We start from the raw sequence: 142752 nt of genomic DNA, 5'->3' as shown, positions 1-142752 counted from the left end.
GTGGTTTATTCCACAACACTACAATATTTTCCCTTCCAAGCTGCTGATAGCCTCAGAAGGAGAGACTGCTTCTTGGCGCTACCGTTGACATAAATGGTAGTCCTCAACACCTGACTTTGGAAAAGCCTTGCCATACTAACCACTACATCCACTGATAGTGAAAGCAGAGCTGGTCTCTCGGTGGTTGTTGTAAGGGCGGAGGAAAAAGAAAGAGAAATAAAACATTTCACTGCCAATGCACAAATTTTAGGCTATTAACAGGCAGGAAGTGTTTGCCCTCAACAACATCACACAAGGTAGAAAGTAACAGCTGACACTTTTCTACACTAGAAAGCCTGTTTCTGAATAGTGCAGAACCACTATTGTCATGTGCATCTGAGGGGCTATTGTAAGTAAAGGTGCTGACGTAGTGGCAACATGGTCTGAATTTGCAAAACATTTTTCTGTTGCTCAGTTTACACATAGCCTTGTTGCAGTTCACCTTGTGTCCAAAACATAACACCTGGACTATGATAAATTGGCAGCCAGAAGAATGCAAACAGTATTCCCCCATCATATTCATTCTCTCTTATTTTCTCTCCTTGCACTCCAGTTCGCCTCCACTCCAGCTGGATCCTAACCATCTCCCAAACTAATTTGAAAAGGGAAATACTTTATGCTGTTACTTACAGCATGTTTCTATCTGTGCTACTGCTGGATAAAACAATGCACAAAGGTAATCCCAGGAACTAACAGATTAGCATTTCAACTCCGCCAGGAAATCGTTGCAGGCTGCAGGAACCCATCCTGCCCATCTGGGAAAAAAAACAACCCTAGCCTTCCATCAACCTTCCATCTTCGAATTTTATCTATTAGCTGCGCACAAACACCTATAGATTTGGCTTGATCTGTATTGATTTCCAAAGCAAAAAAGAGCATGGGTGCTTCATTATGGCTCAGGAATAAAGCATTAGTTTTGGTTGGAGAAAGAATCAGGATCAATCATCTCAGCCTAACGTGTCTTCCAAAGAGCTAAACCTGAACTGTCAGCCTGAACTATTCAAAAAACCTGTCCTGAATTTGACTACTCTGACTTCAACCAAACCCTCAAATATTGTCTCCGGTCTTCTCATGCCGTTCAAGAGTTACGTTGTGCCTCCTTACCTGTCATGTTGTGCAAGTGTCTGTAGGAAATGCCGGCGCAAAGCTTGAATGTTGCTGGCAGCATCACGAGAGTCTTTAAAAGTCTCAAAGGAGTCCCGATTTGTGTTGTTACTCCTTGTGTCTTTGAGCTCCGGGAGTATTGTTGTCACTGGAGGCTCTGCTGGTCTCCACCCTTAAATACAGCTGATGAAGGATGCTATTTTGTCAGCTGGGAGATAAGGAAAGACATCACTTACAGTAAGCTGGCTGACACCAAGGCCAATCTCGTCCTCTCTTGAGTTGGAGGGCGGGGGGGGGAGGTAGGGACAAGTGGCAGGCATTGAAATTGCAAGGGAAGCTCCACCCAAGGGAAGGCTGCACAATCCCCAAAGGGGTTTAAGCCAGCTTATCTTCTTTTGAGGGTTGCCAGATGTTTTCCAGCCAGGTTGTGCTTCAAATCAGTCCTACCAACCAAAGCTTTTCTCTCTTTCTTTTTCAGCAAAAATCCACTTTGGGTGCTCCTATTAAGGTGTGACAGGTTGAGAAATGGAGTATAGTGATCGGTAACTAATTCAGGACCAGAGTAAACAGAGGCAACGAATTAAATTCCTGTGCCAGATGCAGTTCACCATCTAGAGGTGTCACTCCAGTTAAAATTCAGATTAGGTAAATTGCAAGATTCCTTCCATTAAAAAAAATAGGATGATTCCGTTATTCCATGTATCGATATGTTTTCGTTATTTAAAAACGGTACACGCCAAGTTTATAAAGTGATCCAGGACAAATAAAACAAAGTCAGAAAAATAAGCATAACCGTGATGAAAAAAAATGTAATAAGAATGGAGAGACACATCAAAGAGCTGGCAGGACCTTGAAGATTATTACGTTTCATTCCTTGCTCGGTGTAAGATTTGCAGAAAAAATTAAAAAGAACCAAAGAGAGGCCATTAATGATTAAAAAAGCAGGAATGAAAACTCCGAGAACACGTTGAAATTGAACAGCAATTAGCCCCAAGTATCTAGAGGCCTTCGACGGAGACCAATGTATAAATGTCTCAAATCCTTATCATTATTTACAGAACAGAAACACAACCAGAATACAATCCTGATGCAACAGAGAATTATTCTGTGCCATCTCTCAAATATCTGGAATGTTTTTAATCAGTTTCCCTTAGTCATTAGATGTGGCTTTCAGGAGAAAATCAGCATTATCCAAAAACCTTTCTGTGACACAATTTAAAAGGGCAGCCTTCTTAAAAAATAAATAACAGAACCCCCTTAGTGGGATGAAACTTTATGTTTATAATGCACTTCCTGATTTACTATGTATTTACTCTGATTTACTCTGCTACAATGATCATCTGCTCATATGATAAGAGGACAGGAATGATTAAGGTAAGATCCTTCATTTTTCTATTACTGTTCTATGAGTTATTCTGCCACAGAAGCGGGCAGTTCCTATCAGGCCTCAGAAGATACTGTACCAAATGCTAAGGAGACTCAGTCCTGCTTAAAATTTCAGACCAAAATAAAACAAAACAAGATATTCCAGAAGAAGTCAGTCAGTGGGAAATTACAGCCAGTTTTATGACTATCATCCAGAACTGAACTCAATTTAAGGGGGCCTTTTACTTTATTCTATTTAAAATCATCAAGTAAACTTGTAGTTTCATCAGATCTTAGGAAGAAGACAAAGGCAAATCATTTCTGCAAGAAAACTGCATGGACCTGTTGTCATGTCAAAACTGACTCACAAAGAATCAAGGCGGACTCAAAGGCACAAATATTTTAATCCTTCTCATCCCTTGTGCCTCCTGGCTGGACACTAGAAAGGATGACCCCAGGATGACCATGGCAGATCTGAAGGAGGTGGTGCAAGATGGAGGGATATGGAGAGTGATGATCCATAGAGTGGTCAAGGGTCAGACACAACTGAACGACTGACAAAGACAATGACGTAGAGCAGGGGTCTTCAAACTTGGCCCTTCTATGACTTGTGGACTTAAACGCCCTGAATTCTTCAGCCAGCATGCCTGGCTGAGGAATTCTGGGAGTTGAAGCCCACAAGTCATAAAAGGGCCAAGTTTGAAGACCTCTGACGTAGAGCACTGCTTAAGAGGTTGGACTGAGACCAGGAAGTCAAATTCAAGAGTTTCTTGGCCATGAGCTGACAGGACCAGTCCCTAGCTTCATCTGAGCTACTTCATAGAGATTACTCTTGGGAAGAAAAATGAGAGAAACTCCAGTGACACCATTTTGAGGTTTCAAGAGAAAAGACAACACATACACATGATAAAATAAAATAAAATACTGACAAAGTTTTTAAAAAAATAACACCATGGTTATGACTCTTTCATGAGGCTTTGTGGAAAGTACTCTGACCGTATCACCACTGAATTCTAGTTGTGTGCCTGATACAAATGAATTGGGGGAAAAAAAAGTCTCTTGGAGATGGTATATTGCAAACTTCCTCTGGGTGGTATGTCCAGTTCTGTGATGGCTTTGTTTTAGTTCCCTCTTAAACCTCTGCATGCAAAGAGGGCAGTGTGGTAAATGTGTCATGCACATTGCATCACTTTATTATACTGTTCCTGGTTTTGTTTAGGTAAATAAATGGGTGGAAACTGATCAAGGAGAGAAGCAACTTAGAACTAAGGAGAAACTTCCTGACAGTTAGAACAATTAGTCAGTGGAACAACTAGACACCATATGTTGTAAATGCTCCAACACTGGACATTTTTAAGAAGAGACTGGACAACCATTTGTCTGAAATGGCATAGGCTTTTCTACCTGAGCAAGGGGTTGGACTAGAAGACCTCCAAGGTCCCTTCCAACTTTATTATTATTATTATTATTATTATTATTATTATTATTATTATTATTATTATTATTATTATTATTATTATTATTATTATTATTATTATTATTATTATTATATGGCACTGGGGCAATTGTGCAATCTGTATTTTTTGTAACATTTGTCTATAATTGCATCGTGTCCTTTTTCTAACACGCTGGTCTTCAGGGGTGGCTAAACCATGATGGCTTTCAATGATAATGGAGACAATAATTGCAGGGCAACTAAGCCAGGAGATGTTGACTCCAGGTCTTAAGGAATAGACTACTTCTGTCAGAATTATATTAAACACTAGCTGTACCCGGCCACGCGTTGCTGTGGCTCAGACAGGTTAAATGTTTTTATCTGTCACAGGTGTGACATCTATATAATAGTAGGTATATAAAAACGTGCGCGTATTCGAATGCAACGTTGTGTCAAAATTTCAAAGCAATCGGTGAAGAACTTTCGGAGATTTAAGATTTTGAACAAATGAACATTTACATTTTTATTTATATAGATAGATAGATTTAGAAATGGTCCTTCAAAACAATACATGTTTGAGTTCAATGTGTATCTCCCTTGTGAAGAGTTTAAATGCCAATGCTGTAAGTCTTTTCCCTCCCAAACCACAAAGTAGTTAACATGCTTTACCCTAGCTTGTTTAGTAACTTGGTCTGTATTGTTAGCTATGATTCAGACTGCCCTGCAAACCCCAGAATATTTGGTTAAATGGTCAAGAAGTATGGTGGGTGCAGGGAGACACACTCCTTCTTTGACAATAAAGAAGGGAAGGGAAGGGAAGGGAGGGGAAGGGAAGGGAGGGGAAGGAAAGGAGGTCCTCCAATATGGATGCAAACCTCAAATGTTAGGTAATGGAAAAGAATCCCTATCCCAGCTCTGAACATATTCATTTTCTGAAAACAACAACCTGTGCAGCTTTATTTGAGCATAGTGGTAACCATCCATTCCACATTGTCATGCTATTGATGGGACAGAAGAGATAATCACATTTTCCCAAAGTGTGGATACCGGATAAAATATGATTTCCCAGCAAGGAGAGCCTGTCTGGATCTCCCTGACCTTCGCTTTATTTAAGTGAAAATAAAACGAATAGACATTACAAAATCCAGAGAGATGTTAAATTATGAAAAAACCCATATTAAGTCTGAGAGGCAGAGTGTTTCAAATGCAGATGGTGTGACTTGCCCTGCAGCACACCTGACCTTGTTTAGGCAGGGGATAACTTCCATGAAAAAATGTTAGAAGATGGTCCACAGAGTGGTGGGAGAGGAACGGAGGAGGGTGCAGGTGTTGAAGCAAGTATGGATTTTAGAGGGATTCCTTCCTAAAAGAAAGACGAAACACCAGCCAGTCTCTGAAAACTCTTCATCTCTTCTATCTGCGAAACCAGCTGCATTATCTTTCTCAAAGGGGGGGGGGACGCCGTGCAGGAGATGATAACAGTCAAGGATAAGCTGACATTTCCTAGTGAGTTACAGCTGTAGGGATGCTCTTTCCCAAAAGCCAGTCGATGGGCAGTTACTTCCTTTGACGTCAGCTTGCGTGCTCTTTTGCTGGGATGCTGACCTTCCAGGTTACTGTTGCAAGAAGGCGAGAAAATGGGGATGTCTGTTGAAGGCTGACAGCTTTGCTTTTTCTACTAGGAAGAATCTGGGCCCAGCAGCAAAGCCATCATCGAGTGGTTAAAGACCCACCCTAGGCATTTTCCTGGCTGTTTCCATCCATGTTATATGTGCTTATTAATGAACGGGAGTGCTGTTTTTTTTCTGATATAAATCTTCTCCTTCTCCTCCTCCTTGCACCCAGCATGTATTCCAGCATGCAGCATCTGTAGTAAAGGAAATATAGATAAATTTCCATTGCTTTCTTATGTCAAAGATACCTTAATGTAAAATATAGATTCACTATAGAGCTTGTTGTCATCAGATCTGGGGAAGGCATCAGTTTCTAGGCTGATCCAATCACAGAACCAAGTGCTGGATTCAGTAAGCCGTTGGTTCTATCAGGCTGGATTCTTCTGATGGTCTATTCTGGGGTGGAGATAAATGCAGAGCAAGTCAACCATGTGGTTGATTTTAATTTATTTGAAAATAATAATTGTTGGAATTGGGTATGTCTAGTTTAACGAAGAGAAGAATGAGGGGGGACATGATAGCAGTCTTTCAATATCTCAGGGGCTGCCACAAAGAAGAGGGAGTCAAGCTATTCTCCAAAGCGCCTGAAGGCAGGACAAGAAGCAATGGGTGGAAACTAACCAAAGAGAGAAGCAACCTAGAACTAAGGAGAAACTTCCTGACTGTTAGAACAATTAACCAGTGGAACAACCTGCCTCCAGAAGCGGTGAATGCACCAACACTGGAAGTTTTTAAGAAGAAACTGGACAGCCATTTGTCCGAAATGATATAGGGTTTCCTGCCTGAGCAGGGGGTTGGACTAGATGACCTCCAAGGTCCCTTCCAACTTTATCATTATTATTAAGGGGGTCTTAAAGTTCATTTAATCTAGTATGCCTTGTTCATACATAAAACCCACTGTTTTTTCTCCCCTTGTAAATAACCTCACAGCATCTACTTAAAAAAAAAAACCCTACAGAAATTAAAAATTCTTTTAGGGCATTTTCTTTCTCCTCTAGGTAATGGAGAACATGTAATAACAGCCAGATGCCTATTCAATGTTTTAGACTGTAACACCCATTATCCTCAACGTTGGCCAAGCTAATTGAGTAGTCCCATATTCACTGAAAGATCCAGGCTGTCAAGTGTTTATTTGTGGGCCCAGGAAATACTTAGTTCATTGCCAGGAACTTTGGAACTTTACTGAAAAGTGTAAAGGATACCCACCCACCCCCATAGAAACTGTTATTCAGCACAAATCAGGATTTCCCGTGGTCAAATTAATCTTTTTCTTTTAATTGAAGGCAACAAAATGAATCAGTTCAAGAACCAGTTCAATGGTTATGTCAGCGTTTTGGGTCTCCTTTGTATATTCCTGGTTATTGAGTCATTGACTTCAGCGTGGCCAAAAATAGAAAAAGAAATAAATAAATCAACATAAAATATAATGAGACTTCAAAGGGCCCAAGGACAGAGCAATATTTTATTCTTGAACTGTGTCTCAAAACAGAGAAAGCAGGGGAGGGAGGGAGGGAGGGAGGGAGGGAGGGAGGGAAGGAAGGAAGGAAGGAAGGAAGGAAGGAATGCTGTAAGCTCTTTATATTAAGGGAATGAAAGAAAGAGCCCTCACATGTTTGAGCTGGGCCATTTAATACATCATTACTCAATGCCAATTATTGCTTTCTTGGGTCTTTTGATATGCTCTTCCTTTTGACTCAGGGAGTTAATCATTTTCAAACTTGCACTGTTTGTCAATAAAAGACAAGTCCTTGATGTGTAACCAATGGAATTTCCCCATATGCAACTGTTAAATGTCTATGCTGGTTATGATATCATTTGTTGCAATGTACTTGAGTAACAAATGTTTTGAGATGAGATTGATACGAGTGGACTGGGTAGAACATGTTACTGCAACAAAGAAACATTTGTCCTGTTCCCATCTTGCTGCTTTTTTTGATGTGAGGACAGCTTATAAATTAATTTTAATCATTAGAACAATCACGAGCATCAGACACAAGATTAATTTATTTGACTGTGTTGATTGGGAAAAAAGTCCGATTTGCCACTAATTTGGAATTTCTTGATTCAGGAATGTACATCTGTTTATATATATATTATATATATGAGAATTAATTACGCTAAAAATCCGACTCTTGGGAATCATAGTAAACGAATAAAACCGAGCACCAAGAGAAGTAAAGTATAAAAGTTTAAAAATTTACTGAGCCAAGCTTTCGTCAGAACCCGTCTGACATCATCAGGGCGTTAAAACAGCAGTCTGGGAGAAACCCTTATAAAGTGGCATGCTTGAGTGGTGAAAGAAGGAGGAAGAAAGGAACCAGCATGCTTCGGAGGACGGGAGTGGAGGAAGTTGTTGAAACACTTAAAGGGACCCCCTACACGGGAGTAGGCACCTTGCCTCTAGCACGGCAGGAGCAGCTGGGTCCGATGACGCGTAGCAGAAGCCGGATGCAAGCAATTGACACACACACTTTATAAGGGTTTCTCCCAGACTGCTGCTTTAACGCCCTGATGATGTCAGACGGGTTCTGACGAAAGCTTGGCTCAGGGAGTACTGAGATAGCTATTTCTAACCTTATTTGGTTTTCATCAGTCAGACATACCCTTCCGAGATTCGAACCTGGGCTGTCTGCATGTTAAGCAGAAGCATTAGTCCATTATGCCACAGGCTCTTTCTCACTTTGTTAGCTACAAGAGACAGGGGAAGAGAATGAGTGCTTTTTTTTTTTTTTTTCTTTAGGCTGACAGGGTGTTCAAAAAAAAAAAAAAGCACATATATATATATATATATAAATAATTGAAAAAGAGAATGCCTTGAATTACAGAGTTGGCTACAAAGGATTTGTCTTGTACAAAGACTCCGTCTGTTAGGGAAAGCAGTAAATAAAATCAGAAGTAAGTTTTAAAATGGATTTTTGAAAGAGGACTTTAATGAGATTTTTTCATGTTAAAAGAAAGGGCAGACTATCATGCTACCTTCCCAGCAGAGAAAGTAAAATGAATAGTTTTATACAGCTTCAAAAATCTGTCACCAGCTTTTATTTGTCCATCTTAAAAGATGTAAAACTCTTCCTATAGTTCAGTTTGACTCTAATGCCAAGCAGGATGCAGAAAAAAGTATTTATCTTCACTTCTGCTCTGAGTCTTGTTAAACTGGAGATGCAGGAAATTTCCCCTGCAATCTTCTGCCATCTTCTACAGCCAGTACATGGATTAATCGATGCCATTCTTCCTTTGCACCTTTCTCAAAATTGAGTCTGCCTGTTGAATGATGTTCTGCACTTTAATTTTGAGCATCCTGGCTTCTTCACTGCCTAAAATCATTTAACCAGCTTCAACTGCCTTTTCCAGCCTTCTGCACCAAAGTCACCATATCAAAAGCAAACCTCATTTTCTTAATATCCTGCCAGGTCTTTAAGAGAGTCAGAAAAAGAAAAGAAAGCTAGAATTTGTTCAGGTAGGTGGACGGAGATCAAACATTGGAGCTGGCTGATAAAAAGTCATTTCATTCCATCAGCTATAGAACCAAATTGCAAGGACGGATCACAGCTGCTGAAACTTCTTGTACTATCAGTTTGATAGCAAGATCTGTTAAGATGAACTCAAGCTTTTGGCAGGAGAATGTGCAATTCCAGCTGTGCAGATGTGGAAAGATGCAAATGTTGCTCAAGGCTTGTGCATTCCTTGACCCATCATGCATATAATCAGGAATGGACCAAGGCCATAAAAGGCCTAGAGCTTGCAAGTTGCAATGGATCCCCTACTGACTCGGAACTTAATATTTGTATGCACTAAAACAAAATGATAAAGCAAAACAGAGTATTCTCTTGTGTGCAACAAAGAACTTTAAAGCCATAGCTATACATTATGATTAGATTTACACATCACACGATAACAGGGTTATTTAATCATGGTTTATTGAATGAGCTACAGTGTCAGGGTTCCCACTTGTTGCTAAGCCATAATGGGATTTGGAAAAGGTTCATCCAATAGATTGTGTGAATCTAATTTTAAAGACCAGGAAGCAACAGAATATTTAACTCACTCATTCTTACTGAGTATAGTTCTAAACAAGTTCCAAAAGAAAGCAACAGTAATTACCAAAAACTGAAAACAGCTAAAATAATGGAAGATGGCAACACATACTTAGTAAGTGATTTTAAAATGCAGAGGGAAACAGAATAAACCCCAGCTTGGATCAGAACATTCGTAATGCTGATGGCAGAGATTGTTCTAAAGTTGCTCTCTCCCATCTCAGGGCCCTTGAGATGCTTTGAATGTCATAATCCCCAACCAGCATGCTTACAATGGACTGTGGGATTTGAAACCCAAAATGTCTGAATGGCACCAGAATGAACAAGGTTAATTTACTCTTTGTTATTTCATAATAACATGTGAAGGAAGAACCTCCCTTGTAGAATGGAAGATGTACCCTGGAAAGGATGATCTAAGAAGAGTTTTCCTCCATATATTAGACACTGAATATTCCAAGATCTCCTGTCTTGCTTTTCCTTGGCTGAGGACATGTTGCTTGACGTATCTTGTGCTATAGTTCTTATAGATTTTCTTCTCAAATTCCTTCAGTAGCCCTCTAGGTTTACATCCTCTAGGCAAGAAGCATAAAACTGTGGGTTTTTTTTAAAAAAACTAAATGCTGTATCTGAAAGATGAGAAATTTTGATCTGGCCTACAGGAATCTGATCAGACTTCCAGCATTTGATGGTTTCTCTCTCTTGTTTTATAGTGTCTGTGGATTTCTCTTGAACAGTTGGGGAAAGGAGGGAAGGACAGAGTTTGAGAAGAATGTGGGGCTGCTTGAAGAGTGGAAGAGAAAGAAGGGACCAGAATGGATCAGATTCGTGAATGGGATAACATAAATTGCTGAAATGAGTTTAGAAGAATTACAAATTATAGCTGAGACAAGTTGAGAGGGCAAGCACTTTTCCCTCCCAACAATCCCCTGGAGTTCAAATTGATGACAGCTAAATAACTTTCTTGGCAAATGAGGTGAGTCCAACTATTAAATATCCCATTTAAAAGCTGATATTTTTTTTTCTGATTTCAGCTAGATCCAGAGAAAGTAATGCTTTATTAGAGTCATTGACCAGTGAAAGAAAACTATGAGACAGCAAATGAACATTAAACTATAAAACTGGCTTGTTGAAGATACAACGTATTTTCCAAATAGTCAAACCAAACATAGCTACCTTAAAAAGCAGGAAATTAAATCACTCTGATTGGAGAGTAACTACCGTAAATAAAATGGATCTGGTGACCAGGAAATCTGACTAGATGGGGAATTAATAAATGCAGCTGGGCATCTTTATGAAAAGAGCAAAATAACAAGTGTGGGTTAATGTCTCAAGAACTCTCTCCCCCCATTATTTCTACTTGCCCGGCCTGATCCAGCAGGAGTGTCAACTAGTGGGGCCCAAGAGAAGAGCTTTTTCTGACCTGGTATCAGCCCTGGGGAACATCATTCCACTTTAGATTAAGCTAACCTTGCTGACCTTGCACAAGGCCTGAAAAAATTGGTTTTCTGCCCAGTATGATAGAGCCTATCTCTTGGGTTTGTCGAGCTGGACAGCTATATGAAGGAACTAAATCAATATAAAATCCCTCACAGAAACAAAGTAGGCACTCTCAAAACCAGCTTTTGGGAGGGCAGTAAATCTTGCCAAGGCTAGGCTTCTTCTAAATTCGGGGACTTGTTATTTGGCTTAGATATTTCGTCATCTTGAAGAAACGTGAGTGGTTGAACACATATTTTATGCCTCGGCCCAGATGAACATTAAGGTGCCCCTTAATATCATTCTCTCTCCTCTACCCTGAAGAGCAGAATTCCAGAAGATTCCCTTTTCCAGTTTTCTAATGGGGAAGACTTGAAGGAAGGAAGGAAGGAAGGAAGGAAGGAAGGAAGGAAGGAAGGAAGGAAGGAAGGAAGAGGGAGGGTGTCGCTGGAGACTAAGGATTATGGGAGCTGTGGCTCCTTACCTAGAAAACATGAGGTTGACAAAAACTATGCAAGGGCCTCAGCATATTGTGCTCGCTGTACCAATGACCTTCGAAGCCATCGTAACAGCACTGAAGGAAAATTTAGCGTGTCCTAATGGACCGGGCAGGGTCATTCGCCTTGACTGAGCAGTCCAAGGCTGTGTTACTTTAATAAACCAACAAATAAATAAAACTGTGATCAAGCAACAACAGGCCCCCCCACCCGCTTTACAGCCACACCTATATCCATAAAGCTTCCTTGTTTACAAAGAAGTAAACTGTATAAGAGTTGAATGGGAAGCAACACAACTCTGGATGAACTTGCTTGGGAAATAGACGCATTTCTTCTGTCCTTTTGTGACCATAACTCATTTATATAATTTAATGATCTATATAGTTTCATGTATACTGCTTTAATAAATAGAGCTAAAGCACAGCTTTATTTTTGTATATATTTTATTGTTATGTTTACATCTGCTGCTAAACTGTCCCTGTGGGAGGAAAGATACCCCAATGGGAGTAGCATCCGCAACGGAGAATGTTGCATCTTATTAAAGACATAAACAATTCCGAATTACTGGGGGTTGTTGTATTGTTTTCTACTCAGAACTGAGGACCTGACTAATGGAGCTAATGAATTGGCTGTATCTCATAAAGCAGGGGTCTCAAAACGTGGCAACTTTAAGACTTGTTGGCTTCGACTCGCAGAATTCTGGGAGCTGAAGTCCACAAGTCTTGAAGTTGCCAAGTTTGGAGACTCCTGTGTCATAAAGCAATGTACAAATATTCTCTGAAATCTGAGCACCTGGTAATCGTAATGGATTTTGATGTGTGTGACTACCATCCAGGTCTGTGATAGACTGGAAATCGTAGCACTTCTCCATATTAGAAGTTCCATATTAGAACCTCTGCAGAGTAAAATCCAGATTCTCCAAGACATTTAGAGAACAAGGACAATGTTTTCTTTTTCTTTATCTCCAATTTATTTCTGACAAAAAAGAAAGAAAGAAATACAGCTGATTACAAAACTAATCTCTGGTCTAATGATGGCCTATGGCTTTTCCAAAGGAAACTGGAATTCCTTGGTTTTCCTTGAAGATGTTTTGTGTCTCATCCAAGAAAGTCCAGTTGCCTCTTGGAAAGCATCTTTGGGTAAGGACTTTTCATTTCACCGTTTCCATCATATACACCTATATCCTCACTTCTTTGTAGGTTTATGTTTTATTTTAAAAGTTTATATTTTATTTGATCCTAGTTTAATTATTCTTCCACTATTTTAAAAATCTTTTGCAAATGAAGATGAGGGTGATTCAAAAGTCCTTCCATGTTTGTTTTTTTCCATTTGAGCAGACTGGACAACAGGAACCAATAAATCTTGGCCTACTAGACAATTTGGCCTTGGCTGAAGATCTGCCTACTATTAAGAAGAAATGTTTGACCAAAACATTGGGAAATCCGAAAGCAAGATAAGTCATTTTGGGGTCCTTGAGCAGACAGGGCTGGGTTGGGGAAGGCTGGTTTATCAATAAAATCTGGAACTCTTCATTCCAAAATATGTTGACTAGCCACTTCCATGCTAATTGCACACATACATACATACTCATGTATCCATGAAATAAAAAGATAAACATCCAAACAGCCCAGTGAAAATTTTAAAAAGATCTCCATCTGGCACCAATGAGAATATAAAGGAGGCATCAGGAGAACCTTCTGAGAAGAACATTCTACCAACTGACTCTTCTGCTCTGTCGGTCCTTTGGTCCTTCCTCTCACCTCAGACTATGAATTTAGTGAAAGAAGAATTCAGATAAAGACCTTTGGATAGGCAAAGATATCCAGTCTGATCCTGGAACCCAAAACATGCAGAGCATTTCAGATTTGTGGCAAAGGGACTCCAAGGACAGGACTCTCTTCACCCAGGAGAAGACACTGTGGCCCACAGGAATCCCTGCTGGAAACCTTGGGATTGCTGCTGCAGATAAAATGTCCCAAAGACACATTTCTTTCAAGATTGCAGAAATGTAGGTCGCTCCAGGCCATGGTCTTAAAGGAGCTATTTCCCGAGTTCCTTCAAACATTTCATAGTTATTTCAATCTGTATTACCTAGCAGCTCATTATACCGCACCGTCTATGACTGTGTTGAATCTACAATATCTACTTGTATCTCCTTGTGTATATCTTTCACTCCAAGTCTCTGAAACTCTAAAGAAATCAATTTCATTAAAAGAGACCTTCACCTTTAGATAACTTTGACCGTCAATGACTTCACATAGACAAATCAACAAATTCTTAATTTGGTTTGCTATGGCCTTCTTCCAAGATTATTTTTTGTTGTTGTTGTTCCCAGTAGAGTCTACACTGATATTCCTTGGAGGTGTCTCATCCCATTATTCATTATTCCTGACCCCGTTTGACTCCCAGCTCAGATAAACTCAGCCAAATGCTGCCATCTGCCGTTCCAGTCTTCATACAGGTCCAATCAAAGAAGGCACTGAAATAATTAACTGTATGCTAATTTTAATTTTCATTATCTGTTCAACAGCCAAGATAAATTTATTTTTCTAAAGTAGCAAAATTTTGCTATATTATGCAAAATCTTGGCCCACCAATGGTTGCCAATAGTTATTGTTGTTAGGGGGTTAACTTTGCTTTTTCCATTCTTTCTCCATGTTGTTAGGAGTTAATTTTGCTTTCTCCATTCTGTTGAGCGTACTTATATCGGTCAATAACGTTTCTGTTTATCTAAAACAAAATAATATGTTTTCTTCATTATATCTGTCTCAGGCTAGAACATCTTCCCTGTCCAATGGGATCAAAGTAAAGTGAATGAGGATCCTTCAGAAGGCTTTTCCATAATTAAGCCAGAATATGGGTTGCACACAGCTTTCCCGTGAGTATCTACTCATCAGCTTAAAAAGCTGCTCCTTGACATTTCTGCTTGAAGTGAATCTTATTAAATTCAATGCCGTTAGTTCCATCTATATAAATAAAAATGTAAATGTTCGTTTGTTCAAAATCTTAAATCTTCAAAAGTTCTTCACCGATTGCTTTGAAATTTTGACACAATGTTGCATTCGAATACACGCGTGTTTTTATATACCTACTATTATATAGATGTCACACCTGTGACAGGTAAAACATGCTTTTTTTAAAAAAACAGCGCCATCTGTTGGCTGAGTGAACGAGAGCCACAGCAACGCGTGGCCGGGTACAGCTAGTACATAGAATAATAAACTAGTTACACATGTTTTATATCTCTTTTCTTTTCTTCGGATAAGGCAATCTTTGGAAACATTTGTTCCTGTAGAATCTTTAGATAAACATGCTTATTAGGTACTCATTTAAACGTCCAACTAACTTCAGTAAACTTATTCCTTAGCCCATTAACCTCAAATATCTTAAACAGAATTGAACTCAGGCAGAAAGAGACAGTGAAGACACCTGCTGCATCTTTGCCATAGTTTCTGAAAAAGAACGCTCACCTTTTCTGATCCATTATTCTAATTTCCTGACCTTATTTCTCTAAGATGTAAGCAAGTACAACATCAGGGAAAAAAAATATTTTTCTTGCTTCACGTTGCATACTTTAGAACTTTATCAAGGCTAAGTTCACTCATCTATCTTGACTCTGCTCCTAGCCTTAAAGTAAATAATAAATTCTTGAGGTCCTTTAGGGAATGCCCTAAACTGCAGATAATTAGCTATCTTTTATCATTTTTACTACTGTCAGGCTGGCCTTGTCCTTAAATCACAGTAGCAGTGGTAACAGTGGTTAATTTTAGGCTGTATTCTTCTTTTTTAAAAACATTTTATTAGTTTTCTGAGTTTACAGTTCGTAAGTGCTTAGTATGTTGTCTGGGTCCATTTGTTTTACTTAACAACACATATTAAATTCCTAGTCTCTACCCCGTTTTTCCAGCCATTGATAAAATACATCCCATACTTGAAAATATTCTGTGTCTTCCTTTTCTTTAATCTTCAACGGAACCTCCAGGAGCCATATAGGGATGGTTTTTTTCCTGTTTGGGGTCTCATCAAACATATAACTTCATACATAAGAACACAATATAGCAGCTATACATCTCTCCAGTTTGAAAGCTTAAGAAAGGAAGATAGACTTATACTCCATTCTAAAGACAGACTGTATATATTTTTTCCCCTGAAACATTACAGAGGACAATACTGTATACTGTCTTCTCAAGTTCAATAGCCCGTGAGTTCAATCCCTATTAGAAGAATTCAGTCTCATAAACAGATCTGGAACTATGTACATCTGATAAATCTTAAGCAGGTTGAAACCAGGGATGTACTCTGCCTCCTAGTGATCCATATAAGTAATAATGATGATGATGATGATAAAGTTGGAAGGGACCTTGGAGGTCATCTAGTCCAACCCCCTGCTCAGGCAGGAAATCCTATACCATTTCGGACAAATGGCTGTTCAGTTTCTTCTTAAAAACTTCCAGTGTTGGCGCATTCACCGCTTCTGGAGGCAGGTTGTTCCACTGGTTAATTGTTCTAACTGTCAGGAAGTTTCTCCTTAGTTCTAGGTTGCTTCTCTCCTTGATCAGTTTCCATCCGTTCTCCTTGTCCTGCCTTCAGGCGCCTTGGAGAATAGCTTGACTCCCTCTTCTTTGTGGCAGCCCCTGAGATATTGGAACACTACTATCATGTCCCCCCTCGTCCTTCTCTTCATTAAACTAGACATACCCAATTCCAGCAACCGTTTCTTATATGTTTTAGCCTTATGCTTAGTCTTATGCTTCTCATTAACCAGATACTGTACAGAACTTCCACTGACTGCTGCGTATGTCGATGTTTTGAAAAACAAAAGCATGTTTAACCCTCAAAACATTAGGGTTTTAAGTAATGAATATGGGTATTACTCCATTACCATCCCTTTGTAAGTGTATGTGTCAGTCATTTTTGACTCCTGGTAACTGCTTGGGCAATTCTTTCAGTTTTCTTGGCAAGATTTGTCATTATCTTCCTGGCCCAAAATTACCTAGCTGGTTTTCATGGTTAAGGCAGGACTAGAACTCACTCGAACTTGTGGTGATTGGCTCAAAGTCACCCAGCCAGCATTCATGCCTAAGGCAGGACAAGAACTCACAGTGTCCTGGTGACTGGCCCAAAGTCACACAATCATCTTTCATGCCTAAGGCAGGACTAGAACTCACCATCTCCCAGTCTTTAGCCTGGTGCCTTAACCACTAGATCAAACTGGTTTTCTTGGGTAAATTCAGAGAATGCAACTCTTTTTGGTGGAGATTTGGTGTATATGTTTATTCAGTGCAGATTACACACAGCCCTGGGAATAAGTAACAAGAAAAAAACAGCAACCGTAGTACATATATACTGTATGAAATTTTAAAATTGGGAAGAGAAGAAATCCCAGTTGACTGACCGAGATAATTTTCCCCCCTCTCCGCTCTGGTTTCTTTAGACTGGAATAGGGACTTTATATTAGAATAAGCTTTGATTCATTTCTCTCCTCCCACCTCCCTCCATATACCCAATAATAATAACAATAATAACAATAATAAAAAAATACCCCCAATGGATCAGGGGCACCTTTCCAAACATGGCTTGGCTTGCAGCTTTTTTCAAGTTTAAAAATGTACATCCAAACATTCAACATACAAATATTTACAAATGTACAAAATAAAAACCCGAGAGGTCAGCCCAAATGCTGCAGGATCAGAAATGAACAGTGTAAAAAAAGGAGAAAGAAATAAAAAGCCAGCGTTAAACCAACTCCAACAACACTGATGTACAAAAAAAAAAGGCAGATACAAAAAAAATGTAAGGGTCTGAAGTCAAAAGGGTCACTAGACCCACAAATATTTCCTCCTTTTGTGCTTCCCAGACTGAGAAGGCAATAATTCCTTAATATTCTGCTTACAGTCCTTTCAAGTTTCTTCCTATTTGGTTCACTTGGATGAACCAATCTTATGTGATCCTCACATAGATGAGGATCACCCATCACACCAGGCCATTGTACAGCCACAACTTATTAAATAAGCTACACCTGGCTGCAAACACACCTTACAGTAAAACTCCAAACCAGCCAGCCGTTTTATGGCTTGGCGTGATGTGCGAATCACAATTTCAGAAAATAAGATTTTATTCTCTCTTCCTGATTTTGGCGGAAAGTTGTATTTTTTTCACCCATTCCTTGTCTGTAGCTACGTGTACGTGAGAAAGAGGTCTGCGATAAAGTATGTGATGGGGATTGACCTAAGGGATTTTTAGGCAGAAGGCTCACAATGTGTGACCATTTGTTCAGTTACAGCCCAGCAGCAGCTGACCTATTTTAGACCAAACCTGTAGTTGATTTTATAGATTGAATTAACATTAAATGATATAAACACTGTTCATTGGATGACCTATGATCTATAGAATCATTTCCCTTTCTGTTACTTAAATTTTTGGAAGAATACTAGGAGTCAATATGTCAAGAGATGCTACTATTTCGATTAGCAGGATCTCCAGAATCTTGTGCAATGGCATTAATCCTGAGATAGCCTTTCCTTCTACTAGAGGGCAGCGGGCAACCTACAGATAGTCCTCTACTTACATCCATTTGGCAACTGTTCATAGGTACAACAGCACTGAAAAAAGTAACCTACAACTGATCTTCCTACTTAGAATAGTTGCAACATCCCTACGATCATCTGATCAAAATTCAAGTGTTCGGCAACCAACATGTATTTATGACAGCTGTAGCATCCTGGGGTCACCCGGTTACCACTTGGAACCTTCCCAGCCAACTTCCAAGGATTAAACTCAGGGGAAGCCGAATTGGCTAAAGAACTGTGGCAAAGAATGTTGTAAAATTGGGCATGACTCATTCAAGAACCACTTTGCTAAGCAATGGAAGATTGAGGACTACTTGTACAAAGCCATTTGGGCAATAGAATCTTATCCACCTCTTTAAGAAGGGGAGCAGGCATGGATGAGATCATTATTTGAGCATCATGTCTGCCCAAAGATGCTGCATTTGGACTGGCCTTCCTTCATGTGGAAAAGTATATGCATGTCTTCTAGTATGAGCACCACGCCCCCTGCCACAAGTATACTGTCAACACATGGCAGAGAGACCTTCCTGCTTTAGACTGCTGATAAAGACTCAACAGTTAATTGGTTTCCCCTTGGGGTATTCCATTGTACCATTTCCCCCAAATTCTTGCCCAATCTGGCATGGAGCCTGCCCATAGCTCTTTACAACAACCTGAGCAATTTTCTGCCTGATCTGTTAATATTAGAGCCGAGGTTCGTTCTAGAACCTCTGTTCTTGAAAGTCAAAGCAATCCAAATCCATTTATTCTTAGAAAAGTAGGGTCAACATCTTCTGCTTGGAACTTCTTTGAATTGGTTCACACGATTAAAAAGGATTGAGAACCACTGAAAAAGGATTGAGAACCACTGAATTAAGTGGTGCCTCCCTCCCCTGAGCAACTGTCCATGTTGGCTGCTCAGGGGAGGGAGGCACCACTTAATTCAGTGGTTCTCAACCTTTTTAATGCTGCAACCCCCAACCGGTCGTAAGTCAAGGACTAAACCGGTCGTAAGTCAAGGACTAAACCGGTCATAGGTCGAGGACTAAACCGGTCGTAAGCTGAGGACTACCCAACTGGTCGTAAGTCGAGGACTTTCCCTGCCCGGGAGCGCCACACATACGTGGTTCCACCCCCTGCGCCGGCCGAGGCATAGCTGGCAAGCGGCAGAGACGGAGCAGGCCGACCACCAGCTGGCCCAGCCCAAGGGAGGTAAGGCACCCGCCGGAAAAGGGGAAAAAATGGCGGACAAAAAAAATGGCGGACAGCCTTGCTTGGCGACCCCCGTGAAATGGTCGATCGACCCCAAATGGGGTCGTGACCCATAGGTTGAGAACCGCTGACTTAATTTCTGGAGCTGAATTACATATTAAGAAAAAGAAATTCTGGGATTCCCACTCTGCATTTGTGTTCTAATGGTAACCCAGGCAGCTTTGTGGAATGAACCACAGACGGAGGGAGAGAGAGTCGGCTGTTGCACAGAAATGGAAGGTGGAAAGGAAGCTTGGTCCCGTTTGCTGCTGTGTGTTCTCCCTACGCAAAGCCACCCACCCACCTGTGCGGTTCCATCTCTTTGCAATCATCTGTTGCTTGACCTTTTAGAGAAATGGCGTTAGACCGGCACCTGGAAAAAAAGCAGGCAACTTTGGAGGGGGGGGGGCAGGTGTAGCACTTACTGCTACCCTAGAGGACAGAGGACGGATGGACAAAGTGGGTATGTGGGCCCTGTGCCAGGATTTCATGCCTATTTATTTTTTTTACTAACTTAAGATTGTTTTTGTTTTCAAACAAGAGCTCATGCTACAGATTTAGTTAGAGCAACTGAAGTTAGAGAAGGAACTGAGATTCCAAAAAAGTAAAGGAGTGGAAAAATGCCAACAGCTCAGCAAGTCCAGTTGTTTACCTTGGGCATTAAGAGAAGTCTTTATTTCCTTGACCGTGATCCATATTTGTGCAGTTTTTAAACAATGGCATCCAGAGACCAAGACTGCAATTTGTTCCTGGTTCTACTATGTTTACCCTACAGTTTAATAAAAGTCAGGCATCCATCCAAAATATCAGCATGGTGACATTTGCGCAGGAGGAAGGCCCCTATCTCTCTAGCCTCAAAAGAGCCTCTGGTCTGTAGTCTTCCTTAAAGAGTTGAGCCTCCAGAAATCAAACTTTCTAGATGGGGCTTGCCAAAAACCTGGGATTTAATGAACAGATGAGCTTCATTCCTCAGGTCAAGCTGCTCAGTGGGGCTCAGCTTGTCAAGTGTGGACCCGAATTTTCACACCTGCCGCTGGAGGATCAGAGGGCAATTCCTATGCCAGTGATGGCAAACCTTTTAGAGACCGAGTGCCCAAACCGCAACCCAAAGCCTACTTATTTATCCCAAAGTGCCAGGGCCACATCAACATTGTGGTGCCCTCAGGGGGGTGGGGGGTGGTGGCCACTGAGTGGGTGTGGCTGTGGTGGTCACGGCAGACTGAGTGGGCGTGGCTGGGGTGGGCATGGCCACCTTGTTGTTGCTCGTGGGGGGGATACCTGTGGGGGCTGGGCAAGATTGGGGGAGATCCAGGGAGTCTCTGGTGGGTGGGGCGGTGGGCAGGAGGCTCGTACTGCGAGACGAGGCAGGGGGTATGGCGGGGGTGCCATTGTTGCAGGGCAAGGCGAGGCAGGGGCGGCTGCTGCCTGACGCCATCAGCCCCCGCACACAGAGGCCAGCGAGCGCATGGGGGCGCGCTCTACCACCTCTACTCAAGCTTGCTAGCCAGCTGCTTCGCCTTTGTTGCTGGGTGGGGCTGCCGCTCCGGGTGCCCGCAGCGGCCTAATGGACCTGCACACGTTGGCGGCGGCAGGTGTGCCCACAGAGAGGGCTCTGAGTGCCGCCTCTGGCACGCGTGCCGTAGGTCCGCCACCACTGTCCTACGCTGAAGTCTGACTGCTGAGAAACCAGCTTGCAGAGTTTCCTTGATATTTCACCCAGAAAGTCCTTTTGACTCCAAGGACATCTCTGCCTATTTAAAAAAAAAGAGACTGAGAGGAAGCCCTTCCCTCAGCAGGTCATGCAACAGCCAAGCGATAAGATAAACAGAAGGAATTCTGAGTAAAAATAGATGGCCTTGGCAGATTGAGAGCCAACCCCTTGCAAATTACTTTGGAAGGGAGAGCCTCAGAATTTGGGAAGCTCCCCGTGGTTATCTTAGAACGGATGCATTGTTTTGGTCTCGGTGGGAGCCACAGAAAAGAGCCACAGTGAAAGAGCAGCACACAGTGGCAGCCTGAAGAGACAGCAGCAGCTTTGTCCAGAGATCCAGTATCCTATCCTTTAGAGCAGGGGTGTCTTCAAACGTGGCAACTTTGAGACTCGTGGACTCCAACTCCCAGAATTCCTCAGCCAGCCCTCAGGGCTGGCTGAGGAATTCTGGGAGTTGAAGTCCACGAGTCTTAAAGTTGCCCAGTTTGGAGACCCCCTGCTTCAGAGCTTCCTATGATCATAAAAACAAACGGCCCAATTTGAAAAGAAGGGAAGATGGGAAACAGAGTCAAACCGGAGCGCTAAAGTAGGTCTATTAGAAGCTAAAGAAAATCTAGCCCTATTTAGAAGTAGAAAACCTATAGTTGTCAAAATGACCATTTCCAGCAGGGCCACTTAGGAAGGGCTCAAAGTAAGAGATGCTGAGAATTGTGTTTCACCAGCCTCTGGAGAGCCAAAAGTATCTTAACTTCCACACTGTTCTTCAACACAGAGACCTGTTTCCGGCTTTGGGTTTGGAGAAACTTGGGAACAAGGTTCCCTATAGTGAGTCTTCTACTTCCTCTCCACTGTTGTCCTTTCCCTTTCTCTTACTTCTTTTCTAGGTCCAGAGAGAAAGGCTCTCCTCATTCATTTCTCTCTACATCAGGGGTAGTCAACCTTGGCTCTTTTATGACTCGTGGACTTCAACTCCCAGAATGTGCTGGCTCAGGAATTCTGGGAGTTGAAGTCCACGAGTCATAAAAGAGCCAAGGTTGACTACCCCTGCTCTACATCATCCTTTCCATCGTTTTCAAAGAAAAGAAGCAACAGGGATTTCCAATTATTTAGCAATAGCAGCAACCAAATGACCCTTTTGTCCCCCTGAAATGAAGCAGATTAGGGCAAGGGTCCCCAACCCCTGGTCGGTGAACCGACATTGGGCTGTGATATTCCAGAAACTGGGCCGCAGACATGAGCAAAGCCCTGTCAGTGGGATGCAGGCAGCACGCTAACCCATGCCCTCTCTGGTCCGTGGAGAAAACATCTCCCTACAGAACCAGTCCCCGGTGCCCAAAAGGTTGGGGGCCACTGCATGAGGGTAATCAAAACTCAGCCTTTTGAAGACAGCACTGTGACCTCAAATTCCATTCCTTTTCTGAAAACACCCTTCGTTTTGCTAAGCCTTTGGCTCCAATTGGTTGGGATTCATTTACTTTTGTATCAGTCCTGCCCCAGCCTAGAGGAAAAATTAAAATAGGCCCAATGCACTTGAGTCTTGTACTTGGGGTAGAGGACTTTCTTTGAAAGCAGAAATCCAGAATATTACGGCTTAAAGCTTTAACCCAGTCTTTATTCTGCTTTTCTACTTGCAGAGAAGTTTTGTTTTCTAATGCAGAGGAGTGTTTTAAAAGACAATTGTTCCACCTGCAGCCTCGCCTTTCCATTATCATCCCATTTGGATGTTGAACTTTTGGGAACCAATCGGATCGGATGAAATGATCTGGTTCCATCGTACTTGCGCATACGATCGCAGTCAGGATAGGCCCCGCATCTGCTTTCATTCATCAGGATCCAACTAGGCTGGGTGGCACAAAGAGAAAAAGGAAAGGTCACGTGAGAATGGGGGAAATGCAGAGGCAGAAAGGAAAAGAAATAAAATAAATTGAGTAGACCGGTCTATGGAAACAATTGTAATAAACGTTAAAATATGTAGGATTTTAAAAAATATATCTTCAACACTGCAGGTTGAGGTTAAAGCCAGGGTTTGGGAACACTGAAAGACTTTCTGCAGGCTGAGATGTCATCCATCTCTCTGTCTTTTCCTCTACTGAGTGCCTCTAAAGCAGCGTTCTGCACCTGGGGATTTCCACGCTTCCTGGATTCCAGTTGACCCCGCCCAACTATCTGGTCTAAAGGCTGTATTGCTAAGAGATGACAAGTGCCGGACAGTCCAGCACAGCTAGAGGATGACCAGCCAAGAAAGAATGTCCTAAAGGAAAGACAATCAATTGCTCTTCAACTTTCTTTGTCTTCTTTGGCTTTGCAATGGCCCCAGGCTGTAGAACTGAGGGTGAGGGTGGGAGAGATCCTTGGAAAAAACCCTGAATGAACTCCAAGGAGTTAGAAGTTCCATACACGTCCACACACAAACCAACACACACTTATCCACGAGTCTCTGGAAATGCCAATGCAAGAGCAGGGAGTCTTTCTCATTATTCCCATTACAACTTTGTCCAAGCTGTGCATTTTCTTCTTCTCTCCAGTTTGAGGCTCCAGCCCTCATCTCTGCCATCTCCAGGCATCATTGGTGGTTCTCTGCCATCTCCAGGTATCATTGGTGGTTCTCTGCCATCTCCAGGTATCATTGGTGGTTCTCTGCCATCTCCAGGTATCATTGGTGGTTCTCTGCCATCTCCAGGTATCATTGGTGGTTCTCCACATATCATTGGTGGTACTCTTCTCAGGTACCTCTCCCCAGTTGATCTCCCAGGAAAGCTGGGTCAGGAGGTGATGAGACAAAGAGAACGGGGGGGGGGGGGGAAGAGCCGTAGATGCTCCCCTTGCAGTCAAAGTACAGAAAGATGAAGGAAGACCCTGTCAACGAGCAGCAGCAGCCAAGGTTCTGGAGAAGAAGAGTCTCCGTGCCCACAATCCACATCAGCACCAGGAGGTGGCAAAGGTCTTCTGGCCCACTGCTGCCCTGCCGATTGGAAGGCTGCGGTCCTTCAGTTCCCAGCAGTCACAGAGCCTGGCCCAAGACGGGGACTTCCACATGTCAGCCTAAGGCAATCCTGAGAAGGCAAAGGATGAGGGCTAGTTCCAGAGGTCAGGAGGGAGCCTGTGCCATGGGCCAAGCTGGTGAGGGGGCTGCCGACAAGTTGGAATGTACACTGGTGCTGATGGTGAAGTCACTTGGCTATCGGGAAAAATGAAGAGAGGGAAAAAGGTGAGTGAGGAGGGTGGGGTGGGGTGGGGAGTCTGCTATTTAGCATGACTAACAGGCAAGCTCTCTCTCGTTGTTCTGTTCTTGGAGATGCCAGCAATAAAACCCAAGGCTTTATTTGTGCCATGCAGTTGCTCAACCACGTAACCACAAATCTGCCACCATTCTTCAAACAGAAGAATCCAAAGATTTAAGGAACCTAAGAAACTGCCTAATTCAGTTTTGGGCCACTGTTCCAGAATTCCCCCACCCCCCCACAACAACTCCTGGAATGTACGGACTTCAACTCCAAGAATTCCTCACCCAGCCTGCAATTGCTGAAGACTGATGGAGTTACTGCATAAATCTGGAAGACGCCCTGGTTGGAAAACACTGATTTAGACTAATATTGCCCAGGCTGACTGGCAGCAGCTTTCTAGAGTTTCAGGAAGGATAGAACAAGTGCCCCAGAGATCTAACTTGGGAACTCCTGCAGTGCTTTATTAGTGAGCCACATAATATTCCTCCAGTCTCCGGCAGAGGTCCTATATACCAGGCTTCTCCAACCTGAGTGACTTCCAAATATGGGACTTCATTGCCCAGAATTCTTCAGCCAGCATGGCCATTGCTGAGAGTTCCAGGAACCGAGGTCCCCACATCTGGTGGGTGGTCAGTTTGGAGAAGACTCATATGCATGTTTACCTGGAAGTATATCCATTCAGAAATAAACTTCTGACGTACAAAGTGCATCAAGTCTATCTTGAAGTTGAAGGTACAACACTGCTACATTGCTTAATCAGGTTAAGTCGTACTGAAGAATGTAAGTATGGGGTTGGCAGCTGCAAGGATATATAGCAAAAAAAGGTGGGGGGGACACAAGATTGGATCTTACGTTACGCCGGAAGAGCCGTTGCAAGAGGCTACGCTTGGGTGGGTCAGGGAGCTGCTTCCAGTCCAGATCCGGGGATCGGGTGCCATTTGGTCCAAAGATGTTGAGATCCTTAAAGCATTCTGTCTCGATCATCTAGATGAAAGGAAGAAGAAGTTATGTTGGTAAGAATGGTGGGGAAACAAAGTGCTATATAATAAAATCCTTAAAACAGCTGGACAGAATGGACATTTGGGACAACCGACTCCCAGCTCTATGTGCCTCCTCAGATCAAGAGGTTTTGCCAATGATCTTCTCTTAGTTTAGAGGTAGTGTTCAACTACTATACATCAGTCTCTTCCCTGATTTGCAGAGAGTCCCTCCACGAGGGAGACGGGCAGTTTTTAAATAAATAAATATGTGCAAGTGTCCATTCCTTACCTCGTTCTGCCAGGGGATTGGGACACAACCTGTGGCAAATTTGGCATAGAAGTCATTGTCGGTTTGGTCTAAGTTGACGCCCTTCACAGTGGAGAATTGTTCAATGTCCAGTACGTCCTTACAGTACACAGCCCGAGGCTAAGGGAAAGACAAGGATTCCAGTAAGTTTATCATCTCTAGGACTTACATATCCAGATGTGCAAGTCATGTGCAAGAAGAGACGGATTTGTTCCCTTTGAAAGCCAAAGGAAGGACTGGGACTAACAAGCTGAAATTAAAAGACAGACGATTCAGAATGACCATTAGGAATAGTTTCCTGAAGATAATAATAAATAAGCAATGGTAGAATAATGGTGGAGGATTCTCCTTTAAAAGGAGGGGTCTGGATGGCCATGTGTTGGGCATGGTTTGTAAATTCATGACCTCAACTGTGAATTGAACCAGGAAGGTCTATAAGGTCTCTTCTATAGCTCAGTTTATGATACAAAATCTAACTAAAAATGCCTACAGTGGATACTGAGGAATCCTATAAGATAATTTCTATTCTTTTATTTAGCTTCTTTGGGACAGATTTGGAATTGTAGTGTTGTGGGGGGAGCTGGTGAGGATGATGGATAAAATATGTGGACACCAATACTATGTCAAAAAGCAGAAGAAACCTAACATGATTAGGGTGAGGAAGAAGGATATGATACTACTCTTTCAAGATCTGAAGGATTCCCATAAAGATGATAGCAAAGAGGAGATCTCCATTACTGGAGAGAAAAAGAAGACAACTAAAAGCCTGAAGTATCACAGATTTGACAGTTCATGGTCCAAAGCTACAAGAAACTTCCTGCCTCCTTTTCATTTTGAAGCAACTAGAATTTCCTACATTTGGGGAAACAAATTGTGCATCCACAATTGCCAAAAACCAGGGGATTCTCCTTTGCTGAAGCAGGAAACTCAGAAACAGCCTAAAATAGATTTAACCTTAATTTAGAAGAAGAAAAAATCTCAATACAGAATAACAACAGTAGCAACAACTGGAGAAAGAGAAAACTTTGGCACTGGCTTAACGCCTCACCCCTGCAGATAATATATTTGCTCATCTATTTGTCTATCTGTCTCCTTGACTGCTCTTTAGAAGGCCAGATCCTGAAGTTGAAACTCAAATACTTTGGCCACCTAATGAGAAGGAAGGACTCGCTGGAGAAGAGCCTGATGCTGGGAAAGATGGAAGGCAAGAGAAGAAGGGGATGACAGAGAATGAGGTGGCTGGATGGAATCACTGAAGCAGGAGGCGTGAGCTTCAATGGACTCCAGAAGATGGTAGAGGACAGGAAGGCCTGGATGGACGTTGTCCATGGGGTCACGATGGGTCGGACACGACTTCGCAACTAACAACAACAACTCCTTGAGTTCCTCACTCTTATTTGTAAGAACTTACATCTGGCACAAAGGAGGGCTTCATAATGCCAGCTTCCAGTCGCTTGAAATTGATTGTCCTGAAGAATGGGTGCTGCCTCACCTGGACGGCCCCCTCACCTTTGCTTCCGAGCCGCTGTTTGGAGTCTTTAGTTAGGAGCTGAAAGGGGGGGGGGAGAAAAAAAGAACTTCTTGTAAGTAAAGCCTGTGACAACGCTGAACTCAGAACTTTGTAAAGTAGACTTTGTAAACCAAGCCCAAGTTGGCTGTTTCTGCCATGGAACGTAAACCAAGCTGGTTCTCAAACCCACTTGAGTCCAAAATATTTGGTCCTGTCAATACAACTTCTTATAACGAAAAGAAAGTGTCCGTGCAGAAGAGAAAGGACTCATCCATCTTGTCAGAGTCATTTTTTTTAAAAAACATATGATCAATGTCAACTGATTTTAAAAATTAAACCAATAGAAATGAAATAATGGGGACTCCATTAAAGTCTAAACATGCATTACAACAATAGCATGTCATGGCTGTGATCAGAAATACCCCTTGCTGCTTCTCTTAATGTAAAATAATTATTTATACTATTGTTTTTGAAAACCCCTGCAAAGTGGGAATCTGGTAAGCTTATGTGAGTAACATTTGGGGCTGCTTGACTAAATACACTCTATCCGACCCAGCCACATATATACTTGTGCACCTGTTATATCAGTGGTTCTCAACCTTTTTAATGCCGCGACCCCAACCAGTCGTAAGTCGAGGACTAAACCGATCGTAAGTCGAGGACTAAACTGGTTGTAAGTCGAGGACTAAACCGGTCGTAAGTCGAGGACTACCCAACCAGTCGTACGTCGAGGACTTTCCCTGCCTGGGAGCGCCGCGCATGCGTGGTTCCGCCCCCTGCACCGGCCGAGGCGTAGCTGGCAAGCGGCAGAGACGGAGCAGGCCGACCACCAGCTGGCCCAGCCCAAGGGAGGTAAGGCACCCGCTGGAAAAGGGGGAAAAAAATGGCGGACAAAAAAAATGGCGGAAAGCCTTGCTTGGCGACCCCCATGAAATGGTCGATCGACCCCAAATGGGGTCCCGACCCACAGGTTGAGAACCACTGTGTTATATATACACATGGACACAAGTTATTTATGCCCAGTTAAGCAGCTTTCCCTTGCCGATCTTGGCTGATCACAAAACTCTTAGCTGGTCCTTACGTGACAGACTGAGCAGAATTCAATTGAGAAGCTGAAACAATATCCCAGCAGAAGACAATGGCAAACTACTTTTTGATAGTGCCAAAATGAGTTCATGTAGTCACCCAGAGGTGATCTCAGCTCAGGGGATGTAGGATTCTCCATCTGATACTACAGACTCATGGCAAAGATTCCTACTTATTTTCTGGCTTTCTCCTCTTTGTCATCTTTCTCTCATCGCTCACCGACTTGCAGATGGCTTTGGCATCTTCAGAGAACTTGTCTGAATACTGTTCGTGGTCTTCCTGAACCCGCTTTTCCACCTCTTCTCTCTTCACCCGTTCCTTGCGGGCCCGGAATGGTGACTGGCCCTCAATCATCTCATAGATGAGGCAGCNTTATTTTCTGGCTTTCTCCTCTTTGTCATCTTTCTCTCATCGCTCACCGACTTGCAGATGGCTTTGGCATCTTCAGAGAACTTGTCTGAATACTGTTCGTGGTCTTCCTGAACCCGCTTTTCCACCTCTTCTCTCTTCACCCGTTCCTTGCGGGCCCGGAATGGTGACTGGCCCTCAATCATCTCATAGATGAGGCAGCCAAGCCCCCACCAGTCTGGGCTGAAGGAGTAGCGCTCATTGTTAATTACTTCAGGAGCTGGGGAGAGGAGGAGAAGGGTGGAGAGAGCACAGAGACAATAATTTCACGTAAAGCACTTGATCAGGTGGCAAATTATGAGAAAGAATCTTCTCTGATTTGCTTCTTGGAGAACCATTACCCATCAGAGGTGATAATGGAGAATCCAATGGGCAAGGACCTCTTCCCCTTATAAGGGGAAGGAATTAGATGTGTTAACAGCACTCAACTGAGTGACTGGTTGAAAAAGTGGTACAGGGTTTGACCTGGTTAGTTCCTGAATGAGAGAAAGTCTAGGTTTGTAGTCTAATTTGGAAAGCTAAAAAAAAAAAGGCAGTAACAAACCATTTCTGGATTGATAAGATTTTGTTGGACTCTTCCCCTTATTTTACTTATAAATGGCCTATACATGCATAACAACAGAACCAGCAATAATAATAATACAGGCAGTCCTTGATATACAACCATACATTTACCAACCATTCAAGTAGCATAAGCAATAGCACTTAGATTTATATACCGCTTCACTTAGACTTATATACTGCTTTATAGCCCTCTCTAAGCAGTTTACAGAGTCAGCCTATTGTCCCCAACAATCTGGGTCCTCATTTTACCGACTTCGGAAGGATGGAAGGCTGAGTCAACCTTGAGCTGGTCAGGATCAAATGCCTGGAGTGAGCCGTGAGCCATCTTGGCTCAAAGTTACAACAGCACTGAAAAAAATGACTTGCAACTGGTTAACAACCATGGCACAAAAGTTTTTAAAATCGGGCATGACTGATTTAATAGCTGCCTTACTTAGTAACAGAAATTCTGGCCCCAGTTGTGGCTGCAAGTCAAGGACTAACATGCAGTGATAGAAATTTGATTTTCAGTCTAAAATAGCTTCTCTGCCCCTGTTTTAAAGTACCATGTCCTCTCAGCCTGTGTGGTTGGACAGACCCAAAAAAGAAGGTCCACGGATCAAGCCAGCTTTCTCCTTGAGTCAGCAGTATAACAAGACCTGGAGCAGTTCTCCAACACATACCCATATAGCCCACAGTTCCTACACGGCCACGGATGGTGTCACCTTCGGGGATCTTAATGGCCAGCCCCAGATCTGAGATCCGTATATGCCCTAGGTAGAAGAAGGGAGAAGGTGATCATAGAGGATACGAAATTATGATGGGGATCCTGTGATCTTTCATGATGGATACAGCTCTGAGGAAAGACAGAAGTAGCCAAAATTCTAATCTTCACAAAAATGTGTCTGCGTTGTTGTAGAGGCACTAAAGTTCAGCGAGAATAGAATAGAATAGAATATAGAATGGAAAATAGAATTAGAATTAGAATTAGAATAGAACAGAATAGGAATAGAATAGTTGAAAGGGACCTTGGAGGTCTCCTAATCCAACCCCCTGCTCAGGCAGGAAACCCTATACCATTTCAGACAAATGGTTGTACAATCTCTGCTTAAAAACCTCCAGTGTTGGAACATTCACAACTTCTGGAGGTAAGTTGTTCCACTGGTTAATTGTTCTAACTGTCAGGAAGTCTCTCCTTAGTTCTAGGTTGCTTCTCTCTTTGGTTAGCTTCCACCCGTTGCTTCTTGTCCTGCCTTCAAGTGCTTTGGAGAATAGCTTGACTCCCTCTTCTTTGTGGCAGCCCCTGAGATATTGGAAGACTGCTATCATGTCCCCCCTTGTCCTTCTTTTCATTAAAGATGATTCGAATGAAGGAAGATCTGTGACCTCTGACATTTGTAGATAAAAGTGATTCTGAAAGTCTATAACAGGAACAATTCAAACATGTGACATGTGGCACTCACCATCATCATCCAGGAGAATGTTCTCTGGCTTTAGGTCCCTGCAGGGGAGATAGACACACAACCCAGAATAAGAACCAGGTAACCAGTTTGAAAATCAGTTTGGTCTAGCGGTTAAGGCACCAGCCTAGAAACTGGGAGATTGTGAGTTCAAGTCTAGTCTTAGTCTGAAAAATAGCCAGATAACTTTGGGCCAATCACTAGGAGACCCTGAGTTCTAGTCCCCTCCTGAAGCACGAAAGCCAGGTGGATGATCTTGGGCCAGTCACCCTCTCTCAGCCCAATTCACATCAAAGAGTTGTTGTGGGAAAAACAGGAGGAAAAAGGAACATTAAATATGTTCACCACCTTGTTAAAAAAAAATAACAAAGGCAGGATACAAATACAAATAAAGAAATTAACCAGAACACTTGAAGCTTACAAACATAACAGACGGTTTGATTTTTGTCTAGGCACCTTCCAGTAAAATTACATCCAAATATACTTCTTTCTCATCTTTCAAAGCCCAGAGGACCAGCTTCTAACTGGGACAGTCCTTTTCCTTTTTCAGTTATTTTTAATAGCCTTCCTTGCCACATTTCCTGGTGGTTTGCTCACTTCGTGGTAATGTTTATTTCGAAAAAAGCTTTCCTCAGACTAGTGTTCTTGAGAGGCGTTTGATTACAACTCCTTCAACTTTCCTGCAAGCATGGTCATGTTGATTCAAACTTCACTTAAGCCAGAGTGCGGTTAGTCTGATGACGTATTGCTGAATAAACATGGTTAAGAAACCATGGCATAATACAATGGCTAAATCCATGAAAGGAATGTTTGCACATGTACAGACAGGTAGCTGCCAAGAATCATCCACACGTCTTTTTCCCTTCTCTCCCTTTTACATGACTAGAAAAGAACCCAAAATTTACACCACCACTTGTCTGGTTGGCTACTATGTGCAAATCTGAAATAATCCTTTAAAATAGATTCCTGTCAATTATTAGATAAGTTAGTCACATATACTGGCTGATTTTGCTGGTTTGTTCAAGAAGACAGAGTAAATTTTAAGTTAGAATGATCTTGTCTAATAATAGTCAGGAATTCCCCTAATTCTTTGCCAGGGACTACATGAAAATGAGGCTCCTTAATTTCCACATTTGAATTAATTTGTATTTATTTTTGTATTTGTACTATAATCCAATGCATGTTACTGTATGCATTGCATGATAGTATTTTTCTAATTTTATTGTTTTATCGCAGTAAAGTGCTATGGGGTTTTTTAAAGAAATGAATATCTTTTAATAAAGGAATATAAATAACGCAATACAATTTTTTCCCATTTGCTAAACACTTTCTGATTATTTTCGTTCCATTTGGGACCAGATGAGTTGTGCATATTATTGAAGATAGGTTTTAGGCAAATCAAAGCATGATTTTATTATAGTGCTATTTGTCTACTCTAAAATAAAGCAATTTATGGTGTTAAAAAAATGGGCGAGGGTGTTCTAATGCACTGTTTTTTAATGAATGTATGCGCCCCTTGGACTGCAAGGCGTTCAAACCGGTCAGTCCTAGAAGAGATCAACCCTGACTGCTCTTTAGAAGGCCAGATCCTAAAGTTGAAACTTAAATACTTTGGCCACCTAATAAGAAGGAAGGACTCACTGGAGAAGAGCCTAATGCTGGGAAAGATTGAGGGCAAGAGAAGAATGGGACGACAGAGAATGAGGTGGCTGGATGGAGTCACTGAAGCAGTAGGCGTGAACCTAAATGGACTCCAGAAGATGGTAGAGGGCAGGAAGAACTGGAGGAACGTTGTCCATGGGTCGCGATGGGTCGGACACGACTTCGCAACTAACAACAACCACAATACATACTATATTGCCAATGACAATCACTAGGAGACCGCAAGTTCTAGTCCCACCTGAGAGGGACTCACAAGAGAGGCTCTTGCTGTAGATCAAATATAGAGCAATAACACAATATTTCTAGATCGTATGTTTGTACTTCCCCTTTACAAGGAAGATGAAAGGCCAGGGAACACTCCCAGGGCAGGTTTTAACTGCACAGGCATGGCTCCTGTGTCTTGGCACCGTAGAGACACAAGAGGGAGCTAGTAGTAAACTTGGGAGAATCCCAATTTATGTAGAAATAGAAAATATACTTAGAGAGAAAGGTTAATAGAGTGTGTTTCTCCCAAACAGACCAATTAGAATGCAGAACACTCATGGGTGTGGAATGCTGGCTGCTCGAGAAGGGGAGGGGGTTATGAAGAAGAGGAAGGGGGGAGTGGAAATGGAAGGTTTTGGGGTTTTTTTGGAAGAGGTTGTGATTGTCCACCAAGCTCAGTGATCAGAAGTACCACCCTCTACAGCATTCTGTTGCAGTTTTCACCGATGAATGTTATCCAGCAGTAAGTCTGAGTGTTACAAAGCGATCTGGGAAAGCTTTGAATCTCAAAGAGAGAGATGACCACTATTAGGAAGGTGCTTTCAAAGGTCTACAGATGGACACTTGATTTCAAGCTTAGGTCTATGAAGATTCATTTGGTCAGTGACCTCAAATGACAGGCGGGCGACTGTTATGCGTTGAGTGCTACTTTAAATCTCAGAGGGGTAAAGGACCACGCTGGGGTTTGGCATTCCAAAGGGCTATAGAGACAACTGGATCCTTTTGTCTAATCCATTATGGTTTAACATATCTCTCCCTCTGAAATTGTTGGTCACAACTCCTAAAGAATCCACATGGAGTGTGCCAGGTAGAGTGACGTTGGCTTAGCAGTTGATTCCCTCTGCCATTTGATAACTCAACATTTAATCAGATGAAGGATGATGACCACTTCTCCATCATGCCAACTGTGTAACGAGGGAGACTTTACCATAGCCCTTTCTCTACCTTCTTGGAAACAGGAAATAACTCCATCCCCTCTCACCTGTAAATAATGCCCTCCCGGTGCAAATGTTCAAGGCCACAGCAAATCTCTGCAGCGTAGAAGGTGACCCGCTCATTGTCAAAACCTGCGTTGCCCATGTTGTAGATGTGAAACTTCAGGTCACCTCCATTCATGATTGTGAGGACCAGGCACAGAGCATCCTTGGTTTCATAGGCATAAGCCAAACTGACCTGTTGGCACAGATGAATAAAAGGAGCAGTTGACTCCAAGTATACTCCAGAATTCTGCTTCTACAGTGTCCAACTATCCAGAAACACATAAATAGCAATAATCTTCCATCTGTTTATCCCCTTCCACAAACATACAGTATGGCATTCAATAGTTTAGGAATACAGTGAGCTGCCTTATTTTCTTATTTAATAAGAAAATGCATGCTTTGAGAATGAATCTGTTGATGTCTTCCAGAATGCAAGTCCAAGCTAGTCTGCTACTCATTAAAGCAGCCACATTTTTTTTCTCTTTCAGATGAGTGAAGTCTGAAAAATGATAGGGCTACTTTAAAAGTCACACGGGTCAAGTAATTTCTAAGAACTGGAAGTATTATTTGGGTACAACATGATTTGCCCAATTATATCTGGAGAAGATACATGTTAAAACTGGTCTGGGCTGTCCCTAAAACATACTTGACCCTTGCTTTTGAATTCAAGAAGCTTCATTTAATTATCAAGGTCAAAAACTGCAGCTAACCAACCAGGCCGAATCTGATACTGTGAAATTCCCCTCAGAATGCAGAGCCAAATGGCATTAGCAAACAGACGTCTTTGGATATTTCAGTCTTCTAAAGGCCAAATCCCAAATGGAGTTGTCAACAGCACAGCCAGGACTGTTGCTCACCACAAATCGGCTGTTGACCTTCTCCAAGATCTGCTTCTCATTCAGAGCCATCGCCTCCCCTTTCCGCTTTTTGATGCGCTTCTTCTCCAGCTTTTTGCAAGCGTACATCTTCCCTGTGGCACGCACTTGGCATGCACAAACCTAAAGGCAAGAAAAGGTGGGATTGTCAGGGGCACATTTACTGGTTGCTAGTGACACTGCAGTAGTGTTACTGATGGAAGCCCTACTCTTTTAAAGGTAGCCCCATTTTATTCTTGCATTTTGACACTTCCTCTTTACTCAAAGTAAAGTATAGAATACTTTACTCAAAGTATAGAATAATACTACTTTACTCAAAGTATAGAATAATACTACTACTACTAATAATAATAATAGCAACAATAACAACTGGAGCACCACTTGAACACCATTGGCATTGACAAATTCGCTATTAGTCAATTGCAAAAGGCGGCCTTACTAGGAACTGCTTCCATCCTGCGATGATATCTGTAATACCATCAAACATCCACATCTGCCTATCCCAGGTCCTTGGTAAGGACTCGATAGGTAGACAAAAATGCCAAATCCAGTCTGAACATCTGACTGTGCGATGATCAATAGTAATAATAATAATAAAAATTATTAATGCTTAATTTCATTGTGAGTTACACAATGACAATAAAGATATTCTATTCTATTCTAAAGCTCTTCCTCGTTGCTAAGTGAAAACTCCAAGTCTTCCTTAAAGGTATAATGATGACTTCAGAATCTGGCATGTATTCTAGAGGTTCTCTAAACATCAGATCAGAATCATCAGAGATCTCACTTTCCCTATCAAAATTCCCCTTCAGCCAAGCTACTTATTATACACAAACACGATGGTTGCTTGCCTTGATAATTATGTAAAAAAACACTTGAAGAAATATATATATCTTCATGAAAACAGCTTTAGATAAGCAAGAAGGCAAAGCAGGACAGGAAAAGTTATCTCTCTTTGATCTAGAATAGATAATTCCTCAAGCGATCTTGAAGGCATTTTTTGACTAGAGGGCAACATCTGAAGGATGAAAGCTGAGATCCATTCCCACCATCCAGTCAGAGCTGAAGGAGCTTCTCAGTTGATAAGCCAAACCTCTTCAAAGAGAAACAAGGAATTCCAGTCGCCTTTTGAAAAGCACCTTTGGGGCAATCATGATCTGGATGACTGAGAATCTCCATAGACATTTGTGCTCACAAACTGGCCACTTGCCTCTATCCTGGTCTGAAACAGCTTCTGCACATGCAACAGCGAGCCTCTCACGCTCACTGCTAGGAACGGCTATGACGATTCGACAGGCAATAACAGAAGGGTGATAGGTAGGCACAGCAGACACATCAGTTTGATTCGTTTTGACGAAAACTTAACCCGTACGCGTTTCATAAACCTAGAGCCCAAATGCAGCCCACTTAAATGACACCATTTCTACCTTCCAATATGTCTTGATCTGTTCGTAATTCAAACAATGCCCCCCCCTCCCAAAAGCAGACAAATTTGGAAAAGTGCTAATTGTGTTTGAGGAAGTTTGTGGACTGATACAGACGAAAGCCAAAATAGGCTTAAAAAAACAACAACAACACCTGAGCAAATCTGGCAAATTCACCCATCCCTAGTTAGAACTGAAGCCAAAGAGACAAATCGTAATGAATTTGAGATTACAGGAATCCAAAGCTACTTCTGACCCCTAATGGGGTCAACAAGTTCAAGCTGTCACCACTTCCTACCTCTCCGAAGCCCCCCTTGCCTAGGATCCGGTATTGTCTGAAGGTGTCTTTGGTCACGGATTGCCTAAAGATATTAAGAAGATCACATTGCATCATTGAAGACCCATTCTTATCAGCAACAGCTCAGCGAATTGCATTCTTGTATTCCAGCCACTCATGGTTATTGTCTTACCTCTCGAGGTATTTCCACTGGAGGAATCTGTCAAAATACATACTGTCCTGGTAATTTGTGAAAGGGGCACCACTCAGGTATTCATGCAGGCGCCTAGGAGATAAGAGGAATGGAAAGTGGGTGTTTTTTCCCCCCTATGATTTACAAAGGAAGCTTCTTTGTGATTAATAATTGGATGCTCTCCACTGCAGTCTTTCTCAGCCATGGTGACTTTAAGATGCATGGACTTCAACTCCCAGAATTCTCCAGGCAGCGTGCTACCTAAGGAATTATGGGAGTGGAAGTCCACACATCTTAAAGTTGTCAAAGTTGAGAAACACTGCTATATATATATAAGACCAGTGGTTTTTTTTCTTTTGGCTTTAAAGCTACGTCTGCCCATGATGGTCCACCTTGGAATTCATTGGCGAGAAATACAGTTCAGCCTTGATTGGTGATGATTTTCTTATCAAATGCAAGATGCATCACTTAGCCGGGTTCATTCATCCCTAAGCCAAAATAAGGTTTGTTTGAGATTGATAGCAGGATTGTGGACTCAATTGTCATGGTGTGTAAACCATGATTTATTCCCTAGTGTGACATATGGATTCAATAAGCTATGGTTTATGCATGGCTAAATAGACTTTAGTTTGATGTAAAATGCCATTTAGAAAATTATTGAATTAACTGGCTACAAATTGGTTAACACACACAAAAATCAGCTTTCTTCGGTTCGATGCCTTCATGTAGCTGAGGAATAGGTAATTAGCAAAAAACTACACTAAGTAATTTTCTTTGAGTTCATTGTAAAAGGAATGAATTCAGCCTTCCATTCAGCTCATACACACCTTTCCTTCACTGCGGACACATTTTTAAAAAAAGAGTTTGGGAGTTATTGGCTCTTTTATATGACACACTAAGCCCAAAATCATTTCAATATAGCATTTGTGCAAACTCAGCCTGTGTGGTTATGAATTATTGTAGTGTATGAACCCAGAAAACTGGACAGAGTTCAGTATGGTTAACTATGAGTAAGTGTGTCGCATGAGTGTATTAGCCACATCCAGCCACATTATTTGAACCCAACAAATTGTGGTTATTTTAATTACCATCTGACTTTAAAACAAGCCAACGTCAACCATGATTGATGGCAGCTATCTTCTTTAGAGCAAATTATGGATAAGGTAACCATGTTTTATCCCAATGTTCTGCGACTGGGCACCCTCCACTCATACATTTCAACTCCCATAATTCTCAGCCATGGTCACTTGGGTTGGGGAACTCTGCGGTTGGTCTACACATCTGGAAGGGTTCCTAGATTGGGGGAGGTTGGTTTATCATGCAACAAATGGGACTTCTACGCATCTGTGCATACACGCTTGTCCTGACCAGAAACCACCCCGCTGCCCTTCTCGCTTATAGATCTTGAGGGTGCAGTACTTACTGTACACAGCTGCCAAAGAGGTCCCTGCAAGGGCTTCTCTGCAGGTCTTCTATGCACTGGTTCGCAAGAAGTTCACCAATTTCTGCCATATAGCCCAGGGACTAAACTCATACACATAAAAAGAAGGAAACCAACCATAAACAAATGCTTAATAATTCTTAATGCCGGTGAACCCTCTGGCACACTAGATTTCAATTCGGTGGGGTCCTTGGTGGTGCTCTGATGATGTCACCTAGTTTAGTAATTTGCACTTGGTGCTTCTGGGTTGAAAGGATTAGCCAGTGACATCCCATTGCCAAGGGGATGCACAGTTGGTGGCTCCTTTCATGTCCCCAGCTGGAGCAAAGGATGAGAGCTCACCCCACCCCGTGGCAGCACTTGGGTCTCAAACACAGGTTTGCTAACGCCCAACCCAGGGTCCCAACCACATGAGCCATCATGCTCCTTAGTTTAGTAATGAAATGTCTGCAAGAAGACCACCAAGCTCATAGAACATGAAGGACTCTACAGCTGAACCCTGAGTTACAAATATTCTCTTCTGTCAGTAGATTTCAATTCTTATTCTTCTCTGCCCTTCACTCCCTACTTTGACTCCTCTTTGGGGTAAAATAAACACTTCCTAAATGTTTCTGAAGTCTCTGCTCTCGGTTCATAGAGCAGCCTTCTCCAGTTAGTCATCTTCCGTTTGCTAAAAGAAGGGCAGTTAGAATTTAGCCAACTGATTGGGGAAGTTTCTTCAGGATTATTCAGTGTTTGGACTCTTAAAATCAGGGATACTCTAAAAGCCAGGATCACATCCTTTGAAATTATCCTGGCACTTTTACCCAACCTGGCTGGAAGAAGAAAAATGGGGCAATCCAGAGAAAGGAAATGTAAGTTCCTACAGATTCTAGCATTTGTTAGCTATGCCAAGGCTTTTCAATCAGTGGTATGGGTACCACCTGTGGTACATTGGCACCTGGCAGGTGGTATGCGACCATCCCAGAAAAGTGGTAGCGGGGGAGGGGAATGAGCTGAACCGGTGGCAGCACCGCACAAGCCTGAACGAGAGACGGCTGGAGCTGCAGGGCTCTCAGGGCTCAGCGGAAGCGCCAGGATCAGCGCCAGGCTCCAACTGGAGCTTGGCACTGATCCTGGCGCTTCTGCTGAGCCCAGAAGAAGCGCCGATCAGCTGGAATGTTGCAGCATCTTCAGGGTCTTGTGATTTAGATTCAGATGCTTGGCAACTGATTCATATTTATGATGGTCACAGTGTCCCAGGGTCATGTGAAGTGACCAAAACCTGCTGCAACCACCCAGCAGACGGGGGGAATAAAAACCAAACACCCCCCCACCCCACCTCCGCTGCCAATCCCCAACAGAAATGCTCACAACAATGAAAACCTCGGACAGGAGGAAGAACGCCGCCAGGTGGGCAGGCAGGTGTCTTGCTCGGCTGTGACTTGGGGGGCACTTTTTCAGTGCCATTGTAACTTCGAACACTCACTAAGCGAACTGTTGTAAGTCGAGGACTACCTGTACTTTATCACTTTTTTCCTTTTTTTTGGTCATCAAGTTTTTGACGCCTTGCTAGGCGACTGGTGGTCCTCGGATGTTGCCCTATCCCAAAGTGGTACAATGGGTGTAAAGGTTGAAAAGCCCTGAGCTACACTTCTGGAATTCGAACCACCTTTTCAACAAGGACCCTCTCAACCTTCACCTGAAGATGATATACTGACCTCCTTGTTGAAAAACTGCCGCATGACCTCATCTCCCATTTCCTTGCGCTTCTCATCTGGAGAAAGCTCATATTCTGCCTGGGAAAGAAGAAAAGAGGGTCACCAGAACAGAAGCTCCACCTGAAAAGGACATTATCTTGGAGGCCATCTATCCCACACATCTAGAGGAGCACTTCTTGGTTCTGTCAGGTTTTTTTTGTTTTGTTTTGTTAAGCCTGTATGTTTCTCCTCATTCTTTGCTGGCTCACAAACCACATGGCTCGAAGCTAGATCACCCACTCGGTCCTTGAGGTCTTCCAGCTTTTTCCTTTCATTTTTTAAAAGGTCAAGTGGCTCTTCACGGAGAAGAACCTGGAGTGACCTCTGTCCTGATATAAAGTTGTGCGTCAACAGATGAAACATTGATGCCTTTCCTTCTTGCTTTTCCCAGAATTAACAACATTTCCTGAGTTGCAATAGTGATGTTTCAGGTGCAGTTCTGGAGAAATGTTTTTTTTTCCTGTTTTGCATTTAATAACCGGCTTGTTGGCCAGCCACAGTCGTCAAGAAATTCCACACCCACAGATGTGTATTATTGCATCAGCTATGTGAATGGACTTCTCTATGTCTTCCCCTTGCCCTCTCGTTGCAATACTCTTGCAGACAAAGGAAATGGACTGTTTCTTGATTAACTTGAGAAGAAGCCAGCACCTCTCCTTTTTTCTCTGAGCTCAAACAAAAGTCATCAAGTACTAACTGCTTGGAGAACTAGTAAAGAACAAAACATGACACGAGTTACTGTTGGGAATTGAAGGCTGCTTTATACTGACGGTGTTCACATTGTGCCAACTGAGGTATGGCTTATTCAAGGGGCTTAGAAGGTTGTGAGAATCAGCCTATTTCTCAGACGTCTGGGTGGGCCAACATCGACTCTTAAGCAGCAATTTTCAGAGTCAGATGATGGACAATTGAACCAATATTCTCATTTTATCAAATGCAAGTATGGATCGGTATATTTATATATGGGACAGGAGAAAAATGTATATATAATTTTGGGCATCTTTACAAATCGGTGTATTTTGTATGCTTCCTGGAATGGGTCAAACTGCAAGCATTTTTTTTCTTTTAATAATAATAATAATAAAGTTGGAAGGGACCTTGGAGGTCATCTAGTCCAACCCCCTGCTCAGGCAGGAAACCCTACACCATTTCAGACAAATGGCTGTCCAGTCTCTTCTTAAAAACCTCCAGTGTTGGAGCATTCACCGCTTCTGGAGGCAGGTTGTTCCACTGGTTAATTGTTCTAACTGTCAAGAAGTTTCTCCTTAGTTCTAGGTTGCTTCTCTCCTTGATTAGTTTCCATCCATTGCTTCTTGTCCTGCCTTCAAGTGCCTTGGAAAATAGCTTGACTCCCTCTTCTTTGTGGCAGCCCCTGAGATATTGGAATACTGCTAGTTTTCAATAGTGAAAAATAGTTCTAGGTTTGCTTTTCTCTAGTATCACATTGTTTCAGTGTCTTTTCCTTAGTATGTTGACCTAAGTGCATATACATGGAGATGACACAATGGACTGAAAACAGCTCTCTTTTGGCACAAGTCGTCCTATATCAAGGATATAAGCAACTTTGGGGATATTGTGCACCAGATGCCAGATGAGATTTTCACAGCCCCGGTTGACTTCGGGGTATGAGCAAATAACAGATGGGAAAGCATAAATACTAGAGATTTTTCCTGGGGGAAAGGGGATGTTTATAGCTCACTAATCAACAAGATGCCTGGGACTATGGATGGAACACATTTTCTCGACTGGTTCACAATGACAACTGTGATGAAACGCATGCGGATGTTGCAAAATTGGTTTACTTGTATAAATACAAGTAAATATAAATCGGTGACTTGAATGTCACCAATTTTCCATACTTATTTGTGCTAGAGTCTCAGGGGGAGGATGCGGCTTGGTCTAAAATAAACAGAAAAGACAAAAATACCAAGTAGTTGGATCAAACTTCTACTAGGAGGTTCTACTGACTACCAAGACTAGCCCATGATCTTAAGACTTCTGGATCTCTTCCATCCAAATACTAACCAGATCTCATCCTGCTTACTTTTTCAAGCTCAGCAAAGATGGGTGAGGTCCTTAAGGATCCAAGGCATCTGAAGATGCTAAGGAATGAACACCCAACGTCCTCCAAGACCAAGTATGGCCTCAAGAATGGACCTTTACCATTTCCTTAGCCTGAGTCTGAAATAGTCAAATTGCAAATGTCTGGGAATTTCAAGATACACGTCCTCATCTAGCTCAGAGCTGATCCAGGACAAGACTGAAGAGTGACCAGGACCTGTGGACATTCTAGCAGGCTCACATCCCACTCAAAACTGTAGGCAAAATGACTATGTTCTGTTAGGCTGGATTGTGGGAGCTAAATGTGGGGAAAAATAAGGAACTTGAGGTTCTTATGATAGAATGGTAAAGTATTATAATCTGTGCACCGATGCTACTGTAGGGATGAAGAAATGCTTCGTACTCAACCCTACCAAGAACTAAGCAAGGATTTTTGCATCTCCCAGTGTGGACTTCTAAAGGGAACTCCTGGAACTGAAACCTGAAGCCAAAAGTGTGGTCCTGCATTCAACTCTGCTTCTGGATTCAAGCTTAAAGTCCCTGTCTGTGATTCCCTTTAGCCCCTCCCCTCCCACATTCTTTTGGTCTCTCTAGTGTCCCCTCCCTCCCTTTCCTGGCTTATTTCCACAGGACCACAAGCTGTTTGCCTGACAGTGGAGAAGAGCACACATTGCTGCTATTAAAAAATCTGACCCACAGATTCCCTCCCCATTGTTTTGGAACAGGGTTTGCTGCTAAGCAACCAAAGAGAAACAAGACTCCTCATCTCATCCCAATAGTGGGGGGAGGGGGGGGAGAGGCAGGTAAATTGGCCAAGCATGCAGCAGACGGGAACCCATTTCAGCAGACCATGGCGATAACGTCAAGTATGAAAGTGCTTTCAACCGCAAGAGAAGGGAGGTGGACCTCAAGTGGCCAATCAAAGCAGGTGGATACAGGTGAATTTCTTTTCCCCTCTGCCTTTAATACATTGCCCTAACGCCCCTCCAATGTTCTTAAAAACAGGAAGATCCAAATTAGAAGGTCCATGTCACTGGGATGACTTGCAGGTCATTGCTACTCTCCAGGCTCAAGTGACATCTGTGTTTTTGTTGAGAAACGAATGGGAAAGCATGTACAACAATTCCCTAGAGAAGTAGCTGGAGGATCACCAGTTACATGGGTGCTTGAGGAACGCTCCTCCATATTGCTACTGTACAAGACTCTCAGCTGCTGGAGAAGCAGGAGAAGAAACCTGGGTCTGGGGAGACTTTGAGGAAGGGAGAAGAATGGAAAAAGCCTAAGGCTGGGTGGTTAAACACCCTGCGCTTTTGAGTCACAAATTAATCATGGGATAATGATTTGCTAGAAGACCCCCAAATCTGCCACAGGATTGGGAACTTGTATGCATACACAAGTAACTTGGTGATGGATGAAGCCTGGCCAGTGAGTGAACACATACAAAAACAAAAACAAAACAAAACAGCAGGAAGTACAAGGAGATGGATCTATCAGCCCACCCATCAAATTAATTATTTTTAACCTGTTCCCCTGCCCCAAGGGCAAACAAAGCAGGGCACAAATTAAAAGAACAATGGCACGCTTCTGATATAAAATAACATTCCGACATCATCATCAAAGAAAGGAATTGGAAACAGCAGCAGATAAAAGCTAAAATCTGATGAAAAGATAAAACACCCTATCATGGCAGAAAATTTATTAACTAAGAACACATTGAAACTGCCTTCAGTAAGACCATAAAAGATGGAGCACCAATGATTTCTGGGCAAGCTATAAACAATGCCTCTGGCATCCTATTACAGGTGTGTCTGGATACAGACCGGAGCCTCCATTGCTGATGATACCTGTAAAATTCTTCTTCTAGCAGCACCCAGTTATTCTGCCAGTTTTATTTTCCTAACTGCAATGGGTTCAAACTTATAAGTCCAGTGCATTATGGGTTAAATTCAAACACACAATGGCAGATGTCAAAATAAACATGGCAATCTCTGGTAACATGACAAGTCTTTGTGCTGTTGGATGTTGAGATGGGAGGCATCTAAGATGGCATCCTGTTAAATCCGCCACCAACTTCAGACCTAGCACTGCTCTCTATGAACACAGTGAGTTCATACAGTGTGATTTGTTTGGTTTGAGATTATCATGCTTTGTTGTTGTTAGTTGCAAAGTCATGTCCGACCCATCGTGACCCTATGGACAATGTTCCTCCAGGCCTTCTTGTCCTCTACCATCTTCTGGAGTCCATTTAAGCTCACGCCTACTGCTTCAGTGACTCCATCCATCCACCTCATTCTCTGCAGTCCCATTCTTCTCTTGCCCTCCATCTTTCCCAGCATTAGGCCCTTCTCCAGTGAGTCCTCCCTTCTCATTAGGTGGCCAAAGTACTTGAATTTCAACTTCAGGATCTGGCCTTCTAAACTTCTAAAGAGCAGTCGGGGTTGCCTAAAAATAATGTATTTAGACTATGATCTATGGATCTGCAATATATGTAAATTCAGCCAGTTGTGGCTTATTCAAGAAACCATGACTAAAGGACAATAGGCGAGCCCAGACAGCAATTTCCAGATGTGAGATGGACATATGAAAAAAAGCAGGACATTACAGCTGGAAGGCTTTTTTATGAAACAATTCTAAACCCAGTAAAACCATTTCTGCAATACTCAACTATTATATTAAATCAGCCTGAAGATATTTTGGTCTTGTTCAGATTGTTCACTATTGGATAAGAATCTAAACTTGCACTTAAGAAGCTTCTTGGATGAGAAGTGAACCAACTTCTTCCTCAAAAAANCAGGACATTACAGCTGGAAGGCTTTTTTATGAAACAATTCTAAACCCAGTAAAACCATTTCTGCAATACTCAACTATTATATTAAATCAGCCTGAAGATATTTTGGTCTTGTTCAGATTGTTCACTATTGGATAAGAATCTAAACTTGCACTTAAGAAGCTTCTTGGATGAGAAGTGAACCAACTTCTTCCTCAAAAAAACAAAAACAAAAAACAGTCCCATTGCCTTTTGAAAAAGCACCTTTGAGACCGTTTTCCATAGACATTTTGCCTTGCACTAACACATATCAGATGATTCCCTATTGTTTGTTGAAAAAAACTCCAGGAAAGCGAATTGAATAATCCTATTCTGCACTTCTAGCTACTGAAAATGCCGGTAGGAAATGGTAAAGCTGACTGCAGAGTGCTATGCTGCAAAAGTTTTCTGAGACCATAATTTTAGTCCTAGTTAGACCACTGAAAGAGTTAGTTTGGTTTAGTGGTTAAGGCACCAGGCTAGAAACCAAGAAACTGTTGCCTACTCTTGTCTTAGGCATGAAGCCAGCTGAGTGAGCTTGGGCCAGTCACTTGCTTTCCACCCAAGGAAGAAGACAATGGCAAACCACTTCTGAAATCTGGCCAAGAAAACTACATGGACGTGTCCAGGTAGTCATCAGGAATCAACTCTGATTCAAAGGTGCCGAAAGAAACCTAAGAGGCAAAGAAAAATCTCTACCTGCTGTAAACAATATTAAGGTTGTTCGTTTGGCATGATAAAGCCACTGGATTGTTGAGTTTGGAGATAAAGGTGTCACCTAGAACCTCTAAAAGCAGCCCAATTCCATTAAAGCAACCATAGCATTTTAACATTTGGTACCTGGTTGGTACCTCCCCTGCCTTTTTGGTCTATTTTTCCAGCTCTGTATGGAGGGTTTTTTAGACCACAATTCTGAGAGCTTTCCAACTTTTGCTATTATATAAGCGATTCTGGTAGCTTCTCATGCTATAAAGGTTGATTAAACACACACACACACACACATACACAAAACAACAAACCAGGGACAGATTTCTTGGAATTGTAGCTGTATCCATTTCTATTAACCTGGAAACAAGAATGGGGAAAAAAACAGGGTGCTGAACTCTGAAAAATGAAAAGCATAAATCCTTCCGGATCCTTCAACACGCCTCTTAAAGCATTTTGATGCTCACCAGTTTTAATTTCCTTGAGAAAAGATCCCCTGGGCTGGTCAAGTTCCTGAACCGAATTTAAATAAACAATGACTTTTTATCACTCAGCCTTCTGCTGGCTGAAAGAGTCCAAACCTTACAGAGGGATTGGTTTCCAAGCATGTGTTTCCCATTTTGCAGCCAGCTGACCAGATCGGCATTCCTGTCACTCACATCCAACGAGCTTATGAAAATAAGAAAAAGGTTCCACAAGCTGCCTTCCATTGAGAGGAAAGGAGAGGGAGAGGGGAGAACAACTGTTGAATTGCATAAACAGTTTGGTAATGAGAAACACAGAGTCTTTTATGAGGCTGATGTTCCTTCTTCAAAAGCATCTGAAAAGGCTTCCTGGCCCAGGAGCAAAAAACAGATCAATTTCTGATTGTAAATTTGCTTTAGTTCAGGAGAGACTGGAAGGAAGGAACTTGAGAGAGGAAAACGCATGGAAGAAACCCTAAGCTATGATTTGTTCTGCTTGAGGTTAAGATGCTTTCAGGCTTAGCAAAATTTTCAAAAGAAAGACGGGAGTGGGGGTTGCAACCCACAAAAACACCAGGATAGTATTTCAGATGAAGCACTGACTTTTAAATTACACGTCATCCCAATGGCATTTTTTTGCACCGTTGACTTTAGAGTGGGTTGAAAAACACACCCGCCTTTCTGATCTTCTCCCAGAGGTCACTCGGCAAGAATTTGGGAATTTTTTTCCCCCCCACCGTCCCCTCTTTTTTAATTTTTTTTTAAAGTTGCCTTCCCTCTACGAGAAAATCAAGTACTGACAGGAAGAAGGTTCGTAAAAGACAGAGAAAATTAAAAATGTCGCCATCAGAATTTTGGCGAGCAGAATATCTCAAAAGAATGACTGATTTTGTACTTCCTCTTTAAGTTCCAAAGCTTACTTTGGAACTAAAAAGTTACAAATACATATCCCTATCTAGGAAGGGATTTCCCACAGAGTAGTTATTAAAGCAGCCGTGTGAATAAAGTCATGAAAGTTATTAACTTGTTTGCTAACTAGTTGGGAGAAGATGGATGGGAAATTCCAAGCCCCCCATAAGAGACCACCTCCTCTTTATGATGGGCAGAGATGAAAGGTATTTTTTCCCCTTGAAGTTCCTCAAATATAAAATCATAGGCTTCAGATATAAGCTTGGGGTCATAAGTGAAAGATTTAAGAATAAACGAGGTTGTAGAATATTTTTATAGGTATGCCAGAGTGTGCACTGTGTGGTTTACCTAGATATGTGTATGTGCTTGTGATGTGGGTGTTTTCTGAGTGTCACTGCCATAGCTTCTGGGAAACAGATATTCTGAAGTCTTGTGGGAGTGCCAATACATGTTTTGGCACCTCAGTTCCATCCCAGCCTTCTTACTAAGCTTTTTTTTAATTATTATTATTTCATCATTTTGCCTGGTGATAAACAGCCACACTGGCTCATGCAGGCCTGGACACGAACAGCTTCTTAGGTGACAGCCATTTTACCATGAGAAACACCCATGATGGATTCTCCAGCTTCCAACTGGTTTCAAAGGATGAAGGATCAAGCTGAAGCAAACTCTCCAGAGTGCTTGGCAAAGGATCTTTGTCCTCACATGTGCCACTAAATCCCACCTGTTTTCAGTGGAGACCCCTAGGATCAAACCCACAACCAACTGCATGTAAGGCGGGTATTTTGCAGCCAGCTAAACCATTCCTGGTTGAACATTATTTATTTAATTAAACAGCAGGTCCACCTAGCTCACTGTGGCATTTGGTGTCAAGGATCCTTTCCCGTCACTCTTCCAGACTCGAAGTAACCAAGGATTCCATCAACTTTGCTGCTGAGTTATGACATTTCATCATCAATCTATTGCCTTCCAAAGTTTGGAGATACTTTAAATAGGAGTTGCCAAAAGGGGCCTCGTTGTCCCTTAAGGACTGGCTGAGTAGAGCCAGACACACTTCAGAAACTGTGTTCGCCTTACCACAGCATCCAGGAAGTGGATACACCGTAAGAGTTCCAGCCGGGTCTCACAAAACTGTCGAAAAAGCAGTCGGCCGATGGGTTGCTTGTCACACAAGCTGCTGTAATCTCGTTCTACAAAGGAAGATATGGAGAAGGAATTATTGTCACTTGCAAGTAGACAAGTTCTGGGCCATGGGCCTCTCAAGAGTGACCTTCTTACTTCAAATGCAGCCAATTGGAATGGCATTTTTTAAAGCCGGGGTGTCTGACTTTGGCGACTTGAAGACTTGTGGACTTCATCTGCCAGAATTTCCCAGCCAGCATGGTTGTAAATATTTGTAGCTAAAGATGCACACAATTCCCCAAAGAAGAGGGCTATTTTTAGATTTCAGATCAGATCATAGTTCATGAGATTCGGATTTGGATTTGCTTTGCTCTGAAGCCAGAATTATCTGAATGTCTCTCAAACAATGAAACCAAGTCTTGTTATGAGTTTGAAGTCCATGGTGTGTGCTAATTCAAACACGGTTTTAAACCACAGTGTGCTTAACATTGATTATTAAAATAAGCAATACTTCTAACCCATTAATTATGATTTCAAAATGACAACGGCTGGACTCATTCTATAAGCGCATAACGAACAAGCCACATTATTTTTTTTAGTGTGATGTGTGAATACAGATGATGATGCTGGAAATTATCATTACACACCTGAATTCTGAGCATATGAAAGGAGAAAAGAAACTCTAAATCCTAGTTTGTCTGTTTAGCTACAAAACTGTTCAGCTTTGGGATGATGCCTTAGCTGATCCCGAAACGCAAATTCTTCAAGCAATCGCATCAAACAAAGAGGACATTTTCCAGGACATTTCACAGTCCTGAAAAATAAAACCTGGATTCTCACAACTTGCTTTTCAGGTACTGAGAAGGCCAGTTCTTTTTTGCACTTAGGTGCTCATGGTGCCTTCCACATCTGGTTATCACAATCACGTCCTGCCCATCTGCCTTTGCCCAACTCCTTCACATTCCCCATTTCACAAACTTTCCCTTAGACTCTTTTGCAAACATACTTTCAAGCAGTAGGAACATGTTCCCATTTGCATCCCAGCATGTTCTTTCTGGGAACAAACTGAAGTATGAGAAGATGGGGGCAGACCCAAGAATCTCTAATAGTCTGCAAGGACTTGGGAGAACAGTAAGCTTACTTGAAGTCAGAGATCAGACCGCACAACCACCAAGGATATTAAATTACTTTTTATGTTGATTCACTTTAAAAAAAAAAAAAAGCTCTCAGAAGTTGTTGGAAAGAGATGACTTGAAGATGATTCGATGCATAAAAATCACACGGTAAGCATGATGGGAGTCATTTCCAACTTCCCTCTGATGATCAGTATAGTACAGCAGTTATGTGTTGCATTAGGAGTGGGAAGACCTCTCCCCCTTCAGTCATTAAGTCACAACGACTTTAGTCCAGTAGTTCTCTGTTATCCCACTTTATTTTTCAAGTTCAAAGCCTGGCACCTTTTCGCGTGGGGTCATTTACAGGTCAATCTATGTCCGGATGTTCACCAACCCATTTGGCTTTCCATTGGGAATTGATGATATATGACAGTGATGGCGAACCTTTTAGAGACCGAGTGCCCAAACTGCAACCCAAAACCCACTTATTTATTGCCGGGTGCCAGGTGGGTGTGACCCACTGGATGGGCGTGGCTGTGCTCATGGCAGACTGGGTGGGTGTGGCCAAGGTGGGTGTGGTCACCTCGATGTTGCTCGTGGGGAGGGATGCCTGTGGGGGCCGGGCAGGGTTGGGGGAGATCCAGGGGGTCTCTGGCAGGTGGGCGGTGGGCAGGAGGGGTGAGGCAAGGCAGGGTGGGGGTGCCATTGTCGCAGGGCAAGGCGAGGCAGGGCCCAGGGCGGCTGCTGCCTGACACCATTGGCCCCCGCACACAGAGGCCAGTGAGCGCATGGGGCCGACAGTGTCCGTCAGCAGCCACAGCCTGCCAGCCCATCGACCAGCGCACTCTGGGGCTCCACAGCCCATTGCCAGCAGTCCAGAGAAACCGCCTCTGAGCTGGACGGCCGGCCGACAGCTGAGGAGGCGATGCAGTGGGTTGTGCCCGGGAAAAGGAGAGCATGTGAGGCCAGGAGGGATGGGACGGGACGGGGGCGAGGGAAACCGGCCATACTGGGATGCATCCGGCCATGTGAGACCTCAGCGAGTTAGCAGGCGGCTGGTTGAAGAGGGATGGTTGCCATCTCCAGGGCATGGTGCACGTGTCCACAGAGAGGGCTCTGAGTGCCGCCTCTGGCACGCGTGCCATAGGTTCGCCACCACTGATATATGAAATCCTACTTTGATGAGGCAAGGGAAGCTATGCTCATCACCAAGAGCCGACTGGTTCCGTCTCATGCTGCACTTACCCAACCCTTTCCGGAGCTCATCGCATTGGCTGATGTGGGGGAACTTGAGGATCTCTCTCCATTTCTTGCTCCTTCCTTTCCGTTTCCCTCCACCTCCTGCGAATCAGAGAGAGGAGAGAATGATGAACGTGAATAATACAATGGCTTATCATGGGTTGATTTTCTGACTCTGTTTTATCTTCCCTTGAGGACGGCCAGGATGATGTTGGTTCCCTTTGATTCATGCAGTGCAGCACAATACCAACCATAGCAGTCAATCCTATCCATCATGAACGAGAAGAACATCTTGGTGTGATTTTTGCTCAGTAGAGTGCTATTATTTAACCTAGTTATAATCTGAACAAAGATTATTTCTTATCATGACGGTTTGGACTGTGCAATGATCTCTTTAGAATTTGCAACCTCCCTTATATTCCCATAGATCAATTGAACCCAAAGGAAAATGGTTGCACAAAAATAACTTAAGGGTGAAGTAAAAAACAAAACAAAACCGTCTTCCTCGATGGAAGAAAACCTTCAAAAAACCGAAACTCGATGATTAAGTGCAAAGCAAAGACTGACTGCGAGTGTCAAACAGCAACCCAGAGAATTCAAAGAAGCAATTTACATCATCTGACACATTTCAACAAATCTGTTTGTCAGGTGCAATAACCACAAGCTCCTTTAAAGTATTTTTACTGACACATAAAAGGTGGCCTGGACAGACTAAACAGGACTTGGCATCTGCCAGATTTTTTTAAAAAAAAAAATTTGGCACGAGGATGATTTGTAGAAACACCCAGCTCTCTGCAATTTACAGCTCTTTGTAGGTCTACTTTCAAACAAGGGGTAGGCAGTCTGTATTCTCTTCCCAGATTTTATCTAGCTGAATAGGCTAATATGGTGTTTCTCCACCTTGGCAGCTTTATAATAATAATAATAATAAAGTTGGAAGGGACCTTGGAGGTCATCGAGTCCAACCCCCTGCTCAGGCAGGAAACCCTATACCATTTCAGACATATGGCTGTCCAGTTTCTTCTTAAAAACTTCCAGTGTTGGAGCATTCACCGCTTCTGGAGGCAGGTTGTTCCACTGGTTAATTGTTCTAACTGTCAGGAAGTTTCTCCTTAGTTCTAGATTGCTTCTCTCCTTGATCAGTTTCCATCCGTTGCTTCTTGTCTTGCCTTCAGACGCTTTGGAGAATAGCTTGACTCCCTCTTCTTTGTGGCAGCCCCTGAGATATTGGAACACTGCTATCATGTCCCCCATCGTCCTTCTCTTCGTTAAACTAGACAGACCCAATTCCAGCAACCGTTCCTTATATGCTTTAGCCTCCAGTCCCCTGATCATCTTTGTTGCTCTTCTCTGTACTCTTTCTAGAGTCTCAGCATCTTTTTTACATCGTGGTGACCAAAACTGGATGCAGTATTCCAAGTGTGGCCTTACCAAGGCATTGTAAAGCCATGGAAATTTGCACAAATGAGATTTGGAGAGCAACAGGCATCAAGTATGTGCAACTATCTGAATCACGGATGAGGGGAAGAGTTTCCCTCCAGACCTTCCCATGAAGGGTCCTGGAACTGGATAAATGGCCATTTCAAGCAGAGGTGACGTGTTAATTCCCACTGCTTTTCAATATATTATTTCTCCTTGGTTTAAAATAATGCCCGAGTCAGGCTTATGATTTGGCATGATCTCAAAAGTGATGAACTATATAGTCGAGCTATTGTTCCACCTCCAGAGGCTGCTTCGCCATGGAAACAGGAGTGCACTTATGGTTCTGAGTGCTTGAATGAGAACATAAGTGCTTTACTGGATGAGATCAAGGTCTTCATGGTCCAGCATTCTTGGTCAGAATCCCAAGGATCAGAAAATACTAGACCAGCCTTCCCCGATTGGTATCCTCCTTGTAGATGCCTCCAACATACTTCGAAGGCACCAAATAGTCATTAGATCATTTGTGAGAAGAAAACCGCAGGGGTCCATCTTGAACCTATGGCTTGCTAATACAACCTACTCTTCACCTCTTGCTTGTCTCTACGCTGCTTGTCAACATTCCTCTCCACTTCTGTAACAAGTTAAAGCTTTTATATTTTTGTCCTCCTGTATCAGCAGACTTCCAGCCTATTGCGGATAGCTAAGCAGCACTCTGCACAATACAGAAATAGAAGATTGTATCTCACTGTATAGGTTGTCCTGACAGATTCTGCATGAGATGACATTTCCCATTGCACAAACACGGTTCCCCTTGGAAGAGAAGTTAAATCAAGCCTGGTCCCTGAAATACTCTTTTTCAAGGAGTGTCTTAATCAAGTTAACCCCAAATAACAAACAGAAGGAGGAAGAGTTTAGGTATCCCAAGCATTTAATACATATTATCTTGATCTACTTATAATAACTAAGACTATGTAAGGCATTTGAAAAGGGCGCTTGCAGTGAGTGTTGGCATGAGTGAAACAATCTACCCCCAAATATTCAAGTAGCCATATTTTTAGGAAGGCTCAACAAGGCTTCTCTGATTGTCCAGAAGTGCAAGTCCACGCACAGATAACTTTTTTTTTTTGGACTGCTGGCAAAAACAAAGCAACAAGTCCTGTAAACGTTTACATAGACAACCAATAAAATCCTTTGAAACGTTTAATTGTTTGCAAAGAATGCAGCTGCTTTGACAAACTGAGGAAAGGTGCTTTTATTCTCACTAATGCAGTTAGGAAAGTACTCTCATATTTTACAAGGAAGATTCTCTCTATATTGTCCTGGTGGTTGAGGCAATGGCTCAGATTGCTAACTGAGTAATTTTGATCCACAAGTAAGAAGAGAATCAAGAATCTTCATCAGCTTCCTGCCTAAGCATGGGGTTCCTTCCAACTCTATTTTGTTATTCTGATATAAATCTAATGAAACAAATATGGATTGGAAAGCTCATTACCCAACTCCCACTGGATTCTTTGGTGAGATCTTCTTTTTTTCCTGCTTCTTATATTTCAAAGCAACTTCAGGGATCAAAATGCTCATCATCATCTAATCATCTAATATGCTATTAGCCTTCGATAAGATCAGGTCAGATAAAAATTGGGAGAGAAATATTGGTAGACTTTCCTTGCCTAAATATGCCTCACGTATTCATAAATGATGGTCTGTTGAGTAAAGCACCCTAAATGAGTACGCAGATCCCACTATAAATCAGTGGTGGCGAACTTATGGCACAGGTGCCAGAGGCGGCACTTGGAGCCCTCTCTGTGGGTACATGCACTGTCTCCCCAGCCCCGCCTCCTCCCATGGCCCCCTCCTCACCAGCAGCCCCCCCCAGAGGAGAGTCGCCCCTGGGCACAGCCCACACGAAGCAGCACAGTCAAGGACATAGTAGCCGGGCAGCGGGGACAAGACTCCGCCATTGCACCCCGTCGCGCGCAGATGATGCTGCGGGGCATGGGCGGAGAGCATAGCCACCATGGTGCTGCTGGGCTGCCTGGGTGATCTGTGGCAGGCCATGGAGGTGGTGGGTGGCCCAGTGGGCAGGGCGGAGCGGGGCGGTTTTGGGGCACTCGGTCTCTAAAAGGTTCGCCATCACTGCCATAAACCATACTTTTCAGACTACACTGGCTGGCTTTCCACAACACAATCAACACACTCATCATTTGTGTCCTTGCAGATGATGACTGCAATTCCCAGCAGCTTTAGAAGGAAGAGTTGGAGTACTTCAGTGACATCTGGAGGGCCATTGGTTGCCAACTGTCTGCTAAACCCACACCAAACAAATCCTATCGTGACCTAGCACAATGGGTGAACCAACGCCAATGAGAGCCCAATGTATGGCATGGTTGAAAATGAAATAACCCTGTTCTCATGCAACTGACACGGTACACTAGGACTCATCCTTATCTCTCTCAGCCTCACAGTTGTGATGACAAAAGGGGAATAGGAAACCACGTATGCTACCATGAGACTCCTAGACAAAAGGACAGACACAAATGAAATAAATAAGAGAGGAAGGAAACAGAAACCACTTAAGCGCTTGTTCTTCTAACGGCAGCTGCTTCAGGAACTACCTTCTAAACTTTTCTCAGGGTTTTCTAGGCTCCAGGAGGGGCTGCTCCATTCCTGCTCTTGTAATAAATCTTTTCCCTTTCATAAAGGATGTCCCTTCAGTAACCTTGCTGGACCAATTCCAAGAGCTGAAGAACTTCACTTTCAGAGCCGATTCTTGGAGCTGAAGACCAAAGGTGGTTCCCACTTCCGCCATGGACAATGCGTCCCTCCTCTGGTCTCACCCATTAATGGCCAACAAGCTTCCTTATCTCATCGGCTGCCGTCTGGAGACTCCCGTCTTGTCCAAGACAATGCTCTTGCATGGACAATGCAGACGCCTGAAGTTTAGGAAATTCCCCGGAACGATAGTCCACCCAGAGCATGAAGCCACTCACAAAACATTCACATACATCCTACAGATAGTCCTCAATGTACAGCCACAGCTGAGTCCCAAATTTCTGTTGCTAAGCGAGGCAGTTGTTGTGTCTCATGTTATGACTGTTTGCCACAGTTGCTAAGCAAAACCCTGCAGTCATTAAGTGAATCTGGCTTCCCCCATTGACTTTGCTTGTGTGGAAGCTGACTGGGAATGGTGATCACATGACCCCGAGACAGGGCAACGGTCATAAATATATGCCAGCTGCCAAGTGCCCGAATTTCAAATATCAAATTAATTAAATGCAAATAATCTGATCGTTCCTTGTGCGTTTGGTAATGTTGCCTTCTGTCATGATAAACATTGCACTAAGATAGCACATTTTGGAGTAGTTTTGCATCCAACATTTTTGGCAACTGCGCGTGGAACCTTTCCTTTATGGATTAGAATTGATTATAAATCTTAACAGTCAATGTGTGTGAAAGCTTAGCCAACAGTTTGCTATTTACTCTATTATCGTGACTTCGAATCTAATTGCTGTTGTTCCTCCATTTGCAAAGGAAATTAGCTTGACTTTATGTAATTTCATCCAGTGGAATTCAAGCACCCCTAGTTAATTTCAACACTCTGTTTGCTCAGCTGCATTGCAAGAATACAATAGAAAAAAAATCCCAAAGTTTTTCTAGGTAGTGAAAATAATGTTGTTAATTGTTAGTCCCTTCCTTCTCTTGTGAAAATTATAAAATACATCATAGATACAAAACCACAAATCAAACTAGCAGGTGCCCCTTTAGACTGTCAAACATGGATACCAAACCTTTTGTACATCCAGTCATATTAAAACCTCGGCTCAGCTTCAGCATGTTTTAAGTCCTGTAATAATCTCCTTCCATCTGCTCTGCTAGATGGCAAATTCAATAATAGACCATGCCTTGGTAGGCAAGTAATCGTTGAAACTATTAGATGTGTCCTCTTATTTGTTTGGAACATATTTCATCACTCTTAATGCATCTTCACGGGCATTCAAACGGTTGTTAGATTTCTACCTTTTCCACAGAACTTTGTGCTTATAGAATCCGTTGGGATATTTTTGTTGTAAATGGGATAATATATTTTATAGTACTTAAAAATAAGAACAAGGGACTGACGAGGGATGAGAGAACCCAATGAAAATCATATTCACCTTTATTTGGGGAACGGAAAGGGTTTTAAACAATGTTAGGCAAACTGAGCCCCCCCCAACAGATATTTGTATCTCTCCAAGAAGGGATAAATTCCCCAGATTGTGGCCAACATCTGGGAGTGACAGATTCCTTGCTCCTTTTAGTCATCTGAAATAGATATCAATGCTGATATCTTTACGGCTGTTATCTTTAAGGAGTAACACTCAACATATTTTAAAAGCCTACTGCTATGTGTTTAATATCACCTGCTCTTGAAGCAAAACTAAGAGTTAAATTCCATTTTCAGATAATTTAAAAAGAGAGAGAGAAGAGGGCAAGAAAAATAGCCATCAAATCCATATGCAGAGAATTATCACTCATATCTGTTCCCGTGAGAGAATCAACCTGCATGCTGACAAGATCTTCCGCACCTCTTCCTCCTGCTTTTATTAGGACTCCAACACCCATCAGCCACAACCAGGCCCAAAGACTTGATACATGGGTTGCCAGGTGCGGAAGATCAGACAACAGCTTCATTGTGTTTTAGTCTACTCATTAGAGCACCAGAATGGAACAGAACATAGCAATCTGTCTGCACTGAAAAAAAAAATTGCTAATTACCTCTTCCAAAGCAATGTTGGAAGTTATGATTCTGGAACCTCTGCCAGAATCACCTGGTTTATTTTGCCAAGAAGGGATATTCAACGCAGAGGATTCAGTAGCTCTGCTGAGGGACACCTCAAACTGGAAATGCCTGAAATACAGGATTTATTTATTCTCATATATATATATATATATATTGCACCAGCTGTTCAGCGATTTCTATGCTTAGGAGAAGGGTTATATGTTGTGGGGTGTGGTTTTGTGTGTGCGTATATTTAATCATTATATACCATTCAGAAACACCTGTGTGAGAAAGTAGGGAAATGAAGTCCTGAAGATTTTTATTCTGCTGGTCATTGTCAACTATGGGGCGTGGTGCTCATCTGTGTTTCAAGGCCATTGAGACAGCGCTGTCCAAAGACATTACCATGGTCATCTGGCCAGCATGACACCATGGAGCTTTGTTACCTTCCCACCAAAGTGGTACCTATTCATCTACTGCTAGGTTGGCAGGAGCTGGAGCAAAGACGGGAGCTCACCCTTTTAAGTTGCGCTCGGGTCTTGAACCTGGACTGCTAAGACAAATCTAGTGTCTTAACCGCTGAGCCACCATGCCACCCACCTATGCGAGAGGTGACCAGTTTATTTGGGTGGCTAAGCAAACAAATAAATAAAACTGTGACCCTTCAGAAATTTTGGAACCCAGACTCGCATAGGTTAGCAACAGTGTGATGGCCAACAATCAGGATTCATAGAAAGTCATTGCACTTGGTTTCCTGTGTCGAGTCATCTGCTTTGCTGTTTCCTCCTCCTCCTCCTCCTCCATCTTAATCTTCTTCTACTTTCCCTGTATGGCTTCTAGCTTAGTATCTTGATGTAGTCAGATGTACTTAAATTGCCAAGGCTAGATATGGAAGCACCTACATTTATTCCTCTGTTCCCACAAACAGGCTTGGGTTAGCCACCTTGGAATCTTCTGTTAGTTAAACCAAACAAGTCACTGGTCCATAGGCTGAATATATGCAGGGAGGCTGAATTTGCTGCTAACCATTCCAAAGGAGCACTGAACAGTCTTAGGGCATCCGAATGGGAATATAATCTCCAGAATTTCTTGATTCTCTCTTGTCCTAGCAAAGAGCAGAATACTCATTGGTTTTGGCCTTTGGGAAAAGTGAAGCACCAGACCTCAAAACAGTATCCTCTGGATTTTCAGAATGTTGCAAAAAATAACAACACCACCAAAGCAACCAACCCCTCAAGTATAATATTCAGGATTGGGTGTGAGAGAAGGGATGGAAATCCCTGGATCTTTTAAACTTAGAATTATTCAAAAGATTCAGAGGCTCTAGTTACCACTTATGCCTGAGACAAGTGCTTTTTTTCCTTCACTTTTTTTGGCGGGAGGTGGTGGTGGTGGTGGTGAGGAGACTGCTGGGGAATGTGTGTGTGCAGAAGACGGGAGATGTATGGATTTGATTTTCTTCCCTTGCTCCCCCTCCTGCTCCCCTCCCTTCACAGCCTAAATGCCTCACTTATGAAGTAATCCCTGTGGAGATATGACATCAGCACTCCTCAGGACAGCTCAGAGCTGGTGGCTGGCCAGGCAGAACGTCTTCCGTCGAACGTTTCCCATCCAAGAGAAAGCGCCTTATGATGTCAAGGTAAGCCAAGCAGGAAATGCCGACCCCACGAAATGCACATGGCTCCGTCACCCCACCGATAGGGTCTGAGAGCAGCACAGGCCTTCACAAAACTTGTGGAGAGTCCTTGTAATTCGGAGCCCTCCAGGGAATAGGCCGGGCAAAGGCTTCCTGTTGGAATCAATTCACTTCCTCTTTTATGAATAGGCTGAGCGTCAAGAGCTGGAATGGGCTCCTTTCAGTAAATACGCAGGACAGTCCTGCGCGCCTCTGCCTGTTCTGTCTCGCTAAAAGCTACTGCATCTCACACCAGTGCAGAGTATCCACTGGAATGCTGGATTCAGAAGGAATGCGTTAGTCTTGGGAAGGGGTCTCAAACTTGGCCACTTTAAGACTTGTGAACCCACTTCTGGTTCACTACTTTCGTGGACTCCCCAAAGACAGGTAATTAGGGCTTGTAAATCATGGCTTATCTCTCCGCCTGCTGTGCATATCCAGATACCAGGCATTCTTTCCTGGGTTGTCTTGATTGGGTAAAAGGGGCTATCGTTTTGGGTTTTTTTGCTTTTTTGGAAGCAAACCATGTCCAGGATCATTCTCATTCTCTTTTGATTCTGGCCCTCTCGAAAGAAAGCCGGTTAGTCATCAGTGTAAATAGGATAAAGATTTCCAGCTGCAGTTTGGATTAAACCAAGCCTCCTTTGCCAGATGAAATTGAAAACAACCCACTACGTCAGCTTTGCAGTGATGAAAAAAAAAAAGAACAAGAAAAATCTAAGACCAGCCAAAAAGCGCTTGGAAGCCTCCCATCACCGTATTTTCCAACCTGTAAAGGAGTAACACGAGCTAAAAGGATTTGGCTGGAAAATCCCAGTCTTTGGCTTTCTTAACTCTACTTACGCATGGTGAGGTTGTTCAATGGACGTTTGGACTTCCTCTTCCTAGCTCGCAACAATAGCTGGACCCAGGCTTGCCAACTTTTAAAGAGTTCTTCTCCTCCCCCAAATCTTACCACCACCACCCATCTCCTCAAGGTCCCTTCCGCCCCTCCGCTTTAATAGAAGCCTGATAATGATCTTATTAAGAGCTATTCTTACCTCATGTCTGTCGTCAGCAAGAATTCTTGATAAGAACATAGACGTCTGGACATTCTTTTACATATTTCAAATTGAGGGTTTTTTTAAAAAAGGGGGGGAAGGGTGGGCAGGGTGATCTCTGCCAGGTTCCATTTCCTCTTTCTGTTCCTTGTATTGAATTTTTTTTGGGGGTGGGGAGACACAATTTCAGAGTAACACAGGTCTAACCCAGAGGAGGACACAGCCATCCACAGATGCTAGTGGTAGGGATCAATATGTTCAATGTGTTGACAATTGTGTACGCTGAAATAAACAGACCTCAGAAAGGCTGAGCGACAAAGAATTGAGGCCTTTGAACTCTGGTGCTGGAGAAGACTCCTGCGAGTCCCTTGGACTGCAAGGCGATCAAACCGGTCAGTCCTGGAAGAGATCAACCCTGACTGCTCTTTAGAAGGCCAGATCCTGAAGTTGAAACTCAAATACTTTGGCCACCTAATGAGAAGGAAGGACTCACTGGAGAAGGGCCTAATGCTAGGAAAGATCGGGGGCAACAGAAGAAGGGGATGACAGAGAATGAGGTGGCTGGATGGAGTCACTGAAGCAGTAGGCATGAACTTAAATGGACTCCAGAAGATGGTGGAGGACAGGAAGACCTGGAGGAACGTTGTCCATGGGGTCGCGATGGGTCGTACACGACTTTGCAATTAACAACAACAACAAGACTGTATGGACTGAGCTACTACTGCGTCTGATTGAGCATGCTGGATGAACCCACGGTGCTTTTTCAACCAATCACAACTAAGCAAATTGCAAAACAAAAACCCAACCCATTTCTACAGCTCATCAAATTTTTATTAGTTTATCAGGATATAAAATGCAAAGGAAAATGTAAATAATGGGAAACTAGGGGAGGAAAAAAGGGAAGAGGAGAAAGTGTGAGGTAAAAGAGGAAAAAAGAAGAAAAGCATTGAAATCTGACTCTTTTTAGCATAGTAGAATAAGATAATAACATTACAGCCTCAGCGTTTTACTTTTCCACAGTAATATACACTAGCTATTTCTATAACAACAAAAACTTTTATATGCGAGTAGTCCTTGACTTACAACTGAGCCCAACATTTCTGTTGCTAAGTAAGATGTTTGTTAAGTGAAATTTTGCTCCATTTTACAATTTTTCTTGCCACAGTTATTAAGTGGATCAGCGCAGTTGTTAAGTTACTGACATGGCTGTTAACTGAATCTGGCTTCTCCATTGACTTTGCGTGTCAGGAGGTCACAAAAGGGAATTATATCATCCCGGAAGACTGCAACCATCTAAATTTGAGTCAGTTGTTCAAGCATCTGAATTTTGATCATGGGGCTACTGTAGCGGTCCTAAGTGTGAAAAACGCTCATGAATCTCTTTTTTCAGTGCTGCTGTTATAACTTTGACCGGTCACGAAATGAATTGTACCAAGTCAGAATATCTGTACATCCGCCCAGTCCTGTCTAGTGCAAATGGAGTATTTTCCAATATCTCTAGTAAGAAGAACTCTTCCTGTCAGTATGATTTGATGATAATACAGTTTTTCACCTACAGTGTATTGCATCTTTTCCCAATTTCACACCTTCCTGATGTGTAGTTATACACACTTCCAATGTCCTTGGCTGCAGAATTGTAAGAAATATAGCAGGACAGGGAAATCTGTTGTTTTGCTTTAGCATCCAGAAAATATTATCAGGCTGCCTGGTATATCATTAACTTATTCTCACCTGGCTAACAGGATTGAGAAGTAACTGACGAAAAAGACTTTCTTGGCTGGAGAGGCCGAAAACTGAGATCAACCACAGGGGTTCATACAGGGAGTCCTTGACTTATGACCAAAACTGAGTCCAAAATTGCTGTTGCTAAGCCAGGGGTCTTCAAACTTGGCCCTTTTATGACTGGTGGACTTCAACTCCCAGAATTCCTCAGCCAGCGTGCCTGGCTGAGGAATTCTGGGAGTTGAAGTCCACCAGTCATAAAAGGGCCAAGTTTGAAGACCCCTGTGCTAAGCGAATTTTGTTCAGTGAATTTTGCCCCATATTACGACCTTTCTTGCCACAGAGGTTAATAAGTGAGACACTGCAAGTTGTTAAGTTAGCAACATGGTTGTTAAGTGAATCTGGATTCCCCACTGATTTTGCTTTTCAGAAGGCTGCAAAAAGTAACTGCATGATCCCGGGACCGTAAAGATGAATCAGTTGCCAAGCATCTGAATTTTGACGATGGGGATGCTGCAACAGGTGTAAATGTGAAAAATGATCATGCCACTTTTTTCAGTGCTGGTGTAACTTCAAGCAGTCCTTAAATGCACTGTGGAAAGTTGAAGACTACCTTACTAGGTTGAGAACTCAAATACTGTAGGCTAATCTGGGTTTTAACCCATTAAAGTTGGGAGATCCCTGTGGCGAATAAGTGGTCTCTAGATTTTTGCACTGTTGTCTATACATAATACTGCAGATTAACTTCCTCATCCCCATTCAAACGGTCAAAAGCAGTTAATAGAAGCCAAGGCTTCTATTGATTATGATTAATGTAATAATTAAACCCAACTGAGGAAGCAGCTCACAGGTGGACTGCTGCTGAAAGGGTGAACACAACAGCAAATGCCATTGTACATCACTGAGGTCCTACAGTTTACCTAGGTTGGAATAATAACAACAGAACCCTTGGTAAAGACCTAGAAACTTCAAGCTGTTCAACAGCTGAATTTACAACATTGTTGTTGTTTCTGACAAGGAAGTTAAAAATGGAATGATAACAAGCAAAAAGGATCTGTGTATGACTCTTTACGTCTCTCCCCATGCTTTGGAGCAAAGCAGATTAATGGTCTGTGTCAATGGCCTGCTGGGGACGTCAATGCTAACACCCACATTTACTTCTTGGCAGAGGAATAGTTGTGGAAGTTTCCTGGCTCCCTTCCCAGTGATAAAGCAGTGTTATCAGTGATCAATGCTGCGGTTAATTTGGCAAACTCAATGAAGGAAGGAACGAAGGAAGGAAGGAAAGAAGGAAGGAAGGAAGGAAGGAAGGAAGGAAGGAAGGAAAGAGAAGGATTTCCACACACCTCTTGAGTTAGCGCTGCCCAAACAAATGAAAAGGCAGAACTACTATACAGAACTTTCCCCCTAATATTTCATTAAAGGAATAAAAGGCTGATCTGCTGCCACCATTTTGGCCTTCCAAAAGGCCTTGAAGACATGGCTATGTTAACTAGCCTAATGGGGACGTGGCACGTCGGAGGTGACTTAATGGAATAGAAAACACCCCAATTCCTCCCGGTGCGCTCTTTGCTCCCTCCATCTCCATCCTGCTTAGTTTTAAATTTAATTTAATTCTTAAATTTAAGATCTTTGTCATCCAACCTTGACCATGCGAAAGCTTTCAGGTTGGGAAGAACAGGGATTGCTTCCAAGTGCCGCCAAGGCCTCCTGCCTACGAGAGGGCTAAAGTCAAAACCCAGAGAGATTGAACCACAAAGGCTACACATTACTCATGTTTCTCCCACTCAGGTGTCCCCTTGCTATTACTCTTCATATCTGGGATGCCAAGAAGGGCAGGAGTGGGCTCCATGGGCATCAGCTCCGAGGTGAACAGCAGCAAAAGCCTTAAAAAGGCTTACAGAGATATAGTCATGTTTTCATCCCTGCAAAGGATGCTATATTAAGATGACCAACTTTTTTACAATGAGAAGGAGGACACAAATAAATTGAAGGAAAAAAAGTGAGTCTAATGTGTGTGTGTGTGCCGTGTCATGTTTCGGTAAGAAGTAAACAAAGTCACTTGCGTGCGGCGCATTCTCTCAAAACAATTCTCCTGTGCGGAGCGCATGCGTCTCATAATCGCGTCTCGCCTCATTGTACCGAGCCTTGACGAATCGTCATGTCAAATACAAATACGTCACATCACACGCAACGGATCGGATCGGCATCGATCGAATATGGAGATTTACAGATTAGTCTTCAAATGTCGAAAAGGAGGACATGTAGGAGGACATCTTTCGAGAGAGGACAGAACTTACAAAAGGAGGACTGTCCTCCCTAAAGGAGGACGGTTGGTCACCTTAGCTATATGTACAGCCTAAGTTTAAACCAGAGTTTCATAACCTGGCCAACTTTAAGAGGCATGGACTTCAACTCCCAGAATTCCCCAGCCAGTCATGTTTGCCAAAGGAATGCAAACTGAGAAACTAGTTTAAACCATTCTGTCGTCAATTTTGTCCTAGTCCAGAATGTTCACTTGCCAGTGTAATCGGCATATCATGTTTATTATGCTGTGTTGAATGTAAACTCAGCCACGAGACTTGATCAATAAACCACACCTACCTTTATGGGTTTATAAGCTCATTTGGAATTGTAAAAGACTGTTGTTGGCACTCTCGTAAAGTGATTGCGATGGAGGATGCGACTAATTAAAAAATATTCATATGCTAGTAAATGAACAAAGCAATGGGCTTCGTCGCTGCTATTTTATTTTCAAATAATGTCCGTGTATCTAGTTGAAATGTCTCAGGGTTCCATTTGTCATACAATATGCTAACTCCCCATTCGTGTTTCTAAATTGAACAACACTAAATAAAAATATAGGGCAAGGATTTTGGTAGATGCCAAGAATTGTGTCAAAGTGAAAACTGTCACCCCTGGGTGCCATGCTGTGGATCAAGGGTGAAATGTAAACTAGAGAGAGACCAGATCTAAAGAAAAAAGCCTATTGGGTAAGCCAAGGAATAATTCAAATTTCAATAAGCTCTCTTGGACCATTTATTCATGGCTGTGTTCCCACAATGCATTCAAGACTGCTGAATTATTATCTCAGTACCATTATCATGCTGTGCTATAAAACACTACTTACAAATCACGGTGGTTCAACCCCACATTACTGCTTTCAGCAATGCGTCTATCCAGAGCTCAAACAGGCACACACAGAATTAAATATTTGTAACATAGTGGGAGACTCACACGGAAAGGTTAATGGATGTGTCTTTATCACCGGTCATTAATTAGAGGGAAAAGAACACCAGTTATAAACTCCTGAAAGGGAAGAAAGATTAAATATGTTTGTCCTTTTAGAGCCTGCACCTCTCTGACAAAGTTTCACATGATTACGTCCATGCTGTTAGGAGTACAGCCCGATCAACTCAAAGCACATCCTCACCGTTCAAGAACTCAGCTTCAATTTTCTATGATTCAACAAGGATCAATGGGTCTCTTCTAGAGAAGTACCTGCTGTATGTTCCATTTTTGTCCTTTGATTTTTAAGGATTAGTTTTTAAACCTTTCCGGAATAGACATTTCAATAGCAGCTTCATAGATTCCCTCCCCCCATATACAGCAATTGTATTATTTGCACAATTAGAACAAATAAAACAAATCCATAGCATTAGTAATAATGAGCCTCAGTATGAGTAATCATGAGCTGTAAGCCTATAGAACACGTTGAAAAAAAACCACCTAGTGCTACTATTTAATCATGTCTCCTGTTTACTATTCTCTCTTTTTCCTCTGCCAAATTTGAGTTGTTAGTTCTTTCTAGGCAGTGACCCATCCACTAATTCCATAACAAGAAGGGGGGGAAAGTGTTTATGTGTCCCTATTTCTCTGTTTCCCACTGTAGATCTGGCTTCATCATCTCTTTTAAAGTGCTCAAATAATATTTGAAAAGTAAATGGAAACCTATTTCTACCTTAAGAATTCTATATGATGCAAACCCAGCATAGTATATAGCAGTGGTGGCGAACCTATGGCACGCGTGCCAGAGGCGGCACTTGGAGCCCTCTCTGTGGGCACACGTGCCATCGCCCCAGCCCTGCCTTCCCCCATGGCCCCCTCCTCACCAGCAGCTCCCCTAGAGGAGAGTCGCCCCCCCTGGGCAGTGCAGCCAAGAACATAGCCGGGAAGCAGGGACAAGACTCCGCCCTTGTGCCCCATAGCGTGCAGATGATGCTGCGGAGTGTGGGCGGAGGGCGTGGCTGCCATGGCACTGCAGGGCTGCCTGGGTGATCTGCGGCGGGCCATGGAGGCGGTGCGTGGCCCTGCGGGTGGGCGGGGCAGGGGGTGGGCAGGGGTGGAGCAGGCAGGGTGGGAGGTGGAGTGGGGGCAGGGGGCGGGTTTTGGGCACTCGGTCTCTAAAAGGTTCGCCATCACTGGTATATAGAATAACAGAGTTGGAAGGACCTTGGAGTCCTTGTTTGAAAAGGACACCCTATACCATTTTGGACAAATAGTGGTCCAATCTCTTCTTGAAAACCTCCAGTGATAGAGCACCCACAACTTCTGGAGACAAGTCGTCCCACAAATTAATTGTTCTCACTGACAGGAAATTTATTCTTAGTTCTAGGTTGGATCTCTCTTTAATGATCTTCCATTCCATTCCATTCCATTACCCATGGCTTCTTGTCCTGTCCTCAGGTGCTTTGGAAAATAAGTCAACCCCTCCCTTCTTTGTGACAATCCCTCAAATCCTGGAAGACTGCCATCAGGTCACACCTAAGGCACTAGGTTTTATTCCACAAAAGATGCTCGAATTCACCATCTCTTTACACAAGGTATGAGCCCAATTACAGTCTTAACTACTGTATGATTCTCGGACTATACTACCCATTTTGGGAAAGAAAACTTTCCCGTGGCTGAACAACCAATCAGGTGGATTTTCCTGCAGTTTTTAATAATAATAGTAACAACAACAACAATAATAATCCATGTTAAAAACATCTAGGGCTTGAATGAGCATTGCATCTCAGCATTCAAGTGAATTTGAACTTGTTGTGCTGGCCTTGCAGAAACAGCTGCATTGTTAGCTATATGGAACACCCAAGGAAATGATCCCAGGCCATTTCCTCTCTTTTGCCACATAATCACACTTTTCCGATGAATACTCATTTTGACATTCTACCAGGAAAGACCCATCTGCTTGTCAGTTTTTTGCTTCATTCGAGCCACAGAGTGATAGGAAACCTGCCTAATATCACACACAGAAATAGATATTCTTCGGTCACTTAGCCAAGGAAAATTAAGGAAAACCCTCTCCCCCCTTTATCATTCCCTCTGGATTGGATTAAAGGAAAATATGGTCCTATACGAGAAGATGCTGACACATCTTCTTGTGAGTGTAAATAGCTACAGAATTCTCTGGTGAGGTGGACCACAACTCCTTGATCCTCTCTATGTCAACTGTGGCTGAAGGTAGCTGGAACCCAAAATACCAAGAGGGTGTTGCCTTGCCTGCCTGGGAAACTTCTAAATCTGGGACCATGTATCACCCTAAGCCCGTGGTGGCGAACCTATGGCACGCGTGCCACAGGTGGCACGCAGAGCCCTCTCTGTGGGCACGCGCACCGTCGCCCCAGTCCTAGGCCTTCAGCTGGGTTTTATAAAATCTTTTCGCTTTAAGCCTCCGCCGCCGTGTGCAAAAAAAAAAAAAAGGTTCAATCAATCAATCAATTTCAACTTCTTGAGGGGAAAAAAAAGATCTCGCAAAGTTGGAATTGATTGATTGAACTTTTTAGTCCCACCCAGTCTGCCGTTACCACCAGAGCCACGCCTACCCAATGGGCCATGCCCCCAATTGGCCACACCCACCCAAAGGGCCATGCCCACCCAATGGGCCATGCCCACCTGGCACCCAACGATACATAAGTGGATTTTGGGTTGCAGTTTGGGCACTCGGTCTCTAAAAGGTTCACCATCACTGCCCTAAGCAATGTTTTGTTTGAACTGCAATTTCTTAGATAAATTCAACTGGTTGGATGGATGAAACATACAATGCGATTAAACTTGCTTTAGAAGTCCCATCTGCTTTGGGGTTCAAAAATCTAGATGATCGCTAGATGGGAGCAGAATGATATAGAAAATCTAAGTTGGTGGTTGAACATTTTCTCCCAATCATGGTCCCTCCCCAAGTTATGTGACAAGTCCTACAAATTTAGCTCTACCATCCCATCCAGGGGACCCTCCCTTCTAAATATTGAATGTGCCCCTTGTCTTCCATTGCAGTGGATGGACTACCTGTTAGTAGCATATTCTTTTGTTATTGCAAATTCTTTAATCGTTCTTGAAAAAACATAGGGCTACCCAAGAGAGGGCAATGGTATGATGCTCTTCTCGAGTGAAAATAGGAAGCTTTGAAGACCAGAAGCCTTGCCAGCTGGAGATCACAATAAGGCAATGCAACTGGCACCTATGCCAGGCTTCTAAGCTGCCACAATTGATAAGATTCAGAAAAGGAGTTCAGACTATCCTGCCAGGCAGTGGGCATTTAAAATGGCCCTGCTTAAAAATGGATGGTCTGCATGCTTAGGAACGACCAAATGTTATTTATGATATTTCCTTCTGTCCCTATTCTGCTCTCACATCTGAAACTTCCCAAACATGGGTGGGATTCTACTACTCAATCTATATATTCATTATTTTATTTAAAAAGTGGATATGGCTGTCCATCTAACCGGTGGAATTTTGTTTGGTCATATGGGCACATCTGAATGCTCTTTTCTCTTCTTGTGCCAGACCAAGTTTCAACTCCAACAGCAATGTCACATTCTAAGTCAAGATGATAAACAATATGAAGAAGCAACCTTATCGTGAACGGGGGTAACCATGCCAAGCCTTTTTCTTCAAAAGAGAGAGGGTGAAACGATAAAAATCTCACAACTTGGTTTCCTGCCAATTTAAGTCTGTATCTTATGCAGGTTGTTTTTGCACACAGTGTGAGGAAACTGTTTCGATAAGCTGTGTGATTTAGTTGTTCTCTCTCTCTCTCCCCTTTTCAAACCTTTATTTCAGCTATTAACCTAGAGGTGCGCAACATGTAGCCCTTCATGCAATATTGAAAAAAAAAAGTCTCTTGGTCTTTCCCCAAGAGCCATGATGACTAGGGCCATTCATTGCTCCTCTTGTTCTATTTCCTAACATCCTCAATATGTGACATCAGAATAGCACAAGTCAAATGGACAGGCCGAATTGAACGATATCTATAAATCAATCTGGAAAAGCTGGACTTGCTTCCGTGCTCTGATGAGTTCTGTGCACATGGCAGACACACTATTTTTGAATGGATTCCTAAGTCCAAATTGATTGGATTAAAAAAAAATCCATATCAAGCTGATGATCCAAACTGATTCAAAACTCCAAATTAATTGGTTTAAAATTCTAGCTCTGACTATCAGTGAGGATTTGTGGTGAACTAGATGTTTCTGAAAGAGTTGAAATAGCATAGTAATGAGATCAGCAACCAGCCAGTGAATTCTGACCAATGAAACCTCTCTGGAAAAAGGAGAGATTGTGAGATTGCCCATTTGTATTCCGGAGAGCTGCTTCTCATGAATAAACTGCAGGAACTGAGATGTTTGTGGTCAACTTGTGAGTCAAGCAGCTGGGAGTTGAAGGATTCCAACCAAGCTCACAGCTGTAATGTAGTCTTTATGGACATAAGGTTCATCAAGCCTCATTTATAATCTTTTTCAGAAACTGTTTTTTTTTTAAACTATTAGAAACCTTCACAATGGCAATACTGGTTAAGTTTCCTTCAATCCTTAGTGAAAGAAGCTTTAATCGCAATTTTGACTAAGGGGTCAGATGGGATTGAAATAAGATTTTTAAAAATACATTAAAAGAATCCCTCTTCTTTGTGGCAGCCCCTGAGATATTGGAAGACTGCTATCATGTCAGCCCTCGTCCTTTTCTTCATTAGACTAGACATTCCCAATTCCAGCAACTGTTCCTTGTATGTTTTATCCTTCAGTCCCTTGATCATCTTTTTTGCTGTTCTCTGTACTCTTTCTGGAGTCTCAACATCTTGAGCAAAATTGAGCAAAATAGTTTAACATTGGATGTACTGAAGGATATTTGTGAACAATGGAACCAGAAGTTAATTTTAAAAGTGTCTTCTATTAAAGATGGACTGTGCTTAAAAGATGTTATGGAACAGGTTTAACAAGACAAGACTGGAACTGACTCAAAAGTGGTTTTAAAAATGATAGGCTACAAGAATGATATGGAAAAAGATGCTACACTGGATATACAAAGAAACCTGGGTGATGTCATCATAATTAAAAGGGGAGATGCAAATAACACTCATTAAATACAAAATATCTGTTTCACTGGGGATTAAGGATTGCAGGAAGTTTCAATCTGGGACATAATAAAGTCATAAAACTACAAATGGTTAGTGAAGCTATAGCCCAGTTCCCAATTGACAACACTGTCAAAAAAATCTTCTTTGCCTTACCTTTGACCTCAATGTGAAGAGAAAGCTGTTGTGAAGGATTATGGGTCAAGTTATCTGTCGTTCATGTAACATAAATCACATGATAATACATCTTTTTATCTTTCCTATAACTTTAAGCCTTACTCTCCTAGTACAAACGTCTCCCAGGCCTGTGATTGCCAGCCTAGCCGCTTGTCAAAACATACAATTGACAACTCAAGAGAAGGAGACGATTCAACTAGCCAATCCTGTCCTCAGTTCCCATAACCCAACTGGTTGCTCCAATAATTAAAGTAAATTAAAGAGGAATGTCGGGCAGGCAGTTAGCCATGTTTGCATCAAAGGAGAGGATGGAAACCATCTTCCCTCATCTCCCATTTTGCTTGAGCAGTGTGTTTTTTAGACCAGTCATTCAGTTGCTCCAGTTCTAAAAGGTATGACTAATATACAGTCAAAAGTCTAGTCCTTCCGTTGTCAGAAAGGGATTTTTAACCCGTGAAAGGTGTCTGTTTGTCAACCTCATCCTCGGGGTGCTTTTAAACTACTTTTTGACTTGCTCAGCTTTCCTTATTGTTAAAGGGTGGAGGACAACAATATTAATGTTATTTCCTGTTACACATCTCTCTAGCAATCTACAGCCTCCCTGGCTGATTAAAAAAAAAAGCCTCATTGAAATAATTCCCCTACAGAGTTTCACTTTGGGATATACCTGGTGAGGTTTTCCTTTGGGATTTAACTGAGGCAGGATTGTTACAGGCCATTAGAGAATGGTGCAGTGGGAGGCAGGAGACCCCTGAGAATCTTATCCTATGAAAACAGAAGTCAGAGTGATGTGGTGGTTAAAGAGCTGTAGACTAGGACTAGCAGAACCAGGTTCAGCTTCATCTGTGCCCTAAAAACCATGGGGTGTTTGGGGGGGGGGGTGTCAGTCGCTTGTTCTCGGTCCAGCCCATCTCACAACACTGTTGTCAGTGGCAGATGACAACACTAAATTGGTTGCCTCATCTTCAAGAGGGAAGCCAAGAATAAACGATTTGGGGAGTTGACATTGTTATGGAAGAGTAAGCAAGAGGGAGGTAAGAGTAAGCAAAAAAAGAAAAAAAGATTAAAGGCACGATAGGGGGAAGGAGAAGAGGAAGCCTCGCTGAAACTACTTCGCATCAACAGCACCATTCACTGGACACTTTTCCATCTTTTCTAACCATCCTTGTATCCATCAGACCCCACTTCACTCTTTGCCTTTTGTTCTTCAAGAGTGAAGAATGTTCTTCCAGAATGTTGTTAATTAAAAACATTTAGTTTCAACCAATTAGGATGTCCCTGGAGGAAAAAAAAAATAGAGAGGAAGTGTTTGAAGCAGGGACAAACGGTTGCTGGAATTGGGTATGTCTAGTTTAACGAAGAGAAGGACGAGGGGGGACAGTCTTCCAGTATCTCAGGGGCTGCCCCAAAGAAGAGGGAGTCAAGCTATTCTCCAAGGCGCCTGAAGGCAGGACGAGAAGCAATGGGTGGAAACTAATCAAGGAGAGAAGCAACCTAGAACTAAGGAGAAACTTCCTGACAGTGAGAACAATTAACCAGTGGAACAACCTGCCTCCAGAAGTTGTGATTGCTCCAACACTGGAAGTTTTTAAGAAGAGACTGGACAGCCATTTGTCTGAAATGGTATAGGGTTTCCTGCCTGAGCAGGGGGTTGGACTAGATGACCTCCAAGGTCCCTTCCAACTTTTTATTAATTATTATTATTATTATTATTATTATTATTATTATTATTATTATTATTATTATTATTATTATTATTATTATTATTATTATTATTATTATTATGGCCTTAATGATACAGACAAGGAAAAGGCCATAAAGGGCTTGGTTGCACCTTCTAGGCCAGGGGTAGGCAACCTTGGCTCTTTTATGACTCGTGGACTTCAACTCCCAGAATTCCTGAGCCAGCATGGCTCAGCTTGGAAACCTCTCCCTTTCCCCTCAGCATGGCTGGCTCAGGAATTCTGGGAGTTGAAGTCCACGAGTCATAAAAGAGCCGAGGTTGCCAACCCCTGTGCTAGGCCATCATAAGAAGGGAGCAGAAGCTGTTCATTCATGACCCTCCCTCTCTGTGCCAGCTCATTGCTTGAGTCTCTGCATCATTGAAACAGCTTTCTTTAAAGGAGGAGGAGGAGGAGGAGGAGGAGGAATGCATTACATCCCTTTCCACCACAGGTGACTCATGAAAAGCAGACAGGCTGCTGAATGCCAAATAAAACTCTTCCCTCCAGGAAGGTGCAGCAAGACCATCCTCACTCTCATGCACCAAATGGCAAGGCATTAGCCTTCTTCTGTCTGCTTCTTCCTCGACATATCTACCAGCAGAAGGGGAGCACTCTGCCGGTGCAGAGCACAGCACATCTGTACGCTTAGGACCGGCTTGGGTGAAAGGGACCAGAAGACAGGAAATGCTACAGGGAGACCAACCCTTCCTGCATTATCATCTTCCTTTTCTCACACCCTTCCACCCAAGCCCCAAAGGTTTCAACCCCTATGGAGCAACTCCTGAGAGATGTTTAGAGAAGGGCTTTTCAACCTTTTCACCCATTGTACCACTTTTAGGATAGGGCAATATCCTTGACTTACAACAGTTCGCTTAGTGATTGTTCGAAGTTCCAATGGCACTGAAAAAAGTGCCCCCCCCAAGCCACAGCCGAGCAAGACACCTGCCTGCCCGCCCGGCCGCGCTCTTCCTCCTGTCCGAGGTTTTCATTGTTGTGAGCATTTCTGTTGAGGATTGGCAGCGGGGGTGGGGTGGGGAGTGTTTGGTTTTTATTCCCCCTGTATGTTGGGTGGTTGCAGCAGATTTTGGTCACTTCACATGACCCTGGGACACTGTGACCATCATAAATATGAATCAGTGGCCAAGCATCTGAATGTAAATCACAAGACCCTGGAGATGCTGCAACGTTCCAGCTGATCGGCGCTTCTTCAGGGCTCAGCAGAAGCACCAGGATCAGTGCTGCTTTCCAGCTGGAGCCTGGCGCTGATCCTGGCGCTTCCACTGAGCCCTGACAGCCCCGAAAAAGCACCGATCAGCTGGAAAGCGGCACTGATCCTGGGGCTTCCACTGAGCCCTGACAGCCCTGCAGCTCCAGCCGTCTCTCGCTCAGGCTTGTGCGGTGCTGCCACCGGTTCAGCTCATTCCCCTCCCCCGCTACCACTTTTCTAGGATGGTCGCGTACCACCTGCCAGGTGCCAATATACCACAGGTGGTACCCGTACCACTGGTTGAAAAGCCATGGTTTAGAGTACATCAGGGGTGGCCAAAAGGGAGCTCTTCTCCCCCAAAATAGGTGGGAGCCATTAATGAAGCATTTTGACTAGAGGAATTGGATTTTTCTCATGATTTCCTCTGAGTTGGGGGAAAAAGAAGTAAGGGAAGGGGGGAATGGCTGGAAGGAGAAAGAAAGGGGCACCCACGTTCTCTCTTGGTTCTGTCTGCGGTCCATGCTGCTGTATGCTCCCTTTAAAGATTAGACCCTTCTGACTGGGACTAGTTTAGTAAACTGAGAATTCCCCCCTGTTCAGCCCCCCTGAGAATGGCAGTCTGTGATATTTGAACATTGCCCTTTACTGAGTGATGGGTTTCCATACTGTCTGAAGAGCAGCTGTCCTACATCTTGAGAATGAGCATCAGTCTTTTCATGTGTCCTCTGGTCTTTCAGGACAATATCTTGGCAGGCAGTATTAAGCAGTAATGCCCTCACGAAGGATGCTTGACTCTAAAAGCTGCATTGTTTGATATCAGGGCAATAAGCAATAGGAAGTTGTGTGCAGGCAACGAACCCTATTTTTCTGATCGGTGAATCTCCCTTGATCATTCTTGGTCAAACTCAAGGGGAAGGTCTCCCACCATTTGTAGGCATGAAACATACAAACCGTCTGAAAAAGCTATCAACAGAACAGAGCAGAATAACAAAAGTTGGAAGGGACCTTGGAGGTCTTCTAGTCCAACCCCCTGCACAAACAGAAGACCCTATACTATTCCAGGCAAGGGGCTATCCAGTCTCTTCTTAAAAGCCTCCAGTGATGGAACACTCACAACTTCTGAAGGCAAGTCGTTCCACTGGTTAATTGTTCTCACGGTTAGGAAATTTCTCCTTAGTTCTATGGTAGGCTGCTTCTCTCCTTGATTAGTTTCCATATCATCTCTTAAACCCAGGTAAGTCAACTTTAGTTTTCAAAAGAAAAGAAAAGAAAAGAAAAGAAAAGAAAAGAAAAGAAAAGAAAAGAAAAGAAAAGAAAAGAAAAGAAAAGAAAAGAAAAGGAGGATATCTGTCTATGTGCCAAAGGATGTTACTTCCTCTTGGGGAAGTACATAATCCAAATGCAAATAAGAAAGGAGACAGAACTAGACTTTGAACAGAGAGAGAGAGAGAGAGAGAGAGAGAGAGAGAGAGATTGGCAGTGCGAGTCTGTGTCTATGTCTAGATTTTCCACATCTTTGATTGAAAGAAAACCAGAGTTAAGATAGATTGATATCTCCCAGTTTTTCTTTCTTTCTTTTTAACGTAAAGGAATTATTTTAAGTAATGCATCATCGTTTTGCCCCAAGTAAAACTTTCTATTCCACCATCTCAAAAATCTACCACCTCATTCTATTATGTGTGTAATCCAAGGACTAAGATCCAAGCAAGATAAGATGAGTTTCCATGGCTATGTTTGCCCAGCATGTTGAAACACAAAGTTGTCGCCCATATTTTACTTACACTATTGAGTTCTTCTGACCTAGTCTGCATGGTTAGCTTATAGTTCAGCATCTTGGGTCACAATTACAGGGATAATAGTTTTGTGTGAAACACTAGTCCTTTTCTTGAGGTGGGGATAATACAATTACTAGAAAGTCAGACTAGAGCCATTCACTCATTAGGGATTTATAGTGTCAACCAATCGATACTTGGCTGGCGGAGGTATCAGGAATGAAGACAGGGTTTATATTGTCACAAAAGTCACTGGGAGATACTACAGAATACAGAATAACAGAGCTGGAAAGGATTTGGAGGTCTTCTAGTCCAACCTCCCACTCAAGCAGGTGACCCTATACTATTCTGGACAAATGGCTGTCCAGTCTCTTCTTAATAACCTCCAGTGATGGAGCACCCCCAACTTCTGGAAATAAATCATATTTAAATAAATCGTAAGGGAGGAAAAGACATAAAATTTATTTTTAATAAAATAAGTTCAAATTCCAACATACCCCTGGGAGACTTCAGGTTAGTTATGAGTGTGAAATAAGCATATGAAAGGAAGGACATTGAACTCCTGTACAATCCTACATGCCTGGCAAGCCCCAGGTCGGAGAAAACTATATAAAACCATCATGTAATACATTATTACTCTCAATGGCCTGTTGTGTGATGCACTATCTTCAGCTAAAACTTCTTGATGACAAAACTTCTAAATAAGCCAACAAATTCACCGATTGTGTTTGGCTGATTTATGTAACCTGCAATCGCATATAATCATAGTTAGGGTTCTATGTCTTTGGTCATTTGTTACTTGGTTGACTCATGTTTAACATTTGGCATGCTTGTTATATGGGGATAGTGAAAAGATGGTAAGGGCTGAGTTTCTAAAATGGTCTCCTAAATCTGTGGCACAGGTGAGGTCTAAGCCAGAAGTTATTTGGATTTTGTACCTTTGAGGTCTTTCTAGTTTCATCCTGGTTTTACAATTCATTTCTACAATAGGCTCTTTTCATCTCATATCACACTGATTTCCCCTCTTCCACCCATGCCACCCAACATCACCCCCTTGATTGCTAGCAAATGCAGAAGCACTGCTAACAGGTACCAGATGCTATCATGCATAATTATTTTTAAGCATGATTCTTCTAGAGTTAGAATTAGCTATCACAAATGTTGAACATAACACTGTTGTTCTACACTTCCACGCAGGCACCCAGCTATAGGTGGTAGGTCACATTACAACAGTCTCTGTACACACATTCCCAATAAAATATAGCGCGTACCATCTGTTGGCACACCATCTCCAGATCAATGCTTTCCAAATGTTCTGATCTTGCATAATTTCAGGTGCTGGCATTGTGCTAAGACAGTGTTCCATTTCTCTTTCATTGAAAACAGACACACACATGCTCCATCGAGTTACATGCATCACACAGATTTTTCACAGGCCGCCACAAGAGAGTAGTTGAAGGTACTCCTGCAGGCAGAATGCATTTATGAAGACAAATGAAATGACAGCACTAATTAACTAGCAAAATTAAATCTAGAACATCAGAGGGTCTCCTTTCCCTTAAATTATATACTGGGGTGAACTTTGAAAGAATACAACTGTTCATGCTGACTTGAATAGCATTTCACTGTTGATGACTGGGGGAAGGAGGAGGAATGGGGAAGCAGAATATGTGGAATAAAAATCAGATTAGGGATGGATCTTCGTGGAGAAAATCTATGAGTTGTTAGTAGGAGTCGAAAACAACTTGACAGCACATAATTACTCAAGAAGACATTAGGCACATTACTCAAGAAGACATTAGGCACGGAGGACACTTGCAATTACAATTAAGTTTATGAGGTTAGATTCCTTGTTGTGGGTCTATTTATTTGCTTATCTGGATCAGTCAAACAGAGGCAGTTTTCTAGACGCTCAGGCAAAGTTCTGTCTAAGAGCTACTACAGGATGCATCTATAGGGATAAGGAACATGTTGCTGGGCTACAAGCATCTCCAACCAGCACTGTCAAGGAAGAAGAGTGCTTGACTAACAAGATGACAGGCCTTAATTCTTCCCATCCATAGAAGTGAATGGGAAACAATAGACATCCTAACTTAACTGAACTGCAAACTTTGGCTTGCAAAGCGTAGGTTTTGCTTCTGAGCCACGGTTTCCTCCTACCAGTTGTTGGGTGCGCTCTCTGGATGTTCTAGGAATGAACCCCATTCCCCAGGAAACACGGTAGTACTTGTGGGCTTTGTCAGCTGTTCCTCCCTACTCCAAAGCTCGTCTCCTTTTCCTGTGTCAACCTGTACTAAGCACCACATTCCTGCTCTGCTCTGGCACACCGCCATCCCCATTACCTCTACGCTCTGCCCTGCAGCTAAAGCAGCAGGTTTGACAAGATGGAGAAGGGGGGGAGGACGATCCAGGCTTCAGGAAAGGAGAACACACAGGATGAAGAAGGAAGCTTTCTGACGTTAAGCGGTAAGGAGAACCATATTCATAATATATGGAGGCTTTCCCACTGAAAGCAGCCCTCCATCCCCAATAGCTAGAGGGGAGCGCCATCAACTACTCTAGAAGACAGGGTTTAAAAATATAAAACTGTACCCAAGAAATAATTCAAAGCTTCAATGATACAATTATTTTCATAGTTAAACACAAAGTGTGCGCCAAGCCCTAACTACACTACTGCTTCTACCATGTTAGAATAATAGAATAACAGAGTTGGAAGGGACCTTGCAGGTCATCTAGTCAACCCCCCCCCACCTAAACAGGAGACCCTACACCAGGGGTCTTCAAACTTGGCCTTTTTATGACTTGTGGACTTCAACTCCCAGAATTCCTCATGCAGTGTGCCTGGCTGAGGAATTCTGGGGGTTGAAGTCCACAAGTCATAAAAAGGGCCAAGTTTGAGGACCCCTTGCCCTACACCATTTCTGATAGAGGGCAGTCCACTCTCTTCTTGACAGCCTCCAGCGATGAAGCTCCCACAACTTCTTTTATATGTGTGCTTGTATAGCTTACAACTAGCCAAAAAGCCTCCCTCCCTCCACCTCAATTTTTGGACCCAATTCGATTAATTTAATCCATTTAATTCTAGGGGAGCAGCCTCAGCTTGGTTGTGGGGAAGAGAAATTGTGTTTTTTTTAAAGGAAAAAATATGTGACCTTTCCAGTACTGGCAAGGTGGTTTCAGACCACATCTGCATGGGGAATAGAGGATACATTGATTTTTCTGAAACCAGCCAACTAAAGATAAGCCCAGTAACTTCTCAAAAGTGAAAATGTTATGTTTAAAACAGGGATGTGATTTTTATCAGAGCTGTGGAAAACTATCTTCAGTGGCTTAGGGATTCTAGCAATTGTTGACTCAATAGATTTAGAGACAGTCCCGAATCCTTGTTTTAATGGTTTATGATTAATATAGGTAGTCCTTGACTTACAACAGTTCATTTAGTGACCGTTCGAAGTTACAGTGGCACTGAAAAAAGGGACCGATGACCATTTTTCACGCTTAGGAACATTGCAATATTGTGATTTACATTCAGACGCTTGGCAACTGACTCATATTTATGACGGTCGCAGTGTCCCGGGGTCACGTCATCCCCTTCTGTGACCTTCTGACGAGCAAAGTCAACGGGGAAGCCAGATTCACTTAACAACCGTGTTACTAATTTAACCACTGCAGTGATTCACTTAACAACCATGTTACTAATTTAACCACTGCAGTGATTCACTTAACAACCATGTTACTCATTTAACCACTGCAGTGATTCACTTAACAACCATGTTACTCATTTAACCACTGCAGTGATTCACTTAACAAAAGTGGCAAGAAAAGTTCGTAAAATGGAGCAAAACTCACTTAACACATTTCTCCCTTAGCAACATACATTTTTGGGCTCAATTGCGATCGTAAGTCGAGGACTACCGTATAGTCATTGCACAAAGCCACTGCACGTTTTGCAAACCTAGTCCCTGTAGTTTGCAGAGAGTATTTTAGTTCAGCGTGGAGTAGGCAGGCAACCTGTACTTCTCCAGATGTTGCTGAATCCGCAGCTTCCAGCTTCCAAGAAATCAGGGTCTAACTAATGAGAGCCTGGAAATGGTTCTTCAGCAACATCTGAGCACCACAGGTTACCTAGCCTTGCTGAAAAGAGCTTGGCTGAATTTCCTAAATTCCCAGCATGGCTTTATGGTTTAAGGCTGTCTGCACATTGCACATAGCTAGGTAACACACTTTTTTTTTTTTCTCTTCAAACAATTGACCGCCTTCTGTCAACATGAAGGAGCAATTCCTTGTTTGTATTTGCTGTACTATAAATTGACTTTTTCCTCCCACCCTTCCAGGGTTTAATGGACTCTTTGCTCTGGACTTTCTCAACCTCAAAGCTGTTCAATGGTTGTTTGTTGACACAACGTACATGCCTGTCCTGAGAAAGTTTGGTTCTCAAGGTAACTCCTTCACCCTGGCTGTGCATGTAACTCGTAATCAATTCTGGCTTAGTCAACAAGCCATGGCTTTATGCAGAGTGTGAACTAGGTTATAAAACTGTTCAATGGCCTTGTGCTCTTGCTCTTCCATCAAGTTGCAGCCTATGCTGTCAACTTTAGTTAACCACAGTTTGCATTCAGGCAGAAACCAAATCTCTCAGTTTCATTCTTGCAACCAAGAGACAAGAGGGAGAAGAAGAATATTAACCTGCCTAGATTACCTTTATGCAACACTAGCCCATACATTGCAGTCATTTCTCCATATGTTTCAGAATACAATTGATTGATTCACTCAGATAGACAGTAACTGGGAATGTTGGTCAATGGAGTTGCCCCAAATATCTAGAGATGTCATTTTTACCTCTGCTTTAGCATCATGTCTGAATAAGGTCTACTTTTTAAACCAGGAATGAGCAGCAGTTTGCAGACAATGGCATGCTTTAAAAATATAAAGGCTGTGAGGGCCACACAGGATATTATTGATGATATCATGTAATCACTGATGTCCAAATAAATTATAGGAATTGGAAGGACTGGGAGTGGGCTAAAGGACTAATGTATCTCAGGAAGAAAAAGAGAGCAATGATCATTTTAGGTTTCCATATGGACTCTGCATGCAGCTTAGATAGCCTTGTCCTAAATCCTGCTTCTTTGTAAAGTATCTATGTTATTATTTTTAAAAATGCTGCTTTGGAGAGCTCAGTCACACAGGCAGATTCAGTTTAATTCTCTCCCATGTGATATTCACACCAACAGAAGCTCCTTTCTTGTGGGGGGGGGGGGGAAAGCATCTTTGCGGACATGATTTGGTTTTTTTTAATCAGCTTCACAGCAGGAAACACAAATCTTCTTTTTCACACAGCGCTGATAATCCCGTAGCCCATAGACATATTTTTAAGAGAACATGAAGTTCAGTCCATAGCTGATAGGAAGATTCACAAAAGGAAATTGTGTCTGTAGACAGACTAACCCATCCCCCCCCTTTTAACATCATTAAATTTAGAGCTTTTTTTAAAAAAAAATAAATAGGAGAGATGGACGAGACATTTCTTCAGTTGAATATAAAACTTTATTCTCCCCAAATTCATGAAATTGCGCTTACAAAACATCAGAGTTGTGAAAGACCCAAGCAGGAAGTAGATACAACAATCTCACTCACTTAACAAACTCTACAATTACAATAAGTCATTTGGAACTAGAAAACTTTGATGAGCAGAAAAGATGAATGGAAAGGAAATTGGTTTTAACTGTTTTATTGCTTTAGAACTGTAAGCTGCCCAGAGTCATTTGGTTGAGATGGGTTGCCATAGAAATTAAATAAATAAATAAAATCCCAAAGGCTCTGAAGAGTCTTTGTTTAGACCCACACTCAGAGTTGTCCACATGTGCAATTGAGACCTTTGACATATTGTACATACCAACTTCTGCAATCTTGATGTCTCTACTTCTATTGACTTTAATTCCCAGAATCCTTAGCAATGTCTAGATTGGCCAAAAAAATCTAGAACTTCACACCTGCACATCTGCATCCAGAATGGAGAAGGCTGATATATAGATCTTTATGTTTGAACCTTGTCTGTGAGTCACCATAATTCCATTCGGTTGAAATGACCCAACTACATAAACTATATTTTGTAGAAGACTTGTTTCAACCAACTATTGCAGAAAAACCTTTAGTAAGGTTTCACTCAAGCTGATCATTCATTTTATTTTCACTGATTCCACAAACTTGAAATTAAGGGAAGAAAGAAAGGAAGGAAGGAAGGAAGGAAGGAAAGAAGGAAAGAAAGAAAGAAAGAAAGAAAGAAAGAAAGAAAGAAAGAAAGAAAGAAAGAAAGAAAGAAAGAAAGAAAGGGAGATTCTATAATTTCACCCAAGAGCAAGGAGTCTGTAAACTAAGGAAGCATATGTGCTATTATCTCTGTTCAGTTTTCCTGACATCAGTTAAATTCCATGGAGGACACATGATGAACTTTTCCTGTGGGACTTTTTAAAACCTAATCTGGCAACAAATGTATTTATATTAATTTTACTAAAGAAGTTATTCTGAGAAACCAGGTCGTCCCCTTTTGGCCTATCAAAAATATACTTTGCAGAAAAGTCTAATTCTTCCCTACTCATTAAGAATAAAGTTGCCCTCTATTTCACTTTTGTATTTGGTTAATCTGGAAAGAAGGAAAAACAAGCATAGATGGGGTTCTAAGTCTATTCTATTCTATTCTATTCTATTCTATTCACACATGCTAGTGGCCAGGCATCTAAATTGTGATCATGTTTCTGTGTGGATGCTGCAAGGCTTGTAAGTGTGAAGACCACTTACCACTTAAGTGTCAGTCACCTTTTTCAGTACCACTGTAATTAATTCTGAATGATCGCTAAACGAATGGTTGTTAAGTCAAGGCCTACCTGTAATTTGTTCCCAAGTCTAGGTGATGGACTTCCTGGTTTTATTGAAAAACACAATTTCTCTACCCTAGTGTAGCTATGGCTCTCTAAGTGGATTTATAAATCCTTCACTTCTGAAGTGAACAAACTTTAGTTTACTGATCTATAATCTGGTTGTCAGACAGATCTGTTGTTTTAGCAACAACGAGCCCATTTTGGCTGATCTTGATATATTAAGCACGATTGGTCCAGTCAATATTGGATAATACTCAGATGAACTGAGAATTCTAGTGTTGTTAGCTAGGTGAAGGGATTGAAAAAAAAAATTCTTGGAAAAGGGTATGGCATCCAATGGATGCAGTTAACAAGACTTAACCAAGAACGGATGACATCTTTGTGTTACATTGCAAAATTATCCCCTCTTTGTTTTAATCTGGATATTTAGTGTCCTGTACACTTTCTCCAAAATAAGGAAAGATAGAGATTGGAGTTTTAAAATGGCATCCTAGCTGCACATTTTACATTTGATTAAAAGAAACACTGTTTAAAGTCAGCTATTGTTCCAAACAGGAAAATTATTTTCATGTGATTACTGGGTTGTTGTTTTTTTTACTTCTCCATAAAGGCCTTTAATCCATTAACTGACCAATTAACTGATTAATGGAGCATTGCAAGACGACAATCCAGGCAACACTGGGTGCAACAAGCAGATGGTAAATATGAAAAACTGCCTTAGAAAAAAGAATCACACTGACAAAGAGCTTGAACGAAAATCTGGGACTTTGTTGCTATATATGTGGACAGTGGTGAGAATCTTAAATACACAAAGATGGAAAGACACATTCATTCCCACAATGGAAGCTTGGATGGTAAAGGTGATGGAATTAGCAGAGATTGGTTAAAGAAAAGAATTTATCTAGTTTTGTTTCTACTTGGAAACTTCTGGACTTTTTGCTTGAAACTGAAAAAAATGAAACTTTGATTCAAATGATTCCGTTATTGTAAGAAGTGACTTACATGCTATGAAACGTAAAGCAAAAGGTTGAGGTTGCAATTGTTATTTTTGTATTTTACAGAAATCCTTACTCCCCCCCTTCTTTCTTTACATTTTTCTCCTTCTTTCTCTCGGTTTTCTAACTTTTGTTTCTTTTTTCCTATAACTTAATAAATGAACTATGCACTGTTTTGAATCAAACAAACAAAATGCAATGCCTTTCAGGATACAGCCAACTTGCTCTAAAATGCCCCAGACTGCAGGACTGCTTTGGGTTTCAGTTGCCCAAAAGAGCTTTGGCGTGTTTAAGAGACAAAAGAGAAGCAACAGAGAAAAATGCAAAGAGGAACGTAGGCTGGAAAGAATCACAGAGAAGACACATTTTAGGAGATTCTAAAGCAACTTCAGACTGAGGTAGAAAAAATGAAGCCTCTTTTGCTAGAGAAGAAAACTTGGGTGAAAATTGAAAAGATTATCAGAAAAATTCCATTTGTGCTTAGAATTGTAATAGCAACTTCAACATAAAATAATTCATTAAAGTCCCCAACAGTTTTTAAGCCCATCTAGAAAAAGCTTTCAAAGAATTCCATGTTCAGTTCCAGCAATGCATGGTTCTCATTAGGAATGCATCTACCTTCTAGATTTTTTAAAAAAGTTAGTTTCCATTTGCTTAGGCAATTTTCACTGTGTAAAGAAATTCCATCTTAAAGGCAAACCTTTTATAAGGGTTTTTTTTTAAAAAAGTATTTGACTGCATCTACTCATCAAGGCAACCGTAAAAACCAAGATATAGTTATCACTCAGTGGTAATCTGAATTTGGTTTTTCTTGGATAAAGTCCAACATAGTCCACTATACTAGAACAGCTTTCTTAAGTTACATACATCTAAACTTAGAAGACCAAACCAGATGGAACCACCATTCCTGAGGCAACATAGCTCAACATAGCTCTTCATTAAGATTGGCTTACAGCATGGAAGTACACTACATACATCAAAAATCATTTCTTTTCCCCCCTCCCCAATGATCTGGGTTATAACTTTTATGGTCATACTGTCTGAGGCGGGTGGAAATCCTAGAATATCTAGAAGACATCACACTGGAGAATGTTGGTCTAGACCAGGGGTGGGAAACGATGGCCTTTTTATGACTTGTGGACTTCAACTCTCAGAATTATGGAAGTTGAAGTCCACAAGTCATATAAGGATTATCGTTCCCCAACCCTGGTCTAGACCAACATAGACATCTTCCAGATATCTGGGCTTCATGTTGTAGAATTCCCTAGTCAACATGGCCATCAGAAACAAAGTTTAGGTTCCCAACTTATTCTGACTTCTCCTGTCTCTTTGAGGGGACTAGTTTCATCCAGACAAAGCTAATCATTGCTTGCTTCACACACATAACACTAAACTAGGGTTTGTTTTGTCTAATTAGGGTTCACTGGAACTTTTAGGCCACAAGTCACAATTTACATCTATGAATTGAAGATCATGGCTGGTTAGCCTGGCCTGTTCATACAGCTTGTAATAGAAATGATGGTTTACAATTTGCTTCTATATTCTGCCCAAGCCTCTGACAATTTACAGACGTGCATAGCAGCGACTAAAAATAGATGGAAAACAAAACCCACAACAGTCTCAAAACGTTGCTAATTTGGCTTGTCCAACCAATCGTGATTTTAAAAAATCCGAGTTTCTCCTCCTGTACATCTAATAGGCATAATAGAGATTCTTCCTTTCTAGCCTGCCCTAAAATTGCTAGGGAAAATTGAGAATGATTGTAACTGGCTAGTACTTTAAGTTATGGAATTGCATATTTTGTAATCATTGTTCTCGTCATCCATTTTATTCCGAGGCATTTTAAAATGTACACAGTGTGCTCTAAGCTAATGTATATTCAGACAAACAGCCTCATTGTTTTAAATGACTTTAACAGACATGATGGAAACAGCATGCATCCTGCAGACATGTAATGCAAATGTTTTTTTTAAGCATGGAGTTTCTGCTTTTATATATATATATATATATATATATATATATCAGAAACTCCATGCTTAAAAAAAATTGCATTACATATATGCATTATATATATATTTGTGAATAATTACACTAAAAACATGATCCCTGGGTGCATCCATGCCAATAATAAATAAATGAAAGTGAACACCAGGGTAAAATCATTAAACTATAAGAGTTTAATATCAATACACATACGCCAAACTTTCATGGAGATATATATATATCTCCATGAAGCCTTGAAACATCTACAAAGCAATAGAATCCACTTGTCTGATTAAGGAACGTGGATCAAGATTCTGGAATGCATATCAGTGCCACAAAATGAAGCACAGGTACAAAAAAGACCACATATCACTTATATATGATGAAAACCTCACATTTAAATTGTAAGTGGGGGCAATTTCCATCTGAAAATCTTCCAGGGTTGAGGAGGAGCAGAGGGAAGCAAGATCAAATATGCCTCCATAATGTCAACCACTCAACAAAACTCATCATTCCCAGGCTGACTTACAACATTTATACAATTACAAAGGGCTTAGGAATTCAGCAACTGTGTATGTGCATTTTTCTTTTTAACAAAAAAAAAAAAAGGGTATGTGAGGACAACAGCCGTTTCGTCACTGAATTGTGTCTTCCTGTGGTGCTCGTTCAAACCTCTATTCTTATCCTCTTGTAGAACCAGGAATCGAGCGAAGGAGTTCCTAATTTCTCTTGAGAAGGCCTGACTGCCCCATCCACTCATCCAGTAGGGAGGGGTCCCCAACCCCTGGTCCATGGACCAGTACCGGGCCGCGGCATGCCAGCAACCGGGCCGCACAAACAAGCAAAGCCCCATCTGCGAGATGCAGGCAGCACACAAAACCACGCACACTCCGGTCCACGGAAAAACCACGGAACCGGTCCCTGGTGCCCAAAAGGTTGGGGACCTCTACGGTAGGGTAACTTTACAGAAAATTATAGCAAAGGACCTGGTTTTCAACTTACAACCATTCATTTATTGACTGTTCACAGCTACAGTGGCACTGAAAGAAGTAATTTATGACCGTTTTCCCACACTTACGACCGTTGCTAGCATCCCTGTGGTCAAGCGATCAAAATTCGGATGCTTGGCAACTGGTCGAGATTTACAATGGGTTGCAGTGTCCCCGGATCATGCGATCACCTTTTGCAACCTTCTGACAAATCAACGAAGAAGTCAGATTCACTTAACAACCAGGTGACTAATTTAACTGCCGGGATTCCGCTTAACAACTACGATCACATGGGGCAAAACTCACTTAGCCGTCTCACTTAGCAACCGAAATTTTGGGCTCAATTGTCATAAGTTGAGGACGACCTGTATATCTGCCTTTGTAGTATCTTGCCAGAGCACAGCTTGTAAATGAAAAGCCCCATGTTAGGGTGGTTGATTAACCTTGGCAACTTTCAAGACCTGTGGACTTTAACTTCCAGAATTCCCCAGCCAGCATGGCTGGCTGGGGAATTCTGGGAGTTGAAGTCCACAGGTCTTAAAAGTTGCTAAGGTTGGACAGCCCTGCCCTATACCAGGTATTTTTCTGTGGTCTCTTTGCTTTTTCTGCCCCAATTAATAAAGGTCCCTACCCTTTGCCCTGGCCTAAAGCTTCGTGACCTTGCTGAAAAACAACTGCAGGAGCCTTGAAGATATAGGCCTAGGCCAGTGATGGCAAACCTTTTAGAGACCAAGTGCCCAAACTGCAACCCAAAACCCACTTATGCATCATAGGGTGCTGGGTGGGTGTGGCCCATTAGATGGGTGTGGCCCATTGGGTGGGTGTGGCCCATTGGGTGGACGTGGTTGCAGTGGTAACGGCAGACTGGGTGGGACTAAAAAGTTCAATCGATCAATTCCAACTTTGTAAGATCTTTTTTTTCCCGCGAGAAGTTGAAATTGAGTGATTGATTGAACCTTTTTTTTTTTATACACGGCGGCGGAGGCCTAAAGCGAAAAGTTTTTATAAAACCCAGCTGAAGGCCTAGGACTGGGGCGACGGCGCGCGTGCCCACAGAGAGGGCTCTGAGTGCCGCCTCTGGCACCCGTGCCGTAGGTTCGCCACCACTGGCCTAGGCTTTCCCTTCCAAAGGCCACCCTGTGTGATTTACTCATTCACATAAACAGCAATGCAGTCTTGACACCTAATGGCATCTGAGATTCCCACCCCTAACAGCCAGCGTTGGAGATACACACAGAGTAGTTTTGTCTATACTGAACTGAAGCATGCCACTGTTTATTTGGCGTTTGCAGAGTCGCTGAGAAAGTAAGAGCTGAACATGACTCTACTGATCTGCGTAAAGCAGAGATATCGCAACACACCATGGAAATGTAACACATGTGACATCCCAGTCTTGGCCACACACAGGAATTGAGCTCAGCTCTGAACAAGATACTGTAGGCTTCTTCATTCCCATCGACTTAACTGAGATAACAGATGCAATTGATACTTATAGTAAAAAAAATAAATTTTAGAACACTATTTTATGGAATGCTTGGTGCTCTCTGAGTTTGGTGGTTTGCCTGCTTCATTACTTGACTAGGTAACGCCAGCGCACTGCTGATGTTAGCAAGCTGGGTAATGAAATGTCTATAAGAAAATTACTAAAATCAGCGAATACCAAGGACTCCACGGTTCAACTTTGAGCCACATATATTCTCTTCGATTGAAACAAACAATTTTGTAGCCTTTAATTTGCTGATCTTTTGCAGCATTCCAAGTAGGCAAATCACCTTCCCATTGGTAGAATAAAGGCTAAGCATTATGAGCATAAACAGACGAATTGGGATTTAAACTCAAGAGGCAAATTCAACATTCTATCCACTATGCTTAATTTAAAACAGGTTAAAAAAATAACAAAGGAAGAACAATAGGAATAAAAATCTTGCTCTTTGATTTTATGGCTTATAAATAGGCTATAGCATCACCACTGCTATCATTAAAGTCACGCTCTTACACATTTTATTTTATTTATTTTATTGCCACAAAGCAATTCTTGGTAGCATTTTGCCAGGGCATCTCTGTCAAGTAAGCCTGCCAATCTAAAAAGGATGTATTTTCAAATATGTTTCAGAACCTGTCAGTCAGTTAAAATCTCACCTACAGAACACAGCGACTAACTTTTAAGATTTTTAATCCACTGTACTTTTCAAAAATATGGACTGCATGTATCCCCTTCGATTTAACCTTCAATGTAACTTTATTAAGATATCCGTAAATGTGATTAAGAGGTTTGGTCGATCACAACGAAAGTGAAATGATTCCTTTCTGCCCCCAGATCTAGACCTGTCACACTAAAGTACTCCACCACCAGCCCACATCTCTGGATCTATTCCTTTGACTGCAGTTTTATGATAGAACAGAATAAAATAACAAGAGTTGGAAGGGACCGTGGAGGTCTTCTAGTCCAACCCCTTGTTCAGGCAGGAAACCTATACCTTTTCAGACAAAGATATACTGTATATGGTGAGAATCATGGCTGAAAGGTTTATACAAGTCATCAGTTTTAACTGGGTGACTGATGGACCCGTCTCTACCTCTAAGAGGAGCCAACCCTGCAGGAGTGTTGTGAAAATAAAAAAAACTCAGGAGATTATGACTGAAGAGTGGTGTAAATTCCAGCACAGCCACACACAATGCTTTCTTTAAAAAAAAAAAATAATGCAAAAATTATTCCTTTCCCTTAACACAGGGGTTCTCAACCTTGGCAACTTTAAGACTTGTGGACTTCAACTCCCAGAATTCCTCAGCCAGCAAAGCTGGCTGAGGAATTCTGGGAGTTGAAGTCCACAAGTCTTAAAGTTGCCAAGGTCGAGAACCCCTGCCTTAACACAATTTGCAGGATGCAGCTCCATCCAGAGACTGTAGTGCCGACCAAAAGGTCAACTTTTGCCCCCTACTCCAATTGCAGCGATGCTCGTCGGAAAGCGCCACCGGCTCCTTCCCTCCTTCCCTCTCTCTCTCTCCCATCCCACCCCCCACCCCCAACCCCCCAAACTCCGATGCTTCCCTTCGGCTGCCCGACCCTCTCTTACTTACCTTCTCTGGCTTTCAGTAAAACGGTGTTGGCTACGATGTTCTCCAGCTCCATGGCGCTCCAGCTTGGAAGATGCTGTGCGATGCGACACAATCCCGAAGAGAGGGAAGGGGGGAAAAAAAAAAAAGAAGAAGAAGAAAGAAAAAAAGAGGAGCGAGGCGAGAAAGGGAGGCGAGCCGGGCAAGAAAATCAAGCCGCTCGAAGGGAGAAGCGGCCGTTTCCTCGAAAGGCTAGCGCTCTCTCCAGATTTGTATTATTTTGGAAAAAAGAGGCCGCCCAGCATCCTAGTCCTCAAGGTAGGACATCCCTCCAGCGCTGGCTCTCTCGCTCTCTCTCGCTTTCTCTGCGGCTCGCCCAGAGGATCGAAGTCAGATCCGGCAGGGCGTGAGGGGGAAGCAGGATCCTCTCCACCCCCACCCCCCACCCCACCCCCCCACCTTGGGCAGAAGCACCGCAATGCAATCCGGACCGAGAGAAATCCGCTCGCCCGCCCCCCTCCGCCAGCCTACCCACGGCTTTCCGGCGCCGGTGAAGCTCTTCGCCTGGGGCGGGCGGAGGGGGGGGGGTCAGCAGCAGCGCTGGGGGAAAAAAAGGGGGGGAAAGCCCCCCCCCTTACCCTCCTGCCCAGCAAAACATGCCCGGGGGGAGGGAGCAAGGGGGAAAAAAATTAATAATAATAATAATAATCTAAAGCTCAGCCCCCGGGAGATGTGCAGGCGGAATGGGGGGCGCGCGGTCCTTCTTTGCGCCCCCCCCCGCCCAAGAAATACCGATCGGTGGGGGGTTTTTTTGGCTTCCAAAAAGGGAAATCGAGTGGAAAAAAAAGGGAATTCTTCCCGCCGACGCGGAGCGGAGGGAAGAAGGGAGGGGGGGGGAAGAAAGCGAAGGAAGGAAAGAAAGAAAGAAAGGAAGGAAGGACGACCGCTGGAATCTTTCTGTCCCAGCAGGAAATGGCACGGATACTCGAAAGAGCCCGTAAGCGATCAAACTGGCTACAAAACGTTCCAAGAGGGCGGGGCTCCCGGGGTGGTGACGTCGCCGCCGCCCCACGGGGGGGGGGAGGGCTCCGATGTGTCAACGTTCGAAAGAGTTATGTAATCGCCTGGGTCCCACCTTTTTTTTTTTTTAAATGATTCTCGAGTGCATGCCGGGAAATGTAGTTTTTGGCCGGGAAGCGCTTGAAAGCAAAGGCTGGCTCTCTAGTGCAGTGTTTCTCAACCTTGGCCATTTTAAGGCATGTGGACTTCAACTCCCAGAATTCCACAGCCAGCGTTGCTGGCTGTGGAATTCTGGGAGTTGAAGTCCACATGCCTTAAAATGGTCAAGGTTGAGAAACACTGCTCTAGTGCAAGGGGTCTTCAAACTTGGCCCTTTGGTAACGGGTGGACTTCAAACTCCCGGAATTCCTCAGCCAGGCATGCTGGCTGAGGAATTCTGGGAGTTGAAGTCCACGAGTCATAACAGGGCCGAGTTTGAAGACCCTTGCCCTAGTGCAGGGGTGGGCAACCTTGGCTCTTTTATGACTCGCGGACTTCAACTCCCAGAATTCCTGAGCCAGCCATTCCCCATTTTGGTAGCTATCACATGTACTTGCACAATAACTTAGGTCAGAGTAGGCAGCCTTGGCTCTTTTATGACTCGTGGACTTCAACTCCCAGAATTCCTGAGCCAGCACGGCTCAGCTTGGAAACCTCTCCCTTTCCCCTCAGCATGGCTGGCTCAGGAATTCTGGGAGTTGAAGTCCGCGAGTCATAAAAGAGCCAAGGTTGCCGACCCCTGCTCTAGTGCCTACACCAGGGGTCCTCAACTTTGGCAACTTTTAAGACTTGTGGACTTCAACTCCCAGAATTCCTCAGCCAGCTTTGCTTTGCTGGCTGAGGAATTCTGGGAGTTGAAATCCACAAGTCTTAAAAGTTGCCAAGGTTGAGGACCCCTGGCCTACACAACGCACACACTCAAGCTTGCAACCGTCTGTAAACTTAATGTCAGAAAGCCCCCATAACTTTGGTTTTAATCGTGCACAGAAGGGTCTTCCCATTTAGGCCAGGGGTCCCCAACCTGTGGGCCGTGGCCCACTACAGGGCTGTGGCCTATTTGCAACTGGGCCGCATGAGTGACAGGCTGGCACATGTGCATCCCCACTTGGGTGAGTGGTGCCTCAAAGCTTCTCTCTTGTGTGAGTGGAGCTACGTACGCACGTGTGCCCTCGTGGGGCCCAGTTCCCCTCTCCCCACCCCCAGCCGGGCCACCAAGCAGCAAAGGTTGGGGACCACTGATTTAGGCTTTATCCATCCAAGTCTGAGGACCTTTTGCCCTTGTACTGAGAGGCCTCTTGTCATTAAGTCCATAGAAAATAATAATGGCATCAAAGTCCCTGTTGGAGATTCCTATTCTGTCACTATTCTTGGTCGGTCCCAATTCCTCTCCAAAATAATGAATGGCAAAACCCTAAAATTTGTCATAGACCAGGGGTCTTCAAACTTGGCCCTTTTATGACTTGTGGACTTCAACTCCCAGAATTGCTCAGCCAGCATACCTGGCTGAGGAATTCTGGGAGTTGAAGTCCACAAGTCATAAAAGGACCAAGTTTGAAGACCCGTCATAGACTTTAGTCTGCTAGCAGACATCATCAGCCTAAAGACGCTACTTTGACACTGAGTGTGGCCAGAGATGAATGACACACTGCATCAGCCCTGAGCCAGGGACACAACGAAGGCAACCTCATGGGTTTAATCCTGCATAGGTGGTCCTCGACATTCGACCACACCCAAGTGCAAAAATTTCTGTTAAGTGAGACATTTGTTCTGCGCCATTTTACAACCTTTCCTGCAGTGGTTGTTAAATGAATCGTTGCACTTGATATGTTAGTAACCCGGTTAAGCGAATCCAGCTTGCAAAAGAGGATCACGTGACTTTGGGACACAGCAAAGGTGATAAGTATGAACCGGTTGCCAAGTCGCTGAATTTTGATCACATGACCATGGGGATGCTGCAAAGATCCTAACTGTGAAAAATGGTCACCGGTCGCTTTTTTTTTCAGCGCCGTTGTAACTTTGAACATTCACCAAATGCATTACACTCTTGAGAAGCAGAGAAGGAAACCAAGCCAACGGAGAAGTGCACAATTTGCAAGACAAAAACCAGGATTTGGGGAAATGGATGCATTCTGCCCCCACTGAATGCAGAATTGTCCAAATACGGTATCATTGCGTTATTTTAGCTCGGGGGTAGGCAACCTTGGCTCTTGTATGACTCGTGGACTTCAACTCCCAGAATTCCTGACCCGGCCATGCTGAGGGGAAAGGGAGAGGTTTCCAAGCTGAGCCATGCTGGCTCAGGAATTCTGGGAGTTGAAGTCCACCAGTCCTAAAAGAGCCAAGGTTGCCTACCCGTTTTAGCTTATCTGATTTTTTGGTTGGGCCCAGAGACAAATAAATCTATAGGTTAAAACAGTGGCCTGAGGCCTGTGGCCACAGGGAATCTCTTCAATATATACCAAGTCAGAATGAGAGGTTTCCAGGCTGCTTGATTTCCCCCCGTGGATTTTCTTTTTTTAACCTGCGGATGTATCACAGGCAAAAGTAGGCAGGACTCCACACTGGCAGCTTATGTATTATTCATTTATCTTTTCCCGTTCCATTCAGAGGGCATTCAAGGCCATTAGCCATCAGCTAAATTAGACTAAATTGAGAGAACGCTACAAGTCCACTGCTTGGCTGTAAAAATCGGCAATCTTACAAATAAGATTCAGACAAATAACCTTCAGACCAACAATCAAGTAAAGCAATACCTCAATCAAGAAATTGCAAAAGAGCCATTAGTAAACAGCCCAACCAAAGAATCCCTAAGACCGCCCCACACAGACAGGCAAGACACCAGAATATAAAACGACAGCAAACAGCACTCCTTACTAGCACTGATGATGTTACCTAGGTAGGGTAATGAAACGTCTGCAAGAAAACAAGCAAGCTCAGAGAGCACCAAGGATCCCTCAGCAACAGAAGAGAATATCTGTAGCTCAGGGTTTAACTATGGAATTCTGGGTGCTACACCTTAAGCTTGGTTTTTGCTTGCAGATGTTACATCTTCATCAGTGATATTACGTGGTCCGGTGCTAAAACATCTGCAAGCAAAGAACCAAGCTCAGAAACCACCAAGAACTTCACAAACAAGAATAACTCAGCTGTTCTGGTCAAACCTTCTCCCTGTTTGAGGGTTTTAAAGTCTCCATCAGCCCAGTTCAGAAGACAAAAGTGTTTTTTTCTGTCATTTCTTTGTCCCCCCCTAGACCAGGGGAGGGGAACCTTGGCTCTTTTATGACTTGTGGACTTCAACTCCTGGCTGGCTTAGAAATTCCGTGAGTTGAAGTCCACAAGTCATAAAAGAGCCAAGGTTCCCCACCCCTGCCCTAGACAATCGCCCTGGTGACTAAAAAAGAAAAAAAAGAGACAAATTCTCAGTACTGCTTCCACCTTGCTTATAGCAGTGTTTAGAATCACCTTTTATTTACAGGTTAGAGAGGGTTCCTTCCCCACTCCTTCCATAAGTCATCCCTGCGTTACAAAAAAACAAACAAAATGTCCTAAACCAGCATTCTCTTTTATAGCTGCTTCATTCATGCTGGATTATATTTAATCTTCAAAAATAATGATTTTTGGGGGGGGGTGAAACGGGAAGAACTACAGTTTACGTCACGGTGATCCAACTGTTTTTTGCCCTTGAGGGTGGAGGGGGGGGAAGGAATCTGAAATAATAATAATAAAAAAAAATAGTTGTCCATCGCTTGGGCACTTCAGTACATAGTCTCCTCAATCTTTGGGAGACAGTTCAGGTAAATACTTAGTATTCGTCTAGTGTATCAGCCCTTGGAACGGAGAGGCCGCGCTCTTTCAGCGCTTGCGTTTTTAACTTGTCCGATTCTTGCTTCGTTTGCTGCTCTACCCGTTGAACTTCCAAGATTTCCTCTATCGAGACTTGCTGCAAAGGGGTGTCACTTTCCTTTTCCAGGTCCTGCAATTAAAAAAAAGCACCAACATTTCAGGACTGGTATTTGGGAAGAAACAGCAATTTCTTCTGAGACACAAAACACATATGCTAGGAACAGGAATAGAACAGAACAGAACAGAATAACAGAGTTGGAAGGGACCTTGGAGGAACCCCCCTGTTCAGGCAGGAAACCTTATACCATTTCAGACAAATGGTTGTCCAATCTCTTCTTAAACACTTCCAATGTTGGAGCATTCACAACTTCCGGAGGCAAGTTGTTCCACTGGTTAATTGTTGTAAATTTCTTCTTAGTTCTAGGTTTGTACAGGTATGTTCAGCGCCTCTATTCTATTCCACCTTATCAAACAATTCTCAATTAAAAATACACCAAAAGATACCATTTTTAAAATAAGATAACCTTTGTTGTCATTTTTTTTTACTGTGGGCACAACGGCACACATCAAAAATGAAATTTAGTTGCCCGCTCTCAAAGTGAAACACATACATGACATACATTCTTATTCTTTATTTATCATACAATAAAGAATAAGAATAAAGAAAAATGTGTGTGTGTATGGGGTGTGTGTGATGATTCAGTGGTTAAAGACACTGAGTTTTTTAGCTAGAGAGCTGACAGTCCGGGTTTGACACCTGAACTCCGTGCAATGGGATGAGCTCCCGTCCTCGCCTCAGCTCCAGTCCATCTAGTAGTTTGAAAGCATACAAATGCAAATAGATAAACAGGTACCACTTTAGTGGGAAGGTAACAGTGTTCTGTGCACCTTTGGCACATAGCCATGCTGGCCACATGACCACAGAAATTGTCTTTGGACAACGCTGGCTCCCTCAACCAGGAAACAAAGATGAGCAACGTGCCCTAGAATTTGACACAACTGACAGGGAAACCTTTACCTGTTTAAATAATAAAAAAAATCCTTCCCTAACCTTGTGGTCTCCAGAGGGATTAACCTACAAGTGCCCGTAATCCCAATGTAGATCAGCTAATGTCAATTAAGAATGAAGTCGTACCAACGTTTCTCAAACATGGCAACTTTAAGATGTAAGAATTTCAACTCCCAGAATTCTGCTCCAAGAGGCTCGCAGAAATCCACATTATTTGAAAAAGAAAAGTTGGTGACTTACAATTTCTCCCAGGAGTACAACATTCTCGCCTCTGACTACGAAGATGCCGCGAGGGATGTCACCATACTTTTTGCCCACGTGAATGCGCTCCACTGTTTGGTGCAAAACCAGATTTGCTGCAGGTCCGTGGAGGAGGAAGGAAACAAAGATGGAAACAGTGATGAAATGTGTGGCTGCTTGTAAGAGTTTGCAGCCTTCCACCTTTGCATTTCTGTGCAACTGCATTCTAAAGAGGTAACGAAATACTACTACGGTAATTAGAAAATATTTCCCCCTTTGTTGTCTTGGCATTCGAAGCATTATTTCTATTTAGCACTTGTGGGACCCCTTTCTCTTCTTCCAACATGTAAGCAATGAATCTTCACCTTATTTTATTCATCCACGCACAATGAGATAATTTACACTGCTTCATAGTTCTTTTTGCAAATGTTAATGGTCTTTCATTTTGATTTTGGTATGTCCCTAAAAGACACAGCACTGTCATATATGTAACTTAGATTGCCAGTAAAGGAGAATATTTGTAGCTCAGGGTTGACATTAGGGGTCCTTTTTGCTCTTGGAGCTTGGTTGTTTTCTTGTAGACATTTCATTACTTCAGCTAGGTGACATCATCAGTGTCTCACAAAAAAAAACCAACCAAGCTCAGAGAGTGTGTTTGCACATTGCTCAAGATCACAGTTCCCCTAACTACCGTTTGTTAAATAATCCACAGTTCATACAACACTCTAAGTCATAAACAAAATAGCTGGAGTCTATTCAATCAAACAAAATAGGTGGAGTGTTCTATTCTAAGTCATGGAACAAAAGAGCTGAAGCGACATTCCATGTTAAGTCAGAATTAAAAATTCTCCATTAGCACCATTTGTGAATCCAAGAGTACACACCTCCAGCATTCAGTTGTGGTGATCTGAGAACAATCCGTCGTTTTTTAACAAGCCCCATTTTACCAAAGCTTCCCAGCTTGGTAATCAGGAGATTATAGGATCACGAAAGTAAATGTGACCATTTACAAGTAAAGTCTTAGCAAAGAATGGTTCATTTGGAGAGATGTGTCATAAGGAAGCATATACCATTGGTAGTCCTTGCTTAGCTACTGCCTCGTTTAGCAACTGTTCATGCTTAAGATGAAAAAGTAACTTTACAACCAACCTCTGCAGTAATGACCTTTTTAGGTCTGTAAAGGAAAGGAAAGCTGAAGGAAGATAAGCACAGCTGCAGTTGTCTATTTCTCTATGCTTTCCCACTGAGTAGTTCTCTTTCTTCAGACGTTCATATGTATAGCAAATTCAAAACCTCAGTTGACATCCCTTATTTTCCCCTCAGGAAGTCTACTCTGTACAGAGATATGCAAATCCAAACTCAGTCTGGCATGTAACACAAACTCATCTGCTAGCTAAAGATGTGCAGGGTTTCCATACATGTAAATAAACATACTGAGAACTGAACAATGTTTCCCATTCTTTCAGCCCACCTAAAAAATTGACTAACCTACAAACGAATCAGCATCATCAGCTTTCAGGTTGGATGCAGGGCAGGGGGGCTTGCTGTCCTATACGGCCAGCATGAAATTGCAGGATGCTGGGCATTGTTCAGAAAAATCAAAGCTATATATCACACATATTGGATCCGAAGCCAAAGAGATTTTGCAAAGTGGAAGGGAGATGCATCCTACATCTATTGGCAATTAAGCAGTTGTATCTTTTCTCTGGGCTCGTACAATGCCATGAAAAAAATGCACTTGAGTTAAGAAGAAAGTGAAAGGGTGAAACGAGGTGCTTAAAGTATACATGTCAGTGCTTCCTTAACTAATGTGATTTTCCTGGGTTTGCGCAACTACTGAGTAAGCCCAGGAAAACAAAACCTGTGGATTCTATAAGGAGATTCCAACAGATGTGCCGTGTGTATGCTTATCCCCAAATATTTTTTCAGCTTTAAATCCAAACCGCAGCATATCAGTACAGGCTCGCTTGCAATTATTTGCAGGTTTACTTGTAAGGATGTGGACAAATGCAACAATAATGGTATGCCTACCCAACCACTAGCGGGATTTGATTATTTGCAGACAAGCATTAATAATTCCCCATCTGGGGAGAAATGAACCTTTCAGACTTCTGCTCTGTGACCCTATATCAAACATTAACATCAGGCCACAGAAATGTACAAACACCACTGCTTATTCTCATTCCAGAAAATGGGCACATTATTCTCTTTCAGTTCTGTTCCTCTGGTCAACCCCTACCAAGATAAACCATTTATAAACCATTATAAATTAAAGAATAAGGTAGGGAAACCATACAGAACATGGCTTCTGAAATTCTTTCCAAGCCATTTACCTGCAGTGTCCACAGGAGGCATCCACATTTTCTTCTGTAAATGTAAAGTAAACGTAAAGTAATGTATGTTGCAAAATGTCTATGGAGTTTCTCAGTCATCCAGGTCATGGTTGTCTCAAAGATGCTTTTTCAAGAGGAAACTGGACTTTTTCTTTTGCACCACTCAGGTGACCTTGAGGACAGAGATAAACCTCCAGATGGCCTCAACTACTCTCTAAAAGAATGCAAATGACCAGCTGTCTGCAAGGAATATAAATCCTTCCATTCCCCACCATCCAGTCAGAGCTGAAGAAGCTTCTTGGATGAGAAGCGAAACATTTTCAAGGAAAAACAAAGAAAGCCCAGTTGCCTCGTGAAAAAGCACTTGTGAGACAATGTATGTTGCATCTTTATGTGCGTTTTTGCTCTCCATTCGTGCTGCGTTTGTGGGGATGGTTACATAGGGACAGCTTTAAGTCCTATGTGCACAGCAGCTAAAAATGGTCCAGTAGAAAACATTTTATCCATTGACTAAAGTCACAGGGACACATAGGAAAGTTTTTTTTCTTCTGCAATCCCATTTGTTCTAGTGACTAGTCCATTTTCAAACTCAGTATTTCTTTTAGCAGCTACACCCAATTTTGTCCTATTCTGCTCAGTTGTTAGACAATTATCCTGCTTACGGACGTATGAATTAAAATCTCATGTCTCTGTATATAATTTCTTTCCAACTTTCTGCAGCACAGGAGAGAAAAATTAAAATGGAGAGAAGGAATGACAAGGGCCAATTGGGCCTCTGCCAAAGAATACAGACTTCTGAACTAAATCGGAGAGTTGGGTTGATCCCGGCTCTTGTTATTTTTGTTCAATTCTTAGTATACCGGAACTAGCCTAAGCTCTAAAATAGTTGTATACAACACTGAGTTGGTCTTCTAAGCCTGTTTTTCTTTTTACAGATGTTTCCCATCTGCACAAAGAAAAACAAGCTTGATAAACAGCCCCAGAGCAATGCACTTCTAATCTAAGAACAGAAACTACTTTTTTGATTCGTACAATCAGATTGTCCAAGTTCAAGTGAAACTCTCTAAACCCAATTAGAAGCATGCCTAAATCTTGATCTTCTCTAGTATTTGCTACCCTCTAGCGGTACAGCAGAGTTCAGCAGCAAACTGGACCTTTATGTATTCCTATACAGTACCGAAAGCCTGAATTAACAGCTAACAGCTGAAAATCAAACTCTGTGGCAAAGCTGAATTTCAGTAGCACAATGTCAGGCCTGGTACGGATTTTAAAGGGGAGAAGACTGCCTCTCAAAAGTCACTCTTGCTTTTGAAAATAAATTTATCTGCTGCTGCGTTCCAGTGATATGGTATTTTGGGATGTTCACTATTGAGCAAAAAAGGCTATTGGAACACAGTTCTCTTCCCCCAGTTCACACCAATCCACTGCTATATTAATCAGTGTTGGATACTCAGGTTTCTGACTGATCTTTCTGGTCAACTGATGGTTTAGAACAGTACATACTGCATGAAAACTAAGCTTGGGAGAGCCTGGGATGACTTCTGAACCATAGCTTTTCCCCAGAGGCCATGGAGCAAAATTCTACAGGGTTATTGAGGGAAAAAAAGATATGAGGAATGAATTCCATGTACACTGCTTTGAACTCCTGCAGCAAAGGCAGAATAACAAATTATTTGTTGCCAAACTTGTTTTGAAGGTACCCTAAGAATCTTCAAGACTCATTTATCTTGATTTTAATCCAGGAAACTCCTCGTTTTCTCCTTTGAGTTGGTTTTGATGTCTAGGGTCTGCATGGACAAATCCTTGCAGGTTTCTTGGCAATTTTTTTGCAAGTGGTTTGCCAATGCCTCCTTCCTAGGGCTAAGAGAAACCCCAACTGGCTTTGTGTCTAAGATAGGAATAAAATTAACAGTCTCCAGTAACCTGGTATCTTCACCATTACACCAAACTGACTCTATATAGGTATACTCTGTCAGTAATAAGTGCTATTAAGTATATTCACAGTATAGTGGCACAGTTTTTTTTTTCCTGGTTCTTTCAATACTTTTTTTTTTCTTTCCAACTCCTAGCTTTGGCAAAGTACTAGATCAGTGATGGCGAACCTTTTAGACACCGAGTGCCCAAACTGCAACCCAAAACCCACTTATGCATCGTTAGGTGCCGGGTGGGTGTGGCCCATTGGGTGGGCGTGGCTGCGGTGGTAACGGCAGAGTGGGTGGGACTAAAAAGTTCAATCAATTCCAACTTTGCAAGATTTTTTTTTTTCCCGTGAAAAGTTGAAATTGACCGATTAATTGAACCTTTTTTTTTTTTGCGCACGGCGGCGGAGGCCTAAAGCAAAAAGGGTTTATAAAGCCCAGCTGAAGGCCTAGGACTGAGGCGACGGTACGCATGCCCACAGAGAGGGCTCTGAGTGCCGCCTCTGGCACCCGTGCCATAGGTTCGCCACCACTGTACTAGATGCACAAAGGACCACCCAAGGGTACATAAATGGAAATATAAAGGTGGCATACCAAACTGATCAATGCTGCGTAAATATCCAATCAGTGTTCTGCCATCTCTAAGGAGGACCAAGTGTTTCTCTGGAGAGGAGGGAAAAAAAGAGAAAAATCATATTAATTTGCAAAAACCAAGCCTTTTAGAAAGTTGAATCAGCTTTTCTACAGTTCTGGAAGTCTATAAGCCTTGGCGTTTTCCAAAATATATTAAGTTATCTGTCTTTGTTGTTTTCTACAAAAATGCTTGTCACTTAGGTTTGTTATTTGGAATGATAAAGAATGATCACATTCACTGTAAAAGCACAGAAGTGCAGGGATCCAATGAGCCTATTTGGATTTGCTTTTTATTGCTTGAATTTGCTTTTTCTTCCTCAATCACTCTAAGTTAATTGAAAACTCCTCCCCAGTTCACACCATGTTAAAATGCTGGGTTTTACAGTGATAGCAGTCTGCCATATTCTGTGCTTATAACACATAAACTATGGTTTTTCTCAGCTCAGAGTTCAGGGGTTCTTTTGCAAAGTGTAGCATAAAGTTACCATATGGACTGCATATATACAACATGCTAGTCTTAAAATAGAGATCAGGGGGTCCCCACCCCCGGTCTGTGGAACAGTACCGGTCTGTGGCATGCCAGCAACCGGTCTGCACAAACAAGCAAAGCCCCATTTGCGGGATGTAGGCAGCACACAAAACCACACACCCTCTGGTCTGCGGGAAAAACCTCTCTCCACAGAACCAGTCCCTGGTGCCCAAAAGGTTGGGGACCTCTGATATAGATGGCTATTTTGTGGTTCAGGTAATTATATAAGAAATATATCTAAAGTGTGGTTATCTTTTGGCCAGCACCGGAAAAATAAACTACCTTTAAAAGCCATTCAGAAATATATCATTTAAGGAAGCCATCATGCAAAATATCAGACTAGTGTAAAACAGGGTTGCCTGATTGATATTTCAGTGTCTCCTGTAGGTACGTAGGTAGGTCGTAGGTAAGTAAGTTTAGGCTTCAACCCTTCCAGTAGCTTTGAAACTATGGCTTACAACTTAGGGCGTTGTGTAAAACTCCCCAAGTGTAGCTTATCCCATTAACAATGATTACAATTAACTTGCTCGGGGCCCCCCCAGAAAGTCAGGTTAAAGCCTTCACAAGCCATTTCCAAGGCAGGAAAAAAAAACACACCAGGAAAATAGTGCCAAGAGATCCGCCACACACCCTCCAAAACAGAGTCCTATTACAATACGGAACGCTCGCCAGCCGCAAATCCTTCAAACCGAATTCGGCCACGCCGAAGGAACGCAGCTTTCCACCCCTCTTTTTGGGAAGGGGGGCGGTCTCTTTCCTTTTTCTCACCCCCTTAGTATTCATGGCCCAACCCCAGCCTGCTGCGGCCATGCAAGCATGCATGCATGCATTCATGCCAGCATGGTTGCAGCGCAACGGCAATTAAATCAGTGCCATGCCATTTCCTAAAGCAAAAGCATTTATCTAGAGGAGGGAGATGGAAAGAAAGCTGATCTGAAACCGAGGAGGAAGAAAAAAAGGAAGAGGAGGAGACCTGTTTGCTTGTAAGGAGCTACCCGCCAGGCGCAAAGGGACCCCGCGCAGAGCCGGGAGCCCAGCGCACTACTCACTGTCGATGTCTTGGATGAGGCTGGCCGTGCCCGGCATGTAATTCATTTTTCCCCCGGACGCAGCGGAAGCTGCGCCTCCCGCACCGGCCCTGGGAGAAGCGGAACCTGCTCTTGGCCTTTCCCCGCCCGGTCCGGAAGCACAAGCTCCGGCGGGGCGGGGAGACAAAAGGGGACCCGTGCCCAGCGGCGGGTTGGTGCGCACGGGAGTTCCCAAGAGAGAGGTTGGCGCCGCCGGCCTCGACCCTTAAATAAGCGGCCGGGGAAGGGCGGAGGGGTCGGGAGCGGCCGCGCCCGGCTGGCTGGCTGTCTGGAGCGCAATCAGAGGCGGGGATCGGGAGGCAGCCGGCCGTGGGGAGCCTGGGCCATCCGTTTTGGATGCATAGAGGGTTGCGCGAGATGGGAACCATAGTAAAACTGGCCCACGTTCGCTTAGGGTAGCTGGTTCATAAGCCATCAGCTCCGGGCTTGGCTGCAGCAGGGTCAGCAAACCACGTGCAAACCTGGTTTGCTGTGGGAAGCCTGCTATGCTCTGGTCTGTAGTACGTGGGAGTCCAGCTAATGTGTTTTATTCAATAAACCATCATTTATGATCTGTGATCCCTGTTCCAAAATTATGATGTATCGGTAAGCTTGCAGGATCCTAACTCAGCCTGAAGATCACTGGGTGACCTTGGATTATTATTGCACATTAATTTTATCCTTTTGCTCTTATATTATTCTACTCCAGGTGATTGCCTGGACTAGTACCTACAGTTTTCTTGGCATGATTTCTCACAAGGAGTTTGCCATTGTCTCCTTCCTAGGGCTGAGAGAAAGGGACTGGCCCAAGGTCCTCTAGCTGGCTTTGGGTCTAAGGTGGGACCTGAACTGACAATCTCCCAGTAATCTGGTGCCTTAAAATTACATTAAACTGGTTCTATTGTTTTTATTCTCACTTTTTCAATAATATTAAGAATACTAAGAATTCTTATTTAAAATAGTGTTTTATATTATATTACACTATTATATTAATAATCCTAGCTTTCATGTATCATTTGTATGTTATAGATTGTATTATTATTGCTAAATGCTTGTGACTTTTATTTATACTGGTCTATCACTGATGTAAAGATACGTACAGCATGCTACTCATTTTAAGGATAAAATAGAAGGTGAGAAACATGCAAATATTTGTATGTCGTTTGTGGTTGACTTTAAGACTGAGAAAACCCTGGCTGTAAATGCAGTTTTTCTAACCTTTTCCCTTCCAGATATATATGTAACGGTCAAAATGGCTTCAAATACCACTGCAAACTCCATTAACTGAACACATGCTGAATTTCCTTAACATGTACAGTAGAGACAATCTATATTTTAAGACAATCTATATTTTAAACCTATTTAAAAGAAAGTAATAACTATTCCTGGGCATAACATCCATTTCAACGTTCTCTTCTGAGTTATGCAACCTGTACAATATTATTTAATGTCTGTTTTATCCCCAGTCTTGTTTTGATGGGGACTCTCCATTGGCCCTCCAGATTTGTTATTAAATTTGTGGAATAAACTATGCTCCACCCATGACAATATTCCTCTTTCAAAATAAAGTTTGAAGGCAAATTCTGCTATGTAAAATGAATAAGAAGTGACAAGTGAGAGGGGGAAAAAGGGAAAAAAAGGCACATTTCTCATCTGGGCACTAAACAAAATCCCAATTCCTCTTTTTTCCCCCGGCGCTTTAAGAGTTAATTGAAAGTTTTTTCCTAAACCAGGCTTGCTGATTGGATATCGTTCCCCGTGACGTTGGGGAGCCGTCCTCGCTTATTGACGTCAGCAGCAGCATTTAATTCCTTTAGTTTAGCAAAGCCCTACCGCTCTCCCCACATCCGGGGAATATCGAAAACAGCCAATCGAAGCCGAAGAGGTGTGTTTGATCGCTGTGATTGGTCGTCTGGTGCGCAGGCGCATTGCTTTACAAAGGGGGAAAAAAATAAATAAATAAATGCTAATTGAGAGTCCGTAATGGCGGCGGCGCTGAGGAGGCTACGCGGAACGGAAGTGGAACGAGTTCGGCCTGAGCCGGAGCCTCCGCCGCCACCGTGGGGCACGGCACCTTTTGGGTGTGCCCAGCACCGCGGCAGCGGGCAGAGACCTGTTCACGGCGGCTCCCAGGTAACGGCCCAATTCATACTCTTTTATTTTATTTTTTTTCCCTCTTCCAATTATTAACGCTATATTACGTAATTGACCCCCTCAGGCCACCGTCTGCGTCTCCTTTGCCCTAACCCCCCCCTCCGAGGTGCTACCACGTGCTTCTAGTCCAGGGATAGGCAACCTTGGCTCTTTTATGACTCGTGGACTTCAACTCCCAGAATTCCTGAGCCAGCCTTGCTGGCTCAGGAATTCTGGGAGTTGAAGTCCACGAGTCATAAAAGAGCCAAGGTTGCCTATCCCTGTTCTAGTCTGTTGCGTCTACTTTGAGAAGGAAGTGAGACGATGAAGCCAAGTCCAGTTTGCTCATCTCGTTATTCCTCCTCTCCGCATTTTGGGTTTTTTTTTTGGGTAAATGATTGTTTAGCTAACTCTGGCTGATGCATTCCTCCTGCATTCCTCCTCCCGCACCGAGTGCACGCACGCCGGAGCTGAGCCATAACCAAACCTTCCCTTGGTTTGGCTAAGAAAAAAAGGGGGAAAACATACTTCCGGGTTGGCTAGAAGTTAAGAAAATGGTAAGTCCTATAGGAAATGTCATCTTCTGGTTTCTATCTAGAATTTGTTGTCCTTGTCTGTCCCCTCTGCACCCCCCCCACCCCAGGAAAACTGTACAGGTTTTAATTCTTGAAAAATGGAGCCCAGAGACTTGGGAAATGTTCTTGGAGGATGCTTTTTTTTTTTTCTATATTGGAAAAAGACTTGCTGGCTAACACATTCAACGTTTAGAGGAGGGAGGCACCGCTGCATAAATCTGGGGGGAAACCGTAAAATAAAGCAACTCCGTTTTGTTTAGTCTTTTTAGGGCTGTGTACAATAAAATGTTCCACGCTCTCTCTAACAATTCTGTGTCATGAAGGTAGGCTCTGAGAAATTATTAAGTGCCTTAAATGTTTTGTATTCCTAGAAGGTTCTTTCATTGATGGTTATGTTGCGTGGCAAATAGAGCTTATTTCCAAAGCTTGGGTGTGATTAGCCGGCTCCTTTGTAGAGTAGTTGTTTTTCTGTTTTTGAACTTGAGTCATAGCCTTCAAAATATTGAAGCAGATTCAAATGGGGTTTTAAAAAGTAGTAGTTCATAGTGGTAGTATTGTGTAAAAGACACTGTTTAGAAGCAAATGTTTTTAGTTTATTATAGCCTAGCTTTTTCCCAGCTTAAAAATTGAGATTGTAACAATAAAGGATTTACAAAAGAGGGATAAAGATTCTGATTGAATAACAAAGAAATCCTAAGTCTAAACTGTGAACACTTATCTAATATACTTTAACACCTAGAAAATTCTTAGCAACAAGGAGGGGGTATGATCTGAATTTCTATTTCTTAGGAGATTAGTTTTAATACAAACAACTGGCAGGAGATGTGCCTCCAATTAGAGATGAGATAGCCTTAAGCATCAGTTAGTGAAACTAGTGAATGTAATAGAGCAATACAATGTTATTACTATAATCCTTGACACCTTATTTTAATGTTGGAATAGAAATAACTTTAATGCGTTTTAAAACTCACATATTTTGTCTTATTAACTTCTTCTGGGAAAGCATTTTAGTCTCTGAAATTTTAAGAACTAAATTAATATGCTTCCAGTTAAACCACATTGAGGAGAGATGACAAACTATACTTGCATTCTGTAAATTCTTGGACAGTTTGAATAAGGCTGTGAATAAGAGTTTCAGGCAAAGATTTTAATTAGTTTGATTGCTGAAGAGAGATTTAAGATAAAGCCTGCTTTTTGTTAGTCACTCCTGGCAGCCGGTCAGTAAATAGTAAGCCTAAGTGTAAAAGGAAAGGTGTTCCCTAGGTGATTATTAAATAAAACATACCTAGGTTTACCAATGTTATTTTTAGTGCATCACAAATGCCAACAGATATTAAAAATGTAAAAACATAATGATTCCAAATTGTGTTTTGGTATCACTGTATAGCTCAATCAGTGAAATAGGTCCTGAAAGACTTTGATATTTTGCTACTGATGGTTAAAGATTACCAGTGCAAAATATCTAAGTTTAAACAGTTCATTAAGGAGCCTCATAAAATATAAGGTGGAAATTGTATTGGTTAAAGAAAAATGGATAGGAGCTGAGACTGTTTTCCTTGAGGAAAGAGGATGGTACTTTTATAAACCTGTATTTATAATTCTTGATATTTTGTGCAGCATCTTAACTCTTCCATTTCTAAAAAAAATACGGATCAGTCTCAACATCTATAAGAGTAAATGGAAATCCACAAAGTTTATGCAATAGTAATTTGGTTGGTCTTTCAGAAGGCACTAGGCTCTCTTTTTAGAGGATTTAGGATTACTATCTGAATCACTGTTATATACAGGTAGTCCTCGATTTACAACAGTTCATTTAGCGATTGTTCAGACATTGTTTTTCACGCTTATGACCATTGCAGCATCCCCATGGTCACAGGATCAAAATTCAGACGCCTGGCAACTGGTTCATATTTATGACGACTACAGGGGATCAGTTTTTGAGGCCTTCTTTCAAGCAAAGTCAATGGGGGAAGCCAGATTCACTTAACAACCATGTTATTAATTTAAGAAATGCAATGATTCACTTAACAACTGTGGCAAGAAAGTCATAAAATGGGCCAACACTCGCTTAACAAATGTTTCACTTAGCAACTTAAATTTTGGGCTCAGTTGTGATTGTAACTCAAGGACTATCTGTATTTGAAATAAAGATACCATATGAGTGACTTATTTGAATCATAAATACATTTTAGATTATCGTACTTAGGGTATGCTTAAACATTTCTAAGCTTGTGTTTAGGTATTGTTTGGATCCATATTGGTTATTCCGATATGTTTCTTATTTATACCTCTTGTCAATTGAAAATTACAGATTTTCTAGTCGTTGCTTGGAAGAAACCATTGTTATGTAATCACTATTTCCAGATCATTCCTATCAGATTATTATAATGTCCTTACATGAATGTAGTATGTAGACATTTACCTAACACCACAAGTTACTAACTCTTTGTGTATTGTAATGATCACCCGACAGATGAGCTAAGCTTTAAGGTGTTGTAAAGCATTTCAGAAATGTAATACTGGAAGTTCTGTAGAGCAAAGGACTTCATTCACCTGTTCTCTGATTCTCTCACCCACCCAGCCCTTTCCAGGATTTGATTTTTACAGGTAAAATTGGGATTTGTTATTAATCCTAGCAGTGCACGTTCATATAAATATAAACAGTCTTGCATTATGAAAAACGAAGTCCTGCTCTTTCCATTCCCTGATATAAGCTTGAAAAGACTGGAAGGCTTCTATTCTACAATATGCTCATCCTATTTTTGCCCGTGGTTGTGAGTCTTAAGGTATCATCAATAAAACAAGACTTCCTTGCCTGCCTGCCAGTCACCACTTGAAATATATATATATATATATATATATATATATATATTCTTAAACTGTTCCACGTTTATTAAAATGACGTCATACTCAAGTTATGCATTTATTAGAATTGTTGAAGCACATAGCAACACCTAGTGGATTTTGTTGGACCTCGATTGTGCCTCATTTAACTTGGCTGGAATTCTGGAATACACGGGCTGCAAACGACACTGTGAAGTTGAAAAACATCTTGGATGAAACTAGAGGCAAACCTCTTCTATATTGTAGCTAAGAAAGCTGTATCAGTCGTCCCACACAGTCATCAAGAATTGATCAAGTCAGTCCATTACTTTTTTTTTTATTTTAGAGGCTCCTCTGCTATAAGGATCTTGTAACAGAAATCACACATGTTGCTACAAGCAGATGTAGCAGCAGCAACAACCTACAACAAATGTACAAGCAGCAAATGTTGCTGAATTTAGTTTGGTAGCCGTGGATTAACAAGAAGATTGTCTCTGACCCAACAACATTCTGTTGAACTTCCTACTGATGGTCTGACATTGACCTTGATTGCAAAAGTTAGCTTTAAAACTATTCTAGAAATACTCTAGGTGTGAGCCTAATCACTTGCAGAAATTGAATGTATTGGTTCTTCCTGTAGGAACAGCCTCCTTATCCCGCGTATGCCCCCAACTACTGGAATTCATCTCCAAGAGCTTCCTATTCAAATCCATATCCTGTTGGATCAGAGCTTCAAGGCCAGGTAGAGTAAAAGGAATAAAGTACTGCATTTTGTCTCGACATGGTTTCTTGTAAAATAATTAAGCTTCTGGTTTGAGAGTCGGTAGTATATAACAAGATTTTAAAAAGGATCAAATTAAGTAATGCAGCATGTAAATTTTCAGAGGGTTTCTGCTGGGTAATGTCATTCTGTGTAAGAATTTAGGTGTCACCTGGGCACAAAATTTAAGAAGCTATCTTAGCACCTGAAATTTCACTGTGAATGACAGTTTGTAAAATCTATTCTAGATTGCTTATTAGCCTGTCATCGTGGTTCACAGGACTTCTTGTTCTACGTAAATCAGTTTCTTTTATATAGATGTATCAGTGATCTTAAAATCTTCCCAACTGGGTCATTTTGTTTTATTATTACCAGAAACAAGCAAACAGTAATAAATAGAACAGCTTCTTTTGCTATGGAATCCTTGGTGCTTTCTGAGCTTGGTTGATTGCTTGCAAACATTTCATTACCAACTAGGCAACATCAGTGCAAGCGAATGTGGAATTTGTTCTCTGTTTATATATAGTAGCTTCTCTTCTGGCAAAGTGGGGGTGTGGTTTTCTCCTTGATTATGGTATTGTTTTCTGCTTGATTGTCTGGTGTTAATCTCTCCTTATCTGGGTGTTGACTGCCGGCAGTGGATATGTTCTGAGGTTTTTTTTTGTTTCCTTCTTAGCTGTTTCACAAGCAACATTGTCTGTAACTAAAAGTTGCAAGAGCCCAAAAAATCTTAATAGATGTCATTTTGTTTACTGAGGCTGCTTAAGCAAATAATTCTGGAACTGTCTTTGAGTAAGAATTCTTGTCTTTAAGCTAGGCTAGCTGGTTCAAGTGGTTTCTCTTTTTGTCCTCCAGGGAATTGACTCTTCCTACACAAATGGTGTCTATGGACCTTCATACCCAGCTCCTGGGGCAGGGCCGCCATATCCCAGCCTCCCACAATCAAACACATACTATTCTTCAGAGCACCCTCCTGCCACTTACTCCACAGAATCTTCTAGCATATATAGAACTCCATCACCAGCATCCAACTGGAATTATCCTCCTCCGGACTATCCAACTGAAGGCTCCATGGTGAGGAGGCAGGTAGTCGGATACTCCCCTCCACAAGTAAATATCTGATATGAATCATTATTTTTTTTTGTGTGTGTGTGTGTGTGTGTGTGTGTGTTTAGCTTAAGACAACAAACACACCTAATCTTCCTGCCTCCTAGTCTCTCCCCAACAACAAACCTATAAGAGTGACTGGCACAAAGTCACCCATCTGGCTTTCCTGCCTAAACGAGGCCTGGCACTTTGCTCTTGGTTTGTAGGCCATATTATTTTATCCGTTTCAATTACTGCCCCCCCCTTTAAAAAAAAAAAAAAAAGAGAGATGTAGAGACAACACATCGAAAAGGAGCATTCAAATACAAATATTTTTTTTTAGTATCGCCTGTTCACCGCCCTGAGTCCCGTAAGGGAGATAGGGCGGTATATAAATTTAATAAATAAATAAAATAAATAAATGAAAGAAGGGGCGCACACATGGTGCTGAGAAGCATCTGCTGTAAAGTGCTGGCATGTGTCCTGATCATGAGAATAAGGAAATGGAAGGATAAACCATTGGTTACTCAGCTGTATTACACCCCGCATGGATGGACCATAATCGGATGTGGCCGTCAGAAAAAGACCAGGCCTTTTGAAGCATGAACACATAAGGGGAATGATTGTTTTTCTATTGAAGTATTAATTAGTGCCTTGGAAACACTGCTACCAGAAATGTCTTTTAATGTTTTATTAAGTGAGGAGTTTTCCTGGGGAGATTAAAGAAAGTGTCTCTCTACCCCACTTTTTCTCTGCAGGGCCCAGGCTTTCCGCTCCCACCCTATCCGTACAGGGATTGCAACCCTAGCATTCCACAGCAGAGGCCGCCCCCTCCTCAACCAGGACTTCAAGATGCAACTTGGCAACCCCCTGGTGTTTATGGAATACAGCCTCCCTATGGTTGGCCCCCTCCCCCAGCAGGGCAAGGGAACCAGTATGTTGCAGAATCTTGGCCTAGCAGTGACGTGTCTGCTCTACATCCCCCAAATAACAACCCAAAGGTATGTGGTTTTTTTTAAAAATACACAAGCAGTTTATCTCTTTCTGGTGGATTATTAATTCAAGATCAGTAACTCCCTTCTTTTCATCTGCTTTAGGATTTGTGCCCTACAAGTATATCATAGGAAGAATCCCATTAGATGCAACACCTTTCTGAGTTAATATTCAACAAGTATTGATATAGAAATATTTTGCCAAGAGCGTTTGGGCAAAATACTGGAGAAGTCTTGTTTGATCATAGTTGAAATGCTTTGATATTGCAGAAATCGGTAACAGTGAAATAAAGTTTTAAAAAGAAACCTAGTTGGAAAAGTAATTGGGGATGCTCATCTTTGATAGATTTAAAACTTGCAAAACTTCAGCGTAGTAGCTGTTCGGCTTACATGTTCATCTACAGCTTCATTGCTGTTTTCAGTTGACAATTTTGTATGTGTGTGAGGAAGGAAGCACTTAGCCAAGTGAGCTCTTACAGTCTTGTTTTTGGGAAACTTTACTATGCTATAGTAAGTATGCTTATATGTAAGGGTATAATTCTATACATATGTTGTATATAGTATGCTTTAAATGTGTGTTATGTATGTGTACACTTTGAGAGGAAGCAACTAAATTGTATTTTTTTAATGTGTGCCATTGTGCCCACAGGAAAAAATGACAATAATTGTTATCTAATCTAATCTATAGAACCCATAAAAAGGTCACCTAGGTTTTAGGCTATTGAATCATGGCATATTGTGATGTCATTCTGACAGGTTCAAAGTTCAGGTCCTATCCACAGTGCTAGAGCCTTTTTGCGCTGACATCTTGAGCATGAAGATCCTACAGATATGCAGAGAGGCAGGCTGGCAACATTGGCCACCTAAGGACCTGCTTTTGCAGCATTTTCGAGACAGGGTGGGGGGGAAATGGAATTGATAGAGTTGTTGAAATTGCTTTTTTTTTTTTTCCTGATTTAGGAGTCTTTTAGCCAAATGGATCAAGGAATTAACCAACATGGTTATCTTCCTGAAGCCAACAGTTTGCCTTCTGGGACCACGAATGACTACAATCCAGCACAAGTTGATGTTAAGCCATCTGCTTCTAACCCCAAAGTGCAGTATAGTGCACAGCCCCAGCTGTATGATAATGTACATAGGAAACCCTCTGTAATTAACAGTGGATCGGCTTCTAAAATAAACGTACAGCCTCCAACAAATGTGCAGTCAGGAATACAGAAGATTGCACAAGTTATGGAGGGAATTGAACTGTTGGAAGAAGAAGTGGATGAATTTGTGGGTAAAAAGACAGACAAGGACTTCTGCTTACTGGAAGAAATGCTGACCAAGAAGTTGTTGGAGCTGGACTCTGTAGAGACAGGTGGCCAGGACAATGTGCGCCAAGCAAGGAAAGAGGCAGTTTACCGAATCCAAGCTATACTGGAAGAACTGGAAAGGAAGGGTCTTTAATATGAATGACAGTCTTAAAATCCAATTCCTGAAATTATTACAGGTCTCTGGCTTTTCTCTTGACCTCCAAAGCAATAAGTGGGGATGTGCATTTTGACTTTAGAATAACAAGCATGGCAAGCTTGATCTTGATTTAACAAAGGGGTTCAGATCTAGAATCTACTATGCTGCTTCGCCCGTTCAGTGAATAAGAAGGGATGAAATGCTGGCCCTTGTTACTTTAAGGGTTTTGTTGCATAGTTTTTCCAGCTACAAGAAAGCAATCATTTGGCAAAAAAGAGGAAAATCAGAAAATCTTCTGGACCATCAAGGATTTCAATGAGTTATCTGTCGTATTTGAAAGGTAGAAAAAAAAAATATCTTAAGTTGCAATGCAGCACCAGTAAAGCCATGATTTAAGGCTCTTTAGCTACTCTTCCTGTGCATTATTTATAGATTCTTCCTACTTGTCATATAAATTGTGTAATATCTTTTGGGATATAATACGTTTTAAGTGCAACCGTGCTGATAAGCCATGCATCACTAGGGCAACCAAAACCCAGGCATTTTTCATGTTATTTCTCCTTTATCCCTCATTATGCAAGTATAATTCACATTTTTTTTTTTAAAAAAAAAAAGATGGGATAAGAAGAAGGAACCTAAAAGATGCTTGAACGGCTGGCACTTTTAACTAATATGATTATAAGGATTTGGGCCAGGAGAATTTGGTGATAAATGCTTAGTTGTAATGTAGACTTTATATGTTACAGTTGCTTATATTCTGGTTTAATCTGTTGCAGCTGATTTGGAATAATCATCTCCCATACCTGTGGAGGTCAAGTAAGGCTACTATCATGAATTACCAGCTCTTCGCAGTGTGTCCCTGGTTCAAAAAAAACACCCCCAAATGCATCTTTTAGGGTTTTAAAAACAGGTATTTATTGCAAGACTTTTTAAAGAAGAGCACTGCATAAAATAGCTAAAATAATAAAATAAATATTAGAAGTGTTTTAGTGACAACATCATACAATATATAAAAGATTTGTAAAACCATTTTGGAAGTCTTTCTGGTTGAAAAGCAGGGCATAGATGCTTTAAATAAAAAGACTACATAATGATACAGAAAACAGTTAAATATGGTATTGTACTTCCTGGTTTCTTGTGCCCTAGTGCTCTGAAATATCAGTAGCAAGAACTGATTAGCTGTAACATTAGCTATTGACTTTCCTTCCATAAATTTCAAAAGCCTAGATACTGTTTGTTGCCATATATGTTCAGTGAACTCAAACTTCCAAATGTTATACTAGCTGATAGTTTAAGGTTTTTTTTTTAAATATTGCATGGTCTTTTTCTGCTGTAAATCTGAAATGTTTATAAACTTTATAAAATCAGGATGGGAATATGCTATAAAGGGAATATAATTCAGCAATGAATAAAATGACCAAGAAGTTGTTGGAATTGGACTCTGCAGAGACAAGGTGGCCAAGACAATGCGCCAAGCAAGGAAAGAGGCAGCCAAATCAAACATCTGGGCAACAATTCTATTGTTAAACTATTGGACAAGAATGCCACATGTTCTCGTCTCCATGGTAGGAAAGAAATCTTCATGGAAAATTCTCGTTCTGTTTTCCTATTTTTACTTGTTCCAGTACTACTTATGTGAAAAGCCTTTCTGTGGTATAGAAACCATCATTTCATTTGTGTGATGGTTGTAATCAGGTTTGTTCTTATTCTCAGCACATCCAAGGAAATTCCAGTTAAGTTTTGTTCTGTGATTATTTGCATCAGTTCTCGGGTGAAGACCAGTCTTTGAGGCTTTCATGTGACACTAAAAGACAAGTGGGAAAACTGTGTAAAATAAGAGAACTGCGATTCATCTAAGTTGGCAATGTTAGGTTGTATGTATATGTTACTAAAAATCCCACAGTGTGGGACCAGGAAGAATAATAGTCACACCAAGAGTTTGGAACCTGGCATTTTCCTTCAGCTGAACCTGCCTAACAGCATTGTTGGGATAAAGTAAGAAAGTGTGGTTGAATGTAGTCTGGAGTCTCCGGTGGGAGAGGCTGCTTTGCAGAAGGTAAAAAGACAGCGGAGGCAAAAAGACGGCAAGCACAGACCCTCCCTAGCAATTCCCAGAGTATATCTGTAGTTATGCAGATAGTAGTTTTAGTCTCAAGATTGATGTCAGACTGCACAAAACAAGAATGACACGTGGATGTATTTCTGAGTAGTTTTATTGTTGTTTGCCTACAGACCGAATCTTCCAGACTAAAATGACTATCTGCATAATTATAGATATACTCTATGAACTGCAAGGAAGGGTCCATCCTTGCCCTCTTCCTGCCTACCAGACATTCCAAGCTCCACTGCCTCCTTGCCCACCGAGAAAGCCTTTACCTCCTGGACTCCAGACTACGTTCAATCATAGGAACAATAGAGATAGTAGATAAGTGTAGATAAGTACTGTAGGTTTCATTATCTTACATCACTTTGCAGTTGAATATTGTCTGAAGGAACCTGAGATTTATCTTTCTACTGCAAAATAATGAATGAACTTGTAAACTCTACTTTTTCTGCATCTTAATGTTTAAAAGAATTGGGTTTTAAACAATTTAATGTCAAGCATTCAGAAATGAAACTGAATAAGGTCAAGTTAGACTTTCTAATCTTCTCCTTCCCCACTTCATGTTTGCTGGAAATAAGCAGAATGCATATCTTACATCTTTCATTTGTAAGACAACATATTCTCTATTACTGCCGTTCTTAATCCAAATCATAGCGTGCATGTAATGATAACTAATTATGGTTTATTTGTACAGTGTTTCAGCTAGCAAAATGCAATATCTATCATATGGAATTTGCTCAATGAAGTGATTACCTTGATTACAAACTTCTTGTTCTTTTATTATTTTTTTTGTGATCTCCCCGCTGGCACAAGGATCAATCCATACAAACTCCCTCTGCCAGTTGGCAGTTTAACTAACACAATTTTTGAGAGTGACTTGTGTTTGGGGAGCTAATGGAGACATCTGAGAATTTGTAGTGCAATTTGTTTGGAAGAAAGTATCATCCGATATGTACGTACAACATTAATTGAGCCGTGCAGTCTATAGTTTTCTGACAAAATGGGTCTGGAGGCTACATGCAGCAAGGGATGTCTCATCCCTTACATAATATTGTGGCCTGAGGGCTATGGATTTAAAAGGCTGAGAAAGCTTTACATTTAAAATTTCATACATATTAGCATTGCATGAGATTTTTTTTATGGATTTCATGATCAGCGTACTTTAAAAACATGCAAGTCCTGTCATGTTTTCAGATAAAGTATATTCACCAAAGTGAAGGATACTGTATAATTTGACAACACTTAGGCTTTTTGAGAAGCTTAGTATGAAGGACACTTGTCCTGGGTGGAGAGTTGCTCTAAAGTTGCATCAATGACTCATTTAAGTCCCTATGTTCCAAACATTTAATTTACTTCACTGCTTTCTGAGCTTAGTTAAACTGTTCTCATTCTTTCCTTGCTTGCTGTATTTTATATATGGCATAGTTTTGGGTTCTTCAAAACTCTGAAAAAAATCCTGCCCTTTTTTGTGTTTATAATTTAAACAGCTTCAGAATGTTTTCATAGCTGCCCAGGTAATGGCTGCATGCAACTAATTACACAGTGTTGAGAAACGTAGTAAAAAATGGGTGACTAAATTGTCTTTTTTGAAAGGAGCATCTGTTAATTGCCAACATTTTAAGTTTTCTGATTTGCTTGTTCTTCCCCCCCCACCAACAAGACAAAAAATGCCAAAATCTGGTTTGTAACGGACGTGCTTTAGCATATTTAATACAGATAGTTCTCAACTTGTGTTCATTCATTTAACAACTGTTGCACTGACCAAAAGTGACTTACAATCCATGCTTGCACTTAAGACTGTTGCTGCATTGCCTAATTGTGTGATCCAAATTCAGGGGCTGGGCAAGGGGCATATATTTATGACAATTGCAGCGTCCTAGGATCACGTGATTGTCTTAGGATGCTTCTGAGAAGCAAAGCCAATGAAGGAAGTTGAATTTGCTTCATGACTGGGAACGACCCCAGCAAAAAAAAAACCCAGCAAAATTGGACATAGCTCATTAGCAACTACATCGTTTAGTGACAGACATTCCGGTCCCATTATAGTACAATTTGTAAAGTGAGGACTATCTCTACTTGGAACGGGTGCCATTTGGATTACATTATAAGATTAGCATTTATTAGTGATGTTGTAATGGAAGTACCAGCCCAAGGCTAGGCTGCTTAATTGGAATGGAAATTGTCACAGAATACCAATGCAGACGGCTAATTTGGAATGTCGGGCCATTTCCATACTGCTTCCTGGTTAAATATATTCATGGTATCATCTGAAATAGGAGTCTCGTTTTAGGAGTCATAACTTTAGACAGATTGTGGTCCTCAACTTAAAAACAGTTCATTTAGTGACTGTCTAAAGCAGTGGTTCTCAACCTGTCGGTCGGGACCCCATTTGGGGTCGATCGACCATTTCATGGGGGTCGCCAAGCAAGGCTGTCCGCCATTTTTTTGTCCGCCATTTTTTTTGTCCGCCATATTTTTCCCCCTTTTCCGGCGGGTGCCTTACCTCCCTTGAGCTGGGTCAGCTGGTGGTCGGCCTGCTCCGTCTCTGCCGCTTGCCAGCTACGCCTCGGCCGGCGCACAGGGCGGAATCACACATGCGCGCCGCTCCCGGGCAGGGAAAGTCCTCGACTTACGACCGGTTTAGTCCTCGACTTACGACCGGTTTAGTCCTCGACTTACGACCGGTTTAGTCCTCGACTTACGACCGGTTGGGGGTCGCGGCATTAAAAAGGTTGAGAACCACTGGTCTAAAGTTACAACAGCACTGCAAAAAGTGACTTGGGATTTGTTTTTCACACTTAGGACCGCTGCAGCATCCCCCACGGTCACGTGATCGAAATGTGGATGCTCGGCAACCGACTCATATTTATGACGGCTGCAGTGTGCCAGGGTCACGTGATCACCTTTTGCAACCTCCTTCTAAGCAAAGCCAACGGGGAAGCCAGCTTTACAATTGGGTTGCTAACTTAAAACAACTGCCGTGATTCACTTAGCAACTGTGTCAAGAAAGGTTGTAAAATGGGGCAAATTCACTTAACCGGTGTGTCGCTTAGCAACAGAAATGTTGGGCTCAATTGTGGTCATAAGTTGAGGACCACCCGTGTATAATGTCCTAACAGTAATGCAATGTGCTGGTATAGTGAAAAGGCCTTATATTCATTCACTAGCTGTACCCGGCTACGCGTTGCTGTGGCTCAGTCTGGTTAAATGGAAAAAAAAGAAAAGAGAAAGCGCACGTTTGTGTCACAGGTGTGACATCTATATAATATAGGTATATAAAAACACGCGCATATTCGAATGCAACGTTGTGTCAAAATTTCAAAGCAATCGGTGAAGAACTTTCGGAGATTTAAGATTTCGAACAAACGAACATTTACATTTTTATTTATATAGATAGATTGGTTGCTGATCTTTAGCTTTATAAGTAAAGCCTGAAGGTCACCTGCTGCATCAGATCTAAGACAACCAAGGATTTACACCCTTTGAAGATGTGGCTATATATGTCCAAGCTGCAGCAAGTGGAAGCTGCTGTTTCTACTTCACACACCGTGCCTTCTCTGGAGGTGTGTGGTGCATTGACGCAAGGGTGTTTTTCATAATGCCGTTGCTCACTGTCCCTGCCATTCAGTTCATCTGTGCAGGAACATGCTCCTGGTTAAAAGCCATGCTGTGAATCTTTTGGACGCTAATGCTGGTGAATGACAAAATGTGGCATTGCGCGCAGAGCCCAGCACCCTGGGGATGCTTCCATAAAACTGTGGTCCAGAAATACATTTGTATAACCTGAACGGGGAATCTGACCTAGATGCTGTAGAATGGCCGTTCCTGGCAGGCACTGCATAATTCTGAACAATGCTGGGGCAATGATGCTTGTGTATTTGAAGGACATTTGAAGGACACCAGCTAAAACAGCGGTTCTCAACCTGTGGGTCGGGACCCCATTTGGGGTCGATCGACCATTTCACGGTCGCCAAGCAAGGCTGTCTGCCATTTTTTTCCCCTTTTCCGGCGGGTGCCTTACCTCCCTTGGGCTGGGCCAGCTGGTGGTCGGCCTGCTCTGTCTCTGCCGCTTGCCAGCTACGCCTTGGCCGGCGCAGGGGGCGGAACCACGCATGCGCGGCGCTCCCGGGCAGGGAAAGTCCTCGACTTACGACCGGTTGGGTAGTCCTCGACGTACGACTGGTTTAGTCCTTGACTTACGACCGGTTTAGTCCTCGACTTACGACCGGTTTAGTCCTCAACTTACAACCGGTTGGGGGTCACGGCATTAAAAAGGTTGAGAACCACTGAGCTAAAAGAAGGCTGCCTTCGATCATACTTCCTTTCTAGAGATCGGTAAACACGATGAAGTAATTATGGTGCTGGACAAGAAGGGTTCAACTCCACCCCTAGACGCAGGATGGATGTTAATCTCTAGTTGATAGATCTATCTCTCAAGATTCTGTGATCTGAAAAATATAGAGCAACATATACAGTGTATGGATTAAGAATTAAACCAACCACTGTCGTCCTTACCAAATGACTCCACCTGGAATTACCGCTGAAGATGCTGACTGCTTTGAAAACTGGATGGTGATTAAATTTTCCAAAATGCACCTGGCGTATCAGTCCTTCACTTTCGATATTTGTTTGCAGTCTCTGTTGGCAATTTTTTTTCTTCAGTGCAACTCATCTTAGGGAGCTACCTACGTAGGCCCAGCTGAGAAGGCCAGGGAAGACAGGGACTTTTAGACTTTGGATGTAAATGGTTTTATGCCTCTCTCTCTCTCTTCAGATAGTAGTGTGTATTCACAGTCACTAAAAAGATGCAACCCAACCCTGGGGCACGTGACTTTGTGAGTCTCAAAGTCCTGCCCTGATGGCAGAAGGGTTAGTCAGAAAAATTACTGAGGGGCAAGTTAAACTGCTGAAGGCTACCAGAATGGCTGGCAATCTTGGGTTTTTCATCTTTTATAACCCTTACATAGAATTTGTGGATGGTGGGGAAAGACCAGCCCAGTAATCTGCCATTACAATACTGCTTTGTGATCTAAAGGTCTCCACTTCTCTTTATGTTGCCAAATTCTGTTATGCTGCTAGTAAAACAAGATTCAAGTTGCCTATTCCCATCCCTCAATGTAGAGTTACTATACCTAGCTTGAACAATATTAAATACGGATGGATAAATCAGTTTATTTTATTTCTATTTTAGAATTTTAACTTTCTGTCTTAATTTCTAGACAGTTTTCTGCTTTTTTTTAGTTCTATGCATAGCTTTCAGTGATATAAATAGAGTAATATTTTGTGTTATTCTGCTAGCTTGTGTTTTATATTTCGTCTTCCTTTTTTTAACTTTTAAACAGTTTGTTAATTTAACAGAACAGAACAGAATAAGAGAGTTGGAAGGGACCTCCGTCATCTAGTCCAATCCCCTGCTCAGGCAGGAAACCCTATACCATTTCAGACAAATGGCTGTCCAGTCTCTTCTTAAAAACTTCCAGTTTTGGAGCATTCACAACTTCTGGAGGCAAGTACGGTAGTTCTACTGATTAATTGTTCTAACTGTCAAGAAATTTCTCCTTAGTTCTAGGTTGCTTCTCTCTTTGGTTAGTTTCCATCCATTGCTTCTTGTCCTGCCTTCAGGTGCTTTGGAGAATAGCTTGACTCCCTCTTCTTTGTGGCAGCCCCTGAGATATTGGAATACTGCTATCATGTCCCCCCTCGTCCTTCTCTTCATTAGACTAGACATGCCCAATTCCAGCAACTGTTCCTTATATGTTTTAGCCTCCAGTCCCCTAATTATCTTTGTTGCTCTTCTCCGCACTCTTTTTGTTTGTTTTGTTTTGTTCTATACTGGTTTTTGACTGAAATAAAGTTTGATTGACTGGCAAAGGTCTGTCTTGGAGGACCATCCTCCACACTTTGTTTATACCTGTAAGAGGATCCTCTCAATATTTCAGTGTATTAAAAACGTTGCATGTTATAAATACGTTGTGTGTATGGAGCATCACATGTTCGTATCCTAAATGTAATACTTGATCAACTTCTACATTTTTGATGCCATTCACTGCTTTTAACTTTAAGATGTATAAATGCTAAAGATGCACATCAGCTAGAACCATCTCTGCCTGCTGTAATAAGCTGCTTTACAAATGTCTGTCAAGTTGTCATCTAGAAATTAAGGACTTCATTCTCCATTATCCCTGACCGACATGGGCAAAATAAAGCAATGGAGAGCATTGTAGTCCAAGAGCACCAGGCTACATTCTACTGCTACATAATTCAGATTAGCCATAATTCAGATTGTTTCCTGAGAAACAATTCCTATTTTTAGAAGTGTTGCTCTTACAGCCAATTATGTACTGTACAACTGTTTCATGCTTAGCCATGAGGTGGGTGACTGATTTGCATTAGTCACAAAATATTTTTTTTTCTAAAATAGGTTGTAGGCATTAGGGAGAAAAGCAATTCATTGTGCAAAACTCTTAGTCAACAGTTTTATGGTATGTGAAGGGTCAGCAGGCTTCTGGGTGTAACTATTTGTTAAACGGACAGGCCTATTCTTGGAGTCTACTCTTCCAGCCAAGCTATAGGGCAGCGGTTCTCAACCTATGGGTCGCGACCCCATTTGGGGTCGATCGACCATTTCACGGGGGTCGCCAAGCAAGGCTGTCCGCCATTTTTTCCCCCTTTTCCGGCGGGTGCCTTACCTCCTTTGGGCTGGGCCAGCTGGTGGTCGGCCTGCTGCGTCTCTGCCACTTGCCAGCTACGCCTCGGCCGGCGCAGGGGGCGGAACCACGCATGCACGGCGCTCCCGGGCAGGGAAAGTCCTCGACTTACGACCGATTGGGTAGTCCTCGACTTACGACCGGTTTAGTCCTCGACTTACGACCGGTTTAGTCCTCGACTTACGACCGGTTGGGCGTCGCGGCATTAAAAAGGTTGAGAACCACTGCTATAGGGAGTTCCCCCTTGCTATAAACTGTTGTTTTTAGAATTCTCCCCCAGAAATGGTACTCAATTCTTGGCAATTTTCTCAGGAGTGATCCCTGGTCTTCTCTGGAGCTCCATCATTGCAATCCCTGGCGATGAAGCTCCTATTTCTACTCCATTCTGCCCCATTTTAAAAACAGTCTTTTATTAGGGGCTCTTCCCTGACATAAAAAAAAAATACAAAGAAAAAATGAATGTCTATGGAGATTCTCAGTCATCCAGGTCATGGTTGTCCCAAAAGTGCTTTTTTTTTCTTCTTCAAAAGGCAACTGGAGTTTCTTGTTTTTTTTACTTTTAAGACATTTCGCTTCTCATCCAAGAAGCTTCTTCAGTGCTGAACTGAAGTCAGAACTGAAGAAGCTTCTTGGATGAGAAGCGAAAGTTCCGAATTCAGAACTGAAGAAACTTCTTGGATGAGAAGCCAAATGCTTCAAGGAAAAACAAAAACTCCAGTTGCCTTTAAAAAAAAAACCAACCAACTTTGGGAGAAAAGCGGAGTTAGTAATTTGCTTATTTTCATGCTCTGTCTTGTAACTGGCATGGCATTTAAGACTTGCCTTTTTTTTGGAGGGGGGAACTCAGGGGGGGCCCACCTCATGGGCCCTGAGAGCTGGGCTGTGGGGCAGAGGACCAGAGCCCAGGTCTTCCCCACCTGCTCAGGTCTGGATTTGCAAGGCTGGGAGGAGATAAATGGGGATGGGGGCAGGGAGACCCCAGGAGACAAGGGGCTCCGGCCGGCTGCCCAACTGCTTCCATTTCTTTACTGAAAAGTCGTGGGCATCCATTAGGCCAGTGGTTCTCAACCTTTTTAATGCCGCGACCCCAACCGGTCGTAAGTCGAGGACTACCCAACCAGTCGTAAGTCGAGGACTTTCCCTGCCTGGGAGCGCCGCGCATGCGTGGTTCCGCCCCCTGCGCCGGCCGAGGCGTAGCTGGCAAGCGGCAGAGACGGAGCAGGCCGACCACCAGCTGGCCCAGCCCAAGGGAGGTAAGGCACCCACCGGAAAAGGGGGAAAAAAATGGCGGACAAGAAAAATGGCGGACAGCCTTGCTTGGCGACCCCCGTGAAATGGTTGATCGACCCCAAATGGGGTCCCGACCCACAGGTTGAGAACCACTGCATTAGGCAAAGGCTTGGGTTGTAGACGTGACCTCTGGAGAAACTCCTCAGAAGCTGGTGGATCAGATGCGGCAGACAAAGAAGGACCGTAGTGGAGTCTGCAACCTGGATGGGACCCTAGGACTGGCTCTGGCCCCTGCAAAACACTGTGTTCTGAAGAGCCCCCGAAGAAACTTGTCTGAAATGGTATAGGGCAGGGGTCCTCAAGCTTGGCCACTTGAAGACTTGTGGACTTCAACTCCCAGAATTCCTCAGCCAGCGTGCCCTAGGAAGACCCCTGCCCTATGGGCTGAAAAGTGGTTTATATAATTCTCAACTTGTGACCAAAACTGAACCCAAAATTACGGCTGTAAATTGTAACGGTTGTTAAGCAGGTCACCATATGACTGAGCCCCTCTTTATTACCTTTATTGCAGTGGTCATTAATTGAACACGGTGGTTGTTAAGCAAAATCTTGTCTGAAATGGTATAGGGCAGGGGTCCCCAAGCTTGGCCACTTGAAGACTTGTGGACTTCAACTCCCAGAGTTCCTAAGCCAGCGTGCCCTATGAAGACCCCTGCCCTATGGGCTGAAAGGTGGTTTATATAATTCTCAACTTATGACCAAAACTGAACCCAAAATTACGGCTGTAAATTGTAATGGTTGTTAAGCAGGTCACCCTATGACTGTGCCCCTCTTTATTACCTTTATTGCAGCGGTCATTAATTGAACACGGTGGCGGTTAAGCAAAACCTTTTCTGAAATGGTATAGGGCAGGGGTCCCCAAGCTTGGCCACTTTTAAGACTTGTGGACTTCAACTCCCAGAATTCCTCAGCCAGCTTTGCTGGCTGAGGAATTCTGGGAGTTGAAGTCCACAAGTCTTAAAAGTGGCCAAGCTTGGGGACCCCTGGTCTAGGGTTTCCTGCCTGAGCAGGGGGTTGGCCTAGATGACCTCCAAGGTCCCTTCCAACTCTTATTATTATTGTTTTTTTATTATTATTAAACGGCTTGACCCCCTCCTCCTCATTCCCCCCCCCAGCCTGCTCTCCCCTCGCCGGGGGAAGGTGCCCAGAAGCCCCAAAGGTGCCTACGAGCGTCCCCAGCATCGCCCAGCACAAACCCGCCGCCTCTCCTTTGGCGGGGAAACTGGCCCGAGTCCCCGCCCCCTTCCCGCGGCCACGCCTCCTGTGGGCGGCCCCGCGGCCCCGCGTTCGCCCCGCCCACCCACCCACCCTCAACCGCCGCCGCGCCTGTCAGTAGCCGCGGCGGCCGTGGCGGCGAGGAGACGGCGAGGCCTGCTGCTCGGGCTCTCGCGAGCCGGGTGAGGAGGCGGGGAAGAGGCTTTTCACCGGGGGCCGGGAGGCTAGCCTGGCGCTGGAGAGAAAAAAAACAACAACAAAAGACTGGAAGGGGTGGTAGGGGGGGAAGTGATACCTTCTCCGGGTCGGCGCTTTCAGACGTTCGCCGGGATGCGTGTCGGAAGGGATGCGGCGCTCCCGGGGAAGGCAGGGGCAGGTCACGTGGGGGTAGCGACCTTGAAGGATGGGGTGGAGGTCCCGGGAGATGCTGGTTGGGGGCGAAATGCTGAGTAAAAGAGGTCCTTCTGTGTTTTTGTATGTGGGTTTTGTGTATGTGTGTGTGTGTATGTGTGCACTTCCCCGGGACCATTCCACGGATTCCTTGGATTTCCCTTGCGGTTTCCCGGCTTTCTTATGAATGCCGCCCTGCCTGTCAACGGTTAGTTGCCCAGGCAGGAAAGGAGATGCCTCTGGGTTTACTCAGCCTAGTAATTGGCATGGCATTGAACTCTTGCCTTTTGTGGGGGGGGGGGGGAAAGGGGAGCTCAGGTGAGGGGTCCCACACCTGGAGACCCCTCCCCTCCTCGTGGGCCCTGAGAGCTGGGCTGTGTGTGGGGCAGAGGACCCGAGCCCAGGTCTTCCCCACCTGCCCAGGTTTGGATTTGCAAGGCTGGGAAGGAGATCAGTGGGGAGGGGGGGGCAGAGAGACCCCTGGAGAGAAGGGGCTGCCCAGCTGCTTCCATCCCTTTACTGAAAAATCGCGGGCATCCAGTAGGCAAAGGCTGGGTCGTAGGCGGTGACCTCTGGAGAAGCTCCTCCAAAGCTGGCGGATCGGGATGGGGGGACGAAAAAAAAGGGGGACCGTATTTAGCAAAGCCTTGGAAGATGGGCAGTGAGGCCTTGAATGGGGCATTGGCACCATCAACAATGGTTGGGAGTGGGCACCCGCCAATGTGACAGAAGGACGTTTCTTCCAGCTCCTTCTCCGGGTTGAATCCATCACGTTGTGTGCTGCTGCCGCTGCTGAGCACAAGGTCCTTGATGGAGCTGGGAGCAAGAATTGTAAATTCTTTTCCAGGTTTATCCTCCTTTATCACGGGGGCCGTTGCCAGTGAAAGCCTATCCTTGAATGGGGCTGCGGAATTGGTCTTTCACTTACTTTATGTTGCAAGCTGTCAATTTGTCGATTGCGTGAATGACCCTCTAGGTTAGCATAGCGTGTGTCAATCACATCTGGTGATTTCATAAAGACCTGGAGTTTCACAGATATTTGGGTACTGCCGGAGGCCTTGCTGTAAATGCTATAGCCTATAGCAAAGAGATACGGGAGATGTAGTCCCCAAAAATCTGGAGGGCCCTGCAGAAATAACAATTATTATTTTATTTAAGCGCATCTGTAGTGGCAAAAGATAAAAAATGAATTAGACAGTTGCATCGTTAGAAATGCATCGTTTCCAAAAATGTGATGCAGTGAGTACTATCTCCCCTTTTAAAAAAGAATACACGTTTTGGACAATGTATAAAATTTTTTTAGAAAAAATAAAATCTGTCCACTCCTGAATTTCTAACAGCTTTACAGGGTTAGCTACTTTGTTATTTTATAAAGTATGTGATGTGTAATTCAGTTGCTTCCCAAAGTTGTTTGTTATGTAAACTTTGAACTTTAAAAGTTTGGGTTATTTGTAATTTTTTTTTGTTACAAATGAAGTTATAAGTTTCTAAACTCTAAAGCATGTAGTATCTTTTTAATTTTGTTTCTTCAGAGAAGCAGGCAAAAATTGAACAGAGGACATAAGAAAATTAACACTAATCATTAATTTTCAAAAAACAAGCAGACAAAGTATGAAAGTTGCATTTTTTGGCACATGAACCAGTGTTCAATCAGATCAGTGTTGCTTCACTCCAAATAAACTGCTAAAATTCAATTTAATAAAATGTTCTTTGTTCAACTTTATTCTTTTTATGGGCACTGGGGTAATTGTGGAACCCTTAGTTGTTAAACTTCAAAATGTTCCTCATTGAGGGAAATATATTAAGATGTGTAATTCACATGCACGTGAAATATATAGAGTTGAGTATCAAAGTCATTTTTGGTTGAATGGTTGCTAAGCCTAAAGCAGGGTTAGGCAACCTTGGCTCATTTATGACTCGTGGACTTCAACTCCCAGAATTCCCGAGCCAGCATGGCTGGCTCAGGAATTCTGGGAGTTGAAATCCACGAGTCATAAAAGAGCCAAGGTTGCCTACCCCTGGCCTAAAGTGTTCTTCCATGTTCTTATAAAACACAATTTAGGTGCTGATCTTGTGCATACCTGAAAGTACAATCTAGTGAACTCAGGAGCAACTTTTTTTGTGTAGGATTGCATGATTAGCTTAGTTTCAATAAAGGTGTGTGAATTAGACTCTGGTGCAAGCAGCTGAGCTAAAATTACATATGTTTGCTCATTCTAGCCTTTCTCAGTAATAAGGATGCTGAGGTTGTCCATATCTATATTTGTAGATGGTTCCAGAGGCTTTTTAAAAAGTGAGTCATTTGCAGTTGCTGTTGGTTCATTTGCAGCTATTTGGTATTATTTCTTTCTCATTTTTGAAAAAAAAACACCACTGTTGCCTTTTTCACAAAAAGTAAATCATAGATGTTTACTGAGCAAAATATGAATTAAGTTTTTAACATTATATTTTCTTGGCTTGTTTGCTTCATTTTCACGTTTGTACCAGGCGGTGCGATGTCCACAACAGAGCAACAATCAATAGAGGCTTCTCCATCTTCTAATTCAAATTCATCCACTTACTATGAAGCCGTAGAAGCAGAAGCAGCTAATAAATATGAACCAGTTTCTCCTCACTGGTTTTACTGCAGGACGGTAGATTCCAGAGAGAAATGGATTCCCTTCAGTGGACAAGATTCAGAGAAGTTGGAAACAGCTTATCAGTCTAGTAAGTAAAAATATGCCCCAAAAAGAAGGGGGGGGAGAGAATTTTTAATTGTGGCTGTTGTGTTTTAATTGTGGCTGTTGCAGAGTGATATGATTTGATTGGGGGGAAATCAAAAGCCTAGAGCCCTTTACGTCTTGTTGGTTTCTCATTTTCTTCTGTTCAGAAACTCTTGTCTTAGGCAGGAAGGAGGAGTCAAAGCAGGGAATAGCCTTGAGTCCTCGCGCAGCCACAAAAGGCATAAGCCTGACCTTTCCCAAATTCCATGAATCTTTATGTGGTTGTTCCCAGGGGAAGCCAAGTACTCTGGAGAGATTCTTGTAGTATAGGTCGAACACAATAAAGTGGCTGACTTGGACCTTTCACGAGTGGATCTGGTGGCTTGCATCTGACACTTCAGCTTTACCCAGTGTGGCCAGTTATCATGAGTGATGGCAGCTAAAGTCCACCAATAGTTGGTGACTGTATCTTCTCTTCCCTGTGCATAGTCCATGTCACAAATGCATCAAAATAAATAAACCCCAGTTATGAGAGATAGATAGATAGATAGATAGATAGATAGATAGATAGATAGATAGATAGATAGATAGATAGATATTCTTAGGCTAGATCAGCCGTCATTTAAACTGGAAATCTACAATATATTGTAAATAAAATTAAGAGTTTCCAGGGCATAAAGAAAGGTGGAGATGAATAGACTAATTATAGGCCACAATGGAGGGACAAGACATCTGCCACTTGCCTTCTGTTGTGTTTTTTGTAAATATTATCCAGTGTATTTACATTTTTCCATCCATCTAGATAATGTGTCTTCTAAAAAAATAATAGTAGGGTTGACAACTGTATGAATTTTGGCTTAGAGGTCCTCCACATGCCCACGTTTTTGTGTTCAGTTTCAGCTTTTTCCTTTTAACAAAGCCCTATTGATAGTACACAGCTAGTTTCATGCTAGCCCTTGTGTTCTGTAGGCAAGCATTGCAAAGAGCTGGTTGTGCCAACCGAAGGGGGCCGGTATGACGTCCACTTAAAGGAGAGGGTGCGCTATGCTGTATACTGGGAAGAAGCTGAATCGGAAGTAAGACGCTGTACTTGGTTTTATAAGGGCGACAAAGACAACAGATATATTCCATATCCTGAAAACTTCAGTGAACAGTTAGAGGTAATGTTGATAAGAACATGAGTCATATTCTTGACTGCATCACTATTATTTCTGGCAAATCTTTCTGATTTCCTTGGGAATGCCCTTCACACTTTCCTGGGAGCTGATCATGGGGGAACATTATGACCAGGATCTCTTATGTAATTTGGAAATATAAATATCAGTCAAGAAATTTCCATTAGAGTCATGTGTGGGCTAGTTCTCATTGTGATACCTTCCCGGTGTAAATTCATCCTGCCACACATTCTCACTACCCTGAAAAGAAAATAACATTTGTTCCACAGATCAAATGGTAACAGCTGTCATGTCTGTTTATTTTGTTAAGTGGGGTAACAATAACACTTAGACTTATATACCACTTTATAGTGCTTTACAGCCCTCTCTAAGCTGTTTACAGAGTTAGCATATTGCCTCCAACAATCTGGGTCCTCATTTTACTGACTTTGGAAGGATGGAAAGCTGAGTCAACCTTGAGCCAGTCAGTATTGAACTCCTAGCTGTGGGCAGAGTGAGCCTCCAATACCGCATTCTAACCACTGCGCCACCATGGCTCTCTAGTGGGCAAATAACTGGGCATCAATAAATCAACAAAAGTGCTACCCTAAACCAAATCAGGATCCCTCCAAGGACTGTTCTTTTAAATTCTAAAATATTTTACTAACTTTTTGGTTTTGGAGGCCTCATTCATGAGTCGGCTGTTTTGGATCTAATTTAGTCCTTGGTCATTCAGCTCTTTCTGATCCAAAGGGCACTGAGGAGGCCCTTTCAAACTGAAATATTTGGATTGTATGAGAGCTGCCTTTTGAGCAGTCCTCTCCATCACCTTGGAGCAGTTGGATCCTCTTCCTTAGTTATTGGTAGCTTCCCTTCTCTTTGTTTCATGACCAAGGGGATTTGGCATTATCTGCAAATGCCAATTTTTTTAAAAAAACAGTCTTGACTTTGCAAGATACTTTGCCCTTCTGCTTTGCTTTTTAGAACCTAACATATGCTAACCATCACACTGCAAGGAACAATATGTGACTTTCTTGATAGGCCTGTCTATCTGGGGTGGCTCATATTACAATTTCTTGCTGCATTATGTTCTTTGAGTACTTTTTTCCTCACAAAGTAGCTGCTTCGTTCTGGATATTTGTCTGGAAGCGAGGACAAGTCTATCCAAGTCCTTTGAGAGGGAAATGACATTTTAGGACAAATTCATTGTGGTGAATTTAATTGAGAACTGTAGGTAACATTAAGAGATACACATTTTTCTCCATTAATCCCTCACCTAGTTGTATATTATTCCTAGACACTAATTGTATTCTGGATGAGCATTATAGTTTCAGAAATGCTTATATTACCTCCATCAGCTGAGTTCGAACAGAAACATTTGTGTGATTGTAGGCAGTAAATTTTGTAGTATGTTCCAGCTGGAAACTGAAAGCATGTAAATCTGACTAGTGGATTCTGATATCTAATAATATGAAGCTGAACCAAAAAGCTTAAGTCTTATATTTTGGGACTCAAAATATAAATTGCTTCCAAAATAATTAAGGTAGAATCAATCCATTTGAAATAGTTAATCTCTACAAACCAAAAAATAAGTAATAATTTCCAGAGAATTTTCTTGATTAATGAAGAAGAATATCTTGTTATGTCTAACCATGCATATGGTGGAAAACATGCAGCAATTTGTTCTTTATTTTTTTAACTATAGCTGTAGTCTTGAAACATACACCAAACCTTATTAGAAAGCAGTGGAAAACAAGGCTTTGTTCCCTTCCCTTTCCATTCCATCCCATTCCATTCCATTCCAGTGTCTCTGCAGATATCTTCTGTTTGACTTGTGAATGTGGAGAGAATGATATGAAAGTCATTTGGGACACTTTTGGCTTTATATAATTATTTAGAGTAGTCAACTCTAAAATTTACACAGAGTTAGATTTTTATAATGTAAAAGTAAAAAAAATAATATGTTGACTCTCAAAAGTATTTTGTTTTGGCTTCCTTTGAAGGACACTTATATGATTTGTGTGACCTTAGACGAATGGAAGAAGAAATTGGAATCTCCAAATAGAGAAGTAATCATATTACATAACCCAAAGGTATGGTAAAGTTGATGGTTTCCTTTTCCTAAGAAACATGTTGCTTGTTCTTAATAATTTGAATTGTGTTAAGGAAACTTTTGAAAGTTTCCTTAATACAACACAAGCTTTTGTGTGTCCAAGGAATAGCTCTGGGGCAGGAGGGGAGAATTTTCCTCTGCATTGGCCAAGAGATATTTTATTTCCTTTAGGAAGCATCTCTTAATGGCCTGTGATGTTGCCCAAGGTCATCAGGTTTTCCAGTCGCAGTTAACAAGCTTAGAAATGCATGTTAGAATTACAGTACATCCGGCTGTTTATAGAGGTATTGTAAGAAAAGCACGAGGAAAGAGTTCAATGTATTCAGACTTGAGCTCTTGAAGGAGGTCTTTCATGAGCTCTTGTGCATGCTACATTAAATTCAAATTAAATTAAATTAATTTTTTTAAAAATGTGTGATAAATTGGAGTGAGACGATACCTTGCCCAGCATATATACTGTATATTTCCTTATATTTTCCTTAGCTTGAATTGAGGATATTGATCAGTGAGAACTATCAGGTGGGGCATCTAAAAGGTTAAATCATGGCAACTGGATTAAGATTTATTAAAATGGAGACATTTTGTTACTCATCCAAGTAACTTCTTCAGTCAAAATGAATTTTTTTTGGGTAGGTAGAGTTAGAGAGTCGTTGGCATGTATAGCTCAGACAGCACATCTGAATGCCGAAAGTTGCCAACTTTTTTCCTAAAATCTTGCAAGACATTTGAGAATTAGAATAGAATTATTTATTGGCCAAGTGTAGTTGGACACACAAGGAATTTGTTTCTGGTGCATAAGCTCTCAGTGTACATACAAGTAATAGTGATAATCATGATCATATACACCATGAAAATACATTCATCATAAATCGTGAAATACAACACTTCATCATAAATCACTTAGTGATAGTCATAGAGTACTAGCTAAGCAAACAACATAAATCACACTAGGGTACAAAAAAACCCCAATATAAATTGTAGGATACAAGCAGCAAAGTTATAGTCATAAGAAGATAAGGATAGGTAATAGGAAAGATGAGGAATATCATAGTAATACATCTTTACTAGTATTTTGACAGTGTTGTAGCAATTAGTTGTTAAGCAGAGTGACGGCATGGGGAAAAATACTATCCTTATGTCTAGTTGTTCTGGTGTGCAATGCCCCGTAGTGTCATATTGAGGGAAGAAGTTGAAATAGTTACAACTAAGTTAACATTTAAAAATGCAGCATCTTTATCCTCTCCTAATGTGCCCCATATTATATGCAATATGTAAATGAAGACTCAGTCATCCAGGCCAAAATTATCTAAAAAGGTTAAATCACGAATAAATTATTTGGATGAGTAATGAAACGTCTCTGTTTTAATAAATTTTGGTCCAGTTGCCATGATTTAACCTTTTTAGATCCTTTTGGCCTGGATGATTGAGTTTTCATTTGCATTTTACATATAATATGGGGCGTGTTAGGAGAGGATAAAAACACTGCATTTTTAAATGTTAACTTGGTTGTCCAAATGTCTTGCAAGATTCTAGGGAAAAAGTTGGCAACTTTCGGCACTCAGATGTGCTGTCTGAGCTACACTCCTGACAGCTATAATTCCTCCCATCCCCAGGAATACGACCAATTGGGAGACATAATAGGAAATGTAGCTCAGCAACATCTGGATTGCTATAGGTTGACTATCCTGGTAGGTTTGATGGGGAGCAAAAGATGCTTTTTCTCCTAAGGATCCTCAGGTCAGCTGAGGTTGCTTTTTTCCCCAAGAGCTGAGGTTGGTTTCTATTAAACTTTGAGCTTTTTTGATTGTGACTCAATGACTGTGGAATGCTGTGGCTCTCTCAAGTGGTTTCTTTCCATTGCTCTTTGCTCTCATTTTGGAGACCAGCAAACGTGTATTTTTAACAATGCCAGGTTTTGGGAAATGACTGGGAAGCAGAAGTTCTGCTACTGTTTTTAAATGGATTTAAGAAATATTTGAATAAATGTCGCTGTTTCATAACCCTCCTTTGGAACATTCTTCCCTCTCTGCAGTGCTACAAAAATCAAAGCACAGCATAATCAGTAGCAGGAGGCTGAAAGCTGCTGCATGATTGGTGTCTGTGTGGCCTTTAGGATTTTCTTTACCTTCTTTGCTTAGTTACAAAGATCTTTATTAGTGTTTGTCTCCATTTTGTTATCAGATTAGGCAATCTGATTTGCTTTAACCCATTTGCTTTTCTTTTTTTTTTCTTTCAAGTTAATGGTACATTACCAACCAGTAGCAGTCACAGACGATTGGGGTGTGAGTCCTGCAGAACAAGGCCGGCCAAGGACTGTGAAGAGAGGAGTGGACAATATATCTGTTGAAATCCCTCATGGTGGATAAGTATTTTCATCTTTGGAACACACTGTCCAGGGATTGCTCAGGGATTATTTCTCAACACAGATTAGAAGCATGAGACTAAAACATTAAGAAAGTATTATGTATTTTTAGAAAATTGTTTTGAGCAAGATTTTTAAGGGTAAAGAGAAGAGAGCAGAGGAAAGTAACAGGAACAGCAGAATCTGTATAACTTTTTATTTTTAGACTGTCTTATGTCAAAGTATATTTTACTCATGTAGTATGGCTGTTTTACTATTATCCTTCTCATCCTTATACTACCTTCTCTTCTTGGTATCATCATTATTATGATTATTGTTCTGTTGTTTTGCATGTATACTTAGAGCTTCGGCACCAGAGACAAATTCCTTGTGTGTCCAATCACATTTGGCCAAATGAAGCTATTCTATTCTATTCTATTCTATTCTATTCTATTCTATTCTATTCTATTCTATTCTATTCTATTCTATTCTAATCTAATCTAATCTAATCTAATCTAATCTAATTTTATATTCCATTCCATTCCATTCTATTCTATTCTATTCTGCTCCTCTCCTCTCCGCTCCGCTCCGCTCCGCTGTAAAAATAATATCAATTAGAATAAGCTTGAATATTTAGTGGTTTAATTTAATGTTTAATTTAATTCCAGCATTTTTAATTTGCAAAAAGCAAAGACACTCCAGGTATAATAAGATTTGGTATCTTTTTGGAAACAGCACTCTGAGTAGGATTTGGTTCTTTGTTTCAGGGGAACCAACACAAATTGATCATTTAGTTTTTGTTGTTCATGGAATTGGACCAGCTTGTGATATTCGATTCCGGAGTATCGTTCAATGTGGTAAGTGCAAAGAAGAAACGTTGCTGGTTCTGCATCCCAAAAAAGGAATTGGTATGTGTTTTGGGGACAGATATTACTATCATGACCTTCCTTACCATATAAAGCCAGATTTCCCCAAATTAGTCCTCCTGTACAAGTGAATACTATGTTGTTTGCAGACCTGAATTACTAATACAGATGACTCTCAACTTATGATCACAACTGGAGCCAGGATTTCCATTGCTGAGGGAGTTGCATCCAATTTTGCTATCTTTTTGGCCATGGTTGTTAAGCAAATCACCGCAGTTCTTAAGTGAATCACACAGTCATTAAACAAATCCAGTGCCCCCTCTCATTGATTTTGCTCATTGGAAGCCAACTTGGAAGGTGACATTACCCCGAGCATAAATACATGCCAGTTGTCAAGCCTCTGAATTTTGATCACATGATGATGGGAATGCTGCACTACTCATAAGCGCAAGGGCTTTTCGTATGTCATTCCCCCCCCCCCCCCGTGGTCTATCCTACTCTATGGAGTAGAGAGTTGGTCTCTGACAGAAGGCCACCTGAAGAGACTAGAAGCATTTGAAATGTGGATTTACAGGCGGCTGTTACGTATAAGCTGGGTTGACAAGATCAGAAATGAGGAGGTGATAAGCCAACTGAGAAAGCCAAGGGAAATCATCAGAACAATTAAAAAATGAAAATTAGAATATTTCGGACATGTGATGCGACACCCAGAAAAATACGCCATACTCCATTTAACCCTCCAGGGAAAGATTGAAGGCAAACGAGGTCCAGGCAGAAGAAGAATATCGTGGCTTCAAAATCTAAGGGACTGGTTTGGACAAAACTCAGCAGCACTTTTTCGTGCGGCTGCTGATACAAACAGGATCGCCAACATGATCGCCAACGTCCGATAACGGATATGGCACAAGAAGAAGAAGAAGAAGTGGTGTAACTTTGAACAATCGCCAAAATAAGTTGAGGACTACCTGTACATACCTAACTAATATATACCAATGCCTTTTAGTTGCTTTTATTCCACAATAATTAAAGCCTCAGCATTGTTATCACCTTCATCATAATCTACTTGATAAGAGACGATGTTGGGAAACCCATTTATTTCTAGCTGATGTTGCAATTATCTGGAGATGAGCCAAATTTCAAAGCAAGATATGCCCAAATGATAGTGGTCGCTCCTTATTGTGGAGCCCTCAATTACATGGGATTCTTTTGTTGGAAATTATTTGGCAATTAATTTTACAGCATCTCTAAAACACATTTTACTATGACATAAAGATTGCACTTCTGTTGACTGTGATCCATGAAAGTTTATGGCGCAAGATATGCAAAAATACAAATTACGCTGTGTTAAGGGAAGCATCAGTAAATCTTGATTAGTATTGTAGGAAGTGGGACTTGAGCAACAAGATCCTTTGCAGTGCCAGGTTCTCCAAAGTAATGTTTACATAATGCTTTTATCACGTAAATTTTAAATGAAGAAGCAGTTGAAGCAATTGCTTGGACTTTTCCCTTTTTCACAATGAATCTAGCATTTTAAGCTTCATGAGTTTCAAGTCCATCTTCTCCTCTTGCATAAAATGATTGCATAAAATGGATTGCATAGAATGGTTTGGAGCGGCAACTACATTAGTGAAGTAAGCTTGTTATAGAAACTGGCTGTACAGTAACAGGACAATGATGTGGCTTCTAAGGTGGACTTCTTAGATGTCTTCTGAGAAAATGTGTCTGTGGAAATGCTAAATTTCCAGAATCATAACTGGAGAGAAGAACAAGAATTAGACAATTGCTGCTACTGCTAGGACTAACAACTTGTGTTTTTAATAAATATGTAAGTGTTATAAACTGCTTACTGAGCCAGTTTGACATAGTGGTTTATGAGAACCAGATAGGAATTGTTGAATTCTAGTCCTGCCTTAGGCACAAAGCCAGCTGGTGGACTTGGCCCAGTTCTTGTCTCTCAGCCCAAGGGAGAAGAAGACAAGAGCAAACTAAAGTTACTAAGAAAACTTTAGGCATCTCTATGTGTTATCAGAAGCCAACATTGATTTGAAGGCACAGTTTTCACAAACACTTAAGGACTACAGTAGATGAAATATAGAGAAGACGTGTCTCTGCATTTATTGCGTTTCTTCCCCCTAAAAATAAACTGGAACAGTCTGGTAGAGAAACCAGGAGACTGTGACTTCTAGTCCCACCTTAGGCGTGAAAGCTAGCTGGGTGACTTTGGACCAGTCACTCTTGTCTCAACCCAGCCCACCTCTGTGGTTGTTGTTGTGCCTTGAGTTACTTGTAATGAGGTGGGATAAAAATATAATAAACAAACAGTGCTGAGAAAGAGGAATTGTTCCCTTATTCCTGTTCTTTTTCCCCATTTGAGTCTACTTCCGGTCTTCCCAGGAAACTGATTTTCCTTCCCCATTGTTAAGTGTGCAGTAATAGCTACCTTGATTCAAAATAGTTTCTGCTTCTTCTGCTTCTTCTTCTTCTTTAGTCAACGACTTCCGCAGTGTTTCCTTGAACATGATCTCAACCCATTTCAAGAAGGCTCAGGAACAACAACAGATTGGTCGAGTTGAATTTATTCCAGTGAACTGGCACAGTACTTTACATACAGGAGTAGACGTGTAAGTGCATTTTGCAATGCTTCAAGGAAATCTGCATGGGGTGATGACAGCCTGAGATCTATAGAGATATTTTTCATTTCATGAAACGCTACAATTTTAACTGGCAAGAGGAGGCGGCAAAGATAGATTCTCTGCATTTTAGACTTTTGGGGACTCTATACAATGTATAGAAAATAGATAAAATATATACTTAGATCTGCTTTCCTTAGTCCCAAAAGGTTGGTATATTACCTCACTCTTCCAGATCTCCTATGATCTCACCCAAGCCAAGCCAAGCCAAGCCAACCCACAAATCATCCTTTCCTTGATAAGGATTGTACAGTAGATATAGACATTACAAACATTTAATTTGCAGGTCAGTTCTCACTGTGTTTTCTTGGGAGTTCATCGAATTCAGTTGGATTTATTGGTTAATAAAACCAATCACAAGAGTACTTCAGTATTTTTATTAGTTTTATTTTGATCCAGCTTTTGTAGTGAAGCCTCCTTATGCTGACAAAAAAAACCTCAACAACTCAGTGGCAGAATGTAGAAGTTGGAATACTAAGAGGAAAAATGAGAGTGGTCAGTGGGAATTGTTGAAATCACTGTTCCTTCTAAATGTCCTTCTCTGCTTTGCTTACAGAAATTTGGAGAGAATCACTTTGCCAAGCATCAACCGCTTACGTCACTTCATCAACGATACCATCCTGGATGTGTTTTTCTACAACAGCTCTACCTACTGTCAAACCATTGTGGATACGGTTGCATCAGAAATGAACCGGATCTACCTGCTCTTTTTGGAGAGAAATCCTGATTTCAAAGGAGGTGTCTCCATAGCTGGCCATAGCTTAGGTATAATTATTTTTCTTACTTTAATGCAAAGCTTATCAGCATACAGTATGTCATTTACAATATAACGTACTAGAAATGTTCTGGACTCTTAGATCAACATAGAATTTTTTTTTTCCAGAGAGAGCACAATACACGCATGATAATCTTAAATTGATTTACAGTTGTAACATCTACAAATCACAGGAAAAAGAAGATTTAAAACCAAATGCATCATTTCAATCAAGCATTAATGATCTTGAGCAATTCATAACAAAGTCCTTGTCTTGCATTCAGACGATCCCAAATTCAGTCTCTGATCTCTCTAGGGAGGACTAGAAAAAAAATGTGGCTGGAAACCCCAGGTGACTGCATCTAGGCAATCTAGTCAAGTGTGGTCTTATTTTGGTGTAAGGACTTCTGAAATCATTTCATTTGGGTTACTTTGAGGTAAGATGGGCAGCCTATAAATTTTATAAATCAATAAATAAAATTTGGGAATGAGCTCTATAGTTATTCAGATATATATGGGACAGGACAAACTGGGCCACCTATTACCTATTCAATTTAAAATCTGTATTGAAACTAGATCTTTGTGTTCCTGGGATGCAGTATCTCCTGGGTTTTTCTGACTTTTCGGAATGTAATTTTGTATGCATTTTTTTCGCCACTTGATTAAACATTTGCAGGGCTGGGAGGTTTGTTCCTCTCCTTGTATTTTCATGAAATAGTGGGCGATATATTGATAATACATTTCTGTGTAGCAAAAATAATAATAATAATAGAACATAAACTTCTGAAGGGAATTTGTTTTCTCTTTTGTACAAAATTTAAAAAAAAACTTGATTCCCACGTTATAGATTTTTTTTAAAAGAAACACCTAGTTTCCTCCATTTGTTCTACTTTTCAAATTGTAAAATCAATAATTTCTCCATTATTGTTTTTTTAAACTAACCAGAATTATGGATTTATATTTTATCTGAGAAGGTTGAAACCTTTGGCAATCCTGACACCCCATATTTGTGATTTTCCTCTAAGACCTGCTCATGATGTTATTTTCTTAGGGTCCCTTATATTATTTGATCTCCTCACAAATCAGAAATGCACATTTGATGAGCAAGAAAAAAAAGAGGTACATGTTTACACGTTATTCTGTTGTTTCAATTCGGGACAAGCCCAAGTTAATTGATATTTTCACACTGCGCTTTCATTTAGCCAAGATAATTTTCTAATCTTCAGAAATACCGTCAGTTAGTTCTGGGAGAAGAAGCATGCATAGTATGGCTTTTGCTAAACTTAGTTGTTCCCTAATTTTGAGTTAGGTGCTAATCCTTATAGATTCCCCAAGTTGGGAATATTTTAAGCAAATTTTTGGATTTAAAAATTCCACTGGGAGAGGATTACAGCAAAACGTGTGTAAAAAAAATTCTCATTGATTCTGAGGAAGCTTATAGTCTCTATAAGGTGATACAGGATTTCAGCTATCAATAAGTGTTTTGTTATCTCTCTGTAGGAAGGTTAAATAAACCCTTAACTGTTTTCCTTAATGAAATTACGGGACATTTAAGCTGTTTCTTTGGGCTTGATTATATTTGAATGTAGTGTTTTTAGCGTTTTATTGTTTTAAAATGTTTCTAGTATTTTTAATTGTATTATATTTTTTTAATTGTAAGCCACCCAGAGTCATTGACTGTGGTTGGCCGCAATATATGTTTAGTTAAACCCATTGAAACAATGGACTTTTAAAGCTAGTACAGATTGACATGCTCCATTGGTTTCAGTGGTGGTGCTCCAAGCTATGAACTTTGATTTAAGCATGTATTTGTTTGTTTGTTTATTTGTGTTCAATTCTGTCCAATTCTTGGAGACTGCCTGGACAAGTCCTTGCAGTTTTCTTGGCAAGGTGGTTTACCACTGCCTGAGTAACTGGCCCCAGGTCACACACACCTGGTTTTCTGCCTAAGGGGGGACTAGAACTCAAAAGTCTCCTGCTTTTTAGCCTGAGGCCTTAACCACTACACCAAAGAGGTTCTACAACCCAACATTAGGAGAATCGTTCGTAAAATTCTACAATTCTATTGTTTATTTCAGTGATAACCTTTGCGTACATCCTAAACTGAAGCAAACCAGGAGCCTTAAAAACTTCCCAATTAACTTTTCACAGGGATTACCAAGACTGGCAATGGATCAGGAAATCAACAAATCTATGAAGGACATCTTAGCGGAACTTGATCTTTCTGAATATTATGCTGTGTTTGAGAAGGAGAAAGTGGACAGTCGAGCATTGGTAAATGAAACTGGGGTTGCTTCTGTTGTCTAAAACATGCATGCTGCTGGCTTTCATATATCTGTCTTCAGCATGGTCCCTTAAGGCAAATGAACTTTAGGCCAATAATATCAGGGGCCGGTAGATATGGATGAGCAATTTCTTTTCCATTGAAATTTTGTTTGGGTCTACTTGGAGATCATCATCTGGGATAGTTCATGTTCGGATTAGATACTTCTTTGGCAAGGAATAACATCCTACTTTTCCTATTTATTTACATTACTTCTGTCTTCCTTTAGAACGTCAACTGCATATACCAGAATGTCCCAATCTTATAGTCAAGGACACACACCATGTTGTGCTAGAATATTTGGGAAGCCCTTCATTATTCTCATCCTTAACTCTTTCGCAGCGTGGCATTTTAAAGTCATTGCCTCTTGGGCAACCGGACTTAGTCTGTGAACTAGGAATTGCTTATGGATTGTGACTTGGGTGTCACCTTTTCTCCAGTGTTTCTGATTCTGGGCTTTGCAAGTTCCTTTTGTTTTGTTTGGATCAGTATGTTGGTTTTTACAAAGTTGAATTGTCTCTTGAAATTAGTGAGACATGTAGAAGCAGCCTAAGCCCCCATCCCTTTTGCTCTTCCTTTCTATATCCTGTTCGTAGTAGAACTGTGTTTCTGAGTGTGGAATTCTTATGCGCAGGCCCTGTGCACGGACAAGGAGCTTAAAGAGATGGGGATCCCCTTGGGACCCAGAATCAGGATCCTGCACTATTTAAGGAAGAGAAGCAACTTCCAGGTATGTCTTGTGTAAGCCTTTGAACCACTGAAACGTGCATCTTGATGGACACAGCCATAAAGTTATGCTTTGGAGGCTAGTTATGTTGTGTTAATTTCATCACCTAAATCAAAAGGAATACTTTGTCATTGTTCTCTCATTTTTTGCTTTCTTGGCTCTACCTTGGAATTAAAAAAATATCTGTGTTTTCCATTAGCTACAGCAGTCTTCGCCTGACGACTGGTCACTTAGTGACCGTTTGAAGTTACAGTGGACCTCCCTGGGGATACTTATCATCTGGTTCTGAAGTTCTGACTGTCACCCCCTGTGCTTATGGGACTACATATCGGGCTCTTGGCAGCCAGCCCACATTCATGGCTGATTGCAGTGTTTTGCAATCATGTGATCCCATTTTACAGTGGTTTTCCCCAAAACCAGCAATAACTTCCAGTTTTCAGCAAAAGTGGCCCATAGCAAGCCATTGATTTGCTTAACAATTGGTGCAAAGAAGGTCATAAAATCAAGTCGATCATGTGGTGACCAATTTTACGACTATCATGACTTACAACCTTGATGGGCAGGCTCCATTATGGTCATAAGTTGAGGATCATCTGTATAAATGCAGTTATGAGGCCATTACCGTACCCACATAGAGGTCTTGTATGTAATTACATGGATTGTATGTATATGCTTACTTCTCTTCTATCATGTGTTCACCCTATGCTAAATAAATAAAACTCCCCATTGGATAGTATTTCACAGCCATTTCTGTTAAGGATGTGACCTTCCATAGATTTTCTAAATTGCCTGTCAATACTACCTAATTGACAGCCATCGCCACCAGCAAATTACATAGTTGCCAAATGAGCTCTTCTTGATGAAGGTTTTCCATGCTTCTTGGAATCATGCTTGAACCCTTTTCACTCCTGATGCATTTTCCCATTGGAGTCACACCACTTTCCAGCAGCTTTTCCAGGTGGAAGTGTTTCACATGGCCCAAGAGTGCTGATCTTGATGGAGCCTTTGCATCCTTTTAACCTTTTATTTATTCCTTTTGGTTTTTCCCATTCGATAATGAGGTTGTGGGAAAATATAAAACTTCTAAAGCCTTTAATATGTTCTAGGCCGAAGAGTCGATAATATAATACAAATAATTGTGCAGTCCTTCTTATCACGAAGTACACAGTGTTCACTGTAGAGACAACCGTAGCAGCATTCCACTAAAATGTTTTTATAAAATGGATCCTCCTTCTGTTGAGGTAGCACATGTTTGAAAGCAACTGCAGAAGATTTTTATTATTATTATTTTCTTTGTAGGTTTTGAGACAAACCTCTGGAGCTGCTGAGGAAGGTGGAGATGCCAACCAGGGGACATCTGCAATGCCCACATGTGCAGAAACCGGTTGCAGAACTCTGGGTGTTATAACAGGGCAGGTAACTTTAATAGACAACAGCTATTAATGATTTGCTTAATCATTAATGACCGTGGCAATTTTTTTTTATAAAAGTGGTGCTACTCCCTTAACAACTGTGGTCATAAGTCGAAGACTACCTGTAGTGCGTCAACAAAGTATTGATAATAAAAAAATTCTATACTTTTTTTTTCCAGAAAGTCATGCAGGCAAAAATATTACATTTATATAGATTATGTTTAAGTGTTTTGTTCTGACCCCGGCTAATTGGGCCAAGATCTGAATCCAGACCGTATTATCTCATATCAGATCCTGGTGCAGAAGTATCACACTAAATGCTTGTCCTTTGCTATCCTTGTTTACATTCCTTCATAGTTGCTTGTTGACGACCTCCAGCGTTTATGGGCTGCTGAATTCTACAGCTCATTATGCAAATGCCCAGGCTACGAAATATTTTCCTGTTTCAGAAAATGCTGGACGTAGCTTGGAGGACTGTCTGAAAACTCCTACAGACAAGCTCTGAAGCCTGTAGATAGTTCTGTCCTGAAGGGAAGATGCCCTGGAAAGATAAACTTTTTGCCTTTTTTTGTTGTTGTTTTTTAGCAGCATGTTTCTGTTTCGATTTTACGTTATGGACGGTTTGTAATTTTCATGAGTCCCACAGATCAGCAATGATTTAGGAAGGAAGTAAATTCTTGATATGTGTTAATTGAGGTGACATATGCTAGTATTTCAGATAGATGGATGATGGATGGACAGGCAGGCAGGCAGGCAGGCAGGCAGGCAGAAAGACAGAATGGAATTGCTTGTTCCCTGTAAACCGTCAATTCTATTTGTATTCCACCAGGTCTCTGCAAACTACCCTCAGCTTATCTACAACCCACAGATTTTTTTTGCTTTTGGCTCACCCATTGGGATGTTTCTCACTGTACGAGGTGTGAATAGGATTGATCCAACCTACACCCTGCCCACCTGCAAAGGCTTCTTCAATATCTTTCATCCCGTAAGTCTGAGTATCTTTTCTTGTTCCTTTATCCAAGGAGTACAAAGAGAAAATCACAGTGGGCTGCACTGCGGTTCAAATGGATCACGGCTAACTTGATTCAAGTCCTACTGAAATAGATGGGACTCAGATAACGGCTAGTTGGCACTGGCTCCAGTTCTTTGTATTGTCAACTGCATGGCAGGTATCTGCGTAATATGGAATAAGATCTGATGAGAAATCAACAAATCTGCCAGCCTTAGGGAAAAAAAACAAATAAAAGAAAACCAAGAATCATAACAAAGAGATGGAATGTAGATACACCGAGGTTCTGTGACATTCGGCTTATAGACACATACCCTTCAAATTCTGGCCTGTTCAAAAGTTATGTAACATTTGGAAATAATTAAAATCTTGAATCCAATCTGTAAATTATGCAGCTTCTAAATTAGAAAACCTTAACGCGCCCTTTCTGGAGATAATCTCATCCTGTATTGGGGCTTAGGTTAACCATCCATGGTCCATGTTTCCCTTACATTAGAAATAGGACAGAAAAAAAATCTTACCTCTCCTAATCATTTGCTACTTTTCAGTCATGGCTGGAGGTATTGATTTCTGAAGACTTATCTGTTAATTGAGAATGCATAAGCCTTGCTGTTTGCTCAAAATGTCCTCTGGGCAGCTTAATGAAAAGTGCAGCTCAGTATAAAACAAAAATGGTAATAATACCCAAATGTAAAAACCCAAACAGTAGAGAAGTAAAAACCCAATAGAAGCCAAACAGAAAAAGATCTGCAATGTAAACCAATGTTCTCGTTTTCCCCATTTCCCTTAAAAAAAAAAAATCAGTGTAGAAGACAGAAAGTTAAGCTTCTTTAGGTAGGGATGGTTATTATCGTGGTGTCAAGATAATACAGGTAGTCCTCATTTAGTGACGGCTTTCCACAGTGACTGTTCATAATTATGATGGTGGCAAAAAAGTAACTTTGCGACCAGTCCTCACATTTACAGCCTTTGCAGTCTGTAAAGCAAAAAGAAAATTGAAACACGATATTAAGCACAGTTGTGGTTTCACTTGGCAAACGCTTTGCTTAATAAAAAAGTTGCCAATTCTGGTTGCTAAACAAGGACTACTTTCAAGATTGTGGGATGAAAAGTTTTCTTCTTGTAACAATGTGAAGTCAACTCTGGGAAGATGAATACTGCTGAGAGATGATCAGGAAAAAAAATGGAAACATGCAGAAACATCTTGAAAACAATCTCTTTTAAGTTCTCCAAATGAAAGAGAGAGAAAAATGAAACCAAACACAAGGAGAAAAAAAACAAATCAAAAGAAACAAAATTGCTCTTAAAATGATGGTTCACCACCACTGAATTTCAGAAGCAAATTTATGTGTCAGAATTTGATACTAAACTGTAAAGAGGACCCACAAAGCCACACGTGATCTGCAGGTTTCCCACTCCTTCAAAAATAAATAAAATGTAATAATTGTTTACTTAATTGTGGCATTAATTTCTTAATTAGTTTTTTTTGCCTTTTTTAAAATGGTTTGCATGCTTCCTTTGGGATTAAAGGTACTATAGAGAATGGACGGGCTGTAATGTCTGCAAACCTTTTCTTTTGTAGTTTGACCCAGTAGCATACAGGATTGAGCCCATGATTGTTCCTGATGTGGAATTTGAACCCATGCTGCTTCCTCACCACAAAGGCCGGAAAAGGATGCACTTAGGTAAAACAAAACAAACAAACAAAAAAACCAGCCAAAAAAGCATTGTTCCTTCTCCATCTTATGCATCTAAATTTCATTTTTGATGTGTGCCGTTGTGCCCACAGTAAAAAAAATGACAATAAAGGTTATCTTATCTTAAATATATCATGAGTGATCTTCAGTGGGACTCCAACTATAGCTTTGCGTGTGACGGTATGTGTCCTGATATACCTGCAGTATCCACATGAGAATTAGGGATATGGGTGAACCAGGATGGCTGGCAGATAACTTTTCACATCCACCCTAGAATGCTGCTTCCGGTGCCCCATGGGTGCACATGCACGAAGTCACTTTCTCAGAATTTTCCCTATAATTTATGAAGGGACGCTTGCAAAGATATGCATACTGGCTGGGGAATTCTGGGAGTTGAAGTCCACACATCTTTAAAGTTGCCAGGGTTGAGCAGCACTGATTTAGCATGACAGGCTTTTTCAGTAGCAAACAAATCTAGAACCTGGCCCAACCGTCTGATTGCAGAGAGTATAAATCCTTTCCATTCCCCACCAGTTAGTTAGAATTGAAGAAGCGTCTTGGATGAGAAGCAAATCAGTCCAGTTGCCTTTAAAATAAAAGCACCTTTGGGACAACCATTACCTGGATGAATGAGAACCTCCAAAGACATCAGTCTAAAACCTGCATTTAAGTTGCACATCCACGTGATCGTGGGTTTTTTTTTTCCTAGTTTTGAATTTTTTCCCTTTATTTTTCCAGAATTGAAGGAAGGCCTCACTCGGATGAGCATGGACCTGAAAAATAACTTGTTGGGCTCCTTGAGGACCGCTTGGCAGTCCTTCACCAGAACATCATTGCCAGCTGTGGAGGCAGGAGCCACCGGAGACGTGGAACAGGAATCGGAAGCTGAAACCAGCATGGAGAAGCAACCTGGTTGGTTTAAATTGTGATTTGCACACTCAAGAGAGTTTGGTTACCTTTGGTGCATGCAAAGGAAAATATTTTGTGTTGCTTTGTGGCTGTTCTTGGCTTCCGCTTCCCAGTTACAAAACTCCCGTTGCAATAAAGGTTTGGGGTAAATAGTGCAAAATGAATTTGTTGATACAGTGGGTTACATTTGAGAGATTATGAGTTTCCTAAGGGTCTCCTTGGCATCAGGTG

At 42.0% G+C, this 142752-nt stretch overlaps 5 protein-coding genes across 5 annotated transcripts in view; 2 read left to right on the top strand and 3 right to left on the bottom strand.

The window, feature by feature from the left end:
• STAR (steroidogenic acute regulatory protein) overlaps positions 1-1213 on the bottom strand; it is a 6902-nt gene extending 5689 nt beyond the window's left edge. Inside the window, exon 1 of the mRNA XM_015824685.2 lies at positions 1144-1213. Coding sequence (XP_015680171.1) covers positions 1144-1207 — 64 coding nt within the window. The 5' untranslated portion in view covers positions 1208-1213. The remainder of the gene's footprint in view (positions 1-1143) is intronic.
• A 21402-nt stretch (positions 1214-22615) lies between these two features.
• Positions 22616-87741, bottom strand: LOC107295358 (G protein-coupled receptor kinase 5-like). The gene is made up of 17 exons (XM_029285879.1): positions 87690-87741; positions 49934-50029; positions 47529-47641; positions 39468-39545; positions 37750-37850; positions 36327-36419; positions 36155-36218; positions 34415-34555; positions 33560-33750; positions 30655-30692; positions 29875-29964; positions 28660-28868; positions 27056-27193; positions 25627-25764; positions 25195-25341; positions 22911-22975; positions 22616-22631 (listed from the first exon to the last, which is right to left on the bottom strand). Exons 1-17 carry the CDS (start codon positions 87739-87741, stop codon positions 22616-22618), a joined length of 1770 nt encoding a protein of 589 aa, XP_029141712.1.
• A 4609-nt stretch (positions 87742-92350) lies between these two features.
• LSM1 (LSM1 homolog, mRNA degradation associated) lies at positions 92351-100490 on the bottom strand. The gene is made up of 4 exons (XM_015824752.1): positions 100280-100490; positions 98663-98731; positions 93817-93932; positions 92351-92697 (listed from the first exon to the last, which is right to left on the bottom strand). Exons 1-4 carry the CDS (start codon positions 100323-100325, stop codon positions 92527-92529), a joined length of 402 nt encoding a protein of 133 aa, XP_015680238.1. The 5' UTR covers positions 100326-100490; the 3' UTR covers positions 92351-92526.
• Positions 100491-102268: 1778 nt separating this feature from the next.
• Positions 102269-111225, top strand: BAG4 (BCL2 associated athanogene 4). The gene is made up of 5 exons (XM_015824719.1): positions 102269-102430; positions 106469-106570; positions 107444-107698; positions 108433-108675; positions 109627-111225. Exons 1-5 carry the CDS (start codon positions 102281-102283, stop codon positions 110113-110115), a joined length of 1239 nt encoding a protein of 412 aa, XP_015680205.1. The 5' UTR covers positions 102269-102280; the 3' UTR covers positions 110116-111225.
• A 13094-nt stretch (positions 111226-124319) lies between these two features.
• The window catches only part of DDHD2 (DDHD domain containing 2), a 21771-nt gene continuing 3338 nt past the window's right edge, over positions 124320-142752 (top strand). Inside the window, exons 1-14 of the mRNA XM_015824707.1 lie at positions 124320-124530; positions 125496-125686; positions 127684-127773; positions 130031-130151; positions 130902-130991; positions 133489-133621; positions 134247-134455; positions 135496-135563; positions 136596-136718; positions 137402-137497; positions 138794-138910; positions 139736-139891; positions 141498-141600; positions 142351-142524. Coding sequence (XP_015680193.1) covers positions 124320-124530; positions 125496-125686; positions 127684-127773; positions 130031-130151; positions 130902-130991; positions 133489-133621; positions 134247-134455; positions 135496-135563; positions 136596-136718; positions 137402-137497; positions 138794-138910; positions 139736-139891; positions 141498-141600; positions 142351-142524 — 1882 coding nt within the window. The remainder of the gene's footprint in view (positions 124531-125495; positions 125687-127683; positions 127774-130030; positions 130152-130901; positions 130992-133488; positions 133622-134246; positions 134456-135495; positions 135564-136595; positions 136719-137401; positions 137498-138793; positions 138911-139735; positions 139892-141497; positions 141601-142350; positions 142525-142752) is intronic.

The sequence above is a fragment of the Protobothrops mucrosquamatus genome, unplaced genomic scaffold (genome assembly GCF_001527695.2).
Source record: "Protobothrops mucrosquamatus isolate PMUCROS unplaced genomic scaffold, P.Mucros_1.0 scaffold_194, whole genome shotgun sequence".
NCBI classification, from domain to species: Eukaryota; Metazoa; Chordata; class Lepidosauria; order Squamata; family Viperidae; genus Protobothrops; species Protobothrops mucrosquamatus.
The sequence above is the reverse complement of the archived record's forward strand: the minus strand, read 5'-3'. Positions and strand labels throughout refer to the sequence as shown.

What these genes read in the sequence shown, in the direction of transcription:
- LOC107295358 (XM_029285879.1), bottom strand. Translation starts at nt 87,741, where the DNA reads ATGGAGCTGGAGAACATCGTAGCCAACACCGTTTTACTGAAAGCCAGA. An exon ending in TTTACTGAAAGCCAGAGAAG is followed by an intron (nt 50,030 to 87,689) that starts GTAAGTAAGAGA and finishes TCTGATTCGCAG; the next exon opens with GAGGTGGAGGGAAACGGAAA. An exon ending in CCAAAGCCATCTGCAAGTCG is followed by an intron (nt 27,194 to 28,659) that starts GTGAGCGATGAG and finishes CCCCCCTTTCAG; the next exon opens with CTCCTAACTAAAGACTCCAA.
- BAG4 (XM_015824719.1), top strand. Translation starts at nt 102,281, where the DNA reads ATGGCGGCGGCGCTGAGGAGGCTACGCGGAACGGAAGTGGAACGAGTT. An exon ending in CTGTTCACGGCGGCTCCCAG is followed by an intron (nt 102,431 to 106,468) that starts GTAACGGCCCAA and finishes TTCTTCCTGTAG; the next exon opens with GAACAGCCTCCTTATCCCGC. An exon ending in CCCCAAATAACAACCCAAAG is followed by an intron (nt 108,676 to 109,626) that starts GTATGTGGTTTT and finishes TTCCTGATTTAG; the next exon opens with GAGTCTTTTAGCCAAATGGA.
- LSM1 (XM_015824752.1), bottom strand. Translation starts at nt 100,325, where the DNA reads ATGAATTACATGCCGGGCACGGCCAGCCTCATCCAAGACATCGACA. An exon ending in CCTCATCCAAGACATCGACA is followed by an intron (nt 98,732 to 100,279) that starts GTGAGTAGTGCG and finishes CCTCCTCTCCAG; the next exon opens with AGAAACACTTGGTCCTCCTT. An exon ending in ACGCAGCATTGATCAGTTTG is followed by an intron (nt 93,933 to 98,662) that starts GTATGCCACCTT and finishes ACGGACCTGCAG; the next exon opens with CAAATCTGGTTTTGCACCAA.